Below are 105,595 nucleotides of genomic sequence, written 5' to 3'. Positions count from 1 at the left end.
AAGGAGCATTCTTCCCACTGACCACCAATGTAAGGAGCATTCTTCCCACTTATCACCAATGTAAGGGGCATTCTCCCCCATGGATCACCAATGTAAGGAACATTCTTCCCAATGTCCACCAATGTAAGGGGCATTCTTCTCACTGATCACCAATGTAAGGAGCATTCTTCCCACTGATCACCAATGTAGGAGCATTCTTCCCACTGACCACCAGTGTAAGGGGCGTTCTTCTCACTGATCACCAATGTAAGGGGCATTCTTCTCACTGACCCCGAACATAAGGAACATTCTTCCCAATGTCCACCAATGTAAAGGGCATTCTTCCCACTGGACACTGACGTAAGGAGAATTCTTCCCACTGATCACCAATGTAAGGAGCATTCTTCTCCCTGACCACTAGGGATGAGCCGAACACCCCCCTGTTCGGTTCGCACCAGAACATGCGAACAGGAAAAAAGTTCGTTCGAACACGCGAACACCGTTAAAGTCTATGGGACACGAACATGAATAATCAAAAGTGCTAATTTTAAAGGCTAATATGCAAGTTATTGTCATAAAAAGTGTTTGGGGACCTGGGTCCTGCCCCAGGGGACATGGATCAATGCAAAAAAAAGTTTTAAAAACGGCCGTTTTTTCAGGAGCAGTGATTTTAATAATGCTTAAAGTCAAACAATAAAAGTGTAATATCCCTTTAAATTTCGTACCTGGGGGGTGTCTATAGTATGCCTGTAAAGGGGCGCGTGTTTCCTGTGTTTAGAACAGTCTGACAGCAAAATGACATTTTGAAGGAAAAAACTCATTTAAAACTACCCGCGGCTATTGCATTGCCGACAATACACATAGAAGTTCATTGATAAAAACGGCATGGGAATTCCCCAAAGGGGAACCCCGAACCAAAATTAAAAAAAAAAAATGACGTGGGAGTCCCCCTAAATTCCATACCAGGCCCTTCAGGTCTGGTATGGATATTAAGGGGAACCCCGGCCAAAATTTTAAAAAAAAAAATGACGTGGGGTTCCCCCTAAATTCCATACCAGACCCTTTAGGTCTGGTATGGATTTTAAGGGAAACCCCGCGCCAAAAAAAGAAAAAAAAAAAAAAAAAGTGGGGTTCCCCCAAAAATCCATACCAGACCCTTATCCGAGCACGCAACCTGGCAGGCCGCAGGAAAAGAGGGGGGGACGAGAGTGCGCCCCCCCCCCTCCTGAACCGTACCAGGCCACATGCCCTCAACATTGGGAGGGTGCTTTGGGGTAGCCCCCCAAAACACCTTGTCCCCATGTTGATGAGGACAAGGGCCTCATCCCCACAACCCTGGCCGGTGGTTGTGGGGGTCTGCGGGCGGGGGGCTTATCAGAATCTGGAAGCCCCCTTTAACAAGGGGACCCCCAGATCCCGGCCCCCCCCTGTGTGAAATGGTAAGGGGGTACAAAAGTACCCCTACCATTTCACTAAAAAACTGTCAAAAATGTTAAAAATGACAAGAGACAGTTTTTGACAATTCCTTTATTTAAATACTTCTTCTTTCTTCTATCTTCCTTCATCTTCTGGTTCTTCTGGCTCTTCTGGTTCTTCCTCCGGCGTTCTCGTCCAGCATCTCCTCCGCGGCGTCTTCTATCTTCTTCTCCTCGGCCCGCTCCGCACCCATGGCATGGGGGGAGGCTCCCGCTCTTCTCTTCATCTTCTTCATCTTCTTCTCTTCTTCATTTTCTTCTCCGGGCCGCTCCGCATCCATGCTGGCATCATGGAGGGAGGCTCCCGCTGTGTGACGGCGCTCCTCGTCTGACAGTTCTTAAATAACGGGGGCGGGGCCACCTGGTGACCCCGCCCCCCTCTGACGCACGGTGACTTGACGGGACTTCCCTGTGACGTCACGGGGAATGCCACAGGGAAGTCCCGTCATGTCCCGTGCGTCAGAGGGGGGCGGGGTCACCAGGTGGCCCCGCCCCCCGTTATTTAAGAACTGTCAGACGAGGAGCGCCGTCACACAGCGGGAGCCTCCCTCCATGATGCCAGCATGGATGCGGAGCGGCCCGGAGAAGAAAATGAAGAAGAGAAGAAAAGAAGAAGAGAAGAAGATGAAGAAGAAGAGAAGAGCGGGAGCCTCCCTCCCATGTGGGTGCGGAGCGGCCCGAGGAGAAGAAGATAGAAGACGCCGCGGAGGAGATGCTGGACGAGAACGCCGGAGGAAGAACCAGAAGAACCAGAAGATGAAGGAAGATAGAAGAAAGAAGAAGTATTTAAATAAAGGAATTGTCAAAAACTGTCTCTTGTCATTTTTAACATTTTTGACAGTTTTTTAGTGAAATGGTAGGGGTACATTTGTACCCCCTTTCCATTTCACACGGGGGGGGGCGGGATCTGGGGGTCCCCTTGTTAAAGGGGGCTTCCAGATTCCGATAAGCCCCCCGCCCGCAGACCCCCACAACCACCGGCAAGGGTTGTGGGGATGAGGCCCTTGTCCTCATCAACATGGGGACAAGGTGTTTTGGGGGGCTACCCCAAAGCACCCTCCCAATGTTGAGGGCATGTGGCCTGGTACGGTTCAGGAGGGGGGGCCGCACTCTCGTCCCCCCCTCTTTTCCTGCGGCCTGCCAGGTTGCGTGCTCGGATAAGGGTCTGGTATGGATTTTTGGGGGGACTCCACGCCGTTTTTTTTTTTTTTTTTTTTTTTGGCGCGGGGTTCCCCTTAAAATCCATACCAGACTTGAAGGGCCTGGTATGGAATTTAGGGGGACTCCCACGTCATTTTTTTTTTTAAATTTTGGTTCAGGTTCCCCTTTGGGGAATTCCCATGCCGTTTTTATCAATGAACTTCTATGTGTATTGTCGGCAATGCAATAGCCGCGGGTAGTTTTAAATGAGTTTTTTCCTTCAAAATGTCATTTTGCTGTCAGACTGTTCTAAACACAGGAAACATGCGCCCCTTTACAGGCATACTATAGACACCCCCCAGATACGAAATTTAAAGGGATATTACACTTTTATTGTTTGACTTTAAGCATTATTAAAATCACTGCTCCTGAAAAAACGGCCGTTTTTAAAACTTTTTTTTGCATTGATCCATGTCCCCTGGGGCAGGACCCAGGTCCCCAAACACTTTTTATGACAATAACTTGCATATTAGCCTTTAAAATTAGCACTTTTGATTTCTCCCATAGACTTTTAAAGGGTGTTCCGCAGCATTCGAATTTGCCGCGAACACCCCAAATTGTTTGCTGTTCGGCGAACTTGCGAACAGCCAATGTTCGAGTCGAACATGAGTTCGACTCGAACTCGAAGCTCATCCCTACTGACCACCAATGTAAGGAGAATTCTTCCCACTCATCACCAATGTAAGGAGCATTCTTCTCACTGATCACCAATGTAAGGGGCATCCTTACTGACCCCCAATTTAAGGAGCATTCTTCCTCACGGATCACCAATGTAAGGAACATTCTTCCAACTGATCACCAATGTCAAGAACATTCTTCCCACTGATCACCAATGTAAGGGGCATTCTTCCCACTGACCACCAATGTAAGGAGCATTCTTCCCACGGATCACCAATGTAAGAACATTCTTCCCAATGTCCACCAATGTAAGGGGCATTCTTCTCACTGACCCCCAACGTAAGCAACATTCTTCCCAAGGCCACCAACGTAAGGGGCATTCTTCCAACTGGTCACCAATGTAAGGAGCATTCTTCTCAATGTCCACCAATGTAAGGGGCATTCTTCTCACTGATCACTAATGTAAGGAGCATTCTTCCCACTGATCACCAATGTAAGGGACATTCTTCCCACTGGACACTGACCTAAGGGGAATTCTTCTCACTGATCACCAATGTAAGGAACATTCTTCTCACTGATCACCAATGTAAGGGGCATTCTTCTCACTGATCACCAATGTAAGGGGCATTCTTCTCACTGATCACCAATGTAAGGGGCATTCTTCTCACTGATCACCAATGTAAGGGGCATTATTCTCACTGATCACCAATGTAAGGGGCATTCTTCTCACTGATCACCAATGTAAGGAGCATTCTTTTCACTGATCACCAATGTAAGGAACATTCTTCTCACTGATCACCAATGTAAGGGGCATTCTTCTCACTGATCACCAATGTAAGGAGCATTCTTTTCACTGATCACCAATGTAAGGAGCATTCTTCCCAATTTTTCTTTATTAAAAGTCTTGCAATCAATAAGCATAAAATCACTATATATAATATACATAAATATATACATATTTACATAAATGAAAATAAATATAGCAAATCTGCTCTCAAACAAAAAATGACTTTACAGCAAAAACAAAACTCATCATGAACATGTCATTATTGGGGATAATCTCACTACAACTCACACCAATACACCAGACATCCAAACTGTGAGGTCAAGAAACAAACCCGCACCCATTATGCATGCAGCCCTTCTTCAAAAAGAAGATACTAACCAACAAAAGCTAAGGGAGTGAAAGAAACAGAAAAAGAAAAGGAGCACCTCACCCAGAGATGGGCAGTTCACCAAAGGCAGGTCTGATATTCCTCCACGCCTTTTTCCAGACCGCCCGAGGCTCCCTGCCCCTCTCAAGACCCCGAATTTTCCCAACCTCACCCAGAATATCGTGCACCACCACCTCAACAGAGAGGACTTTTTTCCGCAGGGTAATCTGGCACCGTGCATTCCATGTGAAGTAACGGACAACTATACTAACTAAAAACAGTGTATCCAAATCAAAATCCCAGCAAGTCGGGAATGCCCCGTACACCCACTCCGCATAACTCATGCGATAGAAAAAGGGGATGCCTAGAGCCCTCCCCACCCTTTTATACACCTCTATGTTAAAGGGACACTGCAGCAAAAAGTGGTCCATAGACTCCACTTTACCAACACACTCCGCTCTAGGACAATCCCGATCATCCACAGGGCGATGCTTCAAGTTCCCTCTGACATAGAGCCTTCCATGGAAAGCGAGCCAGGCTTGATCCCTAAATTTCAAGGGGATTCTTTCTAAATTGATTAAACGCAACCCCTCCCTCATTACAGAGCCTGGGCAATCCCTTAAGGCCAGTGACACACTGAAAGCAGAGCTCAAAATCCTCTTCTCCAGAAGCTTCCTGGGGAGGGACTTGATATCCTCCACTGTCACCTGCCACTGCCGAAGTATTTTCAGACACGGGGCAACATAAGCCGGGAGCTTGCCATGTCGGACTCTCAGACTTTTCACTGGCCCGCCATCTTCCCAGCATCGCAGAAAAGGCCTAAAACAAGACTGAAAAATGCCCACCCATCCCGGCGGGTTTTCTGCTAGCATGTTACCAAGATTGTACTTTAAAAAGAGCAGAGAAAAGAAAACTATTGGGTTGACCATTCCTAAGCCACCCTCCCGCCTAGACAGGTAAGTTACATTGCGTTTGATCAGGTTCAGCCTACTTCCCCATAACAGTTGGAAAAAACAGCTGTACACCCTTGCATAGAGAGATGCTGGCAAGATACAGACGAAGCTGACATACAAAAAGATTGGGACCAGGTACGTTTTGATCAAGTCAACCCTCTCTCTCAAGGAAAGCTTCCATTTCTTCCAGCTTGCTACTTTGGCATTGGCACACACCAACCTGCTTTCCCAATTTCGATGACCATAGTCACCAGGACCAAATTTGATGCCCAACACTTTAATTTCCTGCTGGGGCTCTGGGAAGGCATCCGGAAGTTCGAAGCTTTCACCCTCCTCACCCATCCAGAAAACTTCACTCTTTTCATGGTTGACTTTAGAACCAGAAGCCTCCGTGTACTGCTCTATCATAGAGACCACCTCCTGCGCCTCCTCTGTCCCAGAGACAATAACAGACACATCATCGGCATAGGCCACGACCTTCAGAGGCGGCACACCAGCAATGCCCAAAGGCACCCCGCACAAAGATCCACTCTCTAGCCTTCTTATGAAGGGGTCGATTGCGAATACATATAACAGGGGGCTCAGAGGACATCCCTGGCGCACACCAGAGCCAACCTCAAAAGGCCGTCCAACCCAACCATTAACCAGTGGGAAGCTCTCAGCCCCTCTATATAATGTCTTCAGCCAATCTATAAACCTCCCCTGCAGGCCGTATCTACCAAGTAGCAAATACAGGTACTCGTGATTGACTCTATCAAAAGCCTTCGCCTGATCCAATGCCAGCAAGTACTTTCTCCATCCAGCAGCCCTGCATCGTTCCAAAGCCTCCCGGACAGCTAAAACCGCTGAAAAGGTACTTCTACCTTGGACCGAGCAGTGCTGATGACTGGACAACAAATCGCCTGCTACTGACGACAAGCGCCAAAAAAGAATCTTCGCCAGGATCTTTCTATCAACATTAAGAAGACTGATGGGGCGCCAGTTCTCAATCATTGAGGGGTCTTTACCTTTTGACAGAAGAATCACAGCGGATTGCCTCATGGAGGGAGGGAGCGAACCCTCTTCTAGACAGCTGTTATAAACCTCTGCTAAAAAGGGAGCCAGAATGGACTTAAAACACTTGTAGAATTCAGCTGTCAACCCATCTGGCCCAGGCGATTTTTTGGTAGCCAGCTTCTCTATAGCATGAACTACCTCATCCACTGAAATTGGTTCTGTCAAATCCATCAAAGGCAATGTACCATTTCCCAATCCTGGAGTAGAATCCAGAAAGCTTTCCATCCTGTCCCGACAAAGGTCCTTTCTTCCCAGAAGGTCTGCATAATATGACCTGAAGATCTCCAGGATCCCTGATCTGGACTTCACCAGGGAACCCGTACTATCCCTCAGGCCTATGACCGTCTTAACTGCTATGCCTTGCTTACAGTTCTGGTAAGGATCAGGCGAGTGATATTTTCCATAATCCCTCTCCAGAACCAAGGAGGCATGCCGGTCGTATTGACACTTCCTAAGAAGAAACTTCACCTCAGAGATCTCCCCTGGATCTCCTCTATACGAGACAAGACGATCAAGCTTCCTCCGCAAATGCTGGTAGGCAATGTACATACCAAGCTGCTTCTTCTTACTTATGGCCTTGAAAAGTCCAATTGTCCTTTGTTTCACAAGCTCCCACCACTCTGACTTACTGCTGCAAAAGTCCAGAATAGAAACCTGTGCCTGAAAAAAATCCTCAAAGGATTGTCTTACCTCTACATCTTCCAGGAGAGCCGAATTCAGTTTCCAGGTACCCCTTCCCCTGGGTGGAGTGTCTGAGGCATTCAGAGTCACAGACAGCATACAGTGGTCAGAGAACTCCACCGCCCTCAACTCAGGAGCCGAGAAAGCAGAGTTCTCCTTTAAAAAAAACCTATCTATCCTACTCTGACTATTCCCTCTCTGAAATGTGAATCCCGTGCTGCCAGGGCAGTGCTTAATATGCACATCTACCAGGCCTGCTTGTCTTACCATATCTCTAAGAAAAACGCTATCGTAACCCAGCCTGTCTATGGAGCCTCTCCTGTCTTCAGGCCTAATTATGGTGTTAAAATCACCTCCAAAGACAACCTGCTGGGACGTAAAAAGGAAGGGCTTGATCTCTGTGAGGAGGCATTTCCTGCCCCATTTTGACTGCGGTCCATAGATATTGATCAGGCGCAGGTCCTGCCCCCTAACAGAGACGTCCAAGACCATGCATCTCCCCATTTCTACCTCAATTACCCGCCGGCATGTTACCATATCGGTTTTAAAAAGGACCGCAACTCCGCTGCAGGGCTCAGCCGCAAGAGACCAAAAGGAGGGACCGCATCTCCACTCCCTTTTTGCTAGATGGACATCGGCCAAAGTATTGAGCCAGGTCTCTTGCAAAAATAAAATCTCGGCATCAAACTCGCTGAGCAAAAATAAGGCAATATCACGAGCTCTTGCAGATTTAATGCTGGCGACATTAATGGTCGCCACCTTTATCGGAGTGGGAACTGCCATCAGGATGATTGGGGTAGTCGTTTCTTAACCTTTGCCACACTCTCATCACCAGAAACAGCTCTCTTCAGACTACGTGACTCCCCCTCATCCATGGATGATAAAGAGAAAGATATATCAGACATATCATCACCTGACAAAACTGAAAAGGTATTACCAAGAGAAACCCCTCCTGGGTCCGACCCTGAGGAAGAAATGACCACTTTACTTGTCTTCCTCTTCTTCTTCTTTTTCTTCCTCCTAAACTTCTCCCACCCCTCATCATCCGAATCCCCCTCAACAGAGGGTGAGACATAGGATATGGACACCCTTCTATCAGCCCCACCCCCATCCTGCACCCCCACATTCCCCTGACCACGTTTGTGCCGCTGAGGGACAGGGACTGGAGGCCGAGTGGGAAGATCCGCCAAACCTGCCCCCCCAGCAGCTTCTGCCAGTCTGGAGGATCTACGTACAGTAGGATTAGGGACCACCACATGGGGGACAGACTCAGGGACCACATTACTAGGTGAAACAGAATCCGAAACAACAGATGTAACAGAAACAGGAGGGACAGACTCAGGGACCACATTACTAGGGGAAACAGAATCTGGAACAGATATAACAGAAACAGGAGGGGCAATAACAGTTTTAGCGGCCTCATCCTCCTTATCAAGTCTCTGCAACTCAGCCTCCAATCCTGGCAAGTTATGTAATGCCTCCGGGCACTGACTATAAGGATGACCCAGCTTTTGGCACAAATTGCACCGAATTTCAGTACAATCCTTAGCCAAATGGTCCAGATCCTGGCACAGTGAGCATTTCTTACGGGTACAGGTAGATGCAAAATGGCCTTTGTCTCCACATTTATTACAGACTTTAGGCTGACCCTGGTAAAAAATAGTCAGCCTATCTCTCCCCAGAAAAGCTGAACAGGGAAGGTGTTGAACTACATTTCCAAGCACCCCCAATTTTAGTGAGACTGTCCAGGCCCCTGTCCATATCCCATGCTCATCAAGGACCTTCCGCAGTGGAGCGAGGACCTCACCATATCGGCGTAGCCATACTATCAAATCAGCCTCTGGTATGGATTCGTTACGCACCAGGATCGTCACCGACTTTATCAGAGGCTGCCTGGAAATCACCTTTGGCACCAAACCACTCCACTGCGGAAGGCCCTTGCACCTCCTATATCGCTCCCAAAATAAATCCAAACCCTCAGGTTTTACAAAGGACAAATCAAATTCATAACTCCCCACTGGGCAAATCAAAGCAAAGATATCTGATGCTTTAAACCCCATTTCCAGAACCAACTCAGCCACCCTCCCCCTTACTGGTGGGGTCCCCTCCCCCTCCCACTTCAATTGAACCACATTCCTCCTCCTGTACCCACCAACCATCCCACCACCAAGCCCCCCCAAATTGTGACCACTAAAATTCCCTCCACCCTCTTTGGTGCGACTCCCCAGAACGGACGCATAACTGCCCACATTTCTCCCAGCAGAAGAAGCATTTGTGTGCTTTGAACCGTCTGTCACATTTCTGGCAGATATCGATTGTACAGATTTGGTCTGCACAATCGCTGAGTCTTTCCTCTGCTGAGCAGGGAGAGCAATGTCATTTTTATTTTTCCCAGCAGTATTAACCCCTTCACCACCACCCACATTCATAGTTTTATCATTACTGTCATTCTTAATACTTGCTGGTATATTCACAGTTCCTGTAGTCTTCCCAACAGTGTCAGTTCCCACTGCTGTGCTGGTGGAATCTTCAGCTGGCCTGTTCTCCTCCATCAGGACAGGACTTTCAGCAGGCTGGTCTGACACCTCCATGGCTTCCACTGCACATGGTGCAATGTGCTGATCCCCTCCCCCATCACCATCAATCAGCTCTGCTGGAACACAGAGAGGCTCAGGTGAGGCAATCTCTTTGCTGGTGTCAGCCTTACTGTGTGAAACACATGCAGCAAACTTGATAGAGGAACTACTGGTCTCAGCAAATGCAGGAGTAGAAACATCCATGTTCAGGGTGTTTGGTGCAGGTCCATCTTCATTCCCTGGTTTATCTTTCCTCTCATCCTCAGGGATTTCTGATGGATCACCAGAAATGGCAAACTTGTCTGCTCTCAGGGGTGACTCCATCCGCCGGATGAAGGTCAGGGTGCCATGCTCACTCTCAACTAGGGATGAGCTCCGGCGTGTTCGCATGGCGCACGTGCCGAGCCCGCCAGGAAGTCGGCACGGGGCAGCGCTAATCACAAGCAGTGAGACATTTCCCGATGTGCGGCTGCAGAGATCGGGAAATGTCTCCCTGCCTGTGATTAGCGCTGCGCCGTGCCGACTTCCTGGCGGGCTCGGCACGTGCGCCATGCGAACACGCCGGAGCTCATCCTTACTCTCAACCCCCTGGCTGGTTGCCGCTGGCGATTCCAAGGCCTTACATGGGGGGAGAGGTGCAGAGGCAGATGGACCCGGGTCATCCATAACCTGAGGCTGCTGATCCATGCGACTTACTGACGACTGGCTGGCAAATCTCTTCTCATTCTCAAATTTTTCTTTAAAAGCTCCACTTCTGGCTTTTAATTTTTCCAACAATAAAGTTTGCTGCTTTACTTTTTCCTCATATTCCTGTAACTCAGGCTTCATGGCTGTGCGATTTCTACTCCAGGCCTGGAAGTATTTGGCTTTGAAGTTCTTATGGTTAGTTTTCAAAACTTGAAGTTTCTCTTCAGCCCTTCCAATTTCCCTAAAGCGATCAACAATCTTCTGTCTGAAGATACTCGCATCCATACCAGGGCCTGGACCCACAGTCAGATCCTCCACCTCCTCCTCACTAGGCCCCATGTCATCAGGGGGATCCCTCCCTGGACCTCCCCCAGGATCAGGCATTGTTCCTGGGCCAAGCTAACAGGCAAGGCCCAGGCTTGAAAAAAAGGCTGGTTCTCAGAGAGCTCCTTGGGTGTGTCCTCCTCCTCCTTCCCACTGACCACCAGTGTAAGGGGCATTCTTCTCACTGATCACCAATGTAAGGGGCATTCTTCTCACTGACCCCCAACGTAAGGAACATTCTTCCCAATGTCCACCAATGTAAGGGGCATTCTTCCAACTGATCACCAATGTAAGGAGCATTCTTCCCAATGTCCACCAATGTAAGGGGCATTCTTCCCACTGATCACCAATGTAAGGAACATTCTTCCCACTGATCACCAGTGTAAGGGGCATTCTTTGCACTGATCACCAATGTAAGGAGCATTCTTCCCACTGATCACCAATGTAAGGGGCATTCTTTCCACTGATCACCAATGTAAGGAGCATTCTTCCCACTGATCACCAATGTAAGGGGCATTCTTCTCACTGATCACCAATGTAAGGGGCATTCTTCCCACTGATCACCAATGTAAGGAGCATTCTTCCCACTGATCACCAATGTAAGGGGCATTCTTTCCACTGATCACCAATGTAAGGAACATTCTTCCCACTGATCACCAGTGTAAGGGGCATTCTTTGCACTGATCACCAATGTAAGGAGCATTCTTCCCACTGATCACCAATGTAAGGAGCATTCTTCTCACTGATCACCAATGTAAGGAGCATTCTTCTCACTGATCACCAATGTAAGGGGCATTCTTCCCAATGAGTCACCAATGTAAGGGGCATTCTTCTCACTGATCACCAATGTAAGGGGCATTCTTCCCACTGATCACCAATGTAAGGGGCATTCTTCCCACTGATCACCAATGTAAGGAACATTCTTCCAACTGATCACCAATGTCAAGAACATTCTTCCCACTGATCACCAATGTAAGGGGCATTCTTCCCACTGACCACCAATGTAAGGAGCATTCTTCCCACGGATCACCAATGTAAGAACATTCTTCCCAATGTCCACCAATGTAAGGGGCATTCTTCTCACTGACCCCCAACGTAAGCAACATTCTTCCCAAGGCCACCAACGTAAGGGGCATTCTTCCAACTGGTCACCAATGTAAGGAGCATTCTTCCCAATGTCCACCAATGTAAGGGGCATTCTTCTCACTGATCACTAATGTAAGGGGCGTTCTTCCCACTGATCACCAATGTAAGGAGCATTCTTCCCACTGATCACCAATGTAAGGGACATTCTTCCCACTGGACACTGACCTAAGGGGAATTCTTCTCACTGATCACCAATGTAAGGAGCATTCTTCTCACTGATCACCAATGTAAGGGGCATTCTTCTCACTGATCACCAATGTAAGGGGCATTCTTCTCACTGATCACCAATGTAAGGGGCATTCTTCTCACTGATCACCAATGTAAGGAGCATTCTTTTCACTGATCACCAATGTAAGGAGCATTCTTCCCACTGACCACCAGTGTAAGGGGCATTCTTCTCACTGATCACCAATGTAAGGGGCATTCTTCTCACTGACCCCCAACGTAAGGAACATTCTTCCCAATGTCCACCAATGTAAGGGGCATTCTTCCAACTGATCACCAATGTAAGGAGCATTCTTCCCAATGTCCACCAATGTAAGGGGCATTCTTCCCACTGATCACCAATGTAAGGAACATTCTTCCCACTGATCACCAGTGTAAGGGGCATTCTTTGCACTGATCACCAATGTAAGGAGCATTCTTCCCACTGATCACCCATGTAAGGGGCATTCTTTCCACTGATCACCAATGTAAGGAGCATTCTTCCCACTGATCACCAATGTAAGGGGCATTCTTCTCACTGATCACCAATGTAAGGGGCATTCTTCCCACTGATCACCAATGTAAGGAGCATTCTTCCCACTGATCACCAATGTAAGGGGCATTCTTTCCACTGATCACCAATGTAAGGAACATTCTTCCCACTGATCACCAGTGTAAGGGGCATTCTTTGCACTGATCACCAATGTAAGGAGCATTCTTCCCACTGATCACCAATGTAAGGAGCATTCTTCTCACTGATCACCAATGTAAGGAGCATTCTTCTCACTGATCACCAATGTAAGGAGCATTCTTCTCACTGATCACCAATGTAAGGAGCATTCTTCCCAATGAGTCACCAATGTAAGGGGCATTCTTCTCACTGATCACCAATGTAAGGGGCATTCTTCCCACTGATCACCAATGTAAGGGGCATTCTTCTCACTGACTACCGATGTAAGGAGAATTCTTCCCACTGATCACCAATGTAAGAAGCATTCTTCTCACTGGTCACTGACGTACGGAACATTTTTCCCATTGACCCCTAATGATTTTGTTTTAGTATTGGTTCCCTGAGACTCAAACTATTTCAAGTGTTCCTCTGGGTAAAATAGGTTGAGAAAGGCTGCTCTATATGATGTGGATTTTGGATTGAGAGCCACCTCACCAAAGTCATTCCACCTCGAGTAGTACAACCGCATGGGGTAGAACACAGAGCAACTGTGATTTAGAGCCACAGAACTCTTCTTACCTGATGTTTTTTCTTTCTGAGTAACCTTTAGGGAGCTTGTCCCTCACTTCCTGTGACACCAGGACAGGAAGTCAGAGCAGAGGTCCTTAAATGGGGTCACAGGCAGCAATAGAACGTGCAAGACATCCAGGTCTTCCTCACTGTATCTAAATCTTAAAGTGGTTGTAAACCCTTACATATACCCAGTGAAGTGACTGGCCTCAGGTGATACACAGAGATGAAACAAATCATCCTCCATAAGTTGTACCTGTTTATTTGCAGTCTTCTCATCATCTGTACAAAGTGCTGAATTTATAAGCTTGTCTGAGAGTACAGAAAAAAAGGAGGTGGAGCTAAACTCTGCAGAGCTCAGTGAGGAGAGCTCTGAGAGCTCATTTGGTGGGAATGAGTACACACACACACACACCCTCCACACAGGAACAGAGCCTGAGGCTGTCAATCAGCTGGAGGTCCCCCCATGTCACCTTTTTTTCTCGTGATGTCAGGGAAAACGTGTCAGAAGTGATTCATGCTGATAACAGAGGAAGGAGGCAGCAGACAGAAATGACACGTAGTGCTTTTAATTGGGACAAGTACACACTATAGAGGGATATGTTTCGTTCATATTTCATGTCCAAGGTTTACAACCACTTCATTAATGAATTTATCTGGTGTTCCATTTTAAACATTTTTGTTCCTCTAGCTTGCAGTTGACCAATCTGTACCCGTAAAAGGTTCCACTTTACTTTATTCCCTTAACCCCTAGCCTACCCCTCTCCTCCATGCCATAGGAAATAATATTCCTGAAGCCATGGACAAGAACAGTTTTTCCTCTAGACCACGCATGGTGGTCAGTGATCATTCTTCCAGGACCAGTATTTTTATTTATTTACATTTTACATTGGGGGTGTGTGCTGGGAGACGGAGTGGCTCAACCACCTTGTCTCAAGTGATGACGACCTGCAATTATCTCTAATCCTTAAATAGATCGACGTTTAAATGACACATAATGCCAGGATTGTGACATAACTGAACTCTTTAAGACCTAACTCCAGCAATTTTGGAGAAAAAAAAATTTGTTTTGGGTAGAGTGCAGAAGAGTTAACATTTCGATCAGCTTTTGATAACTGTCTGTGACCCCTCCAGTGGGGAGATTTTATGTCACTTCGACCTGTGGCAATGGTGCAGTCATCACCAGGATAGGAAGGCACAGATGGCTATAAAACCATTGTCAGGGGATCTAACCCTTCCTTACGCTACTGTTTTTGTCTATGTCTCCAATAGAGCGTTTTACCCACACTTCCTGTCCTGACAGGAAGTAAGGTGAATTCTTCCCAATGCTGACATGGGCAGCCAGACGTAGTCTCCAACTCATCGTCATTCTCAACCTGTTCCTCCAGAAGTTGCTAGAGGCTCCTTGAGCTGTTGCCGATTTAGCTCCTTTTTTATGATGCCTGACTAGTTACAGGGCCATTTCTACTTGGAGCTGGTGGCATGACACCAATGATCTTTTTAGCTGAAGGGGTGGCATTCTGACCTCCACTGTAGGGGAACCATTTCTTTCTACTGACCACCACTATAAGGAGCATTCTTCCCTTAGACCACCAATGCAAGGGACATTCTTTACACTGGCCACCAATGTAAGGAATATTTTTCCTACTACCCACCAATGTAAGGATTATTTTTCCTACTAGCCATCAATGTAGGGAACATTCTTCCCATTGACCATCAATGTAAGGGACATTTTTCCTACTAGCCACCAATGTAAGGAACATTCTTCCTATTGACCACCAATGTAAGGGACATTTTTTCTACTAGCCACCAATGTAAGGGACATTCTTCCCATTGAGTACTAATGTAAGGGACATTCTTCCCATTGACCACCAATTCAAGGAACATTCTTCCCATTGGCCATCGATGTAAGGGACATTTTTCCTACTAGCCACCAATGTAAGGGACATCCTTCCGATTGACCCCCAATGTAATGGACAGTCTTCCCATTGACCACTAATTTAAGGGACAGTCTTCCCATTAGCCACCAATGTAAGGAATATTTTTCCTACTAGCCACCAATGTAGGGGACATTCTTCCCATTGGCCACCAATGTGAGGGCCATTCTTCCCACTGACTACCAATATAAGGGACATTCTTCTCATTGACCACCAATGTAAGGGACATTCTTCCCATTGGCCACCAATGTAGGGGACATTTTTCCTACTAGCCATCAATGTGAGGGAGATTCTTCCCACTGGCTACCAATGTAAGGGACATTCTTCCCATTGACCACCAATGTAAGGAACATTCTTCCCATTGATCGCCAATGTAAGGGACATTCTTCTCATTGGCCACCAATGTAAGGGATATTCTTCTTACTGAACAATAATGTAAGGAGCATTCTTTGCACTGACCACCAATATAAGGAGCATTTTTCCCACTGATCACCAATGAACTGTTTTTTAGCAGGGGTTGACCAAGAGCTGAAAATTGTTTTAAGGGTTCTTCTGGGATAAAAAGAAAAACAAGGCTCTTCGAACACCCCCCCCCACTCTAGCCAAGATGGGATAAAAAGTTTTGGCTAGAGTTGACCAAATCTTTTGGGCTCTGCGTAACCCCAGCTAGAAGGTCTTCTCCTGTTTGAGCTTGACTTTTTGAATTTCCCTCTCTTTTTTTTAATTTCCTTGTATTCCAATGAAAATACCACGAGGGGGTTAGTGACATTATAAATTTCTGACTTGGAACAAACGTATATGGTGGGACTTAACATTTCACTGGCTGCATACTTATTCTTAGTGGATATCTTGCTTAATAGTAAGGCCATAGGGAAGCCTACACAATGATAATCATTTAAGATCAAGGCCAGTCATGTCTTGTTTTCAAAAATGCAAACCTATGATAGACTGAAGGGTAATGCCAATGAAGTTGCTAACTTTCTGTCATGCTTAGAGGAAAAAAAGAAAAGCCAACACGTTTCAAGGGTTTGTACCCCCTTCATCAGGACTTGGGCTTCAGTTTGGAAGAACTGATGGACTTGAAGAACCTTGGAGGGCTTAGGAGAAGTAAGGTTACTGGTGTTTCTAAAGAAAGCTTCAGCGGGGGCAGGGCTGGAACCTGGGAAAACACCTGGGCTACATTTTCCCAAGCTTACAAGTAATATACATCTCCAAGCTCAATTTCTGGCTAAGTCTAGAATGTTCATGTTTGGGTGGAGGGGAATAAAGATGATATGTATTAATTCAAAAAAGCTAAGTGGAGATGTTGGTTATGACATTTGTATCCATGTTTTTAATGACTAGTGAAAAATCGAATGTTCTCAGGCTATTTCCTCTATAGGTCAAATGGTATTTATTCATAAAAAAAAGAGTGGGAGAGAGAGATGGAGTACTTTTTTCAAATGATCATAAGCTCCACCTAGTGGCCATAATATTATATTTTCCTATATCTGTCTATTTTATATGAATGAATATCATAACACCTGTAGAAACAATAGGAGACTACGTGCGGCAACTGGGGGTAGGGCCAAGCACTCAAATGGCATTCCAGTGAATCTGACCTAAGGCCAGTCTGGGTGAAACCCAACAGGCGGGGACTGTGGCTGAAGCCGGTATTTTCATAGCTTGATGTGGTTAACACTGACAGAAGTGTGGCTTGAACTTGTCTATCCATACACACAATTAGATGCCTTTGATGTGGTGCTGGTGGCATTGTAGTGCTATGATGTATATAATAAAATAAAAATTAACAAAAATACCTTTTCTGGAGAAAATGCTGCTCCAGGCTCCCTTCAGTGCTGCTTACCAATAAAAAGCTTAGGCCTGTGGTCATGTGATTTTTTTGTCGAAGAGGAGGGTCAAACTTAACCTTATCCAGTTGTCTACTTAGGCAAAGATCATGTGTTCACATGCCTAGGATTTTGGTCGCATGACCGGATCAAGGAGATGGCCTAAAGCAACGATATGTCACTGAATGATACGCCTTCTGTGATTTCGTCTACTGACGGAGGAGTCAGGAATGGCGGAGATGGCTGATAGGGCAACAGAACCAGTACAGGTATTTCAATGTGGTAGAACCAGTTTGTGAGAGGTGTGTGTTCCCTGAATAATGAGCAGAAGACTGTACTGCTGAAATCCTCCCGTACACCTCGAATGTCAGCGATGGAGGCCTGTCTGGATGGGGGAGAAGGAGGGTCACCACATCAAAGGTAGGTCCTTCAAAGCTGGGAGAGGGGAGACTTGTGTAGGATCAATAGTCAATGAGTAGATAGCTCCAGGTCATAGTAAATGTAAATGAATGAGGACTATAAGAGAGAGAGAATGCAGCCTATCCAATCACTAGAGAATGGTGACAACACTGAAAATGCAGCCTATCCATTCACTATAGGCCAGTGACATCACTGAGAATGCAGCCTATCCATTTACTAGAGATCGATGACATCACTGAGAATACAGCCTATCCATTCACTGGAGATCGATGACATCACTGAGAATACAGCCTATCCAATCACTAGAGATCGATGACATCACTGAGAATACAGCCTATCCATTCACTGGAGATCGATGACATCACTGAGAATACAGCCTATCCAATCACTAGAGATCGATGACATCACTGAGAATACAGCCTATCCATTCACTGGAGATCGATGACATCACTGAGAATACAGCCTATCCAATCACTAGAGATCGATGACATCACTGAGAATACAGCCTATCCATTCACTGGAGATCGATGACATCACTGAGAATACAGCCTATCCAATCACTAGAGATCGATGACATCACTGAGAATACAGCCTATCCATTCACTGGAGATCGATGACATCACTGAGAATACAGCCTATCCAATCACTAGAGACCGGTGATATCACTGAGAATACAGCCTATTCAATCACTATAGACCAGTGACATCACTGAGAATGCAGCCTATCCAATCACTAGAGATCGATGACATCACTGAGAATACAGCCTATCCAATCACTAGAGATCGATGACATCACTGAGAATACAGCCTATCCATTCACTAGAAAGTGGTGACATCACTTAGAATGCAGCCTATCCAATCACTAGGGACCGGTGACATCACTGAGAATGCAGCCTATCCATTCGCTAGAGATTGATGACATCACTGAGAATGAAGCCTATCCATTCACTAGAAAGTGGTGACATCACTCAGAATTAGGCCTATCCATTCACTAGAGAGCGGTGACATCACTTAGAATACAGCCTATCCATTCACTAGAGAGCGGTGACATCACTTAGAATGAAGCCTATCCAATCACTAGGGACCGGTGACATCACTGAGAATGCAGCCTATCCAATCACTAGAGATCGATGACATCACTGAGAATGAAGCCTATCGATTCACTAGAGAGTGGTGACATCACTTAGAATGCAGCCTATCCAATCACTAGAGATCGATGACATCACTGAGAATACAGCCTATCCAATCACTAGAGATCGATGACATCACTGAGAATACAGCCTATCCATTCACTAGAGAGTGGTGACATCACTTAGAATGCAGCCTATCCAATCACTAGGGACTGGTGACATCACTGAGAATGCAGCCTATCCATTCGTTAGAGATCGATGACATCACTGAGAATGAAGCCTATCCATTCACTAGAAAGTGGTGACATCACTGAGAATTAGGCCTATCCATTCACTAGAGAGCGGTGACATCACTTAGAATGAAGCCTATCCAATCACTAGAGACCGGTGACATCACTGAGAATGCAGCCTATCCATTCACTAGAGATCGATGACATCACTGAGAATGAAGCCTATCCAATCACTAGAGAGTGGTGACATCACTGAAATTGCAGCCTATCCAATCACTAGAGACCGGTGACATTACTGAGAATGCAGCCTATCCATTCACTAGAGATCGATGACATCACTGAGAATGAAGCCTATCCAATCACTAGAGAGCGGTGACATCACTTAGAATGCAGCCTATCCATTCACTATAGACCAGTGACATCACTGAGAATGCAGCCTATCCATTCACTAGAGATCGATGACATCACTGAGAATGAAGCCTATCCATTCACTAGAGAGCGGTGACATCACTTAGAATGCAGCCTATCCATTCACTATAGACCAGTGACATCACTGAGAATGCAGCCTATCCAATCACTAGAGATCGATGACATCACTGAGAATACAGCCTATCCATTCACTAGAGAGCGGTGACATCACTTAGAATGCAGCCTATCCAATCACTAGGGACCGGTGACATCACTGAGAATGCAGCCTATCCAATCACTAGAGATCGATGACATCACTGAGAATGAAGCCTATCCATTCACTAGAAAGTGGTGACATCTCTGAGAATACAGCCTATCGATTCACTAGAGAATGATGACATCACTTAGAATGAAGCCTATCCAATCACTGGAGAGTGGTGACATCACTGAGAATACAGCCTATCCATTCACTAGAGAGCGGTGACATCACTGAGAATGCAGCCTATCCATTCACTATAGACCAGTGACATCACTGAGAATGCAGCCTATCCAATCACTAGAGATCGATGACATCACTGAGAATGCAGCCTATCCAATACTAGAGACCAGCAATGTACCTTAGAATGTAGACAATCCATAGCTTGGTGCCGCGGATCTTCTGTGGCCTCTTTGCAGACATTTCTTGCCTATGATGCATTCCAGTGGTGTCCGGTTCCCTGATGGTGACATTAGTGGACCACGCCTACATAACCTGCTGAAACCGTCACTTTGGAGACTAAAAGTACAACTGCACACTTGTAGCGGCTCCTCTCCTGGACTCAAATGTCTTTCTCTGATTTCACTTCACACTGTGACCTTCTCCCAGCCCAGCATCATCTAGGCCTTTCCTCCCGCCCCTGACTGCCCCTGGCCCGCCCCTGACTGCCCCTGGCCCACCCCTGACTGCCCCTGGCCCGCCCCTTTCCTTCATTGGTTGTCAGTTTTTCCAACTTACAGAAAGCTCAGCATCCCATGTGGGTGGTCTGCATGTAAATACAGTCTAGGAATACCCACTTCTCCAGACTGACACCCACCCATCAAGGCATGTTTTCACATTTACATAACTCCTCCCACTGCTTACATCAGGGCTCTGGAGAGGAGCCAGTGATTTTATCAGGAAGCTCTGTACAGCCCCCTGCTGGCCCCTCCCACCCCCTGCCGGCCCCTCCCACCAGCCATGATCTGCCTGCATTGCATAGAGAAGCACAGAGATCCAGTGATAATATCACTGCATCTAAAATAAGCTGTTATGAAAACTGATTTTTATTTTAATCGATAAAAGAAGGAAGCAGGAAAGGCAAAATATATGCAGATAAAATTACTTTCATTTGCAACAATTGCATCCCGGATACAAAGGTGCAATGTTGTGCCTTGGGGTTCTGATGATATACATTCCCCGGCGGTGAATGTATACACACAGGGCTGAGCGCTCAGTCTATGTTTGTACAATGTCAGTACACAGTCCATTGTGCAGGTAGCAGGAGATGGGAGTTATTTGGGAGTGCCTAATTCTCAGTGCCCTGCCCTACCTCCCAGGTGATGTCAGCCATCGCACACAGCTTCTCATTATACACTGCTGGGCCTCCCTCATTACAAGTCCCTGCAAAGTAAGTATTACATTATATATACAACTCTTCTTACATCACAGAGAGACCGTCCCGGGAAACTTTGTGGTTCCTGATAATGAATGCTGATCAGCTCAATAGATCTCTTTTATTGGGAGGTTGTGATATAGTATAAAGAGAAATAGAGAAAATACACAAAATGTCATTTAGTAAATACTTCGGGGAATGATTGTAGTGTGTGGTGGGTCTGCAAACCCTTATAACTATTTGTTTCATTCATATATATATATATATATATATATATATATATATTTCACACACCCACCACTCCAATTGTGGTGTTGTCAGCTGGAGCCCATCTACAGTTCCAATAGACAAAAAGATACAAAATAGCTGCAGTACTCTTTAATATTGTTACACCTGAAGGATTAATAAACAAGAGCGCTATACTCTTCATTGTGCATATAAAAAAAAAATATAATATCATATATTACATAAATCTATATTTAGTAATATAATGTCTCAATCATTTTTATTATATGTAAAAAATAGAACATATTTTAAATATATTTATATTTATTACTTTTTTTCCATATATATTTATTTTTTAATAACTAAAAATCTTTAAAAAAAATGTTCTGTCTCTCACATATTTTTTTTTTATTCATTTTTATTGTTATCTCAGGGAATAAGAGAGAGAGAGAAAAATGAGAGAGAGAGAGAAAAAAAGTGTGTGTGTATATATGTGTGTATATATATATATATATATATATATATATAATCGCAATCATTTATTATATGTAAAGATATTTAAAGATTTATCTTTATTTATTAAATTACTATATATATATATATATATATATATATATATATATATATATATATATATATATATATATATATATATATATATATATGTATTTTTTTAATAAATAAAAATAAATCTTTAAAAAAATTTTCTATATTTTTTTACATATAATAAATGATTGCTATATATATATATATATATATATATATATATATATATATAATGTGTGTACTCACCATGCCTCTCAGCTATTTGCTGAGAGGCATGGTGAGTATTTTGCAGCTCTCATTTGTTTTTGAAAATGAAGAAAGACAAGAAAAAAAATGTTTTTTTTTCTTTTTTTAATTTTCAAAACTTTGTGACAAAAAGTGAGGTCTGCAAAATACTCACTATACCTCTCAGCAAATAGCTTGGGGTGTCTACTTTCCAAAATGGGGTCATTTGGGGGGGTTTTGCCACCTGGGCATTCCATGGCCTCAGAAACTGTGATAGGCAGTGAAGAGTGAAATCAAAAATTCACGCCCTTAGAAAGCCTGAAGGCGGTGCTTGGTTTTCGGGGTCTTGTACGCGGCTAGGCTCCCAAAAAGTCCCACACATGTGGTATCCCCGTACTCAGGAGAAGCAGCAGAATGTATTTTGGGGTGTAATTTCACATATTCCCATGGCATGTTTGAGCAATATATCATTTAGTGACAACTTTGTGCAAAAAAAAAAAAATTTGTCTCTTTCCTGCAACTTGTGTCACAATATAAAATATTCCATGGACTCGACATGCCTCTCAGCAAATAGCTTGGGGTGTCTATTTTCCAAAATGGGGTCATTTGGGGGGGGGTTTTGAACTGTCCTGGCATTTTATGCACAACATTTAGAAGCTTATGTCACACATCACCCACATCATCTAACCACTTGAAGACAAAGCCCTTTCTGACACTTTTTGATTACATGAAAAAATTATTTTTTTTTGCAAGAAAATTACTTTGAACCCCCAAACATTATATATAATTTTTTTAAAGCAAATGCCCTACAGATTAAAATGGTGGGTGTTTCATTTTTTTTTTTCACACAGTATTTTTCAAACGCATTTTTTGGGGAAAAAACACACTTTTTAAAATTTTAATGCACTAAAACACACTATATTGCCCAAATGTTTGATGAAATAAAAAAGATGATCTTAGGCCGAGTTCATGGATACCAAACATGACATGCTTTAAAATTGCGCACAAATGTGCAGTGGCAACAAAATAAATACATTTTTAAAAGCCTTTAAAAGCCTTTACAGGTTACCACTTTAGATTTACAGAGGAGGTCTACTGCTAAAATTACTGCCCTCGATCTGACCGTCGCGGTGATACCTCACATGCATGGTGCAATTGCTGTTTACATTTGACGCCAGACCTACGCTTGTGTTCGCCTTAGCGCGAGAGCAGGGGGGACAGGGGTGCTTTTTTTTTTTTTTTTTTTTCCTTTATTATTTTTTTGCTTTTTTATCTTATTTTTAAACTGTTCCTTTCATTTTTTTTTTTAATCATTTTTATTGTTATCTCAGGGAATGTAAATATCCCCTATGATAGCAATAGGTAGTGACAGGTACTGTTTTTTGAAAAAATTGGGGTCTATTAGACCCTAGATTTCTCCTCTGCCCTCAAAGCATCTGACCACACCAAGATCGGTGTGATAAAATGCTTCCCCAATTTCCCAATGGCGCTATTTACATCCGGCGAAATCTAAGTCATAAAATGCTCGTAGCTTCCGGTTTCTTAGGCCATAGAGATGTTTGGAGCCACTCTGGTCTCTGATCAGCTCTATGGTCAGCTGGCTGAATCACCGGCTGCATTCTCAGGTTCCCTGTTGAGACAGGAGAGCCAGAGAAAAACACGGAAGACGGTGGGGGGGGGGCATTCTCTCCCACTGCTTGTAAAAGCAGTCTAGAGGCTAATTAGCCACTAGGATTGCTTTTACATGAAAGCCGACCGCTGGCTGAAAAGAATGATACCAAGATGATACCTAAACCTGCAGGCATCATTCTGGTATAACCACTCAAAGTCGTGAATGGCGTACCTGAAGACAAAAAAATGGTTAACAATAAAGCACAGTAAACGGTAAAGTATAAAAAATTGCATACCTGAAAAGCAAACATGATAAAACATAATAACAATAAAACATTGCAGAATAGAATACAGTAAAAAAGAGCAGAACAATAGAGAGAATAGAGAGAGAGAGAGAGAACAATAAAACGACAACTATTATTTTTTATTTTATATTTTTGTTTGTGTTTTTTTTTTTTTTTACACTTTTTTTGTAACTGTAACTTTTATAACTGTAACCGGTTCCAGGTTCGGGTCTCTCAAAATGCGATGGCATCTTGGGAGACCCTGTGAAAGTGTGCCTAGTCTGTGCAATGCTGTACCCTACGCTAATACTCAACTAGTGAATGGTAGCGTTCAAAACATTCACCAATGCAAAGACCAGGATTGTCAGGACAGGAGGGACAATAATAGCGGGTGTCAGGCCTATATTCGCGCTTGCTGCAGACACAACATCTTTTTTGGGGGTTCGTTGGGTAGGGGTACTCGGGAGGACATAAAGAAAATGCCTCTCATGCAGCCGACTGCATTTGGTTGGGGATGTGAATGGGGGAAGTACGGGCGCTGCAGAAGTGGTGGGTTCCCAATTAGGATTGGCGAATGCAGCAGGAAGGGCACTATGGGCACGACGGGCCTGTGTTTGTCTTCTTGGTGGCAGCGGGACACTACTTGTGCTTGCCACCTCACCAGCTTGAACTGCACTTATGGGACTCGCCACGTCACCAAGTGTTACTGCAGTGCTGGTTTGACTACGACCGGGGTGTACTAGGCCGCTGGCGCTTGCCAGTTCACCAAAACGCTACCAAAAAAACTGTTAGCGATCGCAGGGATCAGGCCTGACTCTGCGAACGCTGCAGTTATGCGTTTAGTGTTTTGTAAGTGACAGTGATCGATCGATACTGCACTTGGGTGGGCTGGGCCGGGCCGGGCGGAGGGGCAAAACGCAGGTGCTAGCAGGTATCTGGGCTGATCCCGCTAACACTGCGTTTTTGGGAACCCTAAACTGCTGGGGACGCTAGTATAGATCTGATCGGATCAGTTATTGATGCGTTCAGATACTATACCACTAAGGGAGGCATATGCTGCGTGCGTGGGTGTTAGCGGTACTGGCGCTAATCTGACGCTGCTTGGGGCGACGCACATTACCGCCGGGTGATCAGGGGGCTAAACCTTTATTCGGTAATAAACGGCGGGTGCCCTGACACTATAAAAAATAAACGAACTAACCAGCGTCACCCGCAACGGTTATACGGTGATCAGTGGTGAAAGGGTTAACTAGGGGGCAATCAAGGGGTTAAAACATTTATTAGATAGTATATGGGGGTCCCTGTCGCTATAAAACGCTGACGGCGAACCTAAATATTTACCTCCCTAACTAACGTCACCAGCGACACTAATACAGCGATCAGAAAAATGATCACTTAGCGACACTGGTGACGGGGGGTGATCAAGGGGTTAAAACTTTATTAGGGGGGGTTTGGGGGGTATCTTAGACCTAAAGGGGGCTACCACTAACTGTCCCAACACTGTAACTGTCACAAACTGACACCAATACAGTAATCAGAAAAAAAAAAAAAAAACCTGCTTGGTGTCAGTTTGTGACAGGGGGGGGTGATCGGGGGGGCGATCGGGGGGGGGGGGGGGGGATCGGGGTGTTTTGTGTGCCTAGCATGTTCTACTGTGTGTGTGTGTGTTGTGCACTCACATTACAGTCTTCTCTCCTCGGCGCCGGAACGGAAAATACTGAGCCGAGGAGAGATGACATCATTTCCTCTGCCTCTGTGTACAATACAGAGGCAGGGAAATGATCCCATTGGCTGGGAGCGATCGCGAGGGGGGGGGCCACGAATGGATGGCCTCCCCCTCACCACCGATCGCCGGGGAGGATTTGCAGACCGCCATAGGCACCGGGGGGGGGGGGGGTCCGATCGGACCCCCCACCCGCGGGCAGGCAAGGACGTACCTGTAAGTCCTTTTGCCTGCCCGTGCCGCTCTGAGGACGTACATCGTTGTGCAGCGGTCGGCAACTGGTTAAAAAATGTATAATATATATATATATATATATATATATATGTTCTTTTTTACATATAATAAATATAATAATTGAGGAGAATATTTTATTATATTTTTTTTTCTCACAAAAAGTGAGTACACTCCTCACCTTTTTTGTAAATATTTTCTTCTATCTTTTCATGTGACAACACTGAAGAAATGACACTTGTCTACAATGTAAAGTAGTGAGTGTACAGCTTGTATAACAGTGTAAATTTGCTGTCCCCTCAAAATAACTCAACACACAGCCATTAATGTCTAAACCGCTGGCAACAAAAGTGAGTACACCCCTAAGTGAAAATGTCCAAATTGGGCCCAAAGTGTCAATATTTTGTGTGGCCACCATTATTTTCCAGCACTGCCTTAACCCTCTTGGACATGGAGTTCACCAGAGCTTCACAGGTTACCACTGGAGTCCTCTTCCACTCCTCCATGACGACATCACAGAGCTGGTGGATATTAGAGACCTTGCGCTCCTCCACCTTCCGTTTGAGGATGTCCCACAAATGTTCAATAGGGTTTAGGTCTGGAGACATGCTTGGCCAGTCCATCACCTTTACCCTCAGCTTCTTTAGCAAGGCAGTGGTCATCTTGGAGGTGTGTTTGGGGTCGTTATCATGTTGGAATACTGCCCTGCGGCCCAGTCTCTGAAGGGAGGGGATCATGCTCTTCTTCAGTATATCACAGTACATGTTGGCATTCATGGTTCCCCCAATGAACTGTAGCTCCCCAGTGCTGGCAGCACTCATGCAGTCCCAGACCATGACACTCCCACCACCATGCTTGACTGTAGACAAGACACACTTGTCTTTGTTCTCCTCACCTGGTTGCCCCCACACACGCTTGTCACCATCTGAACCAAATAAGTTTATCTTGGTCTCATCAGACCACAGGACATGGTTCCAGTAATCCATGTCCTTCGTCTGCTTGTCTTCATCAAACTGTTTGCGGGCTTTCTTGTGTATCATCTTTAGAAGAGGTTTCCTTCTGGGATGACAGCCATGCAGACCAATTTGATGCAGTGTGCGGCGTATGGTCTGAGCACTGACAGGCTGACCCCCCACCCCTTCAACCTCTGCAGCAATGCTGGCAGCACTCATACGTCTATTTCCCAAAGACAACCTCTGGATATGACGCTGAACACGTGACCTCAACTTTGGTCTACCATGGCGAGGCCTGTTCTGAGTGGAACCTGTCCTGTTATATCGCTGTATGGTCTTGGCCACCGTGCTGCAGCTCAATTTCAGGGTCTTGGCAATCTTCTTATAGCCTAGGCCATCTTTATGTAGAGCAACAATTCTTTTTTTCAGATCCTCAGAGAGTTCTTTGCCATGAGGTGCCATGTTAAACTTCCAGTGACCAGTATGAGAGAGTGAGAGCGATAAAACCAAATTTAACACACCTGCTCCCCATTCACACCTGAGACCTTGTAACACTAACGAGTCACATGACACCGGGGAGGGAAAATGGCTAATTGGGCCCAATTTAGACATTTTCACTTAGGGGTGTACTCACTTTTATTGTCAGCGGTTTAGACATTAATGGCTGTGTGTTGAGTTATTTTGAGGGGACAGCAAATTTACACTGTTATACAAGCTGTACACTCACTACGTTACATTGTAGACAAGTGTCATTTCTTCAGTGTTGTCACATGAAAAGATAGAATAAAATATTTACAAAAATGTGAGGGGTGTACTCACTTTTGTGAGATACTGGATATAATATATATATAGTAAGTAATAAATAACATTATATTTAAAATATGTTCTGTTTTTTTACATATAATAAATATAATGATTGAGGAGATTATATATATATATATAGATATATATATATATCTATATATATATCTATATAGATATATCTATATAGATATATATATAGATATATCTATATAGAGATAGATATATAGATATATCTATCTCTATATAGATATATATAGATATATCTATATATCTATATATCTAGATATATAGATATATAGATATATCTATATATATCTATATATATAATTTTTTTTTTTTTTTTTGGTGTGTTTAAACCTCATTTGGATCTATACATGTGCATAGACGTACTTTCTTCATACCATTAACCAGGTTTAGGATTTGGAATAGATGGTGTTAATAGCCATTGATCAAGTCTTTGTTAATACCTGTTGCTGAGCCATCAAAACATGTTAGATACACTTTGACGCATTACCATTGACATCTAGGTTCAACATTTTTGGGGGGTGCAAACAAACTGAAAAATACTGAAATACCCCCCCATCAATTATAGCCTAACTGTGCCCATCATATGCAGCCACGTATGCCCATCAAATGCAGCCACTTGTGCCCATCATATGCAGCCACTTGTGCCCACAGCCCCCCCCCCCCCCCCCTGCGTGGCTCTGGCAGAGGGGACTTAACACAGCAGCTCCTCCAGCGTGTCTCCTCCGCTCCTCTTCCTAAGCGCCAGGCATCCAATAGGGTGACCTGGTGCTTTGGCCAATCAGGAAACAGGTCTGCCGCCCTGCCTCCTGATTGGCGGGGAGGAAGGTTAGTGTGAAAATAGCGAAAATTAATTCGCTATCATCACACAATTGGATGCGATCAGGGCGCACTCTCTGCGCCCCGAGCTCACCCTATTTTGAAGCCTATTAGAGCCTCTGGCTCTAACCAGGTGCTTCAAAAAGTACAACCCCCCCCCCCCCCCCGCCATAGGAATTCATGCGTCCTGAAAGGGGCTGGGCACATGGATGGGTGGGCAGAGCCCGTGTGCCACTGTGTAGGACTGTCAATTTGCACAGCACTTTACATATATACAGTATATTGTACATTCACATCAGTCCTTGCCCTCAAGAAGCTTACAATCCAAGGTCCCTCTCTCGCATGAATACATACCGGGACCAATGTAATAAGACCCAGTTCACACTTATGTGACACAAGAATGTGTACAATAGTGCACATGTTTCAATAGTGCTTAAAAATGGCTGGTGCCCTCCATTCCAAATGCACCAGCCAACGCACATGCGCTAAATCCCACTACGACTTATGGTAACTTATTGCCATGCTTTGTAGTGTATTGCATTTAAGAAAATTAAAAGGAGCCCGGCTGCCCGCATTTCTATTAGGGCAGCCCATGGTAATGAATGTGTGACCAGGGGCCACTGATAAGGCAGTACAGCCCACCCTTCTGTACTGGGCCCGGGCACCATCCATTCAAAAGGGGGCCTGGGAACCTACTGAGCAGGATGGCCAACTGTACTTATTGCAGCCACCGTTCCTCTTCTCCCTCCCCCTGCAGGGCTGCCAGCTTCTCTTCCTCATTCTCCCTCCGGGTGCACTGCAGGGGGATTGGTCTTAGTACATGTTGCTGTCATGTTGCTGCTGCCCGGGCCCCCCGTTTTGCCCCTTTCACCTGCAGCACTTCTGGCTTCCCTCCTCTTCTCTCCCACCAGCAGCTGCTACGGGCACAAATTGGGGTTGTTTCAGGATAGAGAGTAGGGGAAGGGGCTGGTAAATATGTTATTTACTGGCCCCTTCCTTTCCTGAATGGACACAGTGAGCGATCAGTACCAATCACCACTGTGTTCATTCATTCATCACCGAAGCATAGTAAACTGTGTGAATGAGCAGAAAGCCTCATTAATCTTTGCTGCTGAGACTGCAAAGAAAGGGACTAATAAATCGATGTCCTCGGTCACTGTCCTCAGTCACTTTCGGCCAGGAATGGGGGGGCCCTGTCAAGTAGGCTTTATGGGGCCCCGTGATTTTTTCTAACAGCAGCCCTGTGTGTGACACACATAAATGAACAAAAACGCAGACGTAGGTGGTTGTACCTGCATGCGTGTAATGTTGAGCCTATCATCTACTAGGACCCCCAGGTCCTTTTCCATCCTAGATTCCCCAGAGGTTCTCCCCCTAGTCTATAGATTGCATTCATATTTTTGCCACCCAAATGCATTATTTTATATATTTGTACATTGAACCTCATTTGCCATGTAGTTGCCCACCCCATTAATTTGTTCAGGTCTTTTTGCAAGGTTTCCACATCCTGCGGAGAAGTTATTGCCCTGCTTAGCTTAGTATCGTCTGCAAATACAGAGATTGAACTGTTTATCCCATCCTCCAGATCGTTTATGAACAAATTAAATAGGATTGGTCCCAGCACAGAACCCTGGGGGACCCCACTACCCACCCCTGACCATTCCGAGTACTCCCCATTTATCACCACCCTCTGAACTCGCCCTTGTAGCCAGTTTTCAATCCATGTACTCACCCTATGGTCCATGCCAATGGACCTTTTGTACAGTAAACGTTTTTGGGGAACTGTGTCAAATGCTTTGCAAAATCCAGATACACCACGTCTACGGGACTTCCTTTATCTAGATGGCAACTCACCTCCTCATAGAAGGTTAATAGATTGGTTTGGCAAGAACGATTCTTCATGAATCCATGCTGATTACTGCTAATGATATCATTCTTATTACTAAAATCTTGTATATAGTCCCTTATCATCCCCTCCAAGAGTTTACATACTATTGATGTTAGGCTAATTGGTCTGTAATTCCCAGGGATGTATTTTGGGCCCTTTTTAAATATTGGTGCTACATTGGCTTTTCTCCAATCAGCTGGTACAATTCCAGTCAGTAGACTGTCAGTAAAAATTAGGAACAACGGTCTGGCAATTACTTGACTGAGTTCCCTAAGTACCCTCGGATGCAAGCCATCTGGTGATTTATTAATGTTAAGTTTCCCACCCAGCCTTGGTCGCACCTGTGGGTATTGAAGCAGGCTGATCGCCAGTGTCTCTTATGGGAAGATAATGACACGGGTTCAGTATTACTTTGTATATATATAAAACACGTTTCTGGCTATTTTGTAAACATTTCTGTATTATTATCATACGTTGTTCTGTAATCTGTAGACTTGTTCCCATTCTGTCACTGTTTCCTTCCCAATGTTGTTGTTTTTCTAAGTAGCTCATTTTGGGTGTTTGTATGTGACAGATTTTTCATTAGGGACCCCTGTCAAGGTAAAAACTGGAGAGTTTTCCGCACATTGAAGAGATCTCCTCTCATTCCCTGTTGTGTCTCTGGGAGATGAAGTAAAAATTAAAGCTGAAGGCTTTATTTTTGAATAAATAAAACCTTTTTAATTTTCATGACATGACAAGAAGAGGGGAACCTACCCTCGAAACGCGTCAACCATTCCCTACGCTGGGATTGGTGCAGTGGACCAGGGTGTTCGGGTCACTGCGGATATTGATGAGCTTGATATCATGGGCTGTTTTGTGAACACATCTGCTTAATTTCTTTAATAAAAAAGGGGTTTTTAAGGTAATGTGCAAACAGGGCTGCCATCGGGGGGGTACAGCCAGTACATATGTAAGGGGCCCAGCGTCTGAGGGGCCATCTTTAACTGGGGGCCATCTAATGCTCTCCCACCTTTCCTGCCCCCTTTTCACCTGTTATAATGCCCTCTGCCTTTCCTGCTGCCCCCTAACCTGTGACGCTGCCCCCCCTCACGTGCCCCGCTGCCCCTCTTCCATGAAACTTCCCCCTCCTGTCCTGCTGCCCCCCACAACACTTCCCCCTCCAGTTCTGCTGCCCCCTTTTATCTGTCTGTCCCCCTCCTGTCACGCTGCCCCTCTCCTGTGTCACTCCACCCTTCTGTCTCCCTGCCCCCTGCTAACACACTGCCCCCCACTTGTCCCACTTCCCCCCCCTCCTGTGGTAGGAAGAGATGGGACTGAAGGAGGAGGAGGACATGGGATGGATGAAATGGGACTGTGGGAGGAAAGGGATGGAGGAGATGGGACAGGAGGAGGAGGACATGGGATAGAAGAGATGGGACTGGTGAATGAGGAGGCTAAGGGATGGAACTGGAGTAGGAGTACATGGGATGGAGGAGATGGGACTGCAGGAGGATGAGGACGTGGGATGGAAGAGATGGGACTGGAGGAGGAGGAGGACATGAGATGGATGAAATGGGACTATGGGAGGAAAGGGATGGAGGAGATGGGACAGGAGGAGGAGGACATGGGATAGAAGAGATGGGACTAGTGAAGGAGGAGGCTAAGGGATGGAGCTGGAGATGGAGTACATGGGATGGAGGAGATGGGACTGCCGGAGGATGAGGACGTGGGATGGAAGAGATGGGACTGGAGTAGGAGTACATGGGATGGAGGAGATGGGACTGCAGGAGGATGAGGACATGGGATGGAAGAGATGGGACTGGAGTAGCAGTACATGGGATGGAGGAGATGGGACTGCGCCCCGAGCCCACCCACTTGCGTGACAATAGCAAATTAATATTCACTATTGTCTTCCTGATTCTCTTTCTGGCCAATTGGGTCACAGGAACTGCCTCCTGATTGGGCAGAAAGAGCATCAGGAAGACAATAGTGAATATCAATTCATTATTAATATTATTCAGTATTATTGTCACACAAGTGGGTGGGCACGAGCGCAGTGCTCTTCACCCCCGAGCCCACCTTTTTTTTTTAAAGCTATTTAGAGTCTTAGGGACAGGGGGACAGTCTTAGGGACAGGGGGTCTTAGGGTTTGGTGTAAGTTTGCTGCCCCCCCAAAAAAAAATATATTAAGCATCGGTCACCACTGCTGGTGCGCCCTCTGTTTTTATTTTTCCAATTTTCTTTGTGGGCTTCCCCAGTCCTCAGGGGGCTGCAAAGTCTTGCCCAGCTTCAAGTTGTTCGAAGACCTAAGGTCCTCTATTTCTGGAACATCCACCTTGAGCGCAGGAGGTCGTTCGGTCATCTTAGAACTCATCACTGGGTCTCACTGGGTGTGATTGGTGGGAGGGGCTGTACAGAGCTTCCTGAGAACATTACAGCCTCAGTCCTCCTCTGAAGAACCCCCAGACCCTGAGGCAAGCAGTGGGAGGAGTTATGCAAATAACAAAACGCCTTGATGGTTGGATGTCAGTGTGGAGAGTTGGGCGGTCCATTTGCATGCAGACCGCCCACATGCTGAGCCTCCATGATTTGAAAGAACGAAAATCAAATTAATGAAAGAAGTGGGCTGGGGGGGGGGGGGGGAATATGCAAATATCTAAATACCTTGACAGGTAGGAAGGGCCAGGAGAAGGGGTGGGCAGGAGGGACGGTTGCCCTGGGCACAATGTGTTTACTGTAAGAATTGGGGGTGCCTTCCTTGTGCTGCAAGGCTGACAGGAGTAGTGATTTTGACAAGCGAGTGACTGCTGAGCGTAGGATCCCCCATGAACGGGGGAGGGGGGGTGCTAGGCAGGCTACATTTGCATTAACACTCATGTGATGCTGAGCCTCCATGATTGAAAAGACTGAAATCCAGTGAATGTGGGGCGGACCCAGGGACACTCAGGCTGGGGAGGAAAGAGCTAGATGATGCTGGATGTCTTCCAGCCAAGATGAGGTGGGCTCTTATCTGATTTGCTGCAGCTTCTAATGCACATGGTGAGAAACTCGCAGTGTGCGGTGTAATTTAGAGTAAGCCGTTTCAGTCCAGGAGAGGACGCCGGCACAAGTGTGCAAGACTGAAGGTCAGGTTTAGTCAACCACAAGGGAGCCAATAAGATAAGTCCATTGTTGGTTTACATACATTTATTTGTAACAATGTAGTAATTGCTTTATAAACATTTCCAGGTAAGGGGTTGGGCCTTCTCTTGTATTTACACACAGGCGGTATCTTCTGTCGGTGTCGTATTTCACCACACCTGCCGGGACAGGATTGTGATTGCCGGTGTTCTGCCATATAGTGTCCTCGTATCAGATAGTGTCCGCCTCGTACTGCGCAGGCGCAGCGCCTGCGCAGTACGGAGGAGCAGGAGATGCCGAAAATGCCCGAAGTTGATCAGCTGACCATCAGCTGTACACGGCGCTCGGGCACCTGTTAGCAATGGCAGTGTAAGAGGGCCCCTCGCGGGCTCGCTTCGCTCGCCACGCTTCGGGCACGGCCTCGCTGCGCTCGGCAAATATTTATTCTAACTCTATGTCCACTTGGATAGTAGGGAATGATCCTGGACATAGGGTAAGAATAAATGCGCAGGCGCCGTGTACAGCTGACGATCAGCTGTTGAACTTCGGAGACTTTCGGCGTCTCTTTTGTCCTCCGTACTGCGCCTGCGCAGTACAGGGAGGACACTATATGATAGGGGACTGAATTCGATAAGACACCGGCAGAGACTTGTGTGGATGATCTCACCGCAATCTGTTCATCTTCCTGTGTGTGTTCTGTACAGGGATCTGGAAAATGCTCTTCAAGGAAAAAAAATATGTTAGCTGACAATGCCACCCCCCTGTGCTGACATTGCCGCCCCCCCTTGATGAAATTGCCGCCCCCCCCCCCCTTGCTGACAATGCTGCCCCCCTGCTGATAACAATGCTAGTTTCCTGCTGACATTGCTCCCCCCCTTGCTGACATTGCCCCCCCCTTGCTGACATTGCTGCCCCCCCCTGCTGACATTGCTGCCCCCCCTTGCTGACATTGCTGCCCCCCCCTGCTGACATTGCTGCCCCCCCCTTGCTGACATTGCCCCCCCCCCCTTGCTGACATTGCTGCCCCCCCTTGCTGACATTGCTGCCCCCCCTTGCTGACATTGCTGCCCCCCCCTGCTGACATTGCTGCCCCCCCCTTGCTGACATTGCTGCCCCCCCCTGCTGACATTGCTGCCCCCCTGCTGATGACAATGCTAGTTTCCTGCTAACAATGCTGACCCCCCCCTTGCTGACAATGCTGCCCACTGGCTGACAGTGCTGCCCCCCTGCTGACAATGCTGCCCCCTTGCTGACATTGCTGCCCCCCCTTGCTGACATTGCTGCCCCCCCTTGCTGACATTGCTGCCCCCCCCCCCTTGCTGACATTGCTGCCCCCCCCTTGCTGACATTGCTGCCCCCCCCTGCTGACATTGCTGCCCCCCCCCTTGCTGACATTGCTGCCCCCCCCTTGCTGACATTGCTGCCCCCCCCTTGCTGACATTGCTGCCCCCCTTGCTGACAATGCTGCCCCCTGCTGACAACAATGCTGCCCCCCTGCTGATGACAATGCTAGTTTCCTGCTAACAATGCTGCCCCCCCCCCCCTTACTGACAATGCTGCCCCCTTGCTGACATTGCTGCCCCCCCCTTGCTGACATTGCTGCCCCCCCCCGCTGACGACAATGCTGCCCCCCCTTGCTGACCATGCTAGTTTCCTGTGACAAGGCTGCCCCCCTTGCTGACAATTCTAGTTTCCTGGCTGTCTTGGCACATGGATATGTAGAATATAATACTTCTGTTTTCAGGACAGATGATTTAACAGAGAGGATTACATACCTTACCTAGCTGTCACATTAATAACCATTAATACAGTAATAAAAAGAATTTAATTGCATTTTTTTGCCTGACACACGTTAAAGTCACCGTCTGATCGACTGTGGAGGACGTTCCAAAGTTTTTACAACACAAAGCCACATAGAGAACTCTCTATAGCTTGTTTACTAAATGGAAGCGATGGGGTCAATTTATTAATCGCTGTGCGGAAGTCTCAAAGATTTTCTCAGCCATCACAAATAATCCGCAGAATTTTCCTAATAAGTTTGCTTGCTTTGATCGTCGGCTCCATCTAGTGGCCAACGTTTGGGTATTTTCCTGTTTTGAGGTATTTCCAGGCAAATACGACCTTAAGGCCACTAGGTGGAGCTGACAATCATAGCAAATAAACATATTAGGCAGCACATTGGGATGATTTGTGACAGCTGTGTGAATGCTGGAGAGAAAGCCAGCTCCATAAAGACATGGTTTAACCAGTTTGGTGTGGAAGAACTCAAGTGGCTTTCACAGAGCCCTGACCTCAACCCTACTGAACACCTTTGGGATAAATTGGGACATCAATTACACACCAGGTCTTCTCACCCAACATCAGTACCTGACCTTACCAATGGTGACCAGCTCTCTAAAGACATGGTTTGATATTGAGGAACTCAATTGGCCTCCACAGAGCCATGACCTCGACCCTACTGAAGATCTTTGACCAGTTTGGTGTGGAGGAACGCAAGTCATCTGCACAGAGCCCTGACCTCAATCCTACTGAACACCTTTGGGATAAATTGGGACATCAATTGCAAGCCAGGTCTTCTCATCCAACATCCGTACCTGACCTCACCAATGGTGACCAGCTCCCTAAAGACATGGTTTGGTGTTGAGGAACTCAATTGGCCTCCACAGAGCCATGACCTCGACCCTACTGAACATCATTGACCAGTTTGGTGTGGAGGAACTCAAGTCATCTGCACAGAGGCGTGACCTCAACCCTACAAGAACATCTTTGGGATGATTTGAAACACTGATTGTCAGGTCTTCTCATCCAACATCAATGTCCACTGCCAGACCAGTGACGTTCCTCCTATATCCCTTGACTTCGAGTGGCTATGCGGTACTTTAACGTAGAATACCGGGGTTATGGGGCAGCAGATAGCTTGCGCCGATCACTTTTATTGGCGGCTGGAGAGGTCTCGTCTTCGAACAGACCCCCCCCCCCCCATTCCTGCCATGCTACGGACGTCTCTGCTGCTTTCTGGAGCTGTCTGTAGCGGCGGAGACGATCTGATCCTGTCCCCTCAGTAGCATGGAGCCAAGTGAGGGAATGATGGCCTTCGCTTGGCTCCATAACATTGGATGACGGAAGCGACGTCAAACATCGCTTCCGCCCAATAGGGGAATTTTTTAGCCCAATTTTTTTTTTTTTTTGAAGGCATTTATTTATTTATGTTTTTATTTTTTTTTAAATGCATTCAAGTGTAAATATGAGATCTGAGGTCTTTTTGTCCCCAGATCTCACATTAAAGAGGTCCTGTCATGCTTTTTTTCTATTACAAAAGATGTTTACATTCCTTGTAACATAAAAGTGACCCAATTTTTTTTTTTTTTTAAAAAGGACGGTGTAAAAATATAAAGTAAAATAAATAAGAACAAAAAAAAATTTTAAGCGCCCATCCCGCCGAGCTCAGAAGCGAACGCATACGTAAGTCGCACCCGCGTATGAAAATGGTGTTTAAACCACACATGGGAGGTATCGCCGCAATCATTAGAGCAAGAGCAATAATTCTAGAAAAAGACCCCCTCTGTAACTCAAAACTACGAACCTGCAGAAATATTTAAGCGTCACCTATGGAGATTTTTAAGGGTCAGCGTTTGTCGCCATTCCACGAGCGGGCGCAATTTTGAAGCGTGACATGTTGGGTATCAATTTACTCGGCTTAAAATTATCTTTCACAATATAAAAAAAATTGGGCTAAGTTTACAGGTGTCTTATTTTTTTAATTCAAAAAAGTGTATTTTTTCCAAAAAAATTGCACTTGTAAGACCGCTGCGCAGATACGGTGTGACAAAGTATTGCAACGACCGCCATTTTATTCTCTAGGGTGTCTGAAAAAAAATATACAATGTTTGGGGGTAATTTTCTAGCAAAAAAAAAATAAAATAAATGATTTTAACTTGTAAACAAGTTTGAAAAATAGGCCTGGTCCTTAAGTGGTTAAATAAAAAATAAAAAAATAATAATAAAAAAAAGTATTTTTTCCCCAAAAAATTGTGTTTGAAAAACTGCTGTGGAAATACGGTGTGACATAAAGTATTGGAACGACCGCCATTTTATTCTTTAGAGTGTCTGACAAAAGATATACAATGTTTGGGGGTAATTTTCTAGCAAAAAAAAAAATTATTTTAACTTGTAAACAACAAGTTTGAAAAATAGGCCTGGTCCTTAAGTGGTTAAATAAAAAAAATAAAAAATAATAATAATAAAAAAGTGTAATTTTTTTTCCCCAAAAATTTGTGTTTAAAAAACTGCTGTGCAAATACGGTGTGACATAAAGTATTGGAACGACCGCCATTTTATTCTCTAGGGCTGTGGTTCTCAACTCCTGTCCTCGGTACCCACTAACAGACCAAGTTTGCTAGATAACTGAAATACATCACAGGTGATATAATTTTCTGCTCAGTGATTGCAGTATTCTAGTCTGCATCTCCCCAAGGTAATACTTAAAATCTGGCCTGTTAGTGGGCCCTGAGGACAGGAGTTGAGAACCACTGCTCTGGGGTGTCTGAAAAAAAATATACAATGTTTGGGGGTAATTTTCTAGCAAAAAAAAAAAAAAAAGATTTTAACTTGTAAACGACAAGTTTGAAAAATAAGCCTGGTCCTTAAGTGGTTAAATAATAATAAAAAAATAATAATAATAATAAAAAAAAAATGTATTTTCCCCCAAAAATTGGTGTTTGAAAAACTGCTGTGCAAATACGGTGTGACATAAAGTATTGGAACGACCGCCATTTTATTCTGTAGGGTGTCTGAAAAAAAATATACAATGTTTGGGGGTAATTTTCTAGCAAAAAAAAAAAAAGATTTTACTTGTAAACAACAACCTGGTCCTTAAGTGGTTAAATTATTAAAAAAAATAATAATAATGATAAAAAAAGTGTCTTTTTTTTCCCCAAAAAAATTGTGTTTGAAAAACTGCTGTGCAAATACTGTGTGACACAAAAAATTGCAAAACCCACCAATTTATTCTCTAGGGTCTCTGCTTTAGAAAAAAAATATATAATATTTGGGGGTTCTTCGTAATTTTCTAGCAAAACCTATTGATTGTTACATGATCTGGAAGTTGCTATTACATGCATTTTTTTTTTTTTGTTTTTTTTTTTATGTTGGATCTCACTGCCAGCTTGTAGCAGCAGGAGTTGGCATTCATGAGTATTTAATGGCGCCGGGTGCGTGAGCTCAAGTCACAATTCCTCACCCTCTTCTCATACCAATGGTTTGTCCGCTGCAGAAAAAACATTTGTATGATTGCGTCCTCATACAGTTATTTTGCTGTCCTTTATTAATTGACTGCTGTGACAGCGGTCTGAAGATATAATTGGTCGTTTTTGATTATTAATGATGAATAATGAGACTTTAATCACATCCTCTCCACCAATAAAATCTGTGATCTCATCCTTAGACTGTCTATAATGACTTTACTCACCGGAAATTCATAGCAGGACATTTTATTCTGTAGGAATGCATTCAATGATGTCATTTAGGATTTGTATTACTTTCTTTGGGTGTAGCTCTTGCAGATGCGCTCTCTCCCCCCCCCCCCCCCCCCCCCGCTCTCCCCGCTCCTACGGTTGGTAATTCCTATTTGTTTAAGTTGGTACGTGTCCCCCCCCCCATGGCAGTGCCCAGCTTCCCATGCCTGTTGCTTGACAATAGCTTGCTTATTAGACTAGCACTTGACAAATTTTGCTTTGAATCTAGAAACCAGCTAAAAAAAAGTTAGGAGCCATTTTTAACCACTTGCCTACCGGGCACTTTCAACCACTCCCCCCCCCCCCCCCCCCTCTTTCCTACCCAGACCAATTTTTAGTTTTCTTCGCTGTCGCACTTTGAATGACAATTGCGCGGTCATACTACACTGTACCCATATGATATTTTTATCATTTTTTTCCACACAAATAGAGCTTTCTTTTAGTGCTATTTAATCGCCACTAGGGTTTTTATGTTTTGCTAAACAAATAAAAAAAGACAGAAAATTTTGAAACCAAAACTTTTTCTTCTATTATAAAATTTTGCAAATAAGTAATTGTTCACTGATGTGCCCTTGTGAGGCTGTACTGATGTGCCCTTGTGAGGCTGCACTAATGTGCCCTTGTGAGTTTGCACTGATGTGCCCTTGTGAGGCTTGTGTACTGATGTGCCCTTGTGAGGCTTGTGTACTGATGTGCCCTTGTGAGGCTTGTGTTCTGATATGCCCTTGTGAGGCTTGTGTTCTGATATGCCCTTGTGAGGTTGCACTGATGTGCCCTTGTGAGGCTTGTGCACTGATGTGCCCTTGTGAGGCTTGTGTACTGATGTGCCCTTGTGAGGCTTGTGTTCTGATATGCCCTTGTGAGGTTGCACTGATGTGCCCTTGTGAGGCTTGTGCACTGATGTGCCCTTGTGAGGCTTGTGCACTGATGTGCCCTTGTGAGGCTTGTGCACTGATGTGCCCTTGTGAGGCTTCACTGATGGTCTTCACTGATGGGCACTTATAGGCTGCACTGATGTGCCCTTGTGAGGCTGCACTGATGTGCCCTTGTGAGGCTGCACTAATGTGCCCTTGTGAGGCTGCACTAATGTGCCCTTGTGAGGCTGCACTGATGTGCCCTTGTGAGGCTGCACTGATGTGCCCTTGTGAGGCTGCACTGATGTGCCCTTGTGAGGCTGTACTGATGTGCCCTTGTGAGGCTGTACTGATGTGCCCTTGTGAGGCTGTACTGATGTGCCCTTGTGAGGCTGCACTAATGTGCCCTTGTGAGGTTGCACTGATGTGCCCTTGTGAGGCTTGTGTACTAATGTGCCCTTGTGAGGCTTGTGTACTAATGTGCCCTTGTGAGGCTTGTGTACAGGGGTGGACTGATAATTCATGGGGCCCCCGGGCAATAGGAGGTTATGGGGCCCCCAGGCAATCAGAGATTATGGGGCCACACAGTATACACACACACAGTATACAATCACACAGTATACACATACATGTACACACAGTATACACAGACAGATGAAAAAAAACACATATTTATACATACTGTCCCTGGTTTTACTGAGGCTGGCAACCCTGATGGGGCCCCCTAGTGGCCCAGGGCCCTCGGTCAGTGCCCGAGTGGCTCAATGGTCAGTCCGCCCCTGCTTGTGTACTAATGTGCCCTTGTGAGGCTTGTGTACTGATGTGCCCTTGTGAGGCTTGTGTACTGATATGCCCTTGTGAGGCTTGTGTTCTGATGTGCCCTTGTGAGGTTGCACTGATGTGCCCTTGTGAGGCTTGTGCACTGATGTGCCCTTGTGAGGCTTGTGCACTGATGTGCCCTTGTGAGGCTTCACTGATGGTCTTCACTGATGGGCACTTATAGGCTGCACTGATGTGCCCTTGTGAGGCTGCACTGATGTGCCCTTGTGAGGCTGCACTAATAGGCTTCACTGATGTGAGCTTGTGAGGCTTCACTGATGTGAGCTTGTGAGGCTGCACTGATGTGCGCTTGTGAGGCTGCACTGATGTGCGCTTGTGAGGCTGCACTGATGTGCGCTTGTGAGGCTGCACTGATGTGCGCTTGTGAGGCTGCACTGATGTGCGCTTGTGAGGCTGCACTGATGGGCTGCACTGATGTGCCCTTGTGAGGCTGCACTGATGTGCCCTTGTGAGGCTGCACTGATGTGCCCTTGTGAGGCTGCACTGATGTGCCCTTGTGAGGCTGCACTGATGTGCCCTTGTGAGGCTGCACTGATGTGCCCTTGTGAGGCTGCACTGATGTGCCCTTGTGAGGCTGCACTGATAGGCTTCACTGATGGGCACTTATAGGTTGCACTGATGTGAGCTTGTGAGGCTGCACTGATAGGCTTCACTGATGGGCACTTATAGGCTGCACTGATGCGGCTGCGCTAATGGGTACTGATGGGCTGCACTGATGATTAGTGCTCGATCAGTGTAAATATCCTGTCACAGGATTGACGGTTATCAGCTTTCCGTTCCTAAGACAGTGATAGCACTGAGGAAAGGAAATGCCGATAACCGGCATTTGTCTACATGCTGTTATTGGACACAGTTGATCACATGGTAAAGAGCCCACATCATAATAATTTTTGCCCTGATCGGGGATACGCTGTGCCCGAGGGACACAGCTCGCCATGCTGTGAGCTCCTGGGGGCGCACATGCGCAGCAAGAATGCGAGGACGTTAAATGATGTCCGCCCAGCTGTCATTTTACTATAATGTAAGCGGGAACCGATTGATTTGGACATTGGTGCCTGTCCCCTATTGCAGTGCCCGGCTTCCCATGGCTTTTTGCTTGACAATAGCTTGCTTATTAGACCATAAATGGGGGAAAAAACCTGGCACTCTGGGGTCACAGCAGAAATGGTGGCCTTTATTACAAAAACGGTGGAATACAGCAGATAAAAGCACCTACGCGTTTCGTCCATGACTAAGGCTTTAAGGCCGAAACGCGTTGGTGTTTTTATCTGCTGTAAAACACCATTTCTGCTGTGACACAGGAGTACTGGCTTTTCTCTGTCTATTGTATGGTATTAGAAGCAATCAAGAGCTACTTTGCTGTTTCCCAGAGCTGTGGATGATTGGAGGTTGCAGCCCTGTTCCACCTGTTCGAGAGCTTACTTATTTGCCCTACAAATGGCCAGAAATGAATAACAAGATATGCCCACAGCATACCACCCCCCTTCCAACTATCCCTGACTTGGAGTGACTGTCCCTATATTGGAACCTAATCCCTCTGTTCTTCATTACGCCACAAATGTCCCTCTCTCTGGTCTATGATATACATGTCTATGAAAAAAATACACTACAGGGGTGTATTTAAGCAACATTTTTAGAGCTATTTATCCGGCAAAGCTGCATGTACATTTGTTCTGTGTGATCTGGGACAAAGTCAAATGTTTCTATTTTTTTTTTCTCCAGGTCAAAAATTATTCATTTCTACAAAATATAAGTCAGCAAACTACTGTATTCCGACCACTAGATGGAGCTGGTGATTACAGTATTTATTTATACGATCACCAGCTCCATCTAGTGGCCATAATGCAGTATTTTCTTAATTCACTGATTCATGCTCCAATGCTGGATGTCAGGTCAGACAGTAAATGAGGCGGGGCTCTATCTGACTTGCAGCCTCTAATGCACACCGTGAGAAGCTCACAATGTACAGTGAAATGAGAGTAAGCCATTTCAGCACAGGAGAGGAGCCGGTACAGACTGAAAGGTAATGCCTGAGGTCAGATATAAGTGAATCTGTTGCATTGCTCTGTATGGGTAAAGCGCCGGGTTACTTTGAGGCTCCTCCTTCCTGAATAATCAAATAAATATATGTGAACCCTTCTCAGGTCCCCATAATAACCCGATCTTGTGCCTTCACTTCAGCTATAAGGACTTGGGGTGTCAGAACACAGCGCCCTCCCGTGGTGGCCGGCAGAGTATCGATGACATGGAGCTGAAAGAGGAGTGGCAGGACGAGGAGTTTCCCAGGTATGAAAAAAGAACGAACCCTGTCTAAAGTGTGGTCTATGGAAGAGCCCTGGGGCCATCCTAAACCTTTTTTTTTTTTTTTCTAAATTCTGAGTTTGAAAGTCGTAATTCTGAGTTTGAAAGTCGTAATTCTGAGTTTAAGAGTTGTCAATTCTGAGTTTAAGAGTTGTCAATTCTGAGTTTGAAAGTCGGAATTCTGAGTTTGAAGGTTGGAATTTGGAAATTCGGTATTCTGAGTTTGAAGGTCGGAATTCTGAAAGTCAGAATTCTGAGTTTGAAGGTCGGAATTCTGAAAGTCAGAATTCTGAGTTTGAAGGTCGGAATTCTGAAATTCGGTATTCTGACTTTGAAGGTCGGAATTCTGAGTTTGAAGGTCGGGATTCTGAAAGTCTGAATTCTGAGTTTGAAAGTCTGAATTCGGAATTCTGAAGGTCAGAATTCTGAGTTTGAAGGTCGGAGTTCTGAGTTTGAAGGTCGGAGTTCTGAGTTTGAAGGTCGGAGTTCTGAGTTTGAAGGTCGGAGTTCTGAGTTTGAAGGTCGGAGTTCTGAGTTTGATGGTCGGAGTTCTGAGTTTGAAGGTCGGAGTTCTGAATTTGAAGGTCGGAATTCTGAGTTTAAAAAAAAAATTCATTTTAAAAAACTGAAATAAAATATAAAATGTTTGACCTTCCGTACAGCTGCACCATTAATAAGGAAAGAATTTGCTTGATTTAAAATGTTGCTTTATGTATAGACATATCTCCATATACTCAATCTGTCTGGACAGCATGGTCACCTGCTGACTTGGCACCATCCACAGGCATCTTAACTCTTCCATAAGGCACAAAAGTTAAACCCAATGCATTTTTACTTCAGCTAATTGCAGTACAGGGGATGCCTTTCCAGTCTTTGAAGTGTAGAAGACAATGGGATTGATTTGCTAAAAGTAGAGAATTCAAAATCTAGTGTAGCTGTGCATGGTAGCCAATCGGCTTCTAAATTCAGCTTGTTCAATTAAGCTTTGACAAGAATAAACGTGGAAGCTGATTGGTTTCTATGCAGAGCTGCACCAGATTTTGCACTCTCCAGTTTTAGTAAATAAACCCCAGTGACTTTCCTAAGCTTGCGCTAAGTAGGAAGGGGAGGGTAGAGGGAGAAACCAAATCACAAAAGTAAACAATTTGTAGTGGCCTTAAACCTCCACTAGGTGGCAGCATACCATTCTTAGACATATTTTTCATTTGCTCAAAGAGCTTCTAGTTTCTAGGCTCCAAACAACTGAAATCAATTAAAAAGGCATTGCTGATCGATTTCCACTCTTAACTGTATTATTTGATTGCTTAATATTTGGAAACTTTTTATATCTGGTGACAATAGCCATTCCCCAATCTGTCCAGGGCCAGATGTGGATAAAAAAATGTGAATGTTGCATCTTTTCCTTCCATAATATCTACTATACTTTATACTCAGCAGACAGACTGCGGAAATGTAGCTAATGATCGGCAGATCTGATAGGTACGCCCCGATAGAATGTAATGAAAGAAGCAGACAGACTGCGGAAATGTAGCTAATGTTTGGCAGATCTGATAGATACGCCCCGATAGAATGTAATTATATCATTTTGTAATTCAACATTTTTGCAGACCCCTTCCCGAGGAGACAACCCCAGAGGAAGACTTGGATTCAAATGAAGAGGACCTGTCAGGTATGGATTGTGACCTTCCTGTTATGGAGGTATGGATGCGTGACAGGTAGACATGTGTGATTTTGTTTCTTTACGAATCAAAATTTGGATGAAATTTTCAGTATTCGGAGGTTCGGATGTATCCGAAATTCCAAAAGACAATAGTAACAAATTTCAGCGAAACCAAAAGAAAATATAACTAAATTAATTTTTCAGATTTGAAAATGAATTTGAGATCGAAAATAGATTTTGAATTCAAACTTGGGAAGGATTTCCAATTGGAACTGGAAAAGGACTTCCAATTGGAACTCGAAAAGGCCTTCCAATTGAAACTCGAAAAGGCCTTCCAATTGGAACTCGAAAAGGCCTTCCAATTGGAACTCGAAAAGGCCTTCCAAATGGAACTTGAAAAGGCCTTCCAATTGAAACTCGAAAAGGCCTTCCAATTGGAACTCGAAAAGGCCTTCCAATTGGAACTCGAAAAGGCCTTCCAATTGGAACTCGAAAAGGCCTTCCAATTGGAACTCGAAAAGGCTTCCAATTGGAACTCGAAAAGGCTTCCAATTGGAACTCGAAAAGGCTTCCAATTGAAACTCGAAAAGGCCTTCCAATTGGAACTCGAAAAGGCCTTCCAATTGGAACTCGAAAAGGCTTCCAATTGGAACTTGAAAAGGACTTCCAAGTCGAACTCGAAACACGTACAGTAAGGTAAGAAAGTGAAATAAGATGTTGATTTAGGCAGCTTTGTAGAATAGAAAAGAATAGAATAAAATAGAATAGATTAGAATTGAAAGGAATAGATTAGAAACTAAACAAATTCCGAAAACAAATTTATTAACGCAACAAACAAATCCGAAACGAAACAAATTTGACCGTTGTGCACATTTCTATTTAAAAGTGTCCATATAGGCCAGTCTTTCTTAACCTTTTTAACATGGAGGAACCCTTGAAATAACATTTTTGGCTTCAGGGAACCCCTGCTAATAATTATTATATGATGGTCAGTGGGAAGAATGCTCCTTACACTTGTGGTCATTGGGAAGCATTCCCTTTTTACAGATAGCTAAAAAGATCAATGGTGTCAGTGGGAACTTATCTGAGAGACAGAAATTGCTCATTGGCCGAGGAACCCCTAGCAACCTCTGGAGGAACCCTGGTTGAGAAACCCTGATATAGGCAAAACTCCTTTTTAAAGCATTCCCCGCATGCTCATTATAACCATATTCTGGTCACAGCCGCTCCCCCCAGCACCCTGGACCTGTGCGGGAACCGTCATGTTAAGAGACGCTTGTCGGCCCCGGATATCAGTTTCAACCTGGAGAACAGTCAGGACTCGGCCGCCTCCAGCGAAATACGCAACCAGACCACCGACGAGGATCTCGACTTTGACGTTGACGATCTGGAGACGCCAACCAGCAGTGAGATGCTCGAATTTCCCACTATGAGCCATGAGTTTGAGTGGGACGGTGAGTGACCATTGTCTGCCCTCTTCTGGTCTTCTAACTCTCTTTTCATATTTTGGTGAAGGTTGTGTGACTCTTGTTGGCCAACTTTTTTGAGGTCATAGGACTTTGATCTTGAAAGACTTTCATTCAATGACTCTGTCGCTGAGATTTCTGCATGGTGTTCTGAGGTCTGCATGCAGACTATGACCATTATAGGGGTTTCCACCATCCCTGTGTTGAGTTCCCAGGTCTGTACACCTGCTGTGCCCATCGTGAGGGGTTTCCACCACCCCTGTGCTGAGTTTGAGTGTCCGTACACATTCTGTGCCCATTATGAGGGGTCCCAACTATTTCTGAACTCGTTTTTTGGGTCTATAGACTTGCTGTGCCCATTGAGGGGTTCCCACCATCCCTGTGCTGAGTTTCTGGGTCTGTACACCTGCTGTGCCCATTATGAGGGGTTCCCACCATCCCTGAGCTAGGTTCCTGGGTCTGTACACCTGCTGTGCCATTATGAGGGGTTCCCACCATCCCTGAGCTAGGTTCCTGGGTCTGTACACCTGCTGTTCCCATTATGAGGGGTTCCCACCAACCCTGAGCTAGGTTCCTGGGTCTGTACACCTGCTGTGCCCATTATGAGGGGTTCCCACCATCCCTGAGCTAGGTTCCTGGGTCTGTACACCTGCTGTGCTCATTATGAGGGGTTTCCACCATCCCTGGGCTGAGTTCCTGGGTCTGTACACCTGCTGTGCCCATTATGAGGGGTTCCCACCATCCCTGGGCTAGGTTCCTGGGTCTGTACACCTGCTGTGCCCATTATGAGGGGTTCCCACCATCCCTGGGCTAGGTTCCTGGGTCTGTACACCTGCTGTGCCCATTATGAGGGGTTCCCACCATCCCTGGGCTAGGTTCCTGGGTCTCCACACCTGCTGTGCTCATTATGAGGGGTTTCCACCATCCCTGGGCTGAGTTCCTGGGTCTGTACACCTGCTGTGCCCATTATGAGGGGTTCCCACCATCCCTGGGCTAGGTTCCTGGGTCTGTACACCTGCTGTGCCCATTATGAGGGGTTCCCACCATCCCTGTGCTGAGTTCCTGGGTCTGTACACCTGCTGTGCCCATTATGAGGGGTTCCCACCATCCCTGGGCTAGGTTCCTGGGTCTGTACACCTGCTGTGCCCATTATGAGGGGTTCCCACCATCCCTGTGCTGAGTTCCTGGGTCTGTACACCTGCTGTGCCCATTATGAGGGGTTCCCACCATCCCTGGGCTAGGTTTCTGGGTCTGTACACCTGCTGTGCCCATTATGAGGGGTTCACACCATCCCTATGCTAGATTTTCATTTATTTTATATTATGCAAATTGTAGTGGGTGGAAGGAGGTGGAATGTTGCCAGCTTTATCCCCATAAATGCTGCACCACCTATTAAATGGGTCACGTTTAAGGACCGTACTACCCATCAAAGCAGTCAAAAAGTGCAACAAGTCTTCAAGGGGAGCGACAGCCTGTGAACCCCCTTTTTGGAAAGCTTTTGGCTCACTTCCTGTCCCTGTGACACCTATACATTAAATGATGGAAGTGCTTGTCACAAGGACAGGAAGGCACAGACATGTTGTTCAAAGATCTAATCATTCCATACTCTACTGAAAATGTTGGACCTTGTAGGGGAGTTTCCCCATCGCTTCCTGTCCTGATATCTCTCCAATAAGGACAATGATGGAAATCTCTGACAGGAGCTCTAACCCTTCCCTGTTGTATCCAAAACACAAATTTTGGCTGGAGTCGGGCTTTAAATTACTGGACAGCCAACAATACTGATATATTTCTGGTGTGTGAAAGACAACATCATGATTAGGGAAGTATTTTATCTGTTAAACTAACTAGTAATAAATAGGAGGGAGGACTAAGCTAACCTGCAATAAATGGAGGGGAGGACTGAACTAACTAGCATTAAATAGGAGGGGGCGGACTGAACTAACTAGCATATAAACAGGAGGGTGCGGACTGAACTAACTAGCATTAAACAGGAGGGTGCGGACTGAACTAACTAGCATTAAACAGGAGGGTGCGGACTGAACTAACTGGCATTAAACGGGAGGGGGCGGACTGAACTAACTAGCATTAAACGGGAGGGGGCGGACTGAACTAACTAGCATTAAACGGGAGGGGGCGGACTGAACTAACTAGCATTAAACGGGAAGGGACGGACTGAACTAACTAGCATATAAACAGGAGGGGGCGGACTGAACTAACTAGCATATAAACCGGAGGGTGCGGACTGAACTAACTAGCATATAAACAGGAGGGTGCGGACTGAACTAACTAGCATTAAACAGGAGGGGGCGGACTGAACTAACTAGCATTAAACAGGAGGGGGCGGACTGAACTAACTAGCATTAAACGGGAGGGGGCGGACTGAACTAACTAGCATTAAACGGGAGGGGGCGGACTGAACTAACTAGCATATAAATGGGAGGGGGCGGGCTGAACTAACTAGCATTAAACAGGAGGGGGCGGACTGAACTAACTAGCATTAAACAGGAGGGGGCGGACTGAACTAACTAGCATTAAACGGGAGGGGGCGGACTGAACTAACTAGCATTAAACGGGAGGGGGCGGACTGAACTAACTAGCATATAAATGGGAGGGGGCGGGCTGAACTAACTAGCATTAAACAGGAGGGGGCGGACTGAACTAACTAGCATTAAACAGGAGGGGGCGGACTGAACTAACTAGCATATAAACAGGAGGGGGCGGACTGAACTAACTAGCATTAAACAGGAGGGGCAGACTGAACTAACTAGCATTAAACGGGAGGGGGCGGACTGAACTAACTAGCATATAAACAGGAGGAGGCGGACTGAACTAACTAGCATTAAATAGGAGGGGGGACTGAACTAACTAGCATATAAACAGGATGGGGCGGACTGAACTAACTAGCATAAAACAATAGTGCTGCTAAACCATTAACGTGAATAAAAATGTGATGTATTGCCAATTATTCCTTACATTTGGTGGCCGCATTAGTTTTCTTTTCTCAGGCTATTTTTTCCTTTCTTCTCACCTGGTGATCCTGCCAGTGACACACTTCCTGTCCTAGGGTGACGCCGCTCACTGTACTGTATGCTCTTGTTCTTTTTTGCTTGATTTCCCCTCCGACAGACGACCTGCCAAAGGTGAACGGAACCCCGGAGGCGTCCTTTGTGGAGACCCTGGTGAGCGACATGGAGGACCAGAGCGGGCGGAGGTGGAGGATATTCCTGATGGGGGAGCATAAGGTGGACTTGACAGCCATAGAACCTTACAGGAAGGTCGTCTCCCATGGAGGTAACCCAATGCTAGTTAGTTCAGCCCTCCCCTGTCTAATATGCTAATTAATTCAGGTCCTCCCCTCCTGGTTAATTCTGGCTTGTTTAGTACTCCCCTCCTGTTTAATACTAGTTAGTTCAGTCCTGCCCTCCTGTTTGATACTAGTTAGTTCAGTCCTGCCCTCCTGTTTGATACTAGTTAGTTCAGTCCTGCCCTCCTGTTTGATACTAGTTAGTTCAGTCCTGCCCTCCTGTTTGATACTAGTTAGTTCAGTTCTGCACTCCTGTTTTGATACTAGTTAGTTCAGTCCTGTCCTCCTGGTTAATACTAGTTCAGTCCTCCCCTCCTGGTTAATACTAGTTAGTTCAGTCCTCCCCTCCTGTTTAATGCTAGTTAGTTCAGTCCTCCCCTCCTGGTTAATACTAGTTAGTTCAGTCCTCCCCTCCTGTTTAATGCTAGTTAGTTCAGTCCTCCCCTCCTGTTTAATACTAGTTAGTTCAGTCCTCCCCTCCTGTTTGATACTAGTTAGTTCAGTCCTGCCCTCCTGTTTTGATACTAGTTAGTTCAGTCCTGCCCTCCTGTTTTGATACTAGTTAGTTCAGTCCTGCCCTCCTGGTTAATACTAGTTAGTTCAGTCCTGCCCTCCTGGTTAATACTAGTTAGTTCAGTCCTCCCCTCCTGGTTAATACTAGTTAGTTCAGTCCTCTCCTCCTGATTTTAATTCTAGTTAGCTCAGTCCTCCCTTCCCATTTAATCCTAGTTAGTTTAGTCCTCTCCCCCTGTGTAATGCTAGTTAGTTCAGTCCTCAGTTCTGTACTTGTGAGAAGGAAAATTGTGTTGGGCTCATCTTCTATATTCTGCTAATTCTTTTTTTAAATGTTTTAATTTTCTTTAGGCTATTACGGTGACAGTTTAAACGCAATGGTGGTTTTTGCCACATGTTACTTACCAGAAAGCAGTATTCCAAATTACCAGTACATCATGGATAATCTGTTCAGGTATGTTTGAATGACTTCTACTTTGACAGACGAGCAATGAAATGTGCCCAGGATAGGAGTACCAGCATTACCCCGATCACTGTGTCATTTATTAGTCTTTAGAAGTGGAACATATAATATCTGAACCCTAAAAAAGGAGAATTTTGAGCCCCCGAAACGCGTTGATTTTTATTTTTTCTTGCTCCTTAGTCCGATGCACTCATTGGTGCAATAAAAACATGAAAGAGGTAATAGCCCTTTCTCACTCTAATCAAAACAACAAAAAAGAGAGGTGGATTTGGGCATTATAAGCCTTACTTTAATAGGTGTCCCCATCCGATGATGTCCATTCCTTCCTGTTTCTGTGACAACTGTAAATTTTGATGCTCCATCACTGTTTGATGCCAAGGTCATCAGGACAAATAGAGAGGACGACTTTCTCAAGTGTGGACACAGGAAGTGATAAAAACCTGACAGGGGAGACGACCCTTAACCTCTCCACCTAAAAAAAATAATAATGTTTCAACTTGGGTGAAAAAAAATTTGTAAAGCTGTTTTGAATGTAGACTGCCATTTTTTTTTGTTTTTTTTGTTTACATTTTTTTTACAACATTACGGTTAAATATTTATCAAAGGAATGGGAGCAGCAAAATAGAAAAAAGCCGTTGACAGGCTCAATTCACAAAATAGATAGATAGATAGATAGATAGATAGATAGATCGATCTATATAGATATCTATATACACACATATACATACATTTTTTATTTCATATATATAATAAAGAGATAAAAAATGTGTATGTGTGTGTATATATATATATATATATATATATATATATATATATATATATACACCCACGTTTTTATCTCTTTTATTTATATATTTTTTATAAGGATCAAGTATCCTTGTGTGTTTAGATTTGTGAATTGGGTCTTTATAATGAGTTCCCAATGGCTGGCAGCCTGTGCTGGCTATAATGCTGTATCACCAGTAGATGGCAGCATTGTATCATTGAGGATTTATAGCTAATGGTGATGCACCAAAAGTATTGGGACGCCTGCCTTTACACGCACATGAACTTTAATGACATCCCAGTTTTAGTCCGTAGGGTTCAATATTGAGTTGGCCCACCCTTTTGCAGCTATAACAGCTTCAACTCTTCTGGGAAGGCTGTCCACAAGGTTTAGGAGTGTGTCTATGGGAATGTTTGACCATTCTTCCAGAAGCGCGTTTGTGAGGTCGAGAAGGCCTGGCTCGCAGTCTCTCTTTAATTCACCCCAAAGGTGTTTTATCATGTTGAGGTCAGGACTCTGTGCAGGCCAGTCAAGTTCCTCCACCCCAAACTCGCTCATCCATGTCTTTATGGACCTTGCTTTGTGCACTGGTGCTCAGTCATGTTGGAACAGGAAGGGGCCATCCCCAAACTGTTACCACAAAGTTGGGAGCACGAAATTATCCAAAATGTCTTGGTATGCGGACGCCTTAAGAGTTCCCTTCACTGGAACTAAGGGGCCGAACCCAACCTCTGAAAAACAATCCCACACATTATCCCTCTTCCACCAAATGATTTGGACCAGTGCACATAGCAAGGTCCATAAAGACATGGATGAGCGAGTTTGGGGTGGAGGAACTTGACTCTGCCCCATGACACTCCCCTAATGAGATGTAGACATGGGGGTGGGGTCACCCGATTATGTCATTGGGTAACCCCCGCCCCTATGTTTACCTGTCGTTTGCCTGTGTCCCTGGATAGGAGCAGTCATGTTTGGTGGCTGACATTTTTTTTTTTTTTGTGTTTTTATGTTGTTTTTTTAGGACTTGTCAAAAACTGGTGTGTTTTTATTAACTTTTGACTTTTTTTTTTTTTAGGTGAATGAGTAGGAGTACTCATTCACATGGGGGGGGGGCCCAGAACCTGGGGGGCCCCCTTGTTAAAGGGGGCTTCCAGATTCTGATAAATCACCCCCAGCATCCCCACAACCACCAGGCCAGGGCTGTGGGGAAGAGGCCATTGTCCGCATCAACATGGGGGCAAGGTGCTTTGGGGGGTGCCATATTATTATTATTATTATTGTTAATTATTTATATATATCATTTTTTTTTCTGAATTTTTATTTGAAGGCAATTCTGTTTACATTCAGCGGTCAGGGGGGAAGCCCGCTGACAGCTGATGAGTCATCGGTTGTTAAGGAGACGGCGGGCGGCTTCCCACCCCTCTCCTTAACAACCAGCTATTCTTCACACAGAATTCGGATCGGTCATTTTTTTCGACCGATTTGAATTCGAATCGCTCTGAAAAGTAGAAATTTGTTAGAAAACAAATAAAGCAAAACGAAACAAATTTCAGCAAAATACTGTTGTCATTTGGAGATTGGGATACATTCGAATAACTAAAATGTTGTTCAAATTTACATTCGGAGCGAAACGAATTGCACGTGTTTATTTTTGATACACTGCACTTCAGCACCCTAAATAATCAGTCTAGTAGGCTTTATATCTGTGCTATTTGTCATGCCACTGGATCATCTGACCTGGTTTGTGCTGTACATGTAGGTATATCATCGGGACGCTGGATTTGTTGGTCGCTGATGATTACATGCTCATCTACCTGAGCGGGTGTACTTCGCGAAGCAAAATCCCATCAATTGGTTGGCTTAAACGTTGCTATCAGGCCACCGGGAGGCGGTAAGTGAGGCAGTCTCTGTGTGTGACAGGTACACTTTTGCAGCTTGGAGCAACTACAGTGATTTTTTTTTTTTTGGTTGGTAAAGTGCCCTCTTGCCTTCCTACAATTCTGGTTTTGGGATTGGTTCCTGGGTTCCCAGCTCCGCCCATCTTCCTCCATCGCGACGAAGGAGCCTATCTCTACTAATGGATTTCAGGGTGTATTTTTAAATATATCCATATCTATAACTACCCTATTTCCCCGAAAATAAGACCTAGCGTGATTGTCGGTGATGGCTGCAATATAAGCCCTACCCCCCAAATAAGCCCTACCTTGTTTCCCCGAAAATAAGCCCTACCCTGAAAATAAGACCTACAAGGACTTTAACTAGGGCTTATTTGGGGGGTAGGGCTTATATTGCAGCCATCACCGACAATCACGCTAGGTCTTATTTTCGGGGAAACAGAGTATAACCCCTTCTTGACCAGCCCTCCTAGTGTCACTTTAGCAGCGACTTTACCCCGGGGGGGCGGGAAGGACTGACCAATCGCATGACCGCTGTGATTGGCTGTCACAGTGGTCACATGATCAGGAGACGGTCCCCACTGGGCTCTCAACCGTCCTGGATTTTGAGGGACTGTCCCGGATTTTGAGGGACCGTCCCGGATTCTGAGGGACCGTCCCGGATTTTGAGGGACCGTCCCGGATTTTGAGGGACCGTCCCGGATTTTGAGGGACTGCCCTGGATTTTGAGGGACTGTCCCCGATTTTGAGGGACAGTCCCTCTTTCCTCCTCATTTGTCCCTCTTTCCTCCTCATTTGTCCCTCTTTCCTCCTCATTTGTCCCTCTTTCCTCCTCATTTGTCCCTCTTTCCTCCTCATTTGTCCCTCATTCCTGGTCTGATCTACAGTCAGGTCCATAAATATTGGGACATCAACACAATTCTAATCTTTTTGGCTCTATACACCACCACAATGGATTTGAAATGAATCGAACAAGATGTGCTTTAACTGCAGACTTTCAGCTTTAATTTGAGGGTATTTACATCCAAATCAGGTGAACGGTGTAGGAATTACAACAGTTTGTATATGTGCCTCCCACGTTTTAAGGGACCAAAAGTAATGGGACAATTGGCTGCTCAGCTGTTCCATGGCCAGGTGTGTGTTATTCCCTCATTATCCCATTTACAAGGAGAAGATAAAAGGTCCAGAGTTCATTTCAAGTGTGCTATTTGCATTTGGAATCTGTTGCTGTCAACTCTCAATATGAGATCCAAAGAGCTGTTACTATCAGTGAAGCAAGCCATCATTAGGCTGAAAAAACAAAACAAACCCATCAGAGAGATACCAAAAATATTAGGTGTGGTCAAATCAACGCACCGGTGAGCTCAGCAACACCAAAAGACCCGGAAGACCACGGAAAACAACTGTAGTGGATGACCGAAGAATTCTTTCCCTGGTGAAGAAAACACCCTTCACAACAGTTGGCCAGATAAAGAACACTCTCCAGGAGGTAGGTGTATGTGTGTCAAAGTCAACAATCAAGAGAAGACTTCACCAGAGTGAATACAGAGGGTTCACCACAAGATGTAAACCATTGGTGAGCCTCAAAAACAGGAAGGCCAGGTTAGAGTCCAAACAACATCTAAAAAAGCCTTCACAGTTCTGGAACGACATCCTATGGACAGATGAGACCAAGATCAACTTGTACCAGAGTGATGGGAAGAGAAGAGTATGGAGAAGGAAAGGAACTGCTCATGATCCAAAGCATACCACCTCATCAGTGAAGCATGGTGGTGGTAATGTCATGGCGTGGGCATGTATGGCTGCCAATGGAACTGGTTCTCTTGTATTTATTGATGACAAAAGCAGCAGGATGAATTCTGAAGTGTTTCGGGCAATATTATCTGCTCATATTCAGCAAAATGCTTCAGAACTCATTGGACGACGCTTCACAGTGCAGATGGACAATGACCCGAAGCATACTGCGAAAGCAACCAAAGAGTTTTTTAAGGGAAAGAAGTGGAATGTTATGCAATGGCCAAGTCAATCACCTGACCTGAATCTGATTGAGCATGCATTTCACTTGCTGAAGACAAAACTGAAGGGAAAATGCCCCAAGAACAAGCAGGAACTGAAGACAGTTGCAGTAGAGGCCTGGCAGAGCATCACCAGGGATGAAACCCAGCGTCTGGTGATGTCTATGTGTTCCAGACTTCAGGCTGTAATTGACTGCAAAGGATTTGCAACCAAGTATTAAAAAGTAAAAGTTTGATGGATGATTGTTAATCTGTCCCATTACTTTTGGTCTCTTAAAAAGTGGGAGGCACATATACAAACTGTTGTAATTCCTACACCGTTCACCTGATTTGGATGTAAATCCCCTCAAATTAAAGCTGAAAGTCTGCAGTTAAAGCACATCTTCTTCTTGTCATTTCAAATCCATTGTGGTGGTGTATAGAGCCAAAAAGATTAGAATTGTGTTGATGTCCCAATATTTATGGACCTGACTGTATATAAAATGCACATTTTAGCTTTCAGAAAGTGTTTCCCAGTGCTAAACCTTTCATCCAATTTCTAAATTGTTGCATTTGCAAATTTCAAAAGCCAATATAAAGGAATAGTAGTGGTAAAAAAAAAGAGCACTCAACTAATCCTCTTTTTGTTTAATTCTCCTTTCAGAGGCGTGGCAAGGAGTGTTTCCTATGCCTACATACCTTTTTTGCTTATAGGTGCCCCTCATTCCCATCTCAAAACGTTGGGAGGTATGGTCACTATGCAGAGAGTGCGCACTCGGCACAGAAAAGCGCTGAAGCTCTTGGACGCGAATGTGCGGCGTATGGGTGTTAAAGCCCGCCCACTTTGTAGCGTCACATACTGTATGTATTACGAGGGCAGCAAGAGGTTAATAGAGTAGGGGATAGTTAAAACTTCTATTTGTTTTCCATCTGTGTCCCTCCCCAGGGAAGGCCTTTGTTCACTTCCTGTCCTGTACACACAACAGGAAGTGAGAGGAACCCTCTCCAAAGTTTTAATCAGCCATCACTAGAACAGGCGTCCCCATTGAGAATTTCCCCCCTATTTCTGTCCTGGTGACAACTCAAAGTTCTGGATCTTCCTTCACTTCCTGTCTCAGGTGACAATGGTCACTAAGGAGTTTCCTACACTTTCTGTCTCAGGTGAAAATGGTCACCGTTGATTTTCCTTCACTTCCTTTCTCAGGTGACAACAGTCACCAGGTTCCGACCCCTCACAAAGCCATCCAAAAAAAAAAAGTTTAGCTTTTTAGAAACGCTTTAAACGAAAGAGTGCAGCAGTAGGAGCGAGACTCTCATCCTGATGTCTCTAAAGCTTGGCTTTAGCGCTTCTCCACTGGCATAGGAAAAATCTTCTTTCGCTGCAAGGCTGTTGCCTTCCTTTTGTTTTTCATTTTAGGTTAAAGAAAAATCTGAAGTCGGTTTTGATCGTTCACCCCACGTGGTACGTGAGAGCCCTGCTGGCCATCGTACGGCCCTTTATCAGGTTGGTGGACTCCTGTAGGTTTGTTCTTATAAATAAATAAGGAATTTGCAAACTCTAATAACAGATTTGAATTGAAAGCTTTCATCCACAAACACGTTGGCAACTCACATGAAGTAAGCTTGTGGAGGACGCCATCTAAGTGCAGCATTTAACCATTTATTGTATGATAAAAACAAATTGGCAACTCACATGAAGTATGTTTGTGGAGGGCGCCATCAAGGGTACTGTTAGTACTACATCATACAAAGACATTGTAGACAATTGGGCTCTTACAACCTTGCAGTAACAGTTTGGGGAACCCTTTACTGTGCCCCTGTAACCAAAACCAGCTCTTTAAAGACATGGTTTGACCAGTTTGGTGTGGAGGAACTTGAATGTCCTCCATAAAGCCCTGATCTCAACCCTACTGACCACCTTTGGAATGAATTGGAGCCTTGATTGCAAGCCAGGTCTTCTCATCCAACATCAGTACCGGTGGGCAGCTCCCTAAAAACATGGTTTGTCCATTTTGAAGTGAAGAACCTCCAATGGCCCACACAGAGCCCTGACATCAACCCTACTGAATACCTTTGGGATGAATTGGAACGTTGATTGAAAGCCAGGTCTTCCCATCCAACATCAGTACCCTTTGGACAGCTCCATAAAGACATGGTTTGTCCATTTTGGTGTGGATGACCTCAAATGACCCACACAGAGCCCTGACTTCAACTCTACTGATTATCTTTGGGATGAATTGGAATGTTGATTTAGAGCCAGGTCTTCTCATCCAACATCAGTACCTGACCTCATAATGGTTGCCAGCTCCATAAGGAAATGGTTTGACCAGTTTGGTGTGGAAGAACTCAAGTGTCCTCGACAGAGCCCTCACCTCAACCCTACTGAACACCTTTAGAATAAATTGGAACGCTGATTGTGAGCCAGGTCTTCTCCTCCAATATTAGTACCCAACCTCACAAATGTTATTTGGCTGAATAAGTACAAATTCCCAGATACACGCTCCAAAATCTTTTGGAAAGCCTTACCGGAGGAGCAGAGGATGGCATAGCCATAAAGGAAGACCAACTCCATATTCATGGCCAAAGTTTTGGAATGTGATGTCCAAAAAGCTCATCTAGTTGGGTGTGGTGGTCAGGCATCCACAGATCTTTGACCATACAGAGCAGTCTTTCTCAACCAGAGTTACCACCAATGTAAGAAATATTCTTGCCACTGACCACCAGGCTAATGTGAGGTGCAGATACAATTGTTTGTAGCAGGGATTGAGATCAGAAACCAGAAAGTTATTTTCAGGGTTCCTCCATGTTAAAAAGTTTAAGAAATGCTGATAGAGTATAAACCATTTAGCTCTTTTTTTCTAAAATGCTTACTGAAAACTGACTCTACCCTACATCTGCCATAGCTAATTACCTTTGATGAAAGGAAGTGGAAAAAGTGGTCTACCTCTTCTATCATGTAATTTATATTTTGAGGCTGTACACAAAGCCAGCTCCATAAAGATACCATTTGATGTTAAAGCGGGGGTCCACCCACACCGCCAAAAAAAAAAAAAAATATTAAAAGCCAGCAGCTACAAATACTGCAGCTGCTGACTTTTAATACATGGCCACTTACCTGTCCCAGGGTCCAGCGATGTCGGCAGGTGACGCCGAGAACCCGCTCGGTTCTCGGCAGCCGCCGCCGCCATCCTAGGTGAGGGAATCAGGAAGTTAAGCGTTGCGGCTTCACTTCCCGGTTCCCTACTGCGCATGCGCGAGTCACGCTGCGCGTCCCAAGTGGTCCCCGCTCTCTCCTGGGTGCTGTGTGTTTCCCAGGAGACAGCGCGGTGGGGACGGGAAGAGGCGTAGACTCCCATGGGAGTCTATGCCGGAAGTGGGTGCAAATACCTGTCTTAGACAGGTATCTGCACCCCCCTCCCCCCTGAAAGATGCCAAATGTGACACCGGAGGGGGGGAGGGTTCCGAAAAGCGGAAGTTCCATATTTGTGTGGAACTCCGCTTTAAAGGAACTTGAGTGTCCTGCACAGAGCCCTGACTTCAACACTACTGAACACCTTAGGAATAAATTGGAACGCCGATGGTGAGCTAGGTTTCCTCATCCAACATCAGTACCTGACTTTACAAATGGAGGCCAGCTTCATAAAGACATGGTTTGACCAGTTTGGTTTGAAGGACCTCAAGTATCCGGCGCAGAGCCCTGACAATCAAACCTTACTAAACACCTTTGGGTTGAATTGGAATCCCAATTGGGAGCCAGGTCTTCCCATCCAACATCCGTTTTGGGTTGGGATGTCCAACAGGCTTAACTAGACGTGATTGGTCAGTTTTCCACAAACATTTGGCCATGTATTGAACCTTTTTACCACCCTATGGAAGCCTGCAACTAGATAAGATGTACATTTGGTGTTTTTCAGTTCCTAATTCCTTTTTTTTTTTTTTTTTAATATTTATTTCAGTGCCAAGTTCATTAAGAAGGTGACTTTTGTTAAAAATTTGACAGAACTCTCACAACTGGTGTCACTGGATCCCCTCCATATACCGGATTGTATAGAACAGTGAGTAAATACTTTGTAACTCAAACTCCAGCCAAAAATGTTTTAGTTTTGGATAGTGTGGGGGTTTGTTAAAACTTCTATCTAGTTTTTATTGCTGTCTGAGACTCTTTTGGGGAGGTCTTCTGCCACTTCTGTCCCTGTGACACTAGGATAAGAAAGTAGAGAAATGTTGTAACGAGATACCATTTAATCTGACCCCAACAGGGTCATGGAGTCAGAGGTCACCTGAGAGGTACTTGTTTGTCTATTCCATGATCACAAATGATGTCCTCCAGCTTCCGAATGTACATCGTGTGAGGTCAGGTGGTTGACAGTGCAGCAGCTGTTGGTCTTTAGGTCACCTCTTGCTCAAGCTGACCAAGCAATAGTTTAAATATATCTAAAACTAAAATGTGGGGGTTCTTTGCTCCCTTCTCTTTTGGCACCTGGTTCCCTTCACCTTGATACCCCCTCTACCTTCTTCTCGTTCTTTCTTTCCTTTATGCAGAGTCTTCTCCAGGGCTTTTTCAGCAGGAACGCAGAGAAATACAGTTCCGCTCCCCTTCAGCGCTGACTGGATGTAATAGCAAAGGGTGGTAGGGTGTGCTGGTGGGTCTATTGTTGCTGGGAGGTCTATTGTTTTTTGAGGGGGTCTTATGTTGCTGAGAAGGATCTGTTGATGCTGGTTAATCTGTTGTTGCTGGCAGGGTTCTATTGCTGCTGGTGAAGGATCTATTGTTTCTTGAGGGGTCTTATGTTGCTGGGAGGGATCTCCTCTTGAGGGAGGGTCCATTGATGCTGGCTGCTGGGAAATCCATTGATGCTGGCAGGGGTATATTTTTGCTGGTGAGGGATCTATTGTATGTTGAGCAACGTTGTATCCTAGCCTAGGACGAAAAGACCCAGGCCTAGGGCAGCACATTGCAGGGGGCAACACGGAAAGAGTCCCTTCTTCTCCATATTCTTTTCGTTATTCCCTTCTATACAGCCTACCCGTCTGGTGGAAATCACAACACCAATCTACTCTACTCTCAGAACCTCCCTGAATTATTCATACACCCTAGTGATGACCATGGAAGCAAGAGTTTCTCCTTTTTTCCTCCCTTTTTAATAGGAAATGCCTATCTCCAGATTTGATGACTTGTGTCTTTTCTAGGTTGGACCTTGAGCTGAAGCGGTAAGACTGAGGACCTCGGTGGATTGGAAATGCTGTATGGGGGATGCAATGATGGAAGATGACCTTTCTGGGAATCACTGTCAGATTTTACAAAGACAAATGGGCAATGGACTAACCCCGGGAGGCCTAGGCCTGTGTCTATTTGGTGTGACCCCTGTTGGTGGCATTTTGTACGCTTTCATTTTTTTTTTTACGGTGAAGAGGCTCACATATGGTGGACTAAGTAAAGAATATCTGCACATACTGACAAGGACTATGCTACATCTCCAGGGACAACCAACATCTATGGTTGTACAGTGGCCAAATATGTTACAAAATTGAAAAAAATATTTTTTGTGATGGGAGCGATCCCGGTAGTGCTGCCTAAGCTGCTCTTATCATCCAAGATGGTGCCATTGCAAAAGAGAAGGAAACCTTCATGAGACATTGGCGATGGAAGCTACCACAGTTCTGAGTCACCTCCTAGTTCCAGAGTGGTGACTTTTTGTTTCTGTCCAGCTTGCATCTAAGGTCTCTCAGATCTTCTTTCTTGCTCCGGGGTGTTCTGTGTATTTTACCTGGAGTTGGGTTATTAAAGTGGAACTCCAGTTAGTTTTAAAAAGTTTTGTAGCGAGTGGGGAAGGGTTGGATCCCGTCTTTTTTTTTTTTTTATTATTATTTCTGTGTCCCAATGGAGGAGAATCCCCTTATTGCTTGGCTCTTTTTAACTGCCTTTGTGTATATTATCATGTATATATTTCTGTATTTTGTCTTTTTTGCCTCTTTTTGGAGGGTGTGGTCTTTAGCATAGAAGTCATGCTTTCTTTCTTTGTGTTTTTGTATGTCCTAATAAACTATTTTTGTAAAGTGGATATTGCCGATGTATATACTGTATAACAAAGGACTCCAAACTTTTCAGGGCCAGATTGTGGCCAGTGGAGGTAGAAAATGTCCTAGGCCCAACATCCGTGAGAATAAATCTGGCTTCGGGGGTTGGTGGTCAATATGAGGAGGAATAGTTCCCTCATCATTGGTGTCAGTGGGAGGAATAGTGTCCCATCATTGGTGTCAGTGGGAGGAATAATGTCCTATCATTGGTATAATTGGGAGGAATAGTGTCCCATCATTGGTATCAGTGAGAGGAATAGTGCCCCATCATTGGTATCAGTGGGAGGAATAGAGTCTCATCATTGGTGTCAGTGGGAGGAATAGTGTCCCATCATTGGTGTCAGTGGGAGGAATTGTGTCCCATCATTGGTGTCAGTGGGAGGAATAGTGTCCCATCATTGGTGTCAGTGGGAGGAATAGTGTCCCATCATTGGTGTCAGTGGGAGGAATAATGTCCTATCATTGGTATAATTGGGAGGAATAGTGTCCTATCATTGGTATAATTGGGAGGAATAGTGTCCCATCATTGGTATCAGTGAGAGGAATAGTGCCCCATCATTGGTATCAGTGGGAGGAATAGAGTCTCATCATTGGTGTCAGTGGGAGGAATAGTGTCCCATCATTGGTGTCAGTGGGAGGAATAGTGTCCCATCATTGGTGGGAATAGTGTCCCATCATTGGTGTCAGTGGGAGGAATAGTGTCCCATCATTGGTGTCAGTGGGAGGAATTGTGTCCCATCATTGGTGTCAGTGGGAGGAATTGTGTCCCATCATTGGTGTCAGTGGGAGGAATAGTGTCCCATCATTGGTGTCAGTGGGAGGAATAGTGTCCTATCATTGGTATAATTGGGAGGAATAGTGTCCCATCATTGGTATTAGCGGGAGGAATAGTGTCCCATCATTGGGAGAAATAGTGCCCCTTCATTGGTATTACTAGGAGGGATCGCCCCCCATCATTGATGTCAGTGGCAGACATTATGCCCCATTTTTAATGCCTGCCACTGTGGGGGACACAGCAAACATGTGGAAGAAGGTGCTCTGGTCAGATGAGACCAAAATTTAACTTTTTGGCCTAAAAGCAAAACACTATGTGTGGGGAAAACTAACACTGCACATCACCCTGAACACACCATCCCCACTGTGAAACATGGTGGTGGCAGCATCATGTTGTGGGGATGCTTTTCTTCAGCAGGGACAGGGAAGCTGGTCAGAGTTGATGGGAAGATGGATGGAGCCAAATACAGAGCAATCTTAGAGTCCGAAGACTTGAGACTGGGGCGGAGGTTCACCTTCCAGCAGGACAACGACCCTAAACATACAGCCAGAGCTACAATGGAATGGTTTACATCAAAGCATATTCATGTGTTAGAATGGCCCGGTCAAAGTCCAGACCTAAATCCAGTTGAGAATCTGTGGCAAGACTTGAAAATTGCTGTTCACAGATGTCTCCATCCAATCTAACAGAGCTTGAGATATTTCACAAAGAAGAATGGGCAAAAATGTCCCTCTCTAGATGTGCAAAGCTGGTAGAGACATCCCCAAAAAGACTTGCAGCTGTAATTGCAGAGAAAGGTGATTCTACAAAGCATTGACTCCGGGGGGCGCCATACAAATGTACCCCCCACACTTTTCACATATTTGTAAAAAAAATTAAAACCATTTATCATTTTCCTTCCACTTCACAATTATGGGCCACTCTGTATTGATCTATCGCATAAAATCCCAATAAAATACATTTACGTTTTCTTGGTTGTAATATTAATTCCACGGCGTGAATAAAGAACATCACATGATGGCACAAGGAGAAATAAAACGAGAATCGGAGATCGTGATTTTTTTTTTTTTTCACTTGATTTTATTAGCACAAGCCAGGTATCAGAGGAAGAGAAGCTCATTACAAAAGGTGGGGTGGGTCCAGCCCCCCCGTTATGGTTCACAGACCAGCTGCAACTTCACAATATTCTAGACGTTAGTGAGGCTAAAAAAAAAAAAACATCCCCATCTCTAAAATCACTACTAAAAGAATAAGAAAAATCTAAAACTGAAGCTGATCTTTCATTCAGTGTTGAGAGATTTAACATAGACATCAACCCAATCTCTACAGCTTTACCATGTTAGTCATTTTGAATCTTTAAAGGTCTGTAGCTTTAACTAAAATAGCTGGTGATCCTGACGTAAAATTCAAGCACTTCCTGTTTGTGAGGTGACAACTGTCTCCCACTCGCCCTCTTGCGTTGTCACCATCACGTGTGTCCCCCGGCAGAGACTACAAAAGGCCATGCTGACGTACAATGGGCAAGCATGGTCCATTGTTGTCACCATTCAAGAAGCCGGCACAAAGCAATGATGTATAGACGACACTAGAGCAAGTGCATGTAGACAGGAAGTAGCTGAAAGAGGCTGCAGGGGGATCAGCAGCGTGGAGATGGAAAAATGGGCTAGGAGCCCTTTGCTTTGGGCTTAGATGGGGCCAAACTGGGTGACATCACCATTCCTGGTGCTGCCATGGATAGCCCTGCTCACGGCACCAACTTTAAGAATGAGGCCCATTGATGTGGAAGATGGTTGGGTTGGTTTTAGAGCCCATTCACACTTGTGTACGTGTTCTCATGAGCTCGGTGTTCAGCATGTCCATTCGTTTTCAATGTGCAATCAACACATGAGCCAAAAAATGTACCTGTCCTGTCCTCGGCAGACAGCTGCATTAGTATTGGCCACGTAGGCCCACTGGGGACAACACTGTAGGCCACGTAGGCCCACTGGGGGGGGCGACACTGCCACATAGGCCCACTGGGGTCACACTGTGGGCCATGTAAGCGCACTGGGGGATGACATGTAGGGCTTCTGGGGCGACACTGAAGTCCACGTAGGCCCACTGGGGGCGACACTGCTGGCCACATAGGCCCACGGGGGGATGACATGTAGGCCCACTGGGGCGACACTGTGGGCCACGTAAGCTCACTGGGGGGTAACATGTAGGGCTTCTAGGGGGGCCACGTAGGTCCACCGGGGGGCGACACTGAAGTCCACGTAGGCCCACTGGGGGCGACACTGCGGTCCGCGTAGGCCCACTGGGGGGGTGATACGTAGACCCACTGGGGCAACACTGCAGTCCACGTAGGCCCACTTGGGATGACATGTAGGCCCACTGAGGGCAACACTGCAGTCCACATAGGCTCACTGGGGGATGACATGTAGGCCCACTGAGAGTGACACTGAAGTCCACGTAGGCCCACTGGAGACAACACTGTGGGCCATGTAGGCCCACTGGGGGCGACACTGCAGTCCACGTAGGCCCAGGGAGGGCCATATAGGCCCACTGGGGCAGCACTGTGGGCCACATAAGCCCACTGGAGGGTCGCATGTAGGGCTTCTGGGGGTGACATTGTGAGCCACGTAGGCCCACTGGGGGACAACACTGCGGGCCACATAGGCCCACTGGGGGGGTGACACGTAGGCCCACTGGGGACAACACTGCGGTCCACATAGGCCCACTGGTGGGGGGTGACACTGAGGGCCACGCAGGCCCACTAGGAGCTACACTGCACATGGAGAAACACAAATTGCGACATGGACTGGGCATGTGAACACGCACTACAACTGCAAATGGGTCCAAAACTCGAAATAGGTGTGCATGACATTGCGCTCAATTTTCTGCGGTACTTAGCGGAAGCAAGCCTTAAGCGTACAAATACTGAAATGAACAGCGCGGTAGGCGGAGACTTGACATTGGAACACAAAAGGCAAAAAAAAGAAAAAAAAACATAGATCGCAAAGCAATGATAATTTGGGTGGAAGAACAATAGCGTAAAATAAGGCCACCATCATTTACATGGAGAGGACGCGGCTCCATCAGCGCAGCAGGGTGGCACACAGGTCTTGGAAACTCTAAAGATCGAGGAGCGCAAATTACGGTAATGTGCCTCCGTTTTTGGATTTTGGGCGGAGTGCTTTAACCAAAATATTTTTTTTGGGGGGGGGGGGGGGAAGCCTGTGTACTCAATGAAGGGCGGATCGGAGAGTGGTAAGGCGTCCACTGATACGATCGCCCTAGCATGAATATACTGTTATTCTAAAACCAGTCTGTGCAACCGTGCCGCCATCATTAGAGCATTTAATGCGCGCCTCTCTTCCGTTCATAGTGGAGGCCGACATAAGCAAGATGCCACTTGCTCTGTCAAATATTCGGTGAGCATAGATTGACTACTACCACTTATATAAGGAGGGTGACAGGTACTCTTTGTTGGTCCATTGACAAAAAAAAAAAAAAATTGCAAGCTGTTCGGCCTTCAAAATGGCATGTAAATGTATTCTGTGCAAATGGGGCAAAAGTGAATGTTCTCAGGCTATATTCTCTGCGCCAATTTATTCTTCATAAAGTGTTTCGGGAAAATACTGCATTATGGCCACTAGATGGACCCGACGATCATATAAAATAAGCATTTATTTCCTATGACCATCAGCTCCACCTGGTGGCCATAATGAGGTATCATCCCAATTTATTCTGTAATAAAAAAAAAGTAAATGGGGAAAATACTGCATTATGGCCACTAGAAGGACCAAACGCTCATATAAAATAAGCATGGTAAGGCACCCATCAATACGATCACCCTAGTGTGAATATACTGTTATTCCAAAAACAGTTTGCACAACCGTGCCACCGTCATTAGAGCGTTTAACGAGGTATCATCGAAATTTATTATGTATTAAAAAAAGTAAAATGTGGAAAATACTGCATTGTGGCCACTAGATGGACCCGACGATCATATCAAATAAGTATTTATTTCCTATGATCATCAGCTCCACCCGGTGGCCATAATTCTGTAATAAAAAAAAAAAAAGAGTAAATGGGGAAAATACGGCATTATGGCCACTAGATGGACCTGAGGATCATATAAAATAAGCATTTATTTCCTATGATCATCAGCTCCACCTGGAGGCCATAATGATGTATAATCCTAATTTATTCTATGATAAAAAATAAAAAAAAACAAATGGGGAAAATACTGCATTATGGCCACTAGATGGACAATCATAGGAAATGAATGCTTATTTACTGCATATGATCGTCCACCTAGTGGGCATAATGCAGTATTTTCCCCATCTATTTATTTTTATTTTTTTATTACAGAATAAATTAGGATGATACCTCATTATGGCCTCCAGGTGGAGCTGATCATAGGAAATAAATGCTTATTTACTATATATGATCATCAGCTCCACCTCGTAGCTATAAGGTGTATGGATTATTTTTGGAGAATAAAGATATTGTTTAGTGTCACTTTAAAAAGCATCTACATCAGGGGTCTCCAAACTTTTTTTAAACAGAGGGCCAGTTTACTGTCCTTCGGGATTCAGGGAGTGGGGGGGGGGGGGCAAGCTGTGGCCAGTGGAAACAGAAAATGCCCCATCATTGGTTTTAGTAGGAAGAATAGTGCTCAATATTTGGTGTCAATTGGAAGAATAGTACCTCAAGGGCCAGATAAAGGCAAGCAAAGGTTCACATCTGGCCCCAGGGCTGCAGTTTGGTGGCCCCTGGTTTACACAGTAAAAACGTTTCATTTTTTTTGTTTTGTTTTGGCTCATCCGGATTTAATTTAGTAATTTATTGAAAAAAAAAAAAAAAATGAATGGGAAAATACTGCATTATGGCCACTAGATGGTGCTGAGCAGCATAATAAATAAGCATGCTCCCCAGCGCCATCTAACGGCCATAATGTGGTATTTTCCCCATTCACGCAGTTTTAATTTTTCAATGACTAGCATTCCATCTGTAGAGAAAATAACCTGAGAACATTTGATTTTTGTCCCACTAACACAGAAGTAATATACATGAAGTTTTAATGTACAGACAGCGATGCAATTTTTTTTTTTTTTATAAATACACCCCTTTAATTGCATTTTAAAAAAAAATTTTTTTTTTATATGTACACTCTGCAATAACATACATAAGCGGCATGCTCATGTATGTTATTGCAGCGTGTACATTAAAAAAAAAAAAAAAAAAAAGAAAATAGCGAAAAAAGTCTAAAATTACAAGATGGAGCTCTTGTAGATGGTTGTGTTTGATACATGGCAGAAGAGGTGATCAACAATTGGGTGTTTTAGGCGGGAGACTTCTTTAAAACTGAATGGCAGTACAATGCGCCTTTCTGATAGACGTGTTTTGCGGCGCGCTAGCAAAAAAATGTGACTGTCAATCAGCCATTCATATTATGAATCAGGAAAGGACTGCATGATGACCACTAGATGGAGCCGATGATCGTGGGTAAAAAATAGATCATTGTAAATAAGTAAATGTTTACTATGTATTTCCTATGATCATCAGCTCCATCTAGTGGCCATAATGAGGCATTTTTTTTAAAGATTCCCTCTGTTCTCCATTAATGCACAATAAAATGAATTAAGAAAATACTGCATTATAACCACTAGATGGAGGGATCGATCACTGGAAATATGTATTTCCTATGATCATCAAGCTCCATCCAGTGGCCATAATGTGGTATTTTATTGTTTTCACTCTGTTCTTCATTCATACACAGTAGTGACTTAGAAAAATTCCACATTATGGCCACTAGATGGCGATCATCATCTTAATCATGTCCATCTAGTGGCCATAATGCAGTTTTCCCCAATTCACGTTATTCTTGAAATCCACCCTGGAGAGATAGCCCAATAATAATAATACATTTTGTGAATGTACATACAGTTTCCCAGGGCAAACAGCTCTGTGATTTTTTTTTTTTAAATCAAAACAGAAAAAAAAAACAACAACAACAACACATCCTGCTAAATAATGGAGAAACTTTTCAGACTCGGAAAAAGACAGAATATTACAGCAGCAGCAGCCATGTGGCAAACTAAAATCCCTATGACAAAATATTCATTTTTGTTTCTTGACAATTTATATTTATAAATCCGTTTTTTATTATCAAAAAAAAAAAAAAAAGTTTAATTCTGGCAGCCACAAAAAAACAAAACCTGCCTGCAGCAAAATATTTTATGAATAATCCTACAATTTTGGCACTGAACAAGAAGTGCGCCATTTTTTTTATAAATTTTTTTTTCGTGTGTGTGCAAGTGCGTTATTAAGAATACTATTTCAAGCAAATGTTGTCAGAAATTTGAAATAAAAAAGTTAATGCAATCAAAACATTTCCTATATTGTATAAAAGAAGAAAAAAAAATCTGTGTTATCTGGCAGTTAAATGGTGTAGGGGGGATATTTTTTTTCTGCTAAAAGGAATAAAGAAAAAAAAAAAAAAGGGAGAGGAGTAAAGGAAAAAAAGGAGGGAACAAAGGGGAAAGGGGAGGAATAAAAAAGAAAAAAAAGGTGAAAAAAGAGAGCAGAAAAAAAAAAAATAAAGAGAGGAGGGAAAAAAAAGGAGAGGAGTAAACAAAGGGGGGGGGGAGAGAAAAAAGGGAAAAAAAGGGTATAAAAAGAAGAAAAAAAATGTGTTATCTGGCAGTTAAAAGGTGTAGGGGAGATATTTTTTTTCTGCTAAAAGGAATAAAGAAAAAAAAATAGAGAGGAGAGAAAAAAAAGGAGAGGCGAAAACAAAAAAAGAAAAGTAAAGAAAAGAGGGGGAAAGAAGAAAAAGAAAAAAAGGGGGGGGGGGAGGAAAAGGAGAAAAAGGGGTAAAAAAAAGGTGAAAGAAAAGGGGGAGAAAAAAAAGAGAAAAAGAAAAAAAAAAAAGAGAGAGAAAAGGGAAAAAAGAAAGAAAGCAGTAAAAAAAAAAAAAAAAAGGGGGGAGAAAAAGGGGAGGGGAAAAAGGAGAAAAGGGGAAATAGAAGGAGAAAGAAAAGGAGAATGAGGGGGAAAAAAAACAGAAAAAAAAGGAGAAAGAAGGGGGGGGGGGGAGAGAAAGGGGAAATAAGAAAGAAAACAGAAAAAAAGAGGAGAAAAAGGAGAAAATGGGAAAGAAAAGGAAAAAGAAGGGGGAAAAAAAGAAAAAGAAAAAAGACTAAAAGAAAAAAAGAAAAAGTTGTTCAGCTTAGTTGATTAACTAAGACTTTAATAGGTTTATGGATTTCCATATTCACTTTGAACTGCTTGCAGCTTATGTCCTAGTTGGGGGGCGATACTTCTTCACTTCCTGATGTGTCACCGTTACAGGAAGTGAGGGGAAATCTCCCAGTGGGGACAGCAATTTTTGTGTGCATGAATCGCCTGCGGTGTCATTCAATTGTTAATAGCATTTCAAACGTGCCAAGCACGAAGCGCGTTCTTGCTCACGCTACTCAAAATTTTAAAAAAGTAAAAAAAGGAGCTTTTTCGCCATGTGTAGGCAGCCCATTGATATAAAAAGGCTGCCCAACTCCTGATGCACGGCGAAAACGGCACTCATGCGTGGCGCCCGGTGTCTCACTCACTAATACACTAGTGGGGAGTTAGACTCTCTGTTGGGTTTTTATTGCCGTTCAGGTCCCCATTCACTTCCTGTTCCGCTGGCACCCACCCAGAGAGCCATAGGGCATCAGTTATTACCCCTTTGTTGCTCGTGCATTGTCGTGATTGCCTGCATACTGATTGTCTATTTGTTGCCTGCATAGCGATTGCCCGTTGTATCGCCATGATTGTCTGCATACTTTCACAATTGCCAGTGTGTTGACCTCCTTTCCCCTTTGATTTACTGGCTTTCTAGAAATATACAAGGGATACAGTAAGTTCACACTTCAAAAATGCCATGGGTGTCACCGACACAGGAAGTGAGGCGCACGCATTGGGTGCGAAGTGAAAGTGAAATCTCCCAATGGGGGACACAGTTTATATTGTTTCTACACACTTTAAAGACCATCAGGGGGTGGTTGGAAGCTCCGACACCATCCAGGCTTCTGAAGCTTCTCTTTAAGCCCAGCCCTGACCACAGACATGGGCGCTTGGGCTGACTAATGGTTCATGTCCCCGCTATGGAGCGGGACGACGAGGGTTGCATGGAGCTACCCTTGGTGCCAGCCCCCCTTTTTTTTGTGGGGTGAAATGCAATCAGAAAAAGGTTTTTTTTTTAGCCTATCCAATCCCCACCTTTAGATACAAGCCCAAGAAGAGCCAAGGGTTAGATTCTAAAGGTAGCATAGAAAAGCTGCAATACCAGATTTCACCTATAGGAGTGCTGCAACTCATACAAACCAAAAATCCAAAGCAAGTATTTAGGGCTTGCGCATGACGTTTCGATCTGGAATGATTGCAATCTGTACTGAAATATTTTTTTTTTTGCTGTTGTTTTTGTTCGTTGCACAAATATTCGCTCGGAATGTTGAAAAGTCTCAAGTTAAGCGTAGGCAGTCAGGAGATACCAGCGGACCAAGTGCTCTCATTTTATCAAACGCTGGCAACACTTCACTTGGTTACAGCAGTTACACAAAACAGATAACGAAGATAAATAGTCCGTGGAGTTACGTAGACAAGCAGGAATCAACTCGGCCAAAAAAGAAAAAAAAAAAAAAAAAAAAGAAAAAGGAAATTCCAAAAAAATGTACTATAAAAATATTGCACATTCTTCAGATTCTTTTTTTTTTTTCTCATAAACTCAACAAAAATATTTTAAAAAATAACAAGGGAAAAAAAAAAACTTTTCGGAAGGTTGAACATTGAATAACTTATCCAGTGATTGCACCACTGTGCTTCCGCCCTGCTGTTCTTGGTGGCTCTTGTTTCACACGCTCCGCTTCTGAGGAAGAAAAGACAAAAAGTTAATGAACTTTGGGGTGGTCTGTACACCTGTTGTGCCCATTATGAGGAGTTCCCACCATCCCTATACTGAGTTCCCGGGTCTGTACACCTGCTGTGCCAATTATGAGGAGTTCCCACCATCCCTATACTGAGTTCCCGGGTCTGTACACCTGCTGTGCCAATTATGAGGAGTTCCCACCATCCCTATACTGAGTTACCGGGTCTGTACACCTGCCGTGCCAATTATGAGGAGTTCCCACCATCCCTATACTGAGTTCCCGGGTCTGTACACCGGCTGTGAGGTCTGTACACCTGCTGTGCGCATTATGAGGAGTTCCTACCGTCCCTGTGTTGAGTTCCCAGGTCTGTACACCTGCTGTGTCCATTATGAGGGGTTCCCACCATCCCTGTGCTGAGTTCTTGGGTTTGTACACCTGCTGTGCGCATTATGAGGGCTTCCCACCATCCCTGTACTGAGTTCCTGGGTCTTTAGACACACTGTGCTCATTATGAGGGCTTCCCACCATCCCTGTGCTGAGTTCCCAGGTCTGAACACCTGCTGTGCCCATTATGAGGGGTTCCCACCATCTCTTTGCTGAGAATTAGATACAATGAGTGAAAGCATGAAAACCTGAATCCTCCAAGGTGAGGATCACTGACTATACCAGAGATCATGGAGTGGATTGGATGAACTTAAAGGAAAAGCAAATAATTTCCTTAGAGTATTATAGGAAGGTTGTGCTTACACTGAGAACAGCTACAAGACTCGGGAGTTGCTCCACTGTCTGTCTCGGCCGCACTTTGACCTCATCTGTTCCTGCATAGCTCCACCCTGAAAAACATACACTGGTTAGTCATCGTGTTATAGAAGGGGTCTGTGAAGTGAAACTCTAGACGAAATTTGAGTTAGATTCTCTGCTAGAGAAAATTTCCACTGATCACACACAGGACGCCGACTCACTGTGACCAAAACTAAACCAGTAATGTAAGATGGCTTCAGCTCTGCTCCCCACCTGCAGGAGAGGTCCTTCAGACGTGTTTCGCCCCCTAGTGGGCTTAGTCATTTTTAGGCCTCTGCTAGGTTTATCTTGCTGCGTCGGAGGTCTGGTGACCATCGTCTTCAGGACAGGAAGGAAAGACAGTGCAAACAGATATACTAACCCATGTTCAACCCAATCCTTTCTAACCACTAAACCGCAGTCCCTTGATGAACCCTGATTTCATCTCATTCTTATATGCCCCCAACCCTAACCACAGTCCAAACCCTTACCTTATTTTATTTTAATCATCAACCCAACTAACCTAGCCTCTAAATGTAACTTTCTGATTTCCAATCCTAACCCCATTCAAACTCCTTATCTTAACTCCTAACTTGAATCTTCTAACCTAAACCCTTACCAGTCAACCTAGCCTGCAATCCAAACCCCCAACCTAACAACTAAATGTAACATCCATTTTGACCCTATGACTCTAATGGGGCATACACACGGTCGGACTTTTCGTCTACAAAAGTCCGACAGCCTGTCCGACAGACTTCCGGCGGACTTTCGGCGGACTTGCGGCAGACTTTCTAACGAACGGACTTGCCTACACACGACCACACAAAAGTCCGACGGATTCGTACGTGATGACGTACACCAGACTAAAATAAGGAAGTTCATAGCCAGTAGCCAATAGCTGCCCTAGCGTGGGTTTTTGTCCGTCGGACTAGCACACAGACGAGCGGATTTCGGGGTCCGTCGTAGTTACGACGTAAAGATTTGAAGCATGTTTCAAATCTAAAGTCCGTCGGATTTGAGGCTGAAAAAGTCAGCTGAAAGTCCGGGGAAGCCCACATACGATCGGATTACCAGCCAGCTTTAGTCCGTCGGCGTCCGTTGGACTTTTGTAGACGAAAAGTCTGACCGTGTGTATGCCCCATAACCCCATTCAAGCCCTTACCTTATTTTACCTCCTAACTTGAACCTTCCAACTCTCAACCTAAACCCTTACCCAATGTTTCTTAACCAGAGTTCCTCATGAGGTTTCTAGGAGTTCCTTGAGTAGTGAGCAACGGTGGGGTGATCCTCACCAATACTGACCTCCAATGCAAGGGAGTGTGTCTACACTGTCCTCTAATATTAGAGGACCTTACAATATTCTTGTCTTTTTAAACAGAGGTTCTCTGAGAACCTGAGACCTATTTCAAGAGTTCCATAGGAGTAAAAAGGTTGAGAAAGGCTGTCCTAACCCGTTAACAGTCATAGAAAAGCACAGAGACCTAATGACATTGTTGGGACTAAAATAAGGAATGTAATGAAAACCCAGCCTCTAAATGTAACTTTATGATCTCCAATGCTAACCCCATTTTAAACCCTTATTGTAACTCCTAACTTCTTACCTAAACCCTTACCCGAACCTTTAACGGTCAACCTAGCCTGCAATCCAAGTCCCCAACCTAACCCCTAAATGTAACATCCAATTTGACCTATAACTCTAACCCCGTTCAAGCCCTCACCTTATTTTACCTCCTAACTTGAACCTTCCAACTCCCAACCTAAACCCTTACCCAATGTTTCTTAACCAAAGTTCCTCCTGAGGTTTCTAGGGGTTCCTTGAGTAGTGAGCAACGGTGGGGTGATCCCCACCAATACTGACCTCCAATGCAAGGGATTGTGTCTACACTGTCCTCTAATATTAGAGGACCTTACAATATTCTTGTCTTTTTAAACAGAGGTTCTCTGAGAACCTGAGACCTATTTCAAGAGTTCCATAGGAGTAAAAAGGTTGAGAAAGGCTGTCCTAACCCGTTAACAGTCATAGAAAAGCACAGAGACCTAATGACATCATTATTGGGACTAAAATAAGGAATGTGATGAAAATGGGAAGGTTTTACTTCAAAAGATCATTATCAGAAAAAAAAGAGGAACCAGAGACGGCAAAACATAAGCAGAATAAACTTCAGTTTTAACATTTCAATTGAATGTTGATGTGAAAATAAACCAGATAAGCATTTTGAAATGATGAACCCAGTGAACTCGTTCTAGATGGCTTCAGATGTATTATGAATGTTCCTGCGGTTGGTCTTTAGACACGTGTTTAGTACAGTCTTTGTTAACCAGGGTTCCGTGAAATCCTAGTGTTCTTTCTGAGGTTGCGAGGGGTTCCTTGAGCAATGATCAACGGTGAGTTGATCCCCACCTATACCAACCTCCAATGCAATTTGTGACTCACTGGTAAGTTACCAATGAACCAATGATCCTTTTAGCTATCCTTAAGGGTGGAATATTCTGAATGATCATCAATGTAAGGATAATTCTTCCCAGTGACCACACTAATGTACCATTATATAGTAATTACTGGCAGGGGTTAGGTAAGACTGTAAATTTATTTCAAGTGTTGCCCTATGTGAAAAGGGTTGAGAAAGGCAGGTCTAGTATGAAGGATCTGCTGTAGCAGAGCAAGGAAGGGTGACCACAATGTGTATAACAAATGATGAGAAGTTCCACATACCATCTGTAAACCATCGCTGGCCCCCATGTCACCGGATCCTATATGTGTCAGGTGTACAAAATTCATGGGCTCCCCGATCATGGTTCGATCGATTCTCCTCCTCTTCTTTTTCTGAAGAACACAAAAGGACAAAGATAAGCTATTCTCAGAAAACGCCATATTAGCCAATCCCCCCCCCCCCCCCCCCCAAAAAAAAACACTTCAATGTAAGATCGAATAGAATATAATTGTATATTTTGGCAAATGTCCGAAACAGTCCTTTCCCAAAAGACTTAATTGTGTCTCAAGTGGCTTGGCATGAGCATTGCGCAAATGGGATGGCATGGTTCCCAGAACGCTTTGGGGCTACCACGAGTGACCACCTGTACCTCGTACTTACAACTAGGCTACCAAGTCAAATTGAGTTAAAAGCTGCTCCCGAAAGGGAAACTATAAATGTTTTGGAGATGAAGATCAAGAGTCAGAACCAGGCCGAGGGATAGGTAGAACAGGCAATCGCCTTTGGGTGCTTCAGCATGATGGGGACGCTAAGAGGGAAGAACCTGCAACTATTGCGGCTGAGGTAGTTCACAGCTCATGAGGGGATACAATTACACCTTTGCACCCTTGGGTGCTAGAGGTCCTTGTCTCAGCAGAAGACCAGAGGTTTGTCTTTAGATTGCTTTTTGAACCCAGATAAATTGTAATAATGTAGCCAAATTAATAGCAGGGCAAGGTACTTGCAATGAACAACTCAGCAGTTGAAAAGCTAGCTCACAGAGCTCAATAGCTCATGTCGACATTTGTACACAATCGAACAAATCCCAGGGTCCATTTTTTAACCCATAAAGCTTCCAGTACTTTGTGCTGCAATTGATTCAGCTACATTATTATTTGGGTTCAAAAGGCAATCTAAAAAGGTAAACCACTGGACTTCTACCAGTGTTGAGATAAGCTCCCCTAGCACCCAAGGGTGCAAAGAATCGATTGCACCCCCATTCATGAGCTGTGAACTTCCTCAGCAGCATAGGTTGCCGGTTCTGTCTTTTTACACCCCCATCATGCTGGAGCACCCAAGGCAATTGCCTCTTCTGCCTACTCCTTGGTCCAGCTCTGACTTTTAGTATCTCCAAAGGCCACCTTATAGGGCGCTGATAGAGGAATCCCCCAACCATAAAAGACACTTTAACATCTGGAAGGCACCCAGCCGGACAGATTGTTTGGCCCTGATAAAAAGTTGTGGTTGCATCTTAGTAAGGTGGCCCTGCGTTATCTCTGCTACAAGGCTATGCTCATATCCTCTGCGGCCGTTTCAGCCAGCACCGAAGGCCCCCTGTGTTTGTGAATTGTCAAGGGTAAAAAGACACGGCAGGGTTGGGCCTTCCTGTTTTCACCGCACAAGCTCCTCTTCCTGTGCAAGTTCTAATCGTCACCTCTCTGCTTCTCAAGAACTTGTGAAGAGAGAAACCAGTAAAAGAAAACTGCAAAGGAAGGACGATTTTGAGCATCAGAAACGCCCATGGAACACTTGAGAAATCTCTCCGTTTATGAAGCATCCCCCGGTGCAATTCGGCAGCTTCAACCTGCAGGCTGGGACAATGTTTTCGGAGCCTGCTAAAAGGTTTCTAGGTAAACCTAAAGTTCACTACACGGGTTGCAATCTGACTGTACAATCTGCTTCAAGCTGGCAATATACTATACAATCCCATTGTATAACCTCTGTACAAACCCCTTTAGATTTACCAAAATTATGTAATATTTGGACACAATTATACAATGCATTCAGTTTATTGTTGGTATGCGGTGTTAGCGTAAACTATGGTCCTAGATCTTCTATTACTGGTATCCAGTGTCAGAGTGAACTATGGAGCCAGATCTATTACTGGTATCCGGCGTCAGAGTGAACTATGGTGGCATATCTACTATTACTGGTATCCGGTGTCAGAAGATCTCTAGAACCACAGTTCACTCTGACACTGGAGGATACCAGTAATGAAAGATCTAGAACCATAGTTCCATCTAACATTAGATAATAATCAAAGAACTAGCTCCAAAGTTCATTCTAACACAGGATACCAATAATAGAAGATCTACAACCATAGTTCACTTGATTCTAGGTCTTCTCTCTTAGAGCAGTACTAGCGTACTTTGGCACCCCAGATGTTTTGGAACTACATTTCCCATGATGCTCATGCACTCTGCAGTATAGTTGAACATTATGGAATAATTTTAGTTTTAGTTTCCAAAACATCTGGGGTGCCAAGGTTCACCATCACTGTGTTAAAGTAAACTATGGTGCTAGATCTTCTATTACTGCTATCCAATGTTAGAGTGAACTATGGCACCTAGATCTTCTATTATTGGCTTCAAACGTTAGATTGAACTATGGCTCTAGATCTTCTATTATTGGTATCCAGTGTTGTACTTAACTATGGCACTAGATCTTCTATTTTTGGAGTCCAGTGTTGTATTGAACTATGGTACTAGATCTCCTATTTTTGGAGTCCAGTGTCAGAGTGAAATATGGTGCTAGTTCTTCTCTTATTGGTATCCAATATTAAAGTGAACTATGGTGCTAGATCTTTGATTATTGGAGCCCAGTGTTTCATTACTGGTGTCCAGTGTCAGAGTGAACCATGGTGCTAGATCTTCTATTATTGGTATCCAATGTTAAAGTAAACTATGGTGCTAGATTTTCTATTACCGCTATCCAATGTTAGAGTGAACTATGGCACCTAGCTCTTCTATTATTGGTATCCAGTGTTAGAATAAACTCTGGAGCTAGTTCTTTGATTATTGTTATCCAATGTTAGACTGAACTATGGTGCAACATTTTTTTTTTACTGTTATCCAATCTTAGAGAGAACTGTGGCACTAGATCTTCTATTATTGGTTTCAAGTGTTAGATTGAACTATGGATCTAGATCTTCTATTATTAGTATCCAGTGTTGTATTTAACTATGGCACTAGATCTTCTATTTTTGGAGTCCAGTGTTGTATTGAACTATGGTACTAGATCTTCTATTTTTGGAGTCCAGTGTCAGAGTGAACTATGGTGCTAGTTCTTCTCTTATTGGTATCCAATATTAAAGTGAACTATGGTGCTAGATCTTTGATTATTGGAGTCCAGGGTTTCATTACTGGTGTCCAGTGTCAGAGTGAACTATGGTGCTAGATCTTCTATTACTGGTATCCCATGTCAAGAGTGATCTATGGTGCTAGATTTAAGATTGGTATTTGGTGTCAGAAGATCTAGAACCATAGTTGACTCTGGCACAGCATACCAACAATAAAAGATTTAGTACCATAGTTCACTCGAACATTGGATGAGAATAATCGGAGAACTATCTCCAAATTTAATTCTAACACCGGATACCAATAATAGAAGATGTACCACCATAGTTCACTTTATTCTAGATCTTCTATCTGGTGTTAGCGTGAACTATGGAGCCAGATCCTCTATTATGGGTATCCAATATTAGAGTGAACTATGGTGCTAGATCAGTGGTTCTCAACCTGGGGGTCGGGACCCCCTTGGGGGTCGAATGATGATTCGCCAGGGGCCACCGAATCCTGGGCTGTTCCCGAAGCCCGCACCGCTCTCCCAGCCTTTTCGCGGCCGCCCAGCAGGGTTGTCCCTGGAGCCTGTGGCCACCCAGCTGGGCTGTTCCTGGAGTCCGCGGCTGTCTTGCCTTGGGTGTTGACAACCCACGCTGTGAAAATAATTTTACTGTTAGGGGTCCCCACAACTTGGGAAATTTTATCAAGGGGTCACGGCACTAGAGAGGTTGAGAACCACTGTGCTAGATCTTCTATTACTGGTATCCCATGTCAAGAGTGATCTATGGTGCTAGATATAATATTGGTATTTGGTGTCAGAAGATCTAGAACCATAGTTGACTGACACAGCATACCAACAATAAAAGATCTAGTACCATAGTTGGATACCAATAATCGAAGAACTATCTCCAAATTTAATTCTAACACCGGATATCGATAAAAGAAGATGTACCACCATACTTCACTCTATTGTAGATCTTCTATCTGGTGTTAGCGTGAACTATGGAACCAGAACCATTATGTGTATCCAATGTTAGCGTGAACTATGGAGCCAGAACTATTATGTGTATCCAATGTTAGCGTGAACTATGGAGCCACATCTTCTATTATGGGTATCCAATGTTAGAGTGAACTATGGTGCTAGATCTTATATTATTGGTATTCAGTTCCCCATGAGTGAAACGTGTTGGGTAGAGTGGCCTGGTTGGAGCCCGGGCTGAAGGCCGTCATACACCTCCTCACAGGGTTTTGCTGTTATGGGTGACTTTTAGGACTTCCTTTCCCTACTATTGGTCTCCAGTATTAGAATGAACTATGATGCTAGCGCTTCGGTTCGGCCGGATTCAGATGAAATGTATTTTTAATACTGGCAAAAAAATTAATGCAAACAGAAAATACTGGTCGGAAAACGGGCAAATAGCCAATGGCAGGTCAGATTTTTCTGGTGAGGCGGGTGTGTTTTTTTTCTTTTCCGAGGGTCACTTTACTAGAAATAAAACTCAGTTTTCTTGGAAAAACAAAAACGATGGTCTGGAAATCTCAGGGCGGCTTATCTGACGCCTTTCACAAGAGTTCACTGATGGACTGAACTCTGCCTGACCTCTCTGTGCACCTCCCCCATCCCTCCCTATGGTGGATAACGAAACTATAATTAACTTATAGGCAATGCTGATTTCACTGGACATCAATCAACCCCCACGCTCCACCTCCGCTGTCATCTCACCAGCCGGGGCCAGGCATTCCACCAATAAGCCTGATCTGAATTTCAATGGGATGATGGGAATTTAAAGTGGACCTGTCATCAGTTATATTTTTTTCATGTGATCACAGGAGGAGACTGAGGAAATGCATCCTCCTGCCTGCAGCAGACCGATGACATCATTTCAGCCTAGGCAAAGTTAGCCCCTGCTGCACCTTCTCACCATGTGACTTGCTACAAAGTTACAATGTGCAATCCTGAGTGATCACTGGGGGGGAGGGGAGACTAAGAAAATGCTTCCTCCTGCCTGCAGCAGACCGATGACATCATCTCAGCCTAGGCATTTTTTTTACCATGTGACTTGCTACAATGTTACAATGTGCAGTCTTGAGTGATCCTGGGTGAGGGGAGACTGAGGAAATGCTTCCTCCTGCCTGCAGCAGACCGATGACATCATCTCAGCCTAGGCAAAATCAGCCCCTGCTTCACCTTCTCACCATGTGACTTGCTACAATGTTACAATGTGCAGTCTTAAGTGATCCCTGGGGGGAGGGGAGACTGAGGAAATGCCTCCTCGTGCCTGCAGAAGAAGATCCCCACAGTTTTCTTGGTTTGCAAAACAAATAAATAGATTTGAAATTGAAACACCACCCCAAGAGTTAATAACGCAGATACAAATTTATTCCAACATTACGTCAGTTGCAAGACCATACTAGGAAACCGACACGTTTCAGGGAGCCAAAACTTGTCCCCTTTCATCAGGCGGGGTCAGACCGATGACCTACTGCAGCTTCTCACCATGTGACCTGCTACAAAGTTACAATGTGCAGTCTTGAGTGATCGCTGGGGGGGGAGGGGAGACTGAGAAAATGCCTCCTCCTGCCCGCAGCAGGAAGATCCGTAGTTTCCTTGGTTTGTAAAACAAATAGATCTAAAATTGAAATGGCACCCCAAGAGTTAATAGCCCAGATGCAAATTAATTTCAATATAAAGTCAGGTGGAAGACCATCTTTGTTCAGGCATCGTGCAGGGTCCTGGACTGAGGTGCCAGCTCGGTGATGAAGCAGTCAGGCAAATCCTGGTGCTTGTGTGATTTTTGCCCGTTTTCACAATGTTTTACACTGATCAGGCCACTTCTGCAGCAGCCTCTCACCTCACAAGGATCTGACGCGTTTCGGGGAGCCAAAACGCCCTCCTTCCGAAACGCGTTGGATTTCTTGTATAAACTTTCAATGAACTGTCTCTACCTCTTTTCTCTACTCTTTCCAAAACATAATTCATTTTGGCTGGAGTTGGGTTTTTAACCCACTACAGGAGCAGGGGGATGAGAACATTGGGAGTCCTGTGTACTATTGCCATGGCTGCCACTTGTTTATAAAGAAAAATAATGACTGCTTGAAGATTTTAAGTGATTCTTTGAAAAAAAAAGCAATTAGTCAGACCTGCTGGCATTGGTCAAAGTCGACTATTTTCACAGCAGGAGAAAAAATGCCAAACATCCCGGTGGGAACGAGGAGGGCCCAACATTCCTTTAAAAATGAGCAACATGTGAATGATTAAACTGGCAGAGCCGGCGGGTTAATGTAATGGGCAACAGGAGTGACTACACAAATTACACCTGACCTCTGAGGTCTGCCAGGGGTCAGTACAGCCTGAAAAAGGAACAATTTAAAGGGGAACTCCAGCCTTGCCTTCGGTCTTGCACAATCGTACCGGCTCCTCTCCTGTATTAAAATGACTTACTCTGATTTCACTGCACACTGTAAGCTTCTCACAATGTGCATTAGAAGCCGCAGCAAGTCAGAGCCCCGCCTCATTTTTCTGGCTGGAGGACCCCGACGCCTGATTGTCCCTGGCCCCGCCCCTTTCATTCACTGGATTTCGGTTCTGTCAATCATGGAGGCTCAGCTTAAAATGTGGGCGGTCTGCATGCAAATACTAGGTACGCCCACTGATCCAGACTGACCCCCTACCCACATGCTGATTTTCCACCTTGACAGCACCTAAAAGGGCTTGTGCCGAATTTTACCTCCGGTCCCAGGTCCTGGTGAAGGGAGAAGCACCCCCGAAACACGTTGCTCTACTCATCACCTGCAATTTTCAATAAACATTCCGAATAATAACCTCAAGCGTGACGACCTTCCATACTGAGCGCACCTCTACACCCATCTGAACCCCACCCATCAAGGCGTTTTCGTATTTGCGTAACTCCTTCCACTGTTTGCATCAGGGTTGAGGGCTCAAGAGGAGCACTGAGGCAGGGAAAGGGGAGGCACTTCCCCCAAAACACTTATCGCCTGTGAATTTCAATAAACATTCCCAATAATAACCTCAAGCATGATAACGGTCCGTTCCAGGTCAGTGCTGTCCTCACCCACCATCACAGTGCTGGTGAAGGGGAAGCACTTCCCCCGAAACACGTTGCTCTACTCATCACCTGTGAATTTCAATAAACATTCCTAATAATAACCTCAAGTGTGATGACCTCTGGTTCCAGGTCAGTCCTGACCACACCCACCATCACAGTCCTGATGAAGGGGGGGGCACTTTCACCCCCCCCCCCCCCAAATGCGTTGCTCTACTCATCACCTGTGAGTTTCGATAAACATTCTTAATAATAACCTCAAGTGTGAAGGCCTCCCATACTGAGTGCGCCTCTACACCCATCTAAATCCCACCCATCAAGGCTCTTTTATATTTGCATGACTCCTCCCACTGCTTGCATCAGGGCTGAGGGCTCTGGAGAGGAGTACTGATGAGGTTTTCAGGAAGCTATGTACAGCGCCCTGCTGGCCCTTCCCACCAGCCATGAGGTGCCTGTATTTCATAGAGAAGTCCTGACAAAAGGGTGAGGCACCTTCCTCGAAACTCGTTAATCATCACCTGTGTACTGTGAATTTCAACATTCCTAACAATAACCTCAAGCGTTACGACCTTCTATACTGAGGATGCCTCTACACTGATTCAAACCCCAACCATCAAGGTGTTTTACATTTTTCATAACTCCTTCCACTGTTTGCATCAGGTCTGAGGGCTCTTGAGAGGAGTACTGAGGCAGGGGGGCTGTGATGTCTTCAGGAAGCCATGTATGGACTCTGCTGGCCCCTCCCACCAGCCATGATCAGCCTGCATTTCATAGAGAAATTCTGACAAAGGGGAGGCACTTCACCTGAAACGCTTTGCTCTACTCATCACCTGCGAATTTCAATAAACATTCCTAATTATAACCTCAAGTGTGACGACCTTGCATACTGAGCATGCTCCGAACCACACTGGTAAAGAGGCTGTGATATTTGCATAAACTCCTCCCACTGTTTGCATCAGGGCTGAGGGCTCTTGAGAGGAGTACGGAGGCAGAGAAAGGGGAGGCACTTCCCCAAAATTCTACTTATCACCTGTGAATTTCAGTAAACATTTCCAATAATAACCTCAAGTGTGATGACCTCCAGTTCCAGGTCATTCCTGACCACACCCACTATCACAGTCCTGATGAAGGGGGAGGCACTTCCCCCAAAACGCGTTGCTTTACTCATCACCCGTGAATTTCAATAAACATTCTCACTAAAAACCCCAACTGTGATGACCTTTCATACTGAGCGCTTCTTTGCACCCATCTGAATCCCGCCCATCAAGGCATTTTCATATTTGCATAACTCCTCCCACTGTTTTTATCAGGGCTGCAGGCTCGAGGGGAGTACTTAGGCAGGGTGCTGTGAGGTTTTCAGGAAGCTACGTACAGCCTCCCTGCCAGCCCCTCCCACCAGCCATGAGCTGCCTGTATTTCATAGAGAAGACCTGACAAAGAGGGAGGCACTTTCCCCGAAACCCGTTAATCATCACTTGTGAACTGTGAATTTCAATAAACATTCCTATAAACAATAACCTCAAGCGTTACGACCTTCTATACTGAGCGCTCCTCTACACCGATCCAAACCACACCCATCAAAGCATTTTGATATTTGCATAACTCCTCCCACTGCTTACATCAGGGCTGAGGTCTCTTAAGAGGAGTTCTGAGGCAGGGAAAGGGGAGGCACTTCCCCCAAAACTCAATGCTCTACTAATCACCTGTGAATTTCAATAAACAAACCTAATAATTACCCTCAAGTGTGATAACCTCTGGTTTCAGGTCAGTCCTGACCACATCCACCATCACCGTCCTGACGAAGGGGGAGACACTTCCCCCGAAACACATTGCTCTACTCATCACCTGTAAATTTCAATAAACATTCCTAATAACCTCAAAGTGTAACGACCTTCCATACTGAGCACGCCTCTACACCCGTCTGAACGCCACCCATCAAGGTGTTTATTTGCATAACCCCTCCCACTGTTTTGTGTGCATCGAGGCTGAGGGCTTTTGAGAGGAGTACTGAGGCAGGGCACCATGATGTTTTCATGAAGCTCTGTACAGCCCCCTGCCGGCCCCTCCCACCAGCCACGATCTGCCTGTATTGCATAGAGAAGTCCTGACAAAGGGGGAGGCACTTTCCCCCGAAACCCGTTAATGACCTGTGAATTGTGAATTTCAATAAACATCCCTAATAAAAACCTCAAGTGTGACAGCCTTCCACAATGGGCACGCCTCTACACCCATCTCAACCCCACCCATCAAGGCGTTTTGATATTTGCATAACTCCTCCCATTGCTTACATCAGGGTTGAGGGCTCTGGAGAGGAGTACTGATAATGTTTTCAGGAAGCTATGTACAGCCCCCTGCTGGCCCCTCCCACCAGGCATGATCTGCCCGCATTGCAAGTCTAGACAAAGGGGTAGCACTTACCCCCGAAATTTGTGTTACTCTACTCGCCACCTGTGAATTTCAATAAACATCCCTAATAATAACCTCGAGTGTGATGACCTTCCATACCAGAGCACACCTCTACACCCATCTCAACCCCGCCCATCAAGGTGTTTTGAGATTGCATAACTCTTCCCACTATTTTCATCAGGGCTGAGGGCTCCTTAAAGGAATACTAAAAGGCATGATGCTGTGGATGTTTTTAGGAAGCTCTGTACAGCACCCTGCCTGGCCCCTCCCACCAGCCACGATCTGCCTGCATTGCATAGAGAAGCACAGAGACCCAGTGATGACATCACTTGGTCTAAAATAAGGTATGTAAATGAAAATGGAAAAGGTGATTTTTTAAGATATAATTAGCTTGTTGATGTGGGGGGAGGGGGGACTAGGGAAGGAATAAAGGCAGCAAAAACACAGAGCAGAGATTTCGGGGAGGAGGAAACTTTTTTCCTTTTTTCTATTTCTGTAAAAACGAAACTGATTGGATTTCCCAGCTGCAAATATTTCTCTGATCTCTCCACTTTATAAAATGTCTTTGAAAAATGTCGCTCTTCAGAAGATTCTCTGTGATTTATGGTGTGTTTGATTCTGTCCCCTGAAGTCCTCTCTCGCAAGTTTGTTCCTCCTGCCGGCCCCGCAGGCTCTTGAGTACAGTGGGGGAGTGGGGGATGGGGAGGGGCTGCTGTTTTCTAGAGCTGCAATTTTAAAACGGACCTGTCAGGAACTTTCTAAGCCTGAAGGGACACATTCCTGAGATGTCACCATATCAGCAACAGTATCGTTTCTCAAAAACATTCCGGGCCTTGATCATGAAAAGACACCCTTCAGCTCAAGACAGTGGCTTTGCCTTTGGAATTTATCAGTCTGCTGCAGGCAGGAGGAAGGATTTCCTCAGTCTTCCCACCCCTACAGTGATCACTAAGACTGTACACTGTAACTTTGTAGCAAGCCATAAGGTGGGAGGCAGCAGCAGGGGGCTGAACTGTGTCAGACAATTGTGAACACAGCCAAGAACTGGACGTTTTTAGGACTTCCTGTCCCAGTAACATTGTGAAAACAGGCAAGAATCACAAGAGCAACAAGGATTTGCCCGACTGCGTCGTCAGTGAGCCAGCATCTCAGTCGATGCCTGAACAAAGATGGCGCCGTCCTTCTAGAGAGAAAAGCAGATGAAGGCATTGTCAGGGGGACACATTATTTAGCATGCTTGCACTTAATATGAGAAAAACCTATCAGTCTGCTCACCCCCCCAGTGATCACTCAGACTGCACATTGTAACTTTGCTGCAAGCCATAAGGTGGGAGGCAGCAGCAGGGGGCTGATCTGCGTTGAACAGTTGTGAACACAGCCAAGAACTGGACATTTTTATGGCTTCCTGTCCCAGTAATAACAAAAATTGGGCTGGAGTTAGGGCTTAGACCTTACCGGCTGAGGCTTCTCTACCACGCAGCAGCCCAGTTTGTGCCAGAAGTCGCTCATATTGTCAGAGACGGCCAGCTTGGTTGGAGTTCTGCTAGTCCGAAGCCGTGAGGCTCTCCGGTGTAAAGAAGGTTGTACAAGCGACGAAGGAAGGATGCGGATCACAGAATGAGACGACGACCCAATTCCAAATCCGATTTCAGAAAGGACACGACCGTCCTTCTGTTCTTCTAAGTTCCTGAAATGAAACAAAAAAAAAAAAGATAAATAAATCTGACCTTTGGTCTTCCTTTCAGGAAATGGCTTCCTGTGATTTCACCGCACACTGTGAGCTTCTCACAATGTGCATTAGAAGCTGCAACAAGTCAAATAGAGCCTTATTCCTGCCTGGAGGACATCCAGCACATCTAGCTCTTTCCTCCCAAGCCTGACTGTCCCTGGCCCACCCCTTTCCAGCCTGCCTGTCCTTGGCCCGCCCCTTTTCCAGCCTGCCTGTCCTTAGCCCGCCCCTTTCATTCATTGGATTTCAGTTTAGTCAATCAGGGATCAGCATCACATGTGGGTGGTTGCATGCAAATACTAGGAAGGCCCAGCTCTCCAGACTGAGCCCCCTACCCACGGGCCTTTTTTTCACCAAAAGGGCTTGTGCCGTATTTTACCTCCAGTTCCAGGTCAGTCCTGACCACACCCACCATTACAGTCCTGACGAGGGGGGAGGCACTTCTCCCGAAACACGTTCCTCTACTAATCACCTGTGAATTTCAAAAGACATTCCTAATGATGAAGTGTGACGACCTTTCATAGTGAGAATGCCTCTACACCCATCTGAACCCCACCTATCAAGGTGTTTTGATATTTCCATAACTCCTCCCCCTGCTTGCATCAGGGCTGAGGGCTCTAGAGAGCAGTACTGATGTTTTGAAGAAGCTATGTACAGCCCCCTGCCGGCCCCTCCCAACAGCCATGATCTGCTTACATTGCACAGAGAAGTCCTGACAAAGGGGTAGCACTTACCCCTGAAACGTGTCGCTCTACTTATCACCTGTGAATTTCAATAAACATTCTAAATAATAACCTCAATTGTGACGACTTTCCATACTGAGCACGCCTCTACACCCATCTGAAACCGGCCCCTCCCAACAGCCATGATCTGCCTGCATTGCACAGAGAAGTCCTGACAAAGGGGTAGCACTTATCCACGAAACGTGTTGCTCTACTTATCACCTGTGAATTTCAATAAACATTCTTAATAATAACCTCAATTGTGACGACTTTCCATACTGAGCACGCCTCTACACCCATCTGAAACCGGCCCCTCCCAACAGCCATGATCTGCCTGCATTGCACAGAGAAGTCCTGACAAAGGGGTAGCACTTATCCACGAAACGTGTTGCTCTACTTATCACCTGTGAATTTCAATAAACACTCTTAATAATAACCTCAATTGTGACGACTTTCCATACTGAGCACGCCTCTACACCCATCTGAAACCGGCCCCTTCCAACAGCCATGATCTGCCTGCATTGAACAGAGAAGTCCTGACAAAGGGGTAGCACTTACCCCCGAAACGTGTTGCTCTACTTATCACCTGTGAATTTCAATAAACATTCTTAATAATAACCTCAAGTGTGACAACTTTCCATACCGAGAGCACGCCTCTACACCCATATGAACCTCACCCATCAAGGCGTTTTGATATTTGCATAACTCCTCCCACTGCTTGCATCAAGGCTGAGGGCTCTACGAATTTTCCGTTTTTTCAATGGATAAAGGGTGTGAGTCCTCGGGCTTACCCTGACGTCTAGGTGGAGGATGTGTGGCCTTCTGGTTCCTTCACCCCCTGCCTCTGGGGGGGGGGTCTCTCTTCGGGAGAGCTCCCCTGACCTAGTATTCAGGGAGGGCTTCGGCTGTCCTAGAAGAACGGTGGTCTGCCAGACCTTCTGGCTAAGCAGACCATGTTGAACCTATGTCCCCGTCAGGAACCTTGTGCCCCGGGGGTCAGGGTACGAGTCCTACTCCTTCAGGGGTGGACAAAAGCTCACCCATTAGGTGCACTTTTTTGTGTGTGTGTTCACATACACACATTTTTTGTACACTTACGGGTTTTTCGTTATAGGATTTTTGCACCACCGCGGATCTTAGAAAAAAAAAATGGACCTGAAAATGCTAGCAGACTGGCTGTCATGTTGATCCCTGGGCTTTACAGCCTGCTGATGCAGATCAGGAGCTCCAAGTCCAAATTGGAGACATGCAGGGCTTGTTCCTATCGAAGACCAAGGATCGCTGTGGTATCCCCGTCAGCCAGCATTTTCCGTAGGTCAGAGATGGCCATCACAGTACTATGCGCAGTCCAGGCTTAGTGGGTTCCGATTGGTCAATGTTCGCAGCGTAATAATACGTTATGTTGGCGATTCATCGTTTTATGCGGCCATTCTCAGATCTCGTTAAAACTATAAAAGCAACAATAAAAATAAAACTACAAAGTAGAAGAACTTCCATCCAACCGGTTTATTTATGGGGGTCAGTCCACCCAAAGGTGGAACTGATGAGATGATGCAACAGGAGGAGCGGGAACACCCCGAGGTGGGCGGGAACACCCAGAGGTGGTCAGGAACACCCAAAGTCCCCCCAAAGGGTCCCTTTACACTTCTACGTCCCTGGGCATCGCATTAACGCACATTGTAATCCACATTAACGCACGTTAACAGTCTATTCACACCTGAACTGGGCGAATGTCAACGGCACCATAACACACCATTTCACGTAACAAAGATTAGCACATATTGCGGTCACGCACTTGTTAATGCGCCCATGACTGCAACGCAACAGGAAAGCATATTTCAGCTCTAAAGCAGGGAGAACAGCGTCAGGGACTTATGTATGGTGCCACCCTCCTCCAAGACATTAGGGTGGCCTCTGATATGAAGGGGAGACCACTGACGTGATGGAGGGGGGGGACCTCTAATGTGAAGGGGGGCATCTGTAGTGAAGGAGGGCCTCTGCTGTGGTGGGGGGGGGGGGGGAGACTCTGATGGGGGACCTGTGATGTATAGGGGGAATGCTGATGTGAAGGGGGGACTCTGGTGTAATGGTGGGTTCTGACATGAAGGGGAGGGGGGGGTTCGACACTGATGTGACGAGGAACTTCTGATGTAAAGGGGAGGACCCTGATGTGATGAGGGACCCTGATGTGATGAGGGACATCTGATGTAAAGGGGGGAACCCTGATGTGACGAGAGACCTCTGATGTAAAAGGGGAGAACCCTGATGTGATGAGGGACCTCTGATGTAAAGGGGGAACCCTGATGTGATGGGGGACCTCTGGGGTAAAGGGGGGAACCCTGATGTGATGAGGGACCTCTGATGTAAAGGGGGGAACCCTGATGTGATGAGGGACCTCTGATGCAAAGAGGGGAACCCTGATGTGATGAGGGACCTCTAAGGTAAAGGGGGGAACCCTGATGTGATGAGGGACCTCTGAGGTAAAGGAGGAACTTTGGTGTGACAAAAGACCTCTGATGTCGAGGGGGGAACCCTGATGTGATGAGGGACCTCTGAGGTAAAGGGGGGAACCCTGATGTGATAAGGGACCTCTGATGTAAAGGAGGAACTCTGGTGTGACAAAAGACCTGATGTCAAGGGGGGAACCCTGATGTGATGAGGGACCTCTGAGGTAAAGGGAGAAACCCCTGATGTGATGAGGGACCTCTGAGGTAAAGGGGGAAACCCCCAATGTGATGAGGGACATCTGATCTAAAGGGGGGAACCCTGATGTGATGAGGGACCTCTGATGTAAATGTAAAGAGGGGGAACCCTGATGTGATGAGGGACCTCTGATGTAAAAGGGGGAACCCTGATGTGATGAGGGACCTCTGATGTAAAAGGGGGAACCCTGATGTGATGAGGGACCTCTGATGTAAAAGTGGGAACCCTGATGTGATGAGGGACCTCTGATGTAAAAGGGGGAACCCTGATGTGATGAGGGACCTCTGATGTAAAAGGGGGAACCCTGATGTGATGAGGGACCTCTGATGTAAAAGGGGGAACCCTGATGTGATGAGGGACCTCTGATGTAAAAGGGGGAACCCTGATGTGATGAGGGACCTCTGATGTAAAAGGGGGGAACCCTGATGTGATGAGGGACCTCTGATGTAAAGGGGAACCCTGATGTGATAAGGGACATCTGAGGTAAAGGGGGGAACCCTGATGTGATGAGAGACCTCTGACGTTAAGAGGGGAACCCTGATGTGATGAGGGACCTCTGATGTAAAAGGGGGAACCCTGATGTGATGAGGGACCTCTGATGTAAAAGGGGGAACCCTGATGTGATGAGGGACCTCTGATGTAAAAGGGGGAACCCTGATGTGATGAGGGACCTCTGATGTAAAAGGGGGGAACCTGATGTGATGAGGGACCTCTGATGTAAAAGGGGGGAACCCTGATGTGATGAGGGACCTCTGATGTAAAGGGGGAACCCTGATGTGATGAGGGACCTCTGATGTAAAGGGGGGAACCCTGATGTGATGAGGGACCTCTGATGTAAAGGGGGGAACCCTGATGTAATAGAAGGGCTCTGACCTTCTAGGTGATGATACAATGTAACCCTTTACATTCAGCGTGTATACAGCTGAGCCTCCCACCCCCAGTCCTGTCCCAAGCTGGGGGTCCGGCTTTATTGTCCATAGTGTAGGAAATTGAAGAATGGCGTCCTTCCACCACCGGTCACACAATGGGTTCAGGAAACACCAGAGGGGCCTTGAATTCTTTCAACCTTCTTTACCATTTTTTTTTTTCCAGAAAAAAAAAACAGAAAAAAACAAAACAAAAAGACATCGAGGTCAACCATTGTGCTGGTAAACAAAACCGCAACATGTGTGCGAGTTCTTCATTTTTCCGCGAGCTTTGTTTGTGCTGCACGGAAAACGCATATGAAAAGGTGACTCGGTTGTGTCATTGGGAAAGCTGCACCCTGCCCGCCCAATCCTGACCCACCTGCTCATGGCTGGATTCACATCTCTGCACTTAAATCAACACAAATGCATTAAAACAAACAAACATTCGTTAAGATGCATGTCAACGCACGCCGACACATCATAATGCACGTAAACGCACCGCGACGCGCATCAACACGTGTTGAAATAAGTTATAACGCATGATGGCATCCAATACGTTGCAATGCACGTTGAAAACGCTTGACGGCGCGTATTAACATGCTTTTTGATGTGTTTACGTTAATGGAAAATACATCCAGGCGAACCTTCTCCGAGACTGCTGCAGGGTGCCGCCATCTTGGATGTAACCACAGCAGACGCAAACCTGACACTCTGTAGCTTTCCCCTTTACTCCTCCCCCTAGCAGCTCCATAAAAGGTTATGTAGGGAGGTGAGGGGAGGGGCAGAGGAGCTGGGCCAGCATAGACAGTAATTAAGACACTCCCAGAAGAGGCGAGAGATATGACTTCCAAGGGGGCTGGGCTAAGGAATTGACTCTTCCTGGAGAGGTCACATTTTCTAGCAAGTTGAAAGGCACATTGTAAGTGAATAAAAGATCATTTATGGGAATTAAAAATTCTGCAAGGAAGAATTTAAAATACTTAATTTTTCTGTGCTTTTACTGGCGCTAATAGGAGGTTCAAGTTTCCAAACGAGTTATTGTTTTAATCCCCAGATAACTTACTGAAGACACTTACATTAGGAGGCACATTCACTGCGGACACGCCAATCCTTCATTAGCCATGGCAGAAAAATGAGCTGCCTTTAATTGCTGTAAGTGTCCCCTTTAGGATGATTTGCCTCTCACTTCCTGCCATGTCACCAAAACAGGAAGTGAACAGAAACTCACAGATGGGACATGACAGCTTTGTTTAATTGCTGTAAATGTCCTCTTTAGGATGATTTGCCCCTCACTTCCTGCCGTGTCACCAAAACAGGAAGTGAACAGAAATCTCACAGATGGGACACAGGCAGCATTAAAAATCTGACAGATGTTCAAACACTTCAAGCACAAAAAAAAAAAATGGCTGCAGTTGGGGGTTTAGGTCCCTCCAATGTTTTACTGAATAAAGCTGAACTCCGGCACAAAAAAAAAAAAAATATTATAAATTCCTCAAAAGCCACAAACAATTTAAATCCACTTTGTGCGCACCAAATGCCTTTTGTAAACCCAGATATTACTTTGTAAAAGTAGCAGTGACATCATTGCTGTGCTGTACATAGCCTGTGCAGAGAGCAGAGCTGTGGGAGGGGCCCAGCAGGCTCCACCTTCTATAGAAAACTACAGGGGGGCGGAGACAAGACCAGTCACCCTGCACAAGGAGAGAAAGCAGAGCTGTGGGAGGGGACCAGCAAGCTCCACCTTCTAAAAGAAAACTACAGAAGGGGGCGGAGACGAGACCAGTCACCCTGCACAAGAGGAGAGAGAATGGAGCTGTGGTAGGGGCCCAGCAGGCTCCACCTACTTCAGAAAACTACAGGAGGGGCGGAGACAAGACCAGTCACTCTGCACAACAGGAGAAAGAATGGAGCTGTGGGAGGGGCCCAGCAGGCTCCACCTACTACAGAAAACTACAGGAGGGGCGGAGACAAGACCAGTCACCCTGCACAAGGAGAGAGAGAGAGCAGAGCCATAGAACCCTCCAGTGCTCCAGACTGATACCCACCCAAGGCATTTTGAAATTTACATAACTCCTCCCACTGCTTACATCAGGGCTAAGGGCTCTTGAGAGGAGTACTGAGGCAGGGAAAAGGGGGAGGCACTGCCTACGAAACGCGTTGCTCCACTTATCACCAGTGAATTTCAATAAACATTTTTAAAAATAACCAGCAGGCTCCACCTACAATAGAAAACGACAGGAGGGGGCGGAGACAAGACCAGACCCCGTGCACAAGGAGAGAGAGAAGAGCTGTGGGAGGGGCCCAGCAGGCTCCACCTACTACAGAAAACTACAGGAGGGAGGCGGAGACAAGAGCGATCACCCTGCACAGGGAGAGAGAGAAGAGCTGTGGGAGGGGCCCATCAGGCTCCACCTACTACAGAAAACTAGAGGAGGGGCGGAGACGGGACCAGACACCCTGCACAAGGAGAGAGAGCAGCAGTGAGTGGTCTTTATTACAGGAAGTCTCACACTGGATTACTGCACAGATCTGGAGGAAATAAACAAAGCACTCAGAGATTCCAGGAAGAATACACATGATGAATTGATTTATTGCACGGGAGGGGGGGGGGGGGATTCAGATCTACATCTGTATGTACAAACTAAAGTGAACTGGTCACGGTGCTGCTGTTGAAGTCATGTTCCAGGTGCCGCCTCCCGCTCATATGTACGAAGGTGTCATCTCCGACCTTTGGCTCTGAGTGGCCTGCTATTAATCTGACATTGGTGAAGGGTTGGTGATAAGCAGTCAAAGGCTGGAATGCTGGTATTCTACTTCCACTTATGTCAGTGTTCCCTCTGCAGCCCTCCCCTTCCTTCCTCCATTAGTATACATGCCAAATGCCATTTTATATTCTACATACAGTATTATTGGTGAATGTTTCAATACAACCAAAAAAAAGTTACATCACCCTGCTGGCCTAGGGTAACCATGTGTCCCGGATTGCCCGGGACAGTCCCGCATTGTGCAGGTCTGTTCCGGGCACCTTCATTCCGGGACAATAGAGTGTCCTGGAATGAAACTGACACAGCAATGGGGGGCGGACTGAGCCCAGGAGGCAGGCTGCTGCATCACCGCTTTACTGACAGTACTTGCAGGATGTGACCCCCCAAATGTGAAGGACTACAGATCCCAGCATGAACCCCTCAGAACTGAAGATGTGACATCCCCCCCCCCCCCCCCCACAACTAGTGAAGAGCTACAGGTCACAGCATGAACCTGTGAAATTTATGGGGTCACATTCTTAGATGTCAGGGGTTCATGCCAGGACTTGTAGTCCTTCACTTTTGGGGGATTTGACACCCCCAAAAGTGAAGGACTACAGGTCCCAGCATGAATCCCCTCAAAGCTGAAGATGTAACACCCCCCCAAAAGTGAAGGACTACAGGTCCCAGCATTACCCCTCAGAGCTGAAAGTGTGACACCCTCCCAACTAGTGAAGGACTACAGGTCCCAGCATGAACCCCTCAGAGCTGAAGATGTCACACCACCCCATCTAGTGAAGAACTACAGGTCCCAGCATGAGCCTATGAAATATATGGGGCCACACCCTTCGATCTCAGGGGTTCATGCTTAGACTTGTAGTCCTTCACTTTTGGGGGATATGACCGCTCCCCAAAAGTGAAGGACTACAGGTCCCAGCATGAACCCCTCAGAGCTGAAAGTGTGACCCCCCTCACCACATGCTTCACGCAATGCGGTTTGCCGCAATTGCAGTGCGACAATCGCGGCAGAACCACACCGCGATTTTAGGTGCAATTCAAATGAATGGCATTTCAAATGTGCGTTCTGCAATTTATCCTCCACACTTGAGCGCTTTCAAAGCGTGGGCAGATTTGCGGCAAATCTGCTCGCAATTCCAAAACACAGATGTGTCAATCCATCCTTAGAGTCCCATAAAAAGTGATCAGGTTGGCTAAAAAAAAAAAAATATATCGCAATCGCGACAAACCGCTTCACTTGAATCTTCTCGCCCCCAAAAAAAGTTCAGGCACTACTTTCGGGCGACGAGCTTCGCGTGACGCAGTTTGCTGTAGTTGCAGCACGATTTATCGCGTGACAATCGCGGCAGAACCGCACCCCGATTTTGGGTGCCAAACGAATGGCATCTCAAATGCGTGTTCTGCGATTTGTCATTCCCACCTGGGCGCTTGGAAATCGCGGCAAATCTGCCCGCGATTCAAAACGCAGAAGGTGTAATGCAGCCTAGAAGGTGCTGCTCCATTCAAACTAGGCAAATTTGGGACTGTGGGCAGAATCGCCACCATTCCAAAATCGCGGGCCAAATGCGCGATGCCTGTTTGGGTGCCATTTTTCCTGACGGCACCCTGCACACGGTGCGGTTCTGCTGCGACTGTCGAATCAGGAGGCAATCGCACCAAAATGCGTGTGCGCCAAGCAAAAAAGGGGAGCAGTTTTGGGGGGGGGGGGGGGGGACAAAATGCACATAGGGCAGCCCACTGAAGGGAACGGGCTTGACACGTCGTAAATCGCTTTTCAAATCGCAAACAGAACGCTCGTTCCCACAACGTGATATCTGAATGGGGGTTAATTGTTTTGGAGGTTTTAAGTAATTTTGCAGCAAAATTGCAGATTTTTTTAACTTTCATGCAAAAAAATGGAAAGTTTGCCCCTGTAGAGTGGTGAAAGTTTGGCTTTAACGTAAAAAAAAAAAAAAAAAAAAAAAAAAAAAAAGGTGCGATGACAGGTCCACTTTAAATCTTGAGTCAATTACTTCCATCAAACTGAATTTAAAGTTTAATTAATTAAATAAATGATTAATTTTATTATGAGAACAATTTTATGATCATCCCTGTTTATCCACAAACAAACGGCTCCGAGTCGGCGATGCCTCTTATGAAATCTCGCCGCCGTGACCGTTTTTTTTGGCTGCATTTTGGAGTGAAAGCTGCTTTGACCACAAACATGACCTATTTTTTTTTTTTTTTTACAGACATCTCCCGTCCTGCTTCCTCTGGGCCGCGGCGGGAAGGGACCAGCGCGCACAATTGTGCCTTTTGTGCATTCATGCTCGCCGAATTCCAGGCCCCTGCGCCTGGCGGACAAGCGACAATGACCTCGCTTCACATCGCGGCTGAAGGAGCCCCTTCCAGAGTCGTGGAAGGGGGCGGTGCCCGCGGTCAGATGACCGTTTTGTACACTTCAAATATTGCATCCTGATTTTTGTAAAGCGCTGAAAAAAAATAAATGGTGTCCCTCTGTTAAAGAGAAATGATTTTTAATTTTAAAACTAAAAAAAAAAAAAAAAAAAATACCCTTGGACGCCGCCCCCCCCCCCCGTAATGAAAATAGAAGTTTTTTATAAAATATGTTGTTGCGGGCATCAACATACTTAATTTTCATGACATGCCTTATTTTAGTCCCAGGATGTCATCACTGGGTCTCTGTTCTTCTCTGTGCAATGCAGATGCAGGCAGATCATGGCGGGTGGGAGGGGCTGGCAGGGGGCTGTACATGGGCTACTGAAATCATTACAGCACCCTGCCTCAATATGCCTCAGGTGAGAAGTCCCCCCCAGCCATGATCTGCCTGGATTGCATAGAGAAGTCCTGACAAAGGGGTAGCACTTACCCCCGAAATGTGTTACTCCAATGTTTCTCAACTCCATTACTCAAGTACCCCCAACAGGTCATTTCAGGCTTTCCATTATTTTGCACAGGTGATTTGATCAGTTTCATTGCCTTAGTAAGTACCACAGCTGTTTCATCTGAGGGAAATCCTGAAAATATGACCTGTTGGGGGTACTTGAGGACTGGAGTTGAGAAACATTGGAGTAACACATTTCGGGGGTAAGTCATACCCCTTTGTCAGGACTTCTCTATGCAATGCAGGCAGATCATGGCTGGGGGGAGGGGCCAGCAGAGTGCTGTACAGAGCTTCTTGAAAACATCAAAGCCCCCTGCCTCAGTACTCCTCTGAAGAGACCTCAGCCCTGATGCAGTGGGAGGAGTTATGCAAATATCAAAACACCTTGATGGGTGGGGTTCAGGTGTAGAGGCACGTTTAGTATGGAAGGTTGCCCCACCTGAGGTTATTAAAAATGTTTATTGAAATTCACAGTGAGGAGAAGAGCAACATGTTTCGGGAGAAGTGCCTCCCCCTTCATCAGGACTGTGGTGGTGGGTGTGGTCAGACGGACCTGGACTAAGGAGATCGTCACACCTGAGGTTATTATTAAGAATGTTTATTGAAATTCAGAGGGGATAAGTGGAGCAACGCATTTCATAGGAAATGCCTCCTCTTTCCCTGCCTCAGTACTTCTCTTAACAGCCCTTAGCAAACAGTGGGAGGGGTTATGCAAATATGAAAACACCTTGATGGGTGGAGTCAGGTGGGTGTAGAAGTGCGCTCAGTGCTGAATGGAGCAACGAGTTTCAGGAGAAGTGCCTCCCCCTTTATCAGGACTGTGATGGTGGGTGTAGTTAGGACTGACCTGAAACCAGGATATTGTGACACTTGAGGTTATTAGGAATGTTTATTGAAATTCACAGTTGATGAGTGGAGAAACGCGTTTCATAGGAAATGCCTCCCCCTTCATCAGAACTATGTTTGTGGGTGTGGTCAGGACTGACCTGGAACCGGAGATCGTCACACTTGAGGTTATTAGGAATGTTTATTGGGATTCACAGGTGATGAGTGGAGCAACACATTCTATAGGAAGTGCCTCCCCCTTTCCTGCCTCAGTACTGCCCTCAGCCCTGATGTACGCTGTGGGAGGAGTTATGCAAATATTAAACACCTTGATGGGTGGGGTGCAGATGGGTGTAGAAGGCGGGCTCAGAATGGAAGGTCGTCATACCTGAGGTTATTAAGACTTGATAATTGGAATTCATAGGCGAGTAGAGCAAAGTGTTTCGGGGGAAGTGCCTTCCCCTTCATCAGGACTGTATTAGTGGGTGTGGTCAGGAATGAGCTGGAACTGGAGATCGTCACACTTGAAGCTATTTTTAAAAATGTTTATTGGAGCAACGCGTTTCGTAGAAAGTGCCTCCCCCTTTCCCTGCCTCAATACTCCTCTCAAGAGCCCTCAGCCCTGATTTAAGCAGTGGGAGGAGTTATGTAAATTTCAAAATGCCTTGATGGGTGGGTATCAGTCTAGAGCAGTGGAGAGTTCTATGGCTCTGCTCTCTCTCGCTCTCTCTCCTTGCAGGGTGACTGGTCTTATCTCCGCCCCCTTCTGTAGTTTTCTGTAGTAGGTGGAGCTTGCTGGGCCCCTCCCACCGCTCCGTTCTCTCTCCTTGTGCAGTGTGACTGGTCTCGCCTCCGCCCCCCCCTTCTGTAGTTTTCTGTAGTGGGTGGAGCTTGCTGGGCCCCTCCCACAGCTCTGCTTTCTGCACAGGCTATGTACAGCACAGTGATGATGTCACTGCTACTTTTACAAAGTAATATCTGGATTTGCAAAAGGCATTCGGTGCACACAAAGTGGATTTGTATCCAAGGCTACGTGTAAATAAAAATATTTTTTCACTTATGTAACCTTGTCATTTCCTATGTTCTGGGAGCTTGGCTGCCATCCCCAGTTACGAGGAAATTCCAGAATAACGGACGCGTTTCGCTAAAATCAAAAACAGCCACCTCATTGGAAAGGGAAGCGTTTGAGCAAAATCCAGGAAAGCAGAAAAAAAAAAAAAACAATTTTCAATAACATCATCATCTTTTTAAACAGAGGGGATGCAGTGATCCATGACAAAACCACACGCGGCCTTCGCGGAAAATTTGTGCGCAAAAATGGAGAACGAAACAGGAGACCCGGCCGCTAAAGAGGACATCCCTTTATAAACAAAGAGCGTCTGGAGGACCGAGAATTAGGAGGGGCGGCAGAGACTGTGCTAAAATATACTTCCTTCTTTCCCCCTATGGGGGTCATTAACAGGTTGCGCTTTTCTTGCTTTGATGTTTATAGTAAATTGCTAATTTTTTTTTTTGCCGCCGGTCGCTGACGTTATTCCGTTTTCCCAATTAATCATAATTGCCATAAAAAAAAAATATAAATAAATAAAAAAAATGAATGGTGGCTATACATGATCGACCACATAAATTGCGCTAAAAATTGATCGCACAGCCAACATAATTTGACCGATGTTCTGAAAGTCTCAAACACTTCTGCTCATAAATCAATGGTATTGGGTGGATCGGGTAGAAGCACAGGTCTCCTTTTCTGCTCCCAAGCGATCGGAAGGGGTGAACCGCAGGATACGCTTTTTTGTGCGCATTCACGAAACGCAAGCAAAAGTGAGATGCCCCGCACGGTCCAAAAAAATAAAAAATAAAATGCGCAAATCTTTTCTGCTCCCGAACTATCAAAAATAGGTGAACCACAGGAATAGCTTTGAGTGCTAAAAACACGCCCCGTACGATCGTGCTGTTATTGTCCCGCCATAACCGATCAAAACCGCCATCGGTCGCTTATAGCTTGGCCGTACCATTTTTGTTTCAGAGTTTGTCGCACTGTGTATGGCCATCGCGGGGCTGTATGCATCCTGCATCCTGCCTTGGTGTTTTGTATGCGTTTATGAAACGCAAGCAGGCGCGTGATTTTTACGCACAGTCCAAAAAAGCACAAAGCTCCTTTTCTGCTCCAGAGCGATCGGAAGTGTTGAACCAGAGGAATCATTTTGAGTGCATAAAAAAAAAAAACTCTGTACAATCGTGGGGTTATTTTCCCCATCTATGCCTTCAAGAAACGCAAGCAGATGCGTGATTACACGCGTGGTCAAAAACGTGCGAAGCATGACCTATTTTAGCTCGTTTGTCATGCGTAGGGCAGCCCATTGAAAACAAATGGACTGCCCTGTGTGTGTAGCATCAAAACGCAGAAAAAAAAAATGTGCAAAAAAAAGGTGCACAGAAACGTGTGTTCGTGGCACGTTAGTCTTAAAGAGATATGGCAAATGTCACATTTGCCAATGTCTTTGTCGCAGTCCCCGGGGTCACTGTCATCCCTGGCTATGGTCCGCACATATCAGGACCTTCTTTCGGGAGACTCAACCAGATCACTGGTCCCACCCACTTTCTAGGTGGACCTGCCTAGATCATACCCACTGTCTTCAAACCACCCCCAAATTATACCAGAACCACCAGCTGTACTACCTTTGGCAATACCCTTTTTATTATTTTTTAATTATTTTGGGTTACTGCACATGCTCAACAGCTGAAATAAGAGCAAGCCTGTGATCCCAGGACACAGCACGGGACACAGCTCATAGATAAGGGACTGTCTTGGCAAATCTGGGACAGTTGACCTCTAGGCAAAAACTCTGCTGTCCTCCAGGCCACATGCCCGGATTAAACACTGAGCCTAATCCTTGTAGGCATCTCAAGGTGCCACCTTCACCATCAGTCCATTCTGAAAGTTATGACGTTATGAGACGAAAACAGGACGTGGATGGATTATCAGGAACAGGAAACAACGGCGATAACACTTAAGATAGCCGGCTCACAAGGGCTCACAAGGACAAGTTGTAGTGAACAAGGCTGCAGTAGCCTGGAGTCCTTCTCAAGAAATTTTTTCACCCCAAGAACTGACACTCACTAGAAAGTTTTAGTTGGTTGGGCTTTTTGTCGGTGACTAATGCAGGCTACAGTGGGTCAAAATCCCAGGAGCTATTATGACCCCGACAATCAGCCCATAGTCTTCTTAGATCACAAATCCTCCAATATCAACGGATAGTTTCTTTTAGAACTTTATTGAAGATGACAAAGGTTACAGATGTGGCCAGCACATTTTGGGGGAATATGAAACGCGTTGGCTTCATCTGTAACCTCTGTCATCTTCAATAAAGCTCTAAAATAAACCATTCAGGCTACCCCGAAACACGTTGGCTTCATCTGTAACCTGTGTCATCTTCAATAAAGTTCTAAAATAAACCAGTTTCCCCCAAAACACGTTGGCTTCATCTGTAACCTTTCTCAACTTCAATAAAGTTCTAAATACAGGCTACAGTGTGTCAAAATCCCAGGAGCTACTAGGACCACCGCTGGTGACAATATGGCCAAAATCACAAATTCTCCAACATCAATTTTATTTTTATTTTTTTAGAACTTTATTGAAGATGACAAAGGTTACAGGTGAGGCCATTGTATTTCGAGGGGAACATGATACGTGTTGGCCTCATCTGTAACCTTTATCTTCTTCAATAATATTCTAAGATAAACCATTCAGGTTCCTCCAAAACATGTTGGCTTCACCTATGACCTTTGTCATCTTCAATAAAGTTCTAAATATAGACGAGAGTGTATCAAAATCCCTACTACAATCACCGCTGGAAATAACAAGCTCAAAGTCTTCTTAAATCGCAAACTCTCCAAAATCAATTGATGGTTTATTTTAGAGCTTTATTGAAGAGGACAAAGGTTACAGATGAGGCCAAAGCGTTTTGGGGGAACATGAAACACGGTTTCATCTGTAACCTTTGTCATCTTCAATAAAGTTGGAAATTGCAGAGAGCGTTGTGTCAAAATCCCAGGAACTACTACAACCACCATGACCACTGGCAACAATAAGCCCACGTCTTCCTTAATCCCCAATCCTCCCAACAACTGATTTTTTTTTTTTTTTTAGAACTTTATTGAAGATGACAAAGGTTACGGATGAAGCCAACGCATTTCAGGGAAACAGCTTGTTCTCCCGAAACGTGTTGGCTTTATCTGCGACCTATAGTGCTTCAAAATTCCTGGAGCTTCTATGACCACTGCCAGCGACAATACGCCCAAAGTCTTCCTAAAATCACAAATTCTCCAACATCTACTGTTTTTTTTTTACATTTTATTGAAGATGACAAACGTTACAGATGAGGCGTTTTGGGGGAACGTGAAATATGTTGGCTTCATCTGTAACCTTTGTTACCTTCGATAAGGTTCTATATATAGAGTGTCTAAATACAGAAGTTCTAATGCAGGACTACAGTGTGTCAAAATCCCAGGAGCTAGGCCAAAATACAGACAGTTACAGATGAAGCCAACGCGTCTCGGGAAACAGGCTGCACCCCCTGGCTTCATCTGTAACCTTTGTCATCTTCAATAAAGTTCTAAAATGAACCATCACTTGATGTTGGAGAATTGGTGATTTGAGGAGACTTTGGCCTTATTGTTGCCAGCGGTCATGGTGGTTGTAGTAGCTCCTGGGATTTTGACACACTGTTGTCTATATTTAGAACCTCTGTATATAGAACCTTATTGAAGAGGACAAAGGTTACAGATGAAGACAAGTGTTCCCCCAAAACACATTGGCCTCATCTGTAACTTTTGTCATCTTCAAAAAAAAAACAGTTGATCTTGGAGAATTTGTGATTTAAGAAGACTTTGGGCGTATTGGCACCAGAGGTGGTCATAGAAGCTCCAGGAATTTTGAAGCACTGTAGGTTACAGATGAAGCCAACACGTTTCGGGGGAACAAGCTGTTCCCCTGAAATGCGTTGGCTTCACCTGTAACCTTTGTCATCTTCAATAAAGTTCTAAAAAAAAACAAAAAAAAAACAGTTGGAGAATTGGGGATTTAGGAAAACTATGGGCTTATTGTTGCCAGTGGTCATGGTGGTTGTAGTAGTTCCTGGGATTTTGAAACAACAAGTTCTAGATTTACAAACTGCAGTGTGTCAAAATCCAAGGAAATACAACCACCGCTGGTGACAATAAGGCCAAAGTCTCCTCAAATTACCAATCCTCCAACATCAACTGATTGCTTATTTTAGAACTTTATTGAACATGACATGCTTTTTTGGGGGAGCAGCCTGTTCCCCGAAACACATTGGCTTCATCTGTAACCTTTGTCATCTTCAATAAAGTTTCAAATATGGGCTGTCCTGTGTCAAAATCCCAGGAGCTAGTATGATCTCCATGACCGCTGGCGACAATAAGCCCAAACTCTTCTTAACCCATTTGCGCCGGCGCCTCCCGGCCCCTTTAAGGGGTTTAAGATGCCGGGAGGCGGGGTTTATGGCCGTGTCATAGTCACGCAATTTGCTGTTTGGCGAAAGCCTTGGTGGTTTCACCTGGAATGCCGCCTCCGCGGCCAATCAGGCGACAGCACTACTGATCAGCACTACGACCAAAGGTGAACAGCTCTCCTAATTGGTGCCGCTTTAAATGGAGAAATGACACCATTGTTTTTAATGGCGCCCCAAACTATTCCAAATCATGTCAGAAACACGTGTTTGGGCACCATTATTATCGGCACCCCAAAACGCAGTGCGATTCTACCACAACAGAAATGCGCATTTAAAATTTGCACTAAGCTTGCAACAAAAAAAAAAAAAAAAAAAAAAAAAAAAAAGGAGCAGGAGCTTCTTTTGGGTGACAAATGCACATTGGGCAGCCCACTGAAGCGAATAGGCTGCTCTAGGCGCGACACGGGGGAAAAACGCGTGTAAATCCCGCTTTCAGAATTGCAAACAGGAATGTTTGTGACGATATCTGAATGGGGTCATATTCACATAAATTGATTTGCGCATTTTACGTCCATTTGGAATTGCAGGCAGAATCGCGGCATTTCTGCCCGCAATGCCAAATCGTGGAAAAAAGCGCTTTTAGGTACCATTATAAACAGAACCTCTCAATGCGGTGCAATTTTGCTGACATGGTCGTGCGACAGAAACACGCCCTTCAAAAACTGCGCCAAGCTTTGTCGCCCAAAAAAGGGAGCAGGAGCTTCTTTTGGGTGACAAACGCACAGAAGGCAGCCCACTGAAGCGAATAGGCTGCTCTAAGCGCGACACGGGGGAAAAACGCGTGTAAATCGCGCTTTCAGAAATCGCAAGCAGGAACGCTTGTGCCTGCAACACGATATCTGAATGAGGCCGAATTGAAATAAGGCGATTTGCGCATTTTGCAGCAATTTAGAATGTCAGAGTTTCTGCCCACAATGCCAAATCGTGGCAAAACACTCTTTTGGGTGCTATCATTCTTAATGGGGCCTCAAAACGTGGTGCGATTCTGCTGCGATTGTCGTAAGACAGAAATGTCGCCCAAAGAAGGGAGCAAAAGCTTATTTTTGGGGCGACAGACGCACAGAAGGCAGCCCATTGAAGCAAATGGGCTGCTTAAGGTGCAACGTGCAGAAAGGCTTGTGAACTGCGATTTCACAATCGCAAGCGAGAACCTAAAGGGTACATATTATTTGAAGCGCCGCCACTTTAAATAAGGCATTCAGCTGTGTGAAGCAGACAGATGGATCTGGAGGCGGGTTTGCTTAACACAACCGACCTTATTACGGCATACAACCACTTCCTGCCCGTCACCGCGAGACAATGGCATGCGTGTCCCCCCCCCCCTCCCCCGCTGTGACTCAGACACCCACATGGTTTTGTCATAAGAAAAGTTGGTGGATTTTGTTTTGTTTGGATACAAATGTAGCAATCAAAGAATACTTTTCAATTTGTTACATTAAATCTAAAATTAAAAGATTTTTTCATTTTACTCTGAGTAGAGCAATAGGAAGTGAACTTAGGTACCCATGATCCGGCCAATCAGCGGTGGCCAGGGCATTTCTCGCCACACTAAGGGATGCTCTTGACCTCATTGACCCAACATGACCACCTGGCTGTACGCTGAAATGACTTACTCCGATTTCACCGCACGTTGTGAGCTTCTCACAGTGTGCATTCGAAGCTGCAGCAAGTCAGATAGAGCCCCGCCCCATTTCCTGGCTGGAGGACGATCGGCATCCTCCAGCCCTTTCCTCTATTGGCTATTAGTTCTGTTGATCACAGAGGCTCAGCATCACACGTAGGTGGTCTACATACAATTGGAACGCCCAGCTCTCCAGACTGACTCTCCACCCACATGCCAGTTCTCCACCTTGACAGCTCCTAATGGGATTGTACCATATTTAACCACCAGTACCAGGTCAGTCCCGACCACAACCATCATCACAGTCATGATGAAGGGGGAGGCACTTCCCCTGAAACGCGTTGCTCTGCTTATGAACTGTGAATTTCAATAAACATTCCTAATAGGAAACTCAGGGGAGACAACCTTTTATACTGAGCATGCCCTCTACACCCACCTGAACCCCACCCATCAAGTCATTTTGATATTTGCATAACTCCTCCCACTTCATCAGGGCTGAGGGCTCTGAAGTGGTGTACTGAGACAGGGTGCTGTGATGTTTTCAGTAGGCCATGTACAGCACCCTTCTGGCCCCTCCCACCAGCCATGATCTGCCTGAATTGCATAGAAAAGTCTAGACAAAGGGGTAGCACTCACTCCCGAACTGTGTTACGCTACTCTTCACCTGTGAATTTCAATTAACATTCTTGATAATAACCTCAAGTTTGATGACCTTCCATAGCGGAGCACACCTCTACACCCATCTGAACCCCACCCATCATAGCATTTTGATATTTGCATAACTACTCCCACTGCTTAAATCAGGGCTGAGGGTTCTGGAGAGGAGTATTGATGATGTTTTCAGGAAGCTCTGTACAGCACCCTGCTGGCCCCTCCCACCATTCTTGATCTGCCTGCATTGAATAGAGAAGTCTAGACAAAGGGGCAGCACTTGCCCCTGAAATGTGTTGCTCTACTCCTCACCTGTGAATTTCAATATACGTTCTTAATAACCACTTACATTTTGATGACTCTCCATACTGAGCCCACCTCTACACCCATTTGAACCCCACCCATCAAGGCATTTTTATATTTGCATAACTCCTCCCACTGCAATAGGGCTGAGGGCTCTGAAGAGGAGCACTGAGACAGGATGCTGTGATGTTTTCAGTAGGCAATGTACAGCCCCCTTCCGGCCCCTCCTACCAGCCATGATCTGCCTGCATAGCAAAGAGAATTCTAGACAAAGGGGTAGCACTTACCCCCGAAATGTGTTACTCTACTCTTCACCTGTGAATTTCAATAAACATTCCTAATAATAACCTTTAAGTGTGATGACCTTCCATGCCTGAGCACACCTCTACAGCCATCTGAACCTCACACATCATAGCAATTTGATATTTGCATAACTCCTCCCACCAGCCTTGATCTGTCTGCATTGCATAGAGAAGTCTAGACAAAGGGGCAGCACTTACCCCCGAAATGTGTTGCACTACACGCCATCTGTGAATTTCAACAAACATTCTTAACCTCTAGTGTGATGACCTGCCATACTTTGTGCACCTCTACACCCATCTTAAGCCCACCCATCAAGCTGTTTTGCATAACTCCTCCCACTGCTTGGATCAGGGCTGAGGGCTCTGGAGAAAAGTATTGATGATGTTTTCAGGAAGCCATGTACAGCACCCTGCTGGCCCCTCCCACCAGCCTTGATCTGTCTGCATTGCATTGAGAAGTCCTGACAAAGGGGTAGCACTTACCCCCGAAATGTGTTGCTCCACTCACCACCCGTGAATTTCAACAAACATTCTTAATAATAACCTCAAGAGTGATGACCTTCCATACCGGAGCACACCTCTACACCCATCTGAACCCCACCCATCATAGAATTTTGATATTTGCATAACTCCTCCCACTGCTTGCATCAGGGCTGAGGGCTCTGGAGAGGAGTACTGATGAGGTTTTCGGGAAGCTATGTACAGCGCCCTGCTGGCCCCTCCCACCAACCATGATCTGCCTGTATTGCACAGAGAAGTCCTGACAAAGGGGCAGCACTTACCCCCGAAATGCAGAGACCCAGCGATGACGTCTCTAGTTCTATAATACGGTATGGAATGAAAATGGAAAGTTTAAAAAAAATAAATCTTTAAGCATGTTGATTGGGGGGGGGGCAGGGAATGCAAAATATCAGCAGATTAAACTTCAGCATGATCAGTATTTGCTGGCCTGGTGGGTAAAAGGAAGACTTGGTGCCAATGCTGGACCCAGAACCTCAGATCAGTCCCTGTGCGG

The 105,595-nt window shown here is 45.3% G+C and overlaps 2 protein-coding genes across 3 annotated transcripts; one reads left to right on the top strand and one right to left on the bottom strand.

Annotated features, from left to right (window-relative positions):
• Window positions 1-17,189: 17,189 nt before the first annotated feature.
• On the top strand, window positions 17,190-60,944 carry BNIPL (BCL2 interacting protein like). Of its 2 annotated transcripts, none has more exons than XM_073609603.1 (10): window positions 17,190-17,479; window positions 42,701-42,805; window positions 44,428-44,489; window positions 45,704-45,934; window positions 49,076-49,240; window positions 50,118-50,220; window positions 52,755-52,886; window positions 56,302-56,388; window positions 58,841-58,939; window positions 60,075-60,944. In XM_073609603.1, the coding sequence occupies exons 1-10, from the start codon at window positions 17,424-17,426 to the stop codon at window positions 60,097-60,099; spliced, it is 1,065 nt and encodes a 354-aa protein (XP_073465704.1). In that variant the 5' UTR covers window positions 17,190-17,423; the 3' UTR covers window positions 60,100-60,944. The 2 variants fall into 2 exon arrangements, with proteins under 2 accessions (XP_073465704.1, XP_073465703.1); XM_073609602.1 differs by lacking the exon at window positions 17,190-17,479 and adding an exon at window positions 20,762-20,892.
• A 7,766-nt stretch (window positions 60,945-68,710) lies between these two features.
• CDC42SE1 (CDC42 small effector 1) lies at window positions 68,711-85,344 on the bottom strand. The gene is made up of 4 exons (XM_073609601.1): window positions 85,092-85,344; window positions 74,128-74,238; window positions 71,382-71,467; window positions 68,711-70,633 (listed from the first exon to the last, which is right to left on the bottom strand). The coding sequence occupies exons 1-3, from the start codon at window positions 85,143-85,145 to the stop codon at window positions 71,393-71,395; spliced, it is 240 nt and encodes a 79-aa protein (XP_073465702.1). The 5' UTR covers window positions 85,146-85,344; the 3' UTR covers window positions 68,711-70,633; window positions 71,382-71,392.
• Window positions 85,345-105,595: the final 20,251 nt, after the last annotated feature.

Source organism: Aquarana catesbeiana, linkage group LG13 (genome assembly GCF_042186555.1).
Source record: "Aquarana catesbeiana isolate 2022-GZ linkage group LG13, ASM4218655v1, whole genome shotgun sequence".
Classification (NCBI taxonomy): Eukaryota; Metazoa; Chordata; class Amphibia; order Anura; family Ranidae; genus Aquarana; species Aquarana catesbeiana.
This window is presented reverse-complemented; position numbering and strand designations above follow the sequence as displayed.

Excerpts from the sequence above, each read along its gene's own strand:
- BNIPL (XM_073609602.1), top strand. The coding sequence starts at position 20,825 with ATGTCAGCCATCGCACACAGCTTCTCATTATACACTGCTGGGCCTCCC. Across the intron at positions 49,241-50,117 it reads GAAGGTCGTCTCCCATGGAG|GCTATTACGGTGACAGTTTA; the intron begins GTAACCCAATGC and ends AATTTTCTTTAG. Across the intron at positions 52,887-56,301 it reads TATCAGGCCACCGGGAGGCG|GTTAAAGAAAAATCTGAAGT; the intron begins GTAAGTGAGGCA and ends TTTTCATTTTAG.
- CDC42SE1 (XM_073609601.1), bottom strand. The coding sequence starts at position 85,145 with ATGAGCGACTTCTGGCACAAACTGGGCTGCTGCGTGGTAGAGAAGCCT. Across the intron at positions 74,239-85,091 it reads TGGTAGAGAAGCCTCAGCCG|AAAAAGAAGAGGAGGAGAAT; the intron begins GTAAGGTCTAAG and ends TGTGTTCTTCAG. Across the intron at positions 71,468-74,127 it reads CCAGCGATGGTTTACAGATG|GGTGGAGCTATGCAGGAACA; the intron begins GTATGTGGAACT and ends TATGTTTTTCAG.